The sequence below is a fragment of the Phaethon aethereus genome (assembly GCF_964289735.1).
Source record: "Phaethon aethereus genome assembly, chromosome: 3".
Classification (NCBI taxonomy): domain Eukaryota; kingdom Metazoa; phylum Chordata; class Aves; order Phaethontiformes; family Phaethontidae; genus Phaethon; species Phaethon aethereus.
In genome coordinates this window covers 116,293,023-116,437,201 of record NC_138576.1, presented here as the reverse complement: position 1 = coordinate 116,437,201, position 144,179 = coordinate 116,293,023, and the positions used below count along the sequence as shown (strand labels likewise).

At 43.3% G+C, this 144,179-nt stretch overlaps 2 protein-coding genes across 2 annotated transcripts; one reads left to right on the top strand and one right to left on the bottom strand.

The window, feature by feature from the left end:
* Nucleotides 1–26,258: 26,258 nt before the first annotated feature.
* On the top strand, nt 26,259–101,174 carry MRPS5 (mitochondrial ribosomal protein S5; the record flags this gene model as incomplete). The annotated part of the gene is made up of 11 exons (XM_081997495.1): nt 26,259–26,322; nt 35,844–35,981; nt 48,229–48,354; nt 48,657–48,890; nt 53,309–53,343; nt 78,059–78,149; nt 88,162–88,208; nt 89,320–89,377; nt 90,920–90,982; nt 99,359–99,495; nt 100,950–101,174. 11 exons carry the CDS (start codon nt 26,259–26,261, stop codon nt 101,172–101,174), a joined length of 1,218 nt encoding a protein of 405 aa, XP_081853621.1.
* Nucleotides 101,175–108,469: 7,295 nt separating this feature from the next.
* MAL (mal, T cell differentiation protein (MAL blood group)) lies at nt 108,470–112,818 on the bottom strand (the record flags this gene model as incomplete). The annotated part of the gene is made up of 4 exons (XM_081998488.1): nt 108,470–108,544; nt 108,787–108,915; nt 109,098–109,265; nt 112,732–112,818. The coding sequence occupies 4 exons, from the start codon at nt 112,816–112,818 to the stop codon at nt 108,470–108,472; spliced, it is 459 nt and encodes a 152-aa protein (XP_081854614.1).
* Nucleotides 112,819–144,179: the final 31,361 nt, after the last annotated feature.

Below are 144,179 nucleotides of genomic sequence, written 5' to 3'. Positions count from 1 at the left end.
CAATGGGAAAACAAAGGGAGGATGAGTCCTGCAGCTGAGTAGAAAGAGTTTTTTGAAGAATTTTGGAAGGTAAGGTTCATCATAAGTTCTCAGAGGCAAAAACTATGTATTCCTAAGGAAAACATATGTTGGGCATTTCCAGTATTAATAGCTATCATTTACTCAGAGAGAAGTTTTTAGTGCTTTTAAGGTAAATGCTGATCTTAGAATAATTCCATTTATTTAATCAAGCCCGAAACAATGTTTGCATTAGCAACTAGCAAAAGAGAGACTTAAATCATTGTAATTATTTCCTGAAATCTCACACAAAGGAAACTTAATAACATCTGTCACTTCCTCGGCTAGAAAAGAAAAAAACATTAAGGGAAAAAACCAAGAGGGAATCTGCTGAGATAGGGGCCTTAAGCTTAATTCCTCTGGGTTTATTTTCTCTTTTCTAAAATGGCAGCTGTGATGGTGACCCTTCGAACAACCTACAGTGACGATCCAGTTGCACAGCCTATAAACAAGCAGGGATCAGATTTGCTTCATGTTTCTACACATTGCAATGCGGGACAAATCCTCTTTAAAACACCGCTTACAACTACTGTTAATAAATATCCACCATTTTGTGCTTTCAGTGCGGGCCTTATTCAAGAAATAGCTGAGACCACGGCTATGATGTAACTGCACCCAACAGCCTTAGAAAAAGGAAGGTTCCAAAAGGTATTGCTTTGTTTTCTCAAGTATCACAACAACATAGGCAACTCGTCGAAATAAGAAGTGGAGGAGCAAGCTAAAATAAGGAGGAGGTCGGGGTGGCTGGGACCAACTGGTGCATCCCCAAGCTCTAATGGAGTTTAGGAATAAAATCAGCTGTTAAGAAGGGTCCAGTTCATGCAGCTTTTGCAAATGCAAACTATGTTTTTTAACCAAGAATACCGTGATCGTGGCAGCAAAAAGACGATGCAATTGTCAAACCAGTATTACTTGCACTGTGTAACAGCCTCCTTGCATTGGTCAGGCTAAATGTGGAACTGGGGTTGTCACTTTTCTTGGGGACCAAAGTTCTCCTAAGAAGAAGTTCCTGTGGTTGTGTACGTGGGCTGGTGTATGTGTGCTGTGTTTGGGCAGATACTGAAAAGAACACAGAAATGGAAGCACTGAAATCCATGTTAAGAGGCAGAGTTGGGGTTGTTCAGCCTGGAGAAGAGAAGGTTCCGAGGAGACCTTATTGCAGCCTGCCAGTACTTAAAAGGGGCTTATAAGAAAGATGGGTACAGGCATTTTAGCAGGGCTTGTAGTGATGTGACAAGGGGTAATGGTTTTAAACTAAAAGAGGGTAGATTTAAACTGGATATAAGGAAGAAAATTTTGACAAGGGTGGTGAAACACTGGCACAAGTTGCCCAGGCAGGTGGTAGATGCCCCATCCCTGGAAACACTCAAGGTCAGGTTGGAGTGGGCTCTGAGCAACTTGATCTGGTTGAAGATGTCCCTGCTCACTGCAGGGAGGTTGGACTAGATGGCCTTTAAAGGTCCCTTGCAATCCAAGCCATCCTATGTTTCTATTCTATGATTCTATAAGTAGTTTTCGAACAGGGTGAAAGTGAATGGAAAGGACAAAAGGAAAGGCTCCATGATTGCTGAAGTCAAGAGTAGCAAACGACAAGAATTAGGCTTTTTTCTTTAATCTCACTGACATGCCCTTTTTCCTGTGGAAAGTCACTGGTGATACTTTTAAACAGGGGTAGGAGGGCAAGGGCATGGAAATTGAGTGACTTTCAATGAGATGCCCTGTGGTGGCAGCTGATGCCTGGGCTGCCTCTTCTCATGATGGCTTTGCTACATTTTAATTGAGTTGCAGCCTACCAGGGTCAGGCGAATGAGGGAACCAAGGGAAGAGATACAACCATTCTCACAGAAGCCCCTGGTGTCAGGCACGCACTAAAATCAGCAGGACATTTGCTTTAACATCTGCAGAAGTCTTAACTATTACTGCTAATTGAATCTTAGTTTAATCAACTAAGCAGATTAGTGCAGAGATGTGCAGAAGAAAGCTGTTGCTTGACCTTAACCAGTGAGAGGTGCAGTCAGGACCTCTACTCAGGGCAAGACGCTGGCTGAGGAGTTCGCGGCTGTCCCAAGAACCTCACTGGTGCCTCTGCAGGATTTGAGGTCCAGCATTTGGCTCCTCAGCATTTATAATTCTCTGGATGGAGCCAGGTGCCCATATCCACACCTGGTGTACAAGCCCGCCCGTCAGGTTTTTACACTGGTGCAATTACAATGGAAGTTTTAAATTATAGTTCAAACAGGCATGCTTTCCAGCCTTTTCCAATCTGTTGTAGGGGAAATAACCACAGGAGATGGAATCCATAGGGATTTTGGCCTGAGATAACTCCAGCTCAATAAAATACATAACAGGGAACAACATTAAGGGAAAATGATTGCCACTGCAAAAATGAAGTACTCGGGATTCAGCAGGTAGCAGATTTAACGTTGCCTGTGCGAACTTTATTCTACACCTTCCCCCCATAACAGTTGTTGATTGCAATGTCATGAACTGGTTTTTTTTTACAGTTCTAATGTCTCTCCCATGGAGGAAATTTGATTTTTTTAATTGCAAAATATTAAACTATAATATATTGTTAACGTGAATTCCTGCCAAGCAGCCTGGATGACAAATGCTGAGAACTTGAAAGTGGCTGTGTAACATTATTTGTGACACTCGAACTGCAAAGGCTTATGCGCTGTTTAATTTTCTTTGGACGCAGCAGAAAACAGTAAGCAGTATTTATAATAAACAGTACATGGTACTTGGCTAATATCGCCGAGAGAGAGAGAACTAATTCTAGACTAGAACCCGTTGAGATTAATGCCTTCAAGAAGGGAGTCTGCAAAGGACCGAAACATGGCACTGTATTGTGATATTTCATGCACCCTTCATGCAGGGCCACCACAGGGTGGGTGCCCAGGAGAGAGGAGGGTCTGGCAGCTCAGCCGCTTCCACCTTCTGCACCAAGCCCCGGGAGCACGTGGGCTCCCAAGTGCTCAGCACTGGGGCCCAACAGAGAAGGGGATGTCAAGGTCAATATGTTGAAGTGCTCAGCAAAACCCAAAATTGACCTGAATGGTGTGACACCGGGTGTTGCTTGCAGGGAGCTTAGCTCCTCTCTCCAGTCCCGTGCTCACATCCTGCACAAACGTCTTGGGTGGATTCCTGGCTGGCTTTGCTTGGTGCACCACTACTCATATTGGTGAAACTGGGTGGGTTTTACACCAGCCGTGGACCCAGCCTCACCCATGGGCAGAGGAATGGACCCAGGTGCATTTTGCTTGGTCGAGGCAGTAATACGCAGCTGTTGCCTGCTGACTGAGTAGTTGCTGTTCATCACAGGATTTGCTCTTTGGAAGCCAGGTGGTTTGTGCATTTATGCATGTGTGCGTGTGTTATACATACTAAATTGCACAAATGCACAATTGCAATAATATAATAATATATTTATATTATACATGTGTTGATGTACATCATGTCAGCTACTTTGACGAGAGTTAGTGGAATCTGAGAAGCAACTGCTTTCCCAATAAAATGTGAGTAAAGAGGAAGTAGAAACTATTTGAGGGTTACTAAATCTGAAGTTAATGAATGGCACTAGGGACATCCAAAGTCGCAAATAGCTCTTTGGATTGGGTGAAAGCACTTAGATCCAGAGTAACACCTCCTACCTGGTGCCATGTGTGGTGCAATATAAATATTCACTTAAAAGGAGGTTGCCTCTAGCACGAAAGACTAGGAACATGTGGTGGTTCTGCTGCAAAGCCAAGGAATCCTGTTTGGATCTGTGGAGAAAGCAGCTGGGAAAGGCAGAGGCAGGGAAGCTGGTGCTGCTGTCAGTCCCTGCTGTGCACCTTCCTCCAAGCGCTGTGAAGTTTCAGCCTGGACTGCATCATCACACTGCTGCAAGAGTAGACCAGGCCCAGGGAGGACAAATCCTTCAGGTTTTGCTTCAGACTGGAGCTGTTTGATGTTAAATTGAAAAGAAAAAAAGTTTGTATTAAAAGGGGACCAAATGACCCCACCACCCTTTTGCCATATGAGACAGTGCCATGGAATCTTTTTAGTTTTTTTTTAAATTTAATGTTTTGTGTTTTATGCCTTTCTGTGGAGACGAGAGTGAAATGGAGAAAAAAATCTTTCTTAGGCTTTCATTCCCCTGTGCCATAGCAAGCTTATTCCCATCCCTTACATCGCAGAATACCGAATAGCATAGGCTGGCTATGAAAAGCTCAAGTCCAACTCCCTGCTCTAGGGAGGACCAATTACATGGGGTTGCTCAGGGCCATGTTCAGCTGAGGCTTGAATACCTGCAAGGATGGCAATCCCACATTCACTCTGGTCCTTGTTTCAGTGTGCATTGTGAGAAATCCATTTCCCTATAAAACAAAGAGTCTCAGGAATACAGATTTTCAGCCATGGTATTTTCCCATAATAATATTGAATCTATATTTTTTCCCACAGTGTCAGGATATTTAAAAACAAAATCAGGAAATAATAACAGATGAGACAAAATATTCCGAAACAAAGTGAAAAAAAAATTTACTGTATGTTTTTTGTCAGAACCATGCAGTTCTCACAAGGTTTTTCTGATTTGACAGAAAGGTATGTTGTTAGGGGTTATTGCCTGGTCTAAATCTTTCCAGTTAGCTCTAACTAGGACTTTGGTCAGCGTTACTGTCTGATGGGGTCTTGGCATACAGCCCAGTGCCATACTCCTAACTTGGCCTCTGGAATAAGAGCTTAGGATGATGTGTTTGATTCTTTCATCCCTGTACTGTCTTCTCTGTTGCCATTGAAATGTCTCTAACCAAAACACACTGATCTGTGAATGCCAGGACTGGGGGACTGCCCTATCCACTGTGTGGTTTTGTTTGGGTTTTGTCTGGGGTTTTTTTCCAGATACCATTTTATGTGCAATGGTGCTGCTTACATCTGGATATATTCACCTGGCATTGTCCTCTTCCTTCAAACACTCATACTAACTTTGATTTTAGTGACTGGATGAAGGTTTTTTTTTTTTGCTATCATTGTTTCTACGTTTTGGACTTGATTAAAAGATGGGTAAATTACTCAAGAGATTTTTAAACACCTAAGCCCAGATTTTAATCATTCACCTCCCATCAGTACTGTAGTGGAGTTACATGGTAAAACAGTTGTTGCAGATCTGGGTCCAATTGCGCAGAGAACTTTTCAAAGGTTCAGGGGAAGGGGGATACCTCGCCTAGGTGTTTTGCAGATTCTCCCCATATGTAGATGTTTTTGAGCACAGGAAGAGCAAATCAATAGATGTCAGGGACTCTGACCTTCCTTTCACCACTAATGTGAGCCTACATTTTCTTTTAACAGCCTACCAAAAGCTTCTCTTATGCCAGGCAGAAAATGCGTTTCAGAGGTTGTGGAGGCTGAAGTACATCTCACCGTTTCTCTTCCCTCTAATCTGGCAAGTTTTAATAAAGTAAGGTGTCAGCAATTCAGTGGCAGGTTGAGACAATGCTGGAGAAACCCACTGGAAGGGCAGCCTGGGAATTGCTTTTAGAGGCAGGCCAATCTACCAGCCCTCTGCACTCAAAACTTCTGAGTCTTGCACCTAAACACTGGGATATTTAAATAGTTACATGGATAGAGATTCCTTCTGCTCTGCATCCTGGTTCCGAGCCAGAAATGAAGATTCATTTCACAGTTCCAAGCCTTTTCGGTCCATTTCATTAAAGAAGGAGCTGGAGCAGGAGTAGAAGGAGGAGAATAGCACAAGCTGAGATTCTGGTCTTCCAGAGTATCAATTTATTTCTGCGTGTGAGTATGTGTGCATGCCTGTATGTATGCATACATATATACACAAATACAAGCATACACATATTTATACATAAATATATATGTACATATATAGGTAGATATATATACATACATATATATATTTGTTGGACTTATCTCCAAGAACAGCTGTCCATTTTTAAATGGTCTGTTTTCACAGAGCATCTACCATACATTTCCAGCACCTGACTTTCTGAGCACAGATGCCTGTTTTACAGATGAAGGAGCTGGCTCAACCACAAGTTTTGTCCTGGAGTTGAGAAAAAACCTACTTTTCGCAAGTTCCCTTACAGGGCATTTTTCTGCAGCTCAGCTTTGCCTCCCGGTGCACTGTTGCTCAGACTTGGAAGAACAAAATGATCCCGGCATTCTTCTACGTGGGAAACAGCCGTGCTGATGGCTATCAGACCCAGAGTACTTGCACAGAGGGAGATGCCAGAGCAAATGGGTCAAATTTCCCGATCGTTTCTCCTTCACGCCATTGACATTTGCTTTTCCCCAACCTCCCTGAGCGACATGCTTATAATTACCCATCAGTGTGGAGATAACAGCAGGTGGTCAGCTCCAACCTACCCAAAACAGAGTGCCCTGGTCTCCTTGGACCTTACTTCAGCACTGACCAGGATGCAAAATCCACCCCATTTATTTTTAGAAGCAGAGACCATAGAGGCTACAAAACCCAGTTGTGGGCGGGTTTATGGGTGTGCATGCAAGTGTGTGATTGTGAGGTTACGACAGGGAGGATATCTTGTCTGAATCTTCCCAAACAGGTTCTCCCTCTGCCTGGGGAGGCCTGCCACTGGGACTGGTCTGCCAACGGAGCACTAGCTCAGGTGTCAGGCCAGGACACAGAGTTCTAGGCCATTCCTGGGAGCCTGGAACTACCTGAGCTCACTTCAGGCATCTAGGAATTAGACTGCTGCTCTAAAATCTTCTCTTAGGCTCCCCTATAGTCAGCAGAGAGAGATGGATACCTCCAGATGACTAGCCAGCCTATTTGAAAATAGATGTGAGTGAGAAGCTCTGGGCCAGTTGACGTGGTGGCGGGAGGGTCCCGTGCCTGATCATCAGCCAGCCACTGTCTGTACTGCTGTACAGCGTGTTTGAAAGCAGATTAAGCTCTTCCCATTTCCAAAATTACCTCAATAATGAAATAAAATGGAAACATCCCAGGTGGGTAGTGGTGACTGCAAACATACTTAATGCTTCAGTTGTCCCCAGTTGCTCAGGAACAAAAAGCAGAATACATTTAGACCTCAAGTTTTGGGAAAATGCTGATGCTGAGAACGCTATGCACTTCCAGCTGTTCCCTCCATAACACAGGTGGTCCTTGGAAAGCAGCACTGTCTTCTGATATAAATCTCTTCCGTCAAAAGTGAGTGACCAGTAAAAAACCAAAACAAATGTATAGATTATTTTAAAATGCAATGATGGTCATTCCACTCTGCCTTAGGTTAATTAAAGGAGACAGCCACTCATGTGAAGCCAAAGTGCACCACAGGCATTTCTGTGGCTAGCTGAATGCAAACAGGTTTGTGCATTAAGTCCTTCTCTATAGTAATGGGAGTGATTCAAGGGTGCAGAACCTTGGTCTAGGTTTTCACCACAGTTCCTGCAACATACTGACCAACAGCAAGCATGTCATGTATGTATCTCCTGGGTCTACCAGGCAGTTGGTGTTCTGCCTCCTTTCTAAAGTCATGCAAGTTCTAGCCAACAGTGCTATTCTTTCCATACAAAATATTTTGTTCTTAGGAGAAATCACAAACCATAACTCTTCTGGCCACGGAACAAAACAATTCAGTTCTTTCATGATGCTCAGTGCTTCACAGGCCATGGAGATTGCCAGCCCCACGCTCCCATTCTCTTGTCAGGGTGCTTAGATTCTGCCTGGACTACATGTCATGAGGGCACACAGGATGTCTCTTGGCAGGAACACCATACAGTGATGAGGAGCCAAAACAAGAGCTCCCCAAGCTCAGGCATTTCCAGCCTGAAATTTGGACTTGGGGGTAAAATCTTTGGCTGGAATGATTTTTTTTACAGGTGATTTTTGAGGGGCTGGATGTGGGAGGGCATTGATCTGTGAATGTGTATCTATCCATGGCAAATCCAAGTGGTGTTTTTTTGCACAAAATATAACTCGGTGTTGTAAAGATTGGGAGAGCTCTGTGTACAAGTGTGGTACAAATACGATGCACATCTTTTACTCACACGAACTTGTCCTACCAAAGACAAAAAGCAGGAATGCATCACTTCATGATTTTACCTACATTATTGGCCTTTGCAGTTGTTAGAATTTTTTTCTAGTACATGAAAAATAAGTGATCTGTTCAGATGGAGTTGGCCTTGAACTGTTTTCAGCATTTCTTATACCGAAGTCCCTTGAGAGAAAGAGCTCACAACTGCCAAATTCAGCTGATTATCAGCAGCATTAAGCAGCTGGTAACCAAGGACACTGCAGGTCACCTCCTATAAACATTTGTGTGGCTACACAAATGAGAAGAGCACAAAGAAGCAAAGGTCCAATGTGTCTTTAGGAATAAAGGTGGTGCAGTAGTTATCCTATATTATTAATGTAAATTACACTCTCCAAAGAACATCTGATGGATAGTTTTGAGCAGCTGTAGAGTCATCTTAGACTCCTAGAAGTGTTGGTTAGAATGGCCCTGTGGAGTCTCCAGCCCAGTGTCTGACTCACAAGCTGGGCTGATGCCAATACTAGTGGGCCATGGCTTTGTCTGAGCCTTGGCAGCCTCTGTGGCTTGCAGTCCCTGCCTCTATGGAGACCTGTGGCTTGGCTGCACCACCCTCCCAGGGAAGATGCCAAACCAATCATCCCAAATGTGAGAGCTGGCACTTTGGTCAACTCCTGTTGTCGGAAGAGGAACTTCTCCCCAAGGGCTAACAGGCAAAGATGGAGGAGAGAGCACAGAGCTGCCGCAAAACTCAAAGTGAGACTGTGTAGAAGGGGAAGACAAAGCTCATTTTAGACAAGACACACTTCACTTTCTCACTCATTCTTCAACACTCGCAAGCACCTAGACATGTCTGTCCCGGATTCCTTGTGGTGACACAGAGGATTAGGAACAACAGATCCTGAGGCCTCATCTTGTCTCCGGATACCTCCCATGATACTATGTGACTGTTACTTTCAGCCCTGCGCCTGCTTCAGCAAGAAAGGGAGAAGTCACACCACTGATGCTCCAGCACCAACGTGCACGCTGCACTCTCCCCGGTGCCACCTCCTGCCAGTTCCCAGGCATGATCTATATTCCATCCTGGATTTCACAGCTGCTCTCGGTCTCCTGACTTGCCGCATATCCACCATTCATTGACTGCCTGCTCTGCTGTTTCTTCCGGTGCTTCCACGTATGGACTCTTTTACAAACAACTGTCAAATTTCCTTTGCAAATCTCTACAGAGATGGAATGTTTTACTTACTGTCACTGAAAAAGGCAGCTCTGCTCTTCAATAAAAACAAGAGTCAGAGACAGTAAAATCAGTGCATGAATCCAGCTGACCTGCAGAAACCTGTATAAAATGATGACCCTAAAGAGGGTTGCTAGCTCATTTCCGCTCTGTCTAGCACTTGTTGGTATGTTGCATGCCTGGAGAAAAACTTCTGTGAGCCATAGGCAGAGCAAAGGAAACAAGACCTCTGCATTGGGCATGAGGGATGAGAACAACTTGTTGTTACTTTGTGGAGCTATGTGCTCTTTGTCAGTTCATGCCATGGAAATCCAAGTCCTGGGCTTGTACGGGCTGGAGGGATCAAGGTTGGTGGGGTGGGTGGCAGTCCATGCTTCTCTTGTTTTTTCTCTGTGCTTATTGCAAGGGCCTGTTTCCTGCTGTAGTAACAGCACTGGAAGAAAGCTGAAAAGTGAGATGAAGAACTCCCATCTGCCCCAGTATCACTCCAAGGGATGCCAGAGCTGCCTGTGCAACTGCACTGCAGAATCACCACAGCCTTTCTGCTTTCTCTTGTGGAAGATGGCTGATGGTTGAGTTAATATTGCTCCATTGATGAAATGGTTTGTCAGTAGGAAGGTATTCTGTGGTGCTCAAAGCTTTGATGATCCCATAACAACGATTTCCTCACCTACTGGCAAGATCTTATCCTTCTATAAGGTGTACAGTGCAATGCCTGAAGGTGCTCCTTTCCAAGCCAGCCCAGTACCTTATCCCCTTGCTTTTAAGTTTTCTTGCCTTGATGTTGCTGCATCTTTTTCCTCTAGTTCCGCTTCAAACAGTTTTCCCAGCTCTCAGGTTTGCACTGGATTTGCTCTGCACTGGTTGCACAGCCCAAAGAAAGAAGTAGCTTACAGGAACCTAACTGGTATCCCAGTGCATTTTGCAATGCCTCAAATACCCACTGCCATATGTACAAAACAAACACTTTGAAACCAGAGATAATGTCCAGTGTCTGATTTGACAGGCTTAAACACCAGCTTGAGTGATCTTGGAAAAGAGGACCTCAGCATAGCCTGGCTCATTTATGCCAAGAGAAGTCCTCTTCTTTACAGCCACTGTAGTCTGTATTGCTGAGCAGGCAGAAGCAGCAAGGGAGCAGGCTGTGGATACACAGAAGACATGGACCACGCTGGCACCACATGCATAAGTTCAATGCTGCCCCTGCTTGTGCAGAGAACGTCGTCAAGAGTTTGTCTTATGCATAACAAGCAAAATCAGCTTTGCCGAACAGACCACCTTTGTTTGTGAGCCTGCTAACACACAACTTAACTTAGTGTAATACACATATTGAAGTAGAATACGCTGGGGCATGTCTGATTGATAGCTTGTTTGGCACTGTACGTGTTGTGCCCCCAGTCGGGGTGTCTGTCGTGGACTTAGGAGCCCTGTGTTCTGCATGTAGCTGCTGGCTCGCACTGCACTGTGGGGTGCACAGCCACCCTGCCTGTGGCTCTTCTTCCCTCCATGTGGCTAATTAGGGACACATTCTCATCCTTAATCTCTTTCCAGGTTAGTTCTGCTCTAACAAAGATTTGGCTGGCCTCAGTTTTTGCTGTTTCTGTTTTTTTCTCCAGTCCATCTCTCCCTTTTTTTTTAAAGACAAGTAAAATGGGGTTGTTATGGAGGGAAGCTGTGTCCACAGGCAAAATGCTTCAATCAGAGAAAAAAGGGAGAGAAAAATACTGCTCTCTTTAGCCTGGCAGTAGCCAGGAAGAGCTGTAAGTCTCCTGGGAGGTCTTGTTACTGAAAATCAAAGAGGCTCAGAGGAGACTTGCCTGCTTTGGAAAAAGTCTCCAGAAAGCTCTTAGCTCCATCCACAAGCCGTTTCCCATCCAGTAACTTAGCCAGTAAAATACCTTGTGAGCCTCCTTTAAAGCAGTGAACTAAAAAGTGCAGAGTATGAAGTGGGATTTTATGGCCCCGTGTATATTTCCAAAATATGTTCATACACTTTAAGGAGACTCAGCATGGAATTTTAATGCAGAGAGTGGACGATATAAAAGGCAAGGTGAAGACACGTCTGGCCTGGATGGAAACTGCTAAACTCACTCTATACTCTCTGCTTTTCAGAAGAGAGAGCTGGTGCTGAGCATGTAATTCTGGGGCCAGGACTCTTGCAGGGCAGAGAAAGAGGCACCCAGTGAAGCAATGTGTTAGGTTGCGAGCAATGATGATCATAGCATTTGCTCACAGGTGAGCTATAGAAGCCTGAGCAGAGAGTCATAAACCAGAACTATCTCATAACAAGAATGTTTATCAAGAGATGGAGCTAATAGGCCTGGCCACTATTGCTGAGCAAGCCAAGTCAGGATTTCCTTGGCACACAGGTGCTTTATTTCTTTTTCAGCATAATTCTGCAATAAAAGCTCTTCCTCCCCTAGGCATTAGTGGCAGATGACAGTCCATAAGTGTAATTGCATAGCTAAGATATAGCTCTTGCTGAAGCTAATGGTTTCTTTCCTCAATAAATGATACAGGCAAGAATGTTTGCACTTGGTCCTTCTCAAGTATTCTGAAAATCAGAAAAGACTAAAACATTTCCTGAGCACAAAACCGAATAATGTATTCACAGATTATATTCAAAGCATTGATTCTTTATTCTGAATGAGGCAACAAATAGCAGACAGACTGAGTATCCATCAGTCTGATCATGTGTTCAGCAGAACATGCTTCTGACTGTAATGCATGGCAGTCACTACATCATCACCATTGTTACTTCTAAGCAAAGATAAACAAATGCTTCTCCAGGTGTTCTCAGATCTCTAAGTGTTTGAGGTTTTCTCAACCCATCATGATACAGAAAGTCACTCTGAGGCAACAGAATACTCCTGTGGGAAATCTTTAGAAAAATACTGTCAGTATGTTTCCCCTCTCCACCAGACAGCTGGGCCCATAAATCAAGACTGTCTCAACTAAAGGGAGATATAGGATGGAGACTGAAGGCCATCTTTAAAACTTTAGTCACCCAACCCATGCCCTGGTTGCTGCAGGATTGTCTGATGATTTGTGTAGATACATCATAGGTGTGCCAGTGCAACATTTGGGGCACTCCACATCTGGAAAGGGCTGGGGCGATGGTGGACAGCATGATGAGGGAAGCTCTCAAGTGCCTGAATGCGAATGTACATAATGTGGGAAGCCACAAAGGTACAAACTTCTACACTGCAAAGATTTATTTGGTCTACTAGACTGGTTTAACATCCAGCCTGAGGGATGCTGGCTTACGGTAGGAATTCTGAGAAACCAGTCTGTCTTTTATTCTGACACATGTAGAAATTTCTGGTTCATAACTTTCATTTGTGCTTAATTCTTTTTCCTCAAACTATAAAAGCAGAAGTACAAGGCAGCAGCTCCAGGAGCTTACTCTTGACAAACTGGAGATGCAGCTCAATACAGCTAAGTGAAGGGCAGTATTTGGGTAGAGTTATGTGCAAGCCTGACCTTGGCTTGGCAAGCTACTCAAGTGACCCGAGTCACAAGCCAAACAGGAGGCAACTATGCTGTCTTGGAGAAGGCACGTCTCATACTGGGATGTATCACAGGCAGTTGTCCTCCTTGCATATGTATAGTCAATGGGGTTTTGCTATTTGCTGTGTGTCAGCTGTGGGCTGGAGAGCTGTGTCTGAGTTGGGGCATTCATCATGGAAGGGATGTAGGCCTGCTGAAGAGAGTCCCAGGGAAAGCATGAGGTGGTTTCCAGGTTTGAGGCCCAGGAAATGTGCAATATGACAGAAAGCAAAAAGAAGCAGGTGTTGACTTTATTTAACCTATGGTGGAATTGTATTTTCTGTCACCAGCTCGACTGGGCTTTCAGTCTGCCCTGGAGGCTGCACACTGGTGATAAGCATAAATATTTTAACATTTCATATTAATGAAATTGACTACCAAGTGCCCTAAAGAAAATAGCCATTGAGCTGTCACTCAGAACATTTTAGGTGCAAACAGATGCATTTTCCCCTGCGGTAATTTTCCTCTGTGAGAATAGTGATATTATTAAAGTTTGCCCAGAGAGCATTTTAGCAGCTCATTAAACACAGCTGCATATTTTGTGTTGCATTAAAGCAATTCACTTAGTAATTAACTAAATGTATGATAGGGCATTTTAACTAATACTGCTTTTCTCATGCGAGTGCTTTTCATTCATCTCAACCTAGTGTCCTCCTAGCTGATAGTATGGCAGGGGACGATTGCCTGCCATCCAGGGTGGGGGCAGTCTGTGATGCCCTGATAAGCCCTGACAGGCTTTTCATGTGAGCATGTCAGGTCATCCTCCAAAGCAACTGTCCACCTCTGCACTGGACTTGCCAGCCTTCTCCCTCTTGCCTCCACCCTACTCCTTCCAAATAGCAATATTGATATTTCTCCACATTTTGCACTCCTCTTTTGGACTTCTGTGTTTCTCCTCCTGTGTCCATATGTGCCATGTAGTTTCTCCATTCATGCTGCTGCTGCTACTCTCTTTGTCACGGGCTGTTTGGGTAGTTTTGCAGCCCTATGGGTTGACCCATGTCCCACAGTGGTTCTTCCAGGTGCCTTTGCTCCCCGAGTCTGTTGGATGGCAGAGCCAGAGCTGTTCTCTGCTGTGCAATGGCCTCAGGCCCAGGGGAACTTTGTTGAGCCAGTGCCCCTGCACACTGGGCACCCTGGGACCTGTTGGTCCCCTGAGCTTCAAGGGATATATTTGTCACTCCTTGCCCTGCCCTGCTGCTGTGCTCAGCTCCTTGAATCCCCAGCACTGCAACTGCAATTGTAATGGCTTAGCCATCACATGCACATGCATGGCACAGGACTGGGAAATGCATCTTCAATTTCCAGCTCACGGTGCTTGCTGCAGGTGATCGCCAAGACCTCCATCGAGGAAAGCAATAGTCAAAAAGTCTCATGCTAAATAGCCATGTGTTTTCTGCCCTTATGAGTGAGCAGGCCTGTTCTGAAGCTTTCCCAAGGCTGAGAAGGGGCCAGAGAGTCCCCCATGTGGGTCCATCACTGGAATCTTTGCAGGTCTTGCTTAGTGCATGTCAGGTTTTTGTTCAGCCTGGACCCTGTCATCCAGCACCAGGAAGGAGCTCCTGCCTGCTGAGGGAGTGCTCTGCATCCCCCTTCCTCCCTGAGCCAGCATCTGGCCAGATGAGCATTGTAGTGACTCTTCTGGGGTGACTATGGCATTCATTTTGCACCCTGAGGCAGGGTGACGGCAGGACACCTCAGCGCGCTCAGCTCGCTCAAGGCAGGTCCTGGTGGTGGTGCTGCTGCAGCTCCTATGGCAATGGGGAGCAGCAGGTCTGCTGTGAGGAGGTAGCTCTGGGATAGTCTCTTGTTAGGCCAGCAGCTTGCAGACAGTCTGTCAGGATGCAGAGCCATGGACTGTGGGGTGAGATCTGCGGGAAGCAGGAAGGAAGATGGATATTGAGGACTCAGGCCATTCTGCAGCTAGGTGTTTGCTGAGCAGCCAGATCTCACGTGACTCCTTTGCTCAGCACATGGGAAAATCTGTAGCAGATTCAGGGAGGTACTATATATGAAGAGTTTGCACCCTTGCCCTAGATGGGAAAAAAAAGGGTTCAGCATTATCTGCAGAGCAGCCACCATGTATCAGAGATGTAATTGCACTTCTGTTGTTGACAACTGGTGATATGATTTTCTTTTTCCTAACAAGTAATATGACATAGACTATCCACTGAAAAAATGGAGTACTTTATTACACCACAATGTCCAACATTCCTAAAGATACCTGGGATACTCCCTAAATTTAAAATGGACCCTCCCAAACCTCAAGATAGAACTGAGTATAATAATATGAATATAATCTTTAGCAGCTTCCCTGTATGTCGCTTTGTAACCAGAGAATGAAAATTAATTGGTGTAGAACTTATTTTGGAATATTTTAGCCTCCACCTAGAGTAATTAAAAAAGTTTATTTTTGTTTACTTCCACCAATACAGAGCATGTGCGATGTTCGTAAGCGAGATGGAAAACTCCTGGATCAACCCACTTTTCCTTAGAAACAGTTTGCCATAGACTGGCATCTCTTTGCCTTGTCAGTACAATGTAGCCTGCAAAGTACAGTGTTAAATAGAAAACAGAGGAAGATGAGGAGCTTGCCTATCTTCTGAGCATTTAATGTAACTTCGCTGCTAGACTTCTCTCGCTGGATGGTGAAATGGTGTTTTGTGTCTTGGTGATGGGCTGTGACAGGATGCCACAAGATGCTCTCATGCCACTGCTTGCTGTGCTGCTGAGCAGGACACCTGGGAAAATGCTGACCTTTATCTGCCTATATTTTAGGCACTTGCAACACCAGACTGGCACTGTTGATAGAGACATCTTTGAAATACCTCTAGAGTCAAAGTCTGCCACCCACAAATGAATAGGGCATTCAAGAAATTATCACTAGCAGCCTTCCTCTGCTAAACAGCATACTCAATTTCAATATTGTCAACCAGGAGTGGGCAAACTGGATAATATGAGTAGTAATAAACATTGTAATTTTTCTTGCATGGTCCCCAAGGTATTGTTTTTTCCTCTTGTTTAATATAAGGAAGGTGCTGTGTAACTATGGAAACCTTCAAACTCTCTTCACCCAAGTCTGGGGTTATTATTGAGTTTTTCCCTCTGAGGCTGAAGTATCCTTTGTTGGGCAAACCAGACGGGATTTCCCTAAGGCAGAGGAGGAAGGTGGAGCAGTGTGGTCAAGGTAATCCATGGGGTTAATGGGGCGATGCCATTTCCCGTCAGTGAAATATTTGGCCCTCTGTGCAATCCATTGGTAGTGTTCTGGAGCAGGGCACCCCAAACATGCTGTTAAAAAACATATCTTTCAAGTATTTAGAAATGCTCAAGCAACTTTCTATGCATTTTTTAAATGATTGACTGTAGCTAATTTAAATTGCATTGCTTTGCTTGGGATAGAGTGAATCAGAAAAGCTACTGTACATAGTTATTTTATTACTGGCTATAGGCACTGCAAAAAAGGTATGACTTTAACTGAAGTTGGAGTTCCAATCAAATTTCTCAACAGGGAAATTAAACCTCTTTCTTAGGAGACTTGTAGCTCCTCTTCTTTGGGCTTCCAAAAGCTCTTCTTTTTTTCCCCTAAGCTCAGTACAAACATAAAGTTTCTGCCTTGTAGTTTGGCTCTTTTTTGGAAAGAGAGCATTGCCCTCAGCGGTGATGTCTTGTTCTGGGCATGTTTCCAGCTGTGCCTTCAGGAGCTGCTGCTGTTGTTAGTTCAGCTACGTGGACAGCATTGTCCATGACTAGGCCAGACATCACCTTGGCCTTCGGGCCCTCATCAATGCAGTGGACTGTTCAGAGGTCAAGATCTGTCACATGAATGTTAAGAAGCAGAAAAGGACTTGACTTAAGGAAAATCTAGTATCTCACATGCTTTGCTTTCTTCTCCTTAAGTGCGCTAACTCAGGCTGCTGTTGAAATATTCCTTTGTTGATGAAATATTTCAACGGCTTCTTTAGAAGGATGCCAAGCAAGCAGAAAATCAAAGCATGCATTATGTATGTGAAGATACTAGTTCTCAATTTTTGTACAATTGCTTAGACAAAATCTTGACAGGATGTAGCTGTGAAGTTTTTCCACTGATTTCCCACCAGTGTCTAATTGCCTAGAGGTTCTCAGCCCATGAAAACATATCACAGCATCAGCCAGAGTCCCTCCAGGAGTACTACCTCATGGTTTAGGTAAACCAGCATTAGAGATAAAAAACAGAAAACACAGATAAGCGGGGAGTGATAAAAAGAAGGAGGAACACACCAGCAGACTGTGTTAGAAACGTTGCAGCTTTCTGGCCCTGCTGTGAATCTTCCCCTGTCCATTTCATTGCAGAGACAGGTCCCTCATGGGAGCCCATCTCAACAGCCTCCTCTCCCAGAGCCAGCGGCCAGGCTTTTTGGCAGCTCTCATCCATGTCTCTGTTTGATTGTGGGGGTGTAAGTGTTCCTTGTGCACACCCGGGCTATGCCTTGGAAGGAAGGAAGTATTTCCTTCCAGCCCTGCTGAAGGACCCTCTGGTTGGCCGCAGCTGGTTGCCAGGTGCCCACCAAGACGCTCTATCACTCCTCCTCCTCAACAGGACAGGGATAGAAAGATTCAGTGAAAAGCTTATGGGTTGAGATAAGTACAGGGAGATCACTTACCGGTTACCATCACAGGAAAACCAGACTTGACTTGACTATATTAATTTAATATATTGCCAATTAATAACAGAGTAGGATAATGAGAAATAAAAACAAATCTAAAAACACGCTCCCTCCACCCCTCCCTTCTTCCCAGGCTCAACTTCTTTTCCAAACTCCTTCCCCTGAGTGGCACAGCGGGATGAAGAATGGGGGTTATGGTCAGTTCCTCACACTTTGATGAAGAAGGTCTCTGCCACTCCTTCCTCCTCACACTATTCCCCTGCTTCAGCGTGGAGTCCCCAGCTCCAGTGTGTAACCCATGGGATACAGTCCTTCACCACCTTCTTCAACATGGGTCATTCCCACAGGCTGCAGTTCTTCATGAACTGCTCCAGCCTGGGTCCTTTCCATGGTGTGCTGTCCTTCAGGAACAAACTGCTCCAGCGTGGGTCCCCAGCAGGGTCACAGGTCCTGCCAGAAAACGTGCTCCTTAATGGGCTCTTCTCCACAGGCCACAGTTCCTGCCAGAAGCCTGCTCCAGTGTGGATTCTCCACAGGCTCACAGCTTCCTTCCGGGCACATCCACCTGCTCCGGCATGAGGTCCACCATGGGCTGCAGAGTGGATATCTGCTCCACCATGGACCTCCATGGGCTGCAGGGGAATCTCTGCTTCGGTGCCTGGAGCACCTCCTTCTCCTCCTTCTTCATTGACCTTGGTGTCTGCAGAGTTGTTTCTCTCACATTTTCTCACTCCTCTTTCCCAGCTTCTGTTGTGCAGCTGTTTTTATCCTTTCTTAAATGTGTTATCACAGAGGCACTAATGGGCTCAGCTTTGGCCAGCAGCTGGAACTGGCTCTGTCTGACATGGGGGCAGCTTGTGGTGTCTTCTCACAGAAACCATCCCTGCAGCCCTTCCCCTGCCAAAACCTTGCCACGTAAACCCAGTACAGGCCCTATTAAGTCCCTGAGAGTGAACAGCACTTGAGTGGTGGGGGTGGCCGAGACCCAGAGGCACCCAGGCAGCTGCTCTTCCTATTAGCACTTTTTCTGGGTGCTCCTAGGAGCAGGGGACAGAGAGAATTTTTGCCTGCTCTGCAGGGAGTTGGAGGTGCTGAAGTCAGCACTGGCAGAGTAACTTTTCATGTCCTCTTTTACAGCGTGATCGTGCTTACTTACCATGCCCAAGAGAGAAGGGTCTGAGATTCCCCTCCATATGCTGGGATGTCTGAGACAGAGAGTACAGACCAGACTCACATCTATTCTGCCTGTGTTTGTTCTATATTTCAGACCCTGGCATAAAGCAGCGCAGTTGCCCTGGCCCAGATCATCTCCACCAGTTCATAGGACCTGCAGACAGGGGAGGGTTTTTTTTTAATTTTTTGAGTGTTGCGTTAATTTTAAATTTTTTTATACTCTGATGTGTCAGGGAGGGAAGACAGAAAGACCTCTTTTCTCTAGAAATGTAGTTTAAAGAGGAGACGACAGTATGTTTTAATCTTTTAAAAGTTCTCTCAAGCAAAATGAATATTTATTTTGTGCCTGAAAGCACCCATTTTCTGAGCCACAACTTCTAGTCTCTGTTATTCATAATGCATCTTTTGGCTTCTTGACATTCCCTAGAGATGTCCCAGTCCCTGGCAACGTGTCACTTATTAGGACTTATTTCTACAGACCGAGTGGCTTCTGGGAGGACACTGGGGTCCTCCTCAGGAAGGCAAGGCAGCCTGGCTCTCATTGCTGTGAGAGAAATCTTCATTTTGTGCTACTAACTGGGGCAACTGACATGAGAGTTGACTTTTTGCTTGGGTCTTCACTACATTTGCTCTCATGAATAAGCCTTTGGTGCATAAGTTGAGCTGGGTGTCACTCACAACGAGTCGTGCAGATAGGAAGCAACTGAACGTAAGATGCTTGGCTGCTAGACAGCAGGACAGTCCTGGACAGCAGCCCAAAAGATGATGATCTTTGTGTCACTAAGTTCTCCAGCTCATAATGCATTCTGTGGCAAGAATGCATTATGAAAGCACAGGAAAGAGGCAAAACCAAGTGACTAAGCACAGGCTGGGTGAGAACTCTTTAAGCTGTCTACCTGCTGCCACTGTGTCACATGTATTCCCAACCCTGACTGATAGAGCTTATTTAGAAACATAAGCAATAGAAAGCTGTCCTGAGGGTCCTGGAGTCATTGCAAAAATTGAGATAGTGCAGATAAATAAAAAATATGTTGGTCTGGCATGCATGATTAAACCATATCAATAAAAGATGTGTATGGGGTGACTCAATGACAAACACTGAATTACTTGCTCGTAATTCTTTAAGTACAGTGTTTCTAAAGGAAGAAAACAAAGAACGCATATAGTCAAAGGACCGATTCCAATTTAGTCCCAAATTAGCAAATCCAATTCAGATTTAGTGCTGGTAGTGAACGCCTTTGTCCTGTACAGAATTTTTGCCTTCCTTTGGGGTAATTGATCTTTCAGGATGACCAGTATCGAAGTTACCTGTTCTGTTCTTTGTTGTTTATACTCACGTGCCAGATGAGGGAGGGATCTGAGCATGCAAACAAGAGCTTGCAGCTTTATTTCACTTACTGCCGCCACGTGAGAGTGGCCCTAGGAAGACAGTCTTTGCAAGAGGAGATCTGCAGATGTGAGTGTCCAGCTTAACTGCAGCTGCTATTCCCGTACAATTTTTCACTGCACCCGCTATTTCACATGAGCGCTCAGGAAAGTCAAGTGCTGAACACCTGTAGTGAAGCCTTGTGTGCCAGACCCCCCTGTGAGTTCCTGCTCATGGAGTCTGCTCATTCCAGCACAATAGTGTTGATGGATTTGTGCTAAGACCCTGGCTTGGTCAAGTGTGTTGTCACTGCACAAACCCTGCCAGAGCAAGTGTCCATGTCCCCCAACCATGCTGCTAGTATGGAGTCCAGCAGCAGCTCTTCAGAGTCAGAGTCCACTGCACATCTGAGTGCTAGTAGCTGGTGTTTGGAGATAGCAGCCTTCTGCTTAGCAAATGATCCATGTAAGACAGGTGGAGCATGGTTTGTTACTGCCAGCAATGGGAATGAGACACATAAATAATGTGAAGGGTTGAACAGTTGCTTTGTTTACTACTCTGGCTGCTGCCACACAGAAATCACCTATGATTCATTTGATGCCAGGTGGCAATAATAATTAGACCTGAGTGGAAATGTGCATTTCTTTAAAAGATGGAGCAGTACTATCAGATGAACATTATCCTGACTGAGAGGTATCCTTGAGCCGTCTTCTGGCTGGCCAGATCCTGTTTTACATATATGTTTATTGCTCTGTATAACTGATTGACTACTTTTCTGATTACACAGCCTTCAAACCAGGAGCCTGGCAGAAACCATCTATTTCAGGAGGCATGTAAATTATCTTCTGTCCTGCCTGGAATTCAGTATACCTTAATGGAGCTGGCCACAGGAAAGCCTTTCACTTTGGCAGGTTATTGATGTGTAGCTTGTAACACTGCACCTCAGCAACACTAGAAAATTATGGCAGCAGTCACATTAACCTTTCCAATCAGCTACATGCTGGTTTCACATTGCTCTGCTAAAAGCCTGGCAGTGGCTTTTGGGACTCACAGATGCCATCTCAAAACAATTAAATACCAAGGAACGTCATTGCTGAAAGACTCATAATAGCAATGGTAGAAATACCCAGGCACTTTCAGAACTGCAAGTCTGTTTATGACCTTTCTTTTGGCTTCATTAGTAATACCACTGTGCAATTGCATGTTAATTGTTATGAATGGCCAGTGCACCTGCTCATTTCCCTGCTTGACTCTAAGCACAACCAGCAGTTGCAAGGCCCATGCTGACAACCTACGTATCCAAAGTGGAAGAGTAACCAGGCAGAGCAAACAGCAATTGCTCTAGATACTTATGTTGGTATAATTTTGTATTGGAAGAAGCAAGGGGTTTCACCTGGTGCCATATCACACAATGTTGTTAGATGCAACATCACTACAGCTGCTAGAAGTCTGTCATGCATACCCCTGATCATGTGGACACCTGGGATTCATGTGTCGCCTCCTCCATAAAATGGATGCTTATGCCTAAATAATACGAGAAGTCAAGCACCTAGAACTGTTAAAGAAAACAAGCGATCAGCCAAGTGTGAGACTCCAAAAAAAGAGGGGGAGAGGCAGAGAGAGAATACTGACCAGGCCAGGAATGTTTCTGACTACAATTCAGCAAGTGGGTGTATTAAACACCCATTGAAGATTTTAAATTGCTGAAAGCTGTCTGGTTTCAGCAGCTGTGCAGCATCTCTAGATTAGCAAAGAGCTGTATTGTCTTTGTCACTCTCCCTGGCAGCTCGTTTTTGATCCCAGAGATACACTTCTGTAGCGATACTGAGGTTTTACAGCATGGGAGCCTCCACAGACTGGCACAGCAGAGGAGGAAATGAAACAACATGCAAACTGCAGGAAGGAGCAGAAAGGTAGCATTTGCAAAGAGAATAGATTATTTTTCTGGCACAGAGCAAAGGAGTGACCACCTGGGAGATGGTGTGCCACAGTTACTCCTGACTGGCTGAGGAGAAACACGAGGTTTTGGCAGAAACCCTAAAAACAATCTGGTAGTAAAAGGCAGCAGCAATCTGGCAGGTATGCCTCATGCCCTCACAAATACTGCTGATAGCCTTGCTCTGGCATATTTAATGACACCTTCTTGAAACAGGATCCTTGATGGTGCTCATCAGTTCCCAACATGTACAAAAGCAAACTGTTAAAGTGCAGGTTTCCATGGAGAATGTATTATGCTTTCTCCTGGCAACCCTCCCCTAGGCAACACTGGAAACTGGCTATTGCGTTTGCAGAGCAGGGCTTATTCCGGCCCTTAGCAAGGAAGCTGGGAATGGGGCCTCTCCCATGTGCCACCAAGGTCTGGGATCAAGGTGGGCATCTGGGCTGAAATCTCCCTGGTTCCTCACTATCCAGTGGCCCAGGTGGGTAAGAAGGACACAAAGGCTTATATGTCCTCTACCCAGAGCAGGGTTTACTGTTCCCTGAAACACAGCTGTTTCCACCACACCCGAAGAATCTTCCTACTCCTTTTTAAAAATGCATTTCTTAGCATTAGTTGCTAAACAGCTGAATACTACTGAGGCTTCCACTTTATAATGCCACCCACAACTGCCTGTGCTGTCTCACGTCACCTTGAGCCCTGGGAGCAAGGTCTGTCTGATTTTCCCTGGGACAGCGGAGTGCCTATGCCAAAAAGCCAGTTCTGCTATTTTGGAAAACTGTTTATCAGAAACTGTTCAAGACACCAACGTCTTCCCTGCTGAAGCTGACATAAAGTCTTTCTGACTCCACTAGGTCTCAGAGCTCCTCTTCTTTAGAGATGTTTTTTCTTGCACATCTGAAGTTCCTACCAAAGCAGTGTAACGCATTTAGTTGACATTGCTTTTACAATGGGAAAGCATACATTGGGGAGTAACTTTAAACAACGGAGATTTACAGGCAATGAGCCAGGCAAAAAAACAGTGTTTATGTTATCAGTTCTTAAAAATTATCAGTCTGGCTGTACAAATGAGAGAGATAGGCTGAGACTTTGCTATTATTCAAAGATAGGAAAACTCTAATCAAAATCACATCTCTGAAACTTTTGTCTGCTGGCATAGAGTGCACTATTCATTGGAGCAGGCAGACTGCCTTTGAATGGTCCATCATTAGCCTGCATTGCTGTCCCTCCTAGTGGCAGCAGTTCACACATCAATGACTAATATTGGTTCAAATCTATTTTACTGCCAAGAAAAACAGTTATCACTCGTGAAAAAATTGGAGCTTTGTTTGCTCTACAATGTAAATGACAGCATGCCCAGACAGTAGGCTTACTGTAATTGTTTTCAGTTCTGGTAGGTTGTCAGGTATAACAGGATTTTTCTCTACCCTGAGACAGCAAAAAAAGAGCTGATAACATCACTTTGCTGAAAGTATTCCAGTGATGGACAGACCAGATATGTGTCTCACAGGAGTGCAGATCCCACTGCACTAAAACTAAGTGCTGAACTACTAAAAGCGCCAGGCTGCCTGATGGATACCTGTGGAATGGGGCCTTTTCCACCTTAGCTTCCTGCCACAGGGAGAAGGGTGGCTGCACCATTGTGTTATAACAATCAGTTGTTCCCCCTTCTGGACTGATTATCCCTCTGGTTCCTCTTCCCCACCACGCGTACATCCTTTCCTGCCTGCCATGACAGAACCATGCTGGCACTAACCAGGTGCTACCAGCAGCACAGGTCATCTGCTTTCTCTCTAGCTTCTCATGGCATCACCCACACCAGCTTCTTGCACAGCAACCGTGCACTAGCACTAGGTGCTTTTCTGGGGCCCCAGCCCTAACACAAAGACTTTTGCAGGCTATTTGGGTATCTGTGGAGCTCAGGGCACATGTGGAGACTTAGCACGCTCTTTCCAGTTTGAGGGAGAGAACTTTGGGTTCAGTCAAGTAAGATAATAATAGTTCAGAGCTAACGGAACAAGACTTTTTTAAGAGGCTCTAAGTGAAACCCCGAAGCCGCAAATCCCCAAATCATTCTGACTCAATACAGAACTTTGTTAACTTTTCAGACCTGGGAGGTTTTGCTCCAAGACGATTTAGCCTTTTCGGAGATCTTTAATGAAAATGTAGGTCCATTTTGGGGTGGGAGGGGGAGGAAAATTGTAATAAACAACTCTCATGAAAGAATAAATTTGTCCTCTTTGAGTTGAAAGCTACCTTGAAGATGAATGATCAGTAGTGAACTCCAGGAACTGGGTTTCAGGACTGCATATTACTTTTTCTCCATTTTTTGTGGTCTGTACAGCATAGTGAGAGATTGGCTAGTGTATAAACCAATTCCCATTGACACAAGAGAAAACACATTCACCCCTACACTGCTGGCATTGACCAGCTGTAGCAGTTGACAAGGTACAGTTGCTAAACAGGTATTTCACTGGCTGCAATTTTTTTCCTATGTAACAAATTTGTACAAGGCAAATTCTTTCTCTCCAGTAAATGATGTGCACAGAAAGTGGCATTTCCATTAGATCACCCAGTGCATAAATAAAAAAGATAGTTTAATTCTCTACATTACACAATTACTCTCAGAAGGAAGAACTGGAAATAAATACTGCAATGAACATATCTGCAGGAATTTATGAGAGACTAATTGACTTAGTGACACTGTCAGAGTTATGTCCTGAAATATGTGGTGCAGTATGAACGGTCATATTTAAAGTGCCTGAAGATAAGATAAAAATCCTGTTTAAAAGATTATGTCTTGCATCATTTTTCTGCCAGCAGCTGTTCTGTCAGCACAGTACTGGAAATTTTGTTCCATAAAGTACAGAGCAATCATTGTATTACGTGTTTAATGTATGACAAATACCAAACACATTGCAGGTTGTATGCTTCTGCTCATTAATGCAAATTAAGCTATTTGTTATTACTGTAGTCTTTGATACTGGAAATAGTACATCAGGAAAAAGAATGGTAATGCAGTATATGAAAGTGCCTGTATTGCAGAGGAGGGCAGTCAGACCAATAACTCCACTGGCTTTGCTGCACAGGAGGAAGAAAAATAAGAGGGGAAAAAAAGCTGCTGTTAATAATTTCTAGCAAAATTTTCTCGCCCCAAAAACTGTTCTGAAAAAGCAAGAATTCATCCCCTAGCATTCTGCCTTTTCGTTCTTGGTATAATAATGCCTCATAGCCACAGTGCAGGAGAGTAGGAGATGGTTCCCACCCCAAGGGGACACCAAAGGGTGGAAGGTGTGCAGCATGTCGAAGTGCCAGGTCTTCTTGTTACAGTTGCTGTATGAGCAAATCTGGGGTCTTGAGTGGTTCCAAAACTGCATTTGGTGTTTAAGCAGTTGAAGGGAGTAACAGAGCTGTGGGGACACTGCAAGCTGTGTTTGACAGCATTACTGTCAGGCACAGGGGAGCTTTCTAAGCCACAGGCAATGCTCATCTGTGCATGAAACAGTTTCTGCTGCAGCTCACCTGCCCCTTTGGATCAAATGGCCACCAGCATTCATAAACAGGAAGCACACCTTGGCTGCCACTTTGTCCAGCGATGCAGAGCCATCCGGGAAAAGCGGCCTGTGAGGAGACACCTCACCTAACCGAGCCCCCCACCCCCTAGGAGCACTGCGCAGTCCACCGCGCCTCAGGTGTGTGAAAGGAGAGTGGAACCACCGGGAAAGAGATCGTGACTCCTACGAAAGCTGTACGAGCTCCAGGCAGAGCTGCCGTCCGTTGAACACCGCCCCGGTGTTCATGAGGGCTTTGGATTTGGGCAGAGTCCGGCACCAGCCCCAGCGCACCACCGCACCGGTGAGCCTCCAGCTGCATCCATAGCCGACCTCCACAGCTGCTGGCACCGGCGGTTGCGAGGACAGGGAACGCAGATGTACCCACGGACGGCCACATACCGCAGCACTCTCACGGCCAGGGCCCCGCCCGGGCCGCCGCCGGCTGGTCCCGCCCCTGGGTAAGGGGCAGTTCCCCCAGCGCCTCGGCCACCGTTGAGGTCCTGCGATGGGCCTCTATTGTGGGACTGTTCGGCTGCTTGCCTGTTGGACCGTTAACTGCGCAGCTTCTCGCGGAAAGGGGCCGGAGCAGTGGAAGCGTTTCAGGAAGGCTTCCACTGGGTGTTAGCCGTTGGTTTTCGCCGTTCCGCCCTAGTTTTCCCCTGAGCAGGTCGCTCGCTGCCTTCGCTTTCTCATCAGGCAGTGCGCGGGGCAGCTAAGTACGGTGGCGGGGAGTGGGAGAAGGGGCCAGTATGGCGGCGGCGGCGGCGATCGGCCGGGCGTGCACCTATGGTGCCTTCCGAGTGGCGTGGCGAGGTGATGGTAGCGGGGGCGCCTCCTCCGGGAGGGGAGGTGGTAATCGCTCGCGGGCCTGTATCACGTGGCAATGGCCCGGTCCAGACGGTCGCCACGGGAGGCGGAGCCCCGAGCGGTTCCCCGCAGTTCGGGGTGGGGGGATGGGGAGCTCTGTGTGGGTGCAGGTGTGTGCATATACGTGTATGCACGTAAGCGCGGAAGGTGGGTTTGCTGTGTCCCTGCCGCGTTCCCGTAGGTCTGGGGCATGACCTGGCAAGAGCTCTCCGTGGTGAGAGCAACCTGTTCCCCTCGCGGCCTACTGCGTGCTTGCCTGCTCTGGGGTTACACCGGCAGCGCTTCTGGGGTCAGAGGAGATCAAGAGTGTGCGCTTCAGCGGTGTCTGGTCATTGCCTCGTGTGGGTGTATTTGTGTTTTATAAGCCCTTGAACTGCTTTTTCCCGCCATTGTATTGATTCCAGTGTGGAAAAAGTGCTTTGGTGTTGGTTGGACTCAGCTCCGTATGTGACACTTAATAATGGTTACTGTGGCCCAATATTAAATGGCTAGTGATTAACTTAAAAACAACACAGAGAGAAGTGGGAGCTGCTCTATATGTGCACGGATCAGAACACACCACAGCTGCACACATTCCCTTGTCTGTTCAATCACTCCAAATCCTACAAGAGCTACAGAGGAATTCTCTTTTACATCTAAACAACGCTAATGGGACCTTCTGAACAAATGTTATTTTTTTTAAAGCCTGTATTTTGCTAGGTATTGTGAATCTAGTTGCTCTTGCATGTGCTATTCTTCTCCAGGACAGGAAGTGTGATAGATGCCTTGTGAAATAACTAGCTTTACACTTGCACTGTCATCAGTGGACAAGGTGGTTGTTATCACCATTTAGCAGTTTCCATATTTCTTCACACATAGTAAGTATGTGCTTCAGATCATAAATGGGCTTTAGGCATGCAGGTCTCACTCATCGTTGCAGGGTTTGCGGCAGGCCAGCTGTGCCTTTGGAAACCTATTATCCCATCAGAGTAACTTGGGCAGTAATATATGCCTTAAGATAATGGAGTGAGGTCGTTTACTTTTTTAATTCAAATATTGTTTTCTTCCTGTTCTCTCTACCTTTCTCCTCTTATGTCTTCCTGGTTTTTGGGAAGAATTGATAGGAATCTAAGTTTGTTTTCTTAGACTTCTCTAATTCTTCAGTAGCCATTTCTTTCTGGTTTTTAGTCCTCTGCAGTTACTTTCCAAAATTTAAATTATTATTTTTCCCAGTAGCGGTTGAAGTATACTTGGGAAGAAAGGAGAATATGTATATTTTTTCGCACTAAGGATCATAGTTGACTTTGGATCTCTCCTTCAAAAATTGTGGTTAGAAAATTGGGAAAATCGTCTTTTGATATATGAGAAATAATACTGTATAACTGAAAACTGCTGGGTGGCATTTTCTGAATTATGTAGTTAATTTTGATGTGAATATATTTAAATATTAAAATATGGATCTATTTTTTAACCTGCATGCTTCTCATAAGAGGAAATTAAAATCTTTTCATTATACCGTGTTTTTAAGCAATGAATACTACTCAAACTGAAGGTGGTGTAGGTGTAGTTATTGCGGTGCCATGGGTACCTTAGCCTTTTGTATTGCTAAATGCCCTCCATTTGCAACTTTGCTGCCTGTCTTTCAGCAGCTATGTCCCCTTTCACCCAAGCTGCCCTGGCACTGTTACAGAGCCTTTGGGGCAGTATGTTCCCCTTGTTCTCCTGCTGTTGACCTTATGACCTTGCGGCTGTGAATCCCAATAGCGTTTGATGGGTAGCAACTAGCAGGAGCCAGTTTTCTTCTTCCCTTTGCTTTCCTCTGGGTTGTAGGTTTTGGATTCATTAGAGCATGCCGTGCCATCATAGTGATTATAACAACCAACCAGTCTGCATGTATCCAGTGAGGAGTCTTACAAGGGTTCTGATGAAAAGTATATATGTACTGTGGGAAATTCTTATGGGGGGGAAATCATCTGCAGCACTGGAGACTGCCTTGGGACACATGTTATCTTTTTCTGTCTCCATTTTCACTTTTCATCCAAAGTGATTTCCATCGTTACAGAATCACAGAATCACAGAATCACTAGGTTGGAAAGGACCTTTAAGATCATCAAGTCCAACCATTAATCCAGAACCACCATGTCCCCTAAACCATGTCCTGAAGCGCCACATCCACACGTTTTTTGAACACTTCCAGTGATGGTGACTCCACCACCTCCCTGGGCAGCCTGTTCCAATGCCTGACCACCCTCTCAGTGAAGAAATTTTTCCTAATATCCAATCTAAACCTCCCCTGGCGCAACTTGAGGCCATTTCCTCTTGTCCTATCACTAGTTACTTGGGAGAAGAGACCAACACCCTCATCGCCACAACCCCCTTTCAGGTAGTTGTAGAGAGCGATAAGGTCTCCCCTCAGCCTCCTCTTCTCCAGACTAAACAACCCCAGTTCCCTCAGCCGCTCCTCATAAGACATGTGCTCCAGATCCCTCACCAGCTTCGTTGCCCTTCTCTGGACACGCTCCAGCACCTCAACATCCTTAGTTAGAGTCACTGTATGCCATCAGCTATGCACCCTGCTAATAAATCGTGGTGAATCTGTCTCAGAATCCTTTATACAGCCTAGGTAGCTTGTATGCACTTATGTTCTAGGCAAAAGTCATAATGAAGTACATTAATGCCTCTATGTTCTCCAGGAAAAGCTGGTGACTGACATGGGAAGAAAACCCAGATTACATTGGTAAAAGTATATTCAAGCTTGGTATTAGAACACCTGGAAGCTGGTCGTGTTCTTTGCTTTCCGCAGATGGTGTGCCTTCTTTCTTCCCCAAGTTCAAATGCAAAATAAGGTTCTCTAGCTTTTTTTAGCTTCTACAGTTCTCCTAAAACTTCCTTGCTTCTACTCCTAAAAAAATAAACCTAAGCAGTTAATGAATTTCTGGTCTCTCTCCTTCCTTAGGGCAATCTTACAGATCGAAGTGATGCCCATTCTCTAGCCAAACTGCAGTTAAAGCCTGAGCATTCAGGGAGGTTTGTTTCCTTGGTGGAGGGAAACGTTTTCACAATCTAGTCACAGACTATATCATAAAAAAATAAATATTTCTTGCAAGTAGACTAGGAAAAGTGAAAGGCTGCAACTGCTCCTAAATAATTTATTAAAATAATCTTATGTATTTTCAGGTGTGACTCTTAACTCTTTCTGATTTGATTACCTTTGTGTTCCATGATTAGCCCAGGTAGATAGTGACCCTTTCCATGTGCTGTGATTTTAAATGCATGGTTTTTAGTTTGTCAGATTAAGTTCTTCACATCCAAATTTCTTCCAGAGTAGCTGGAGGGCTTTTTAAAAAGCAATTTGTATCAGTTCCAAGATTTCATTACTACATGGGCCTTCCTCGAGCGCTTGAGACGATATGGAAAAGATAGTGACAATTCTGAAGTGTTTTCGCTGTTGCGATTGTTTGTATGAATGCCTTATTTCTGTGCATAATGGTTTCATTTGAATAAAAAGCAGCAAGCAAAATGTTAAACAGAAAATACAGACAAATAACCCCCAAACTTCATTGCCCATTAGAGGCTAAGATAATAGCGCTTGATATCTTCAGAACTGCAATTTGGAATTTAATCAGAACATCTCTGTTTTCTTGTACATAAACCTTTTGAGAATTTTGTGATTATTTTGGCCTACAGCCTCCCATGTGCATATCTGGAACTATACTTGGGCAATTTTGCCAAAGTTCTAATTATAACCACAAAATAACCAGCTTGGTGGCTCTTTTTTAAAGTTTTTTTACGATGCAGTTCTCACTGCTGAAACCGGCTTCATGCAGTGTTTCTTTCTCTCAGGTATGGAACTGAGTAAGAACAGTTTTCTCTATTTAATTCCTGTGGAAAATAATCACAGGAGTACAGGGGATTATTAAGTTGTTGCCAATTGTTTAAAAAACCCTAAAAATTAGTGCTCAGGCTTGCTGAACACTGCATTCACTAGTAAAGTAAATATGTGGATGTTCAGCATGCTTGCTGTCTTTCAGAATGTTAGGTGTTATAGCAAGCAAATGGCAATGCATGCCAATTTTGGGCATTGTGTGTGGTGACAGATGCTGCACCCTGTGCATAAATTTCCTAAAAGTGGCATGTTAAACCAGTATGTAACTGAAATAAAGGTTAGGAAAGTTATAATGAAATGGGTACAGCAAAGTAGTAGATTTGTGTATGAACTAGGGTGAGTGTTAGAAAGAAAACTCTTAGGGATTTTTTTTTAAGTTTACAGAAATAAGACTGTTAATCTGTTAGATTTACTTTTCCACCTATCTCGAGATTCATTCTTCTGTTGCATTTTATGAAAAGAATGAAATGGTTCTATAGTGTGTTTCGTAAGTTAATTTTTAGTGCTGAATAGATGTATATTTATATTTGTATAAAATTTTGTATTTATCCAGCGAAAGGCAACACTAAAAAAATCAGTGCAGGGTTTTAATTGTAATGCTTATAGCAGGAAAGTAAGTGTAACTGAGGAGTTAATTTTATGTTAGTGCAGAGCATGACTTAACTATAGTAAGCTTGCTTTTTTTTTTCTTCTTTGTTGGTGTGTCTTTTTCTGGTGGCAAGACATCAGTCAAACATTCATGACCTGTCTTGCTTTTATAAACAATTCAATTTTGAATAGCTTATTGTAAGAGACGTTTTAGATTTTAAATAAAAATCCCATCACAGATGTTGTAGGGAATGGACGATATGATGCATTAACTGTACACACTTACATGTCAAAATGCTGTTTTATTGAGATGTGACATTTCAAACTGTTTATATTCCATAAATATTTTTATTCTTTGCTCTCCTTTCAAAATGTCTATTCCCTTGGTAGCAGCATGTACAACAGTGTGTGGGTATACTTTATTAAATGTTATCAGTGTTTCAGACTCTGGGAATCATGTGGGTTTGGGGTTTTTTTTGCCATGTCTTCCTCTTTCCTCTTTTGTCCTGCTGCAATTCAGAGACCAAAATAGTCTTATCTCCTTGTGTCCAAAATACGGTCAACACAGCCCCTGGGCTTTCCTAGACATATCATTTTGATTGCCAGCTCGGAACTGGCATTCTCTCACTGCCAGTCTTGAAACTATAAATTGCTCTCACTTTAAAAAAGATTGAATCCTTAAAGAAAATAAGATATTTGTCACTGGTGTCAGTGGAGCCAGGGTCTCACCCTGGGCTTTAACAACTTCTGTTATGAATTGTAATAGTCGGATTTTGTAGTACTTTTTAAAAATAACTTTGGATCATCAGACTTCTTGAGATCAGTTGAAAGTTTTCTGACCTTTTTCTATCATATCAGTGTTTATTTGGCTGCTGCTTTTTCTGACATTTGACTTCTTTTCCTCTTCTGTGCCCCTGCCATTCTGTCAGAATTTTATTTCTGCAGCAGTTATTAATCTGATTCCACTGTCTCTTGATTCTTCTTACTGCTGTCATTTTGTCTTGACTTCATTGCCTCTTTATATTTTTTCAAATTTCCATCATAATTTCAGGAGGAGATGGTATTTAGAATGTGGAACTTTTTTTGACTAATGAAAGTAGGAGTAAAACGAACAACCAAATGCAAATTGCATTGCAAATATTTTCAATAATGAAGTAATCTGTCTAATACTCTTCTGTTTTGTTTTCCAAATTAATGTATTGTTTCTTAGGCATAAAATTTAGAATATGCTTTTGTATTACAGAACTGTGAAAGAAACCATCATCTCTGCTGCTAGAAGTGCAGATGACCAATTCAAACAAAGCAATGACTTTCTCACTGTAATGTTTTAATGTACGTTTGAGCCTGGCCCAGATAATTAGTGTTGTTCCTGATGTTGACCACTTATCTCATTTTAGCTAATAAAGTGTTGCTCCAATAGATAACTCAAAGTGAATGCCTCTAGAGACAGTTTAACAAACAGGATATAAGAGCACTCAAAAGACGGGAAGGCAGGGAAGCTAAATTAATTCTTTGCATCGTTATTCACTGGAAAAAGAAACACGAGATTTCCATATGGTACCCCTGGGTGGTGATGGTGGTGAGAATGGATATTTCTGAAATTAAAGTAACTGTGGCAGAAGTTATGGGACAAATCTACAGGATCATTAGCTGGATCAGAAACTATTCACAGAAGAATACTAAGAGAACTCCAGGATGAAAAAGATGAATTACTAGTAAGAGTGTGTAACCTCCCCTTTGAAATTGCTTTGGTACCTGAAGAGCGGAAGGTGGTAAATGTGGCACCAGTCTTTTAAAAACAGCTTGCAGAGTAAGTGTCGATAAAAAGATTATGCATGCCTTTAGTAATGGAAAATTCAACCTTAAAAATCCTTTAGAGCTTGGGTGTGTCGGTTGGTTTTTCTGAGGGACTCGGTAGGAGACAGAATTATACTTATTTGCTCACTTTTTACTCTTCCCCAGGCAGCTGTTTTGCTTACTGGAGACAAAATACTGAGCTACTTAGGCCACTAGCCTGAACCAGTGCATCTGTTCATAAATGTGCAGATATTTTTTCCCCCCCTCATTTTTCTTAAAAAGATGTTAAGAGGGAGTTATTAAGTCTTTGTATTAAAAGAAGCCTGTTCAAGGAAATTATCAGTAGATGTGCTAATGTATGTGAAAAGATCATTTATATAGGCCAATGGGAAGTATGTGAAGTGGGGAAAAGTGTGCCGCTTGAAGTCATGTTTGAGGTACAACAAAATTTGTCTGTGTGACAACGACAGGATTAGATTTTGCAAGTTATTTTGAAGCAATTTCCAGATGTAGGCAATTAAAGGGTGCAGCAAGGGAAATTATAAATACTGCCACATAGTGCAATTTTAAATTAGTTGTAGATACATTATGTTATTTTTTTAAAAATAACTTCTTTAAATGCATGCCATTCCAAAAATTAGATCAATACCTCATGAACTTTTTGTGAAAATTATTCTCAAATGAACTGTTAATTTAATCTTGTAGATTAACAATTTGTCATTAAATGCATATTAAAAACACAAAACAGCTCAAAAATTGTGTTTATAGAGTTATCATTAATGTTGTCTATGTAGTTCATATTAGGAATGCTAGTTCAGGAGCAGTTTGAAGTAAAAGCAAGTGTTTGAGTAGTGACTAGCATATTTTTGGTATATGTCTCATAGTATGACTCAGTGAAATGTTCTGTATTCTCTGTGAATTTAACCAGATAATAAGAATCTTCTATTCTTATTTTTTGCTTTTTTCCTTCTAGGCTGCTTTTTATTTTGTGAAAATTAATAGTTTTTCACAAAATTTTCATAATGGAGTTTGTCAACTTTAACTTTTCATAGGAATAAATGATGATAAACTTACATTTTAAGACTACTTTGAGAGGAATTTTTTAGAACTTTGTGCTGCCTTAACCCAGTTAACTGAACTGGTTGTTATTTGCCTAGAAGGAGCTATTGTCCTGACTTCAAAAAATGGATTGTTGTTTTATTGATACTGGATGCTATCAAAAAATGACAAGAGTCATGTTTATTTTCTGCTTTTAAAATCTAGCTGAAAAGATTGAATTTAAATGGAGTTTAGGAAGAAGTAGATTTTAATTTTTTTTAATTTTACCATTTTCTGAATAACGTGTTGAATAATGGATTTCAAGACAGTATAGCCCTTTTCAGTTTGTTGAATATGCATGCTGTTTGGATTTATTGATGTAAATAGGAAAAATATGGATTCCTTACTTCTGAAGAAACACTCCTCTGTGCTGGTCAATAATGAAAGTGTATCTTGCTTTCATTGTTGTAGGTAAGCATGTGAGCCTTAGATGTTATAACGTGCTCCTTTTGACTAATAGAATAGCAACGTTTCTGCATTAGCTGAGACATCCGGCAGAAAATGCACCACCATATATGCTATATTGAAGTGATCTGTTCTGGAGATGGTAAGAGCATGTATAATTGGCTAGCTTTGTAATAATCAAATCCAGAGGACCATGGGGAAGGTACTTCTGGAGTTACATTCTCCTTTCAGGATGCCAGAGTAAGTCAGCTTTGTAAATTTGCAGAATCACAGAATAGTTGAGGTTGGAAGCCTCTTGGAGATCATCTAGTTCACCTTCCCTGCTCAGAACAGGGTCAGCTAGAGTACATTATCCAGGACCATGTTTAGTTGGGAGTTAAAAAAAATGTTTTCTTATATTCAGATGGAATTTTGTGGTTTTGAATTTACATACATTGCCTCTTGTCCTGTCACTGGGCGCCAATGAGAAGAGCCTGGCTCAGTCTTCTTTATACCCTCCCTTCAGATATTTATATACATAGGTAAGATCCCTCCTGAGCCTGCTTTTCTCCAGGCTAAATGGTCCTAGCTCTTTCGGACTCTCCTCTTATGAGAAATGCTTCAGTTCCTTAATCATCTTTGTGACCGTTTGCTGGACTTTCTCATCGAATCATAGAATACCTGAAGTTGGAAGGGACCCATAAGGACCATCGAGTCCAATTCCCTGCCCCTTGCAGGACTAGCTAAAACTAAATCATATGACTAAGAGCGTCATCCAGACACTCCTTGAACTCTGACAGGCTTGGTGCCATGACCGCTTCTGTGGGGAACCTGTTCTAGTGACCAACCACCCTCTCAGTGAAGAACCTTTTCCTAATGTCCAATTCTCCACGTCTCTCTTAGGGAGCCCAGAACTGGTCACAGTGCTCCAGGTGTGTCTCACTTGTGCTGAGTAGTGGGGAAGGATCACTTCCCACAACCCACTGGCAACAGTCCTAACGCAGCCCAGGATGCTGTTGGCTTTTTTTGCTGCAAGGACACATTGCTGGCTCATGGTCAACTTGGTGGCTACCAGGATCCCCTAGGCCCTTTTCTGCCAAGCTGCTTTTGAGCTGTTCAGCCCCCAGGATGTATTGGTGCATGCGGTTCCTCCCCAGGTGCAAGACTTTGCACTTGCCCTTGTTGAACATCATGAGGTTCCCATCAGCACATTTCTCCAGCCTGTCAGTGTCCCTCTGGATGGCAGCACAACCCTCTGGTGTATCAGCCACTCCTTCCAGTTCTGTATCATCAGCAAACTTGCTGAGGGTACACTCTGAACCACCATCCAGATCACTAATGAAGATACTGAACAGGATTATTTGGCTCATTTCAGATTTGGTTTTCATACCACATACAGTATTTTATGATGTATTATCACTTTTGAATGTGTCCAGGAACTTTATTGCACGTTTTGCTGCTAGGACAATATTTCTACTTTTTGAGAGTGAATGCTCACTCCATGAGCAATATGTTAGAAGCCTTCTAGCCTTCTTCTCTTTATGCCATTTTCTACTGCAGTATTTCCGCTCCCTATTGCAACTTGCTTTGCGCTTCAAGACAGAAGGTTCAAATCTGATTCCCTTTGGAAACTAAACTATATGAGTAAATACTTCTGGTGTGTATATTTGCAGGAAATGCCGTTTTAAAGTAGAAAATGTCCTGTATATAAACACATTTTTGTCTTCATTCTCAGGGTTTGCTTCTGTGCCAGTGAAAGGGAGTTGCTCTTCATATTCTAGCCTGGCGTGGGCTTTCCAGACACGGTGTTCCATCTCTGCCCCCTGGAATGTAACAGTTGAGCAATGCAGACAAAGCAGTTTCTTCAATACGTGTAAGTCTCGAGTTGGATTAAAATTATTATCTGTAATAAACAGAAGAAGGAAAGAAAGTTTTGTTTTGGGAAGATACGGTCATGAAAATCTATGTATAGTAACTTTTTGTATCTACTCTAGTTACGTATCTCCTAAGATTATAGTTGCAGCTACAGCTATTGACAGGAGTGTGTGCATAAGGCTGATTTATTATCTTTTAATAGCAAGCAAGGGTTTGATTTATGTCACAGTGAATCCATCTAATATACATCATTGGATGGAAGATGGAAACACCTTCTCTCTGTTTCCTAGTCCTTTATTGAGAATATAAATTGTGTGTTTATTTTCCAAATTATTTTTGAGACACAGGCAAGACATACTGTTCAAGCTGTGCTGTCTCAAAAATGAAATAACTAAAATGCAATAATGTGTTAAACAAAAAATGTTGGTAACATCTTGCTAATTGTCTGGCCAGCTGCAGTATTTTCCTCCGGTCCTGAAAGGAATTATGCACATGCTTAACATAACTGAGAGATGATGGCTGTTTAAATTCATGCTTGGGACTGTGAACTGAGATAGCTGAGGGGTCATTCCACTTGTTTTGTGGTTCCTTATCGTATCCCAAAGGGTAAGAGAAGGAGTAGTAAGAACATAATTTCTGGAGGAGATAACTGCAGCAGCTTGAGAATCAAAGTTCTTTGACTGTTTATAATCCATAGAATATAAGAGCTGTGCAAAATTAGGCTTTCAGAACTGGTGGTCTCTTCCTATTCTTTTCAACATCTGAGTGTAAGAGTACTGTATTTGTTTTCTTTACATTTGGTAAAGAAATGGGGTTTAAGCAGTCATGCTGTCTGTCTGCTCATCTTACCTGGTAAATTTTGATCATTGACTGATTTCAAACAACTGAGGGTAGAGAGGTCTCAAAAGATGAGCAAAAGGCTGCAAGTGTGAACCAGAGGCTTTGCATGGTAAAGATTTTCTAAGGATGCCAACTGCAGGAAAATTTAATTTAGAACTTTGTCTTAGGCACCAGAGCAATCACAAGATAAGAATATGTAAGAAAGCTAATCACTGTTGTTGTTTTATCTTAAATTTAAAATATAGCACTACAAGTGATTGCAATGTGATTACAATTTGTAGATTAGATGTTTACTTAATTATGCTTATGTTCTTATTAACAAAGTCTAGATGAGATCTGTTTTACCAGGAATTTTGCTAGATGTCTTATTAGATGACTTAATTAAAAATATTTGTTAGATGACTGAATTAAAAATGTTTGTTGTGATGGTATCCCCATTGTTTGGCTTAATAAAATTTTACACAAGTTACATTTAGGCAAACTACCTAAAACTATTGGCTTGATTAATAAGATGTAACAACTTGGAAGAATTTAAATGTACCTCCTTTATGTATTCAGCAGAGATAGTAGCCATCAGATTCGGAAGACTGAGAAGTTTATATTTCAAAGTACAGTTATTCTAATAACAGTTTTGTTTGCAGACGTAAAGAATAAAATCTTCAAAATTCAAATTATGTAGATAATAACAGTATAAATTACTCATATCCTCTAGCAGAGCAGTTGCTTCAGAAGTGGTAACATTAAAAATGCAGATATGACCATTTTATGTGAAACATTTTCAAGTGAAGTGTCAACCAAATGACAGTCCTTTGTCACCGAGAAGGGTGACTATACTTTCCTATCTCGTGATCAGTGAAGATGTACTTCTCTTCTATCATACTTTGAAATTATTAACATGCTCTTCTTAGTAGGGTCATCTGTACCTTCAACTTAACTGTTAAAAACAGTTTAAGTCATTTAAATGGAAGGAATTAATTTAAATAAGAGGAATTGAAATTATTCTCAGCAGTTTGTGATCCTTATCCAGATAGCTCTCTCCTGCAACTCTAACAGAAATTATACACAGGGGTTTATTGTTGTCCAATGACATATTTCAGTGAGTTTGTAATGAAGTAATTTCAAATGATCTTGTTATTCCAGGCTTAGCTTCTGTCCCTCCCTCCTTTCCACCCTCCCCACTATGGGAAACAGTTCTGTTTCCATTTACTTCACAATTTCACATGCTTATTTAGAGATGTGGAAGGGCCTGAGGTTTTTCAGATCATGATTAAAAAACCAAATAACTTTCTTTGAGAAGTCTTGCCTCTTTTTTCAGTATGTCTTAATACACCTGGTATTTGCAGATAATGCCTTGCTTTCAGTCCAACTTTTGTCTGAGAGGATAGGGCAGATCTGTTTTCCCTACTTCTCGGTACATTGACGCATTCTTATGGGTAGGCACACACACTGGGAAATCCCACCAATCCAGACTTTCTGAACAGATGCTTAAGCTTCAGTTGTTCAGAAACATTGATAAAAAGTGCTACGCGTTTAGTGGAATAAGTATGTATCTGTCTGACCTGTAGATGAGAAAAATGTGAGATATAGACTGCCTAAATTTGATAGACACAGAATTGGGTTGAAATACATGGTCTGTCATTCCTGAAGGCAGCAGAGGCACACAGGTGTGTCATGAATACTGAGACTATTTGGCTGTCTCCCAGCCATAGGAGTTATCTTTGACCCCAATCATCCAAATGAGCAAGCATAATTTTCTCAACATCCGTTGTGTGTCCGAGTGTATGTGAGAATACAGAATAAAAGAACTTTTATTTGATACTGGGACTATATAAAAATTATGCTTTCCCACTCAGTATTAATTCCATTAGCTACGCTTGGGAACAAATGAAAAGAACTTCATTTCTCTGTTGCTAGGTGATGTTTCCTCTGAGTTTAGAATACAGAATAAGGAACAATGATGATTTTTCAGAGGTTATAAAACTAGATTGTAACAATTGAGGGAGAATCATCTAGACCAAAAATATAAAATTATACTCAGAGTAACACATTTTGTTTCTAGAGGCTTTGCTTACTGGAGCAATTGTACTCAGTATAAATCTCTGTGTTTGTGTTCTTTATTGGAAACACCAGTTCCTGAAAGCTTGCTCCTTAATTACATTTTATGTTAAATTTTTATAGTCCTGTGTGAATTTTCTTTGGATTAAATTATTAATTTTTTCTGCCGTGCCTAATTTGAGGATCAGAGTGAAAAATTTTTTTTCGATTTTTAAATAATATTTCTTTTAGTATGAACAGTCCAGATAAACAATTACTGAGTTACTACTTGTCATAGTCAGTAGTAACATATGAAGAGTTTTGATGTTTCAGCATTAAGGATGTAAACAGCTCCAAATATACAACTGTTTGTTGGGTTTTTTTTTCCCTTGTACAAGGGGAATGCCTGTGTGTGCATATGTGTTGAAGAATAGTTGGTTAATTGGTTTTAGTCAGAAAAAAGGGAGTGAATATTAAATACATTACAGCTAACTGTACTTAATGGGGGGGGCTATTTTGTTGGGTTTTGATTTGGTACTGTGCAGTGTAACTTTTGCGAAGGCCTGTGGTTTTTATTTTGTTTTGAGGAAAGAAACCAGGCCAATGGTGTTTAGTTTTGCAAACCTCACTGAAAGCTCTGTTCTCCGTATCCATCTGGTGATGCTGAGACCAGCTTCATAATGCTTATTATTAAAAAAAAAAAGCTGCAAATTAAAGCTTTAATACTCAGAGCAACCTTCAAAAGGTAGTAGCATTTACAAGAGCATCTATTAGCTAAGTTAAGGTCCTGGTTTTTTAATAAGATGTTATGAAGCAAAAATACAATTTCTCAGATATTTGTCAGGATAATTTACAGCAGTTTTGGTTTGGGTTTTGTAGCTGGATTTATTCAGGATTTGAATTGTGACTAACCTGAAAATCCCATGTCTGCAGCTTAGTGCTGACATTGTGCTAAATTGCCAGTTTTAAAAAATGTGAAATTCTAATGCCAAGTGAACTGTGAAAGCATGCTCAAGGCTTGCAGTTAAGTGGAGTTATTCACTGTGTCTGTGTAGCAGTATGAATGCATCTTTCAGAATAATATTTTCCAGCTCCAGAGGTTTTGTTGTACTATTATAATGCAATAGATTTGTTTCTGGTTTTGGGGAAGTTGCCCAAAACTTTCCCATGCTATACTATGGGGATAATAGTTAGATTATAGAGGCATCTTTTTCTGCCAAGAAATTTGCAGACACACCTAAACTAATTTTTTTCTGCAATCCACATGAGAACTTTAAAATTTTTTAATGATATTATTAAAGATCTGTGAATAAGCAGGTAGCCCCTAGAGCTTCAGTCTTTTGTTAGCAAAGGCAAACAGAAGCTGGAAAGTTTGTTAATAGATGAGTTTTTTCCCTTTTCACTATTGTGGAAATCCAGCTAGCAGTGATAAGTAGAAATGAGCTTAAGTTTTCAGTGGAAACATTTCATGTATGTGCAGTTCTAATTTTTAGTCCGTGAAGTTCATCTAAAATGATCTTTTATCTGTCCACTGGTACTAATCTGTTACATGGCATCAGGTTCCTTTTCATGGTCTTGCAGTAGTCCCTGCCTTTCTTGGACATTTTCAATGTCCAGATTCTTGCAGTTCTGCAGTTAGATACCACCTGCTATCCAAGTTAATTTTGCATGACTCAGTAGTGGGCTGTATAGACTGAATGCTTCACTACTTCCTACATTTGAATAAAGGCCCTGTGGAGCTAACAGATGATATTGTCAGAAGATGACATCTTAAGACATGTGAAGAGGAACATGTTTTTTGCTAAAGTAGTCCTTTTTTTTAAAGGCATCACTTGAAGGGGAGAGTTTTTAATCTTCTCGTTGTCTTTCAGCAGAACTCAGTATCAGATATGCATTATACATTTCCATTTAGAATGCAAGGGGTCTCTTTTGCAGTTGAAGAAAACAGTGTTCTGAGTGTGGTCACTTAGGAAACTTGAGAGTAATCCAGCACTATATCTCATTGCTTATGGATCCACGCTTTTCTGCTTGTGGACCGGGATTAGACAGGGAGTCAAACTGTGATGTCACATGATGTCTGACAGTTGCAGTTCAGGGATAAAGGAAGTAGCAAGGGCAGTTCTCATTTGGGATGAACACACTGATTTTGATGAAACTGCCTTAGAATCTTGCATGTTACAAGTATGCCATTCTGTTTTCTCTCATAAATAAATCTATTTGTATTATCATCTGCATGGTATTCCCTTTTGAATTGTGGAGGAGAGAATTTAACCTATTAATGGAGTTAGTTTCCATACGTATTTTTAAACAAGCTGAGTAAGTCATAGAATAAAAGACTTCCACTTTTAAAACTAACATGAAAATGCTATATTAGAAACATAGCATGTCGGGAGTAACTGATGGTATGGACTAATTTGACAGTTTTTGAACAGTCTACAAGTTCAGTTGAAGATTATGAAGGGATATAAAATCAGACTCTGTTTTGGATGGTTCACTTCTTTTGTTCTGGAATTAGGTATTTCATGTAATTGTGAGAATGCCTCCAGCCACTAATAAGTATTGTGCTTGAAATTAAATGTTAATATGTGCAATTAAAAGTGACATCTAAATCATTTGCTTCATGTGTAATAATTCGTGTTCAGCCACTGAAATGAGTTGTAGGTTTTGCTCTTAAGACAGCTGCTCTGTGTACATTTTTGCCTAGCACCTTTGTATTAAATGCCTTGTAGTTGTTATTAGGCACGTTTCATAAGACTGTAGAGAGAGAATTTACGACATTATAAGGCCCAGATTTAAAGATACCTTTTCCTGACCTAAGTGACTTAAATTGTAGTTCATTGCCAAATCCTAGATGGTTAGAGTAGTTCATGTAGCCTGCTCTGTGCCAACAACCTCTGTCCTAAAAATCTTTTAAATACTGATGGGGAGGGGGCTGGAAACAGAAAGGTGGTTTTGGGGGTGTTTTTTGGAATAGAATTTGTGGGAAAAAAACAAAACTGAGAGACATACATTCTTGCAGAAAGTGTGAGACCATGGTTGAAGTCATAGAATCATGGAATGGTTTGGGTTGGAAGGGACCTTTAGAGGTCATCTAGTCCAACCTCCCTGCAATGACCAGGGACACCTTCAACTACATCAGGTTGCTCAGAGCCCCATCCAACCTGACCTTGAGTGTTTCCATAGACGGGGCTTCTGCCACCTCTCTGGGCAACCTGTTTACGTCTCATAATAAAAAATGTATTCCTTATGTCTAGTCTGAATCTACCTTCCTTTAGTTTAAAACCATTACCCCTTGTCCTAATACTACAGGCCCTACTAAAAAGTCAGTCCCCATCTTCCTTATCAGCCCCCTTTAAGTACTGAAAGGCTGCAATGAAGTCTCCCCAGAGCCTTCTCTTCTCCAGGCTGAACAACCCCAACTCTCTCAGCCTTCATAGGAGAGGTGTTCCATCCCTCTGATCATTTTGGTGGCCCTCCTCTGGACCCCCTCCAAAAGGTCCATGTCTTTCCTGTGCTGAGGGCTCCAGAGCTGGACGCAAGACACCAGGTGGTGTCTCACCAGAGTGGAGTAGAGGGGCAGAATCACCTCCCTCGACCTGCTGGCCATGCTGCTTTGGATGCAGCCCAGGATATGGTTGGCCTTCTGGGCTACAGCCGCACATTGCCAGCTCATGTCCAGCTTTTCATCGACCAGTATTCCTAGATCTTCCCAGCAGGGCTGCTCTCGATTACTTCATCCCCCAGCCTGTACTGATACCAGGGGATGCCCTGACCCAGGTGCAGGACTTTGCACCTTCAAATCAGGTAGGATTTGGGTCTCCAGGTTCCAGATAAGTTCTTAACCACTGAATTAAGTTAAATGATCTTTTCCTTTGATTGTAAGGATCACCGTTACTTCCTTTGCCTTCTCTCTCCTGTCTTGATCCAGCTGCATCTACCTCACTCCCCTTGCAAACTGACCTGGGATCACCTCAGGAAGCTGCTGGATTGAGCACCCATTATGCTGGCAACTATCACTACTATCAGTTTTTTCTTTCCATGCCATAATTGAGCAGTCACATGAGGTAGGCTGTGATTGACCTGAAGTTCAGATTTCGCTTGTACAGACTTTAAAATGTGAAAATTATCTCGTCAGGTAGTATGTGTAAGATATTATACATTTATCCAGCCATGCTGGCTGTGGATAGCTAAATACAAACACTATTTACAAGTCATTCTACAGTCATTATTTTGTGTGTATTTTTAAAACAGCTGGCAAATTCATATTAGCGGATGGTCCTGACTCCTTCAAGGAAGTTTCTTTTAAATCAAAATAAATTTAGCTTTAATATGAATTAAGAATTCTAAGTGTTACTTTATATCAAAAACAAAGGTTTCTTTTAATCTGTTTCTAACTTTGTGTCACTTAATTTGTTTTTGACCGATAGAGGAAAAAACCTTTATGCTCAGTTATTTGAAATACACTATTTCATAATGCATGCATAATATTCCATTATGCAAAGGGGTAAAAAAAAAAAGCTACTCTTGTTGCTCTTGTTCTTCCAGTCTCGTTGATGGATGCAAGTTCATTAAAAATCTGAAGTCTATTTAACTTATACTGGTTCTTGTTGGTTTTTTGTTTCTATTTCATTGTGATTTTTGCCTTTGTAGGCCTAATTTGTGTGTAAAATAGCTTTTTTTACATGTTACTATGAGTTTTCACCTTAGATTTTTTTTGTCCTGTAGTTTTGTTCCATAAGCAACAACTTGTATATGCAGTTTATATGCCTTATTAGGGAATAGAAGGCGTAATAGGGAACCTGGAATTTGAGATTGAAATGCTATTCTAGCATATGTTGCCACTGAGAGTCCTGCTGTGGCAGTCATACCAGGGGTTGCCTGAGTATTGAAGTTTTTATTATAGATCCAGGTTTAGGCTACTGTTCTCACCTTGGGACTAAAATTTTGAGATTGCAGGCACTGTTTTTGTTCTTTGCTTCCCTAACATTGGAGAAGAAGGAGTTTTTTCTGTTTACATGAGGTGGCTCAGAAAATCTTGTTCTCTTCCCAGTTCTGTTACGGGAATTCTAGACTAAGTTTTTTGTGCAAGTGGTCTCTTGGCAACCTGATTGTCGGTGTAAATCGACTTGCTTCTTCAGGTGCATAAATAAGATTTATTTAGCTAATTGATATCTTAGTTTTTCTATCATGAGGCGCTTCTGAGAAAGTTGGAGGTAGACGTGCTTGAGTAGAGGTTGGGGTTGTTGAAATCCTGTGATCCCTTCAAACCTAAATTATTTTATGATTCTAAAGAAGACAGAGCCACACTTCTCTGAGGTGTGTAGGCAAACCAGTTAGTCCGTGACAAGACCTTACTAAGTTCTTTAAGGTTGTACAGATGCATAGATATAATGGCATTAATGGGCAACAGTACATTGAAAGAAGCATGTTTATTATAACATGTTCGTTAATATTTTTATTATGTCATTAATATGAATGCCTTTGAATCTCTGCTGCTGTGCTGCCACAAGACTATTTTTCATAAAAAAACTTAAGAAAAAATTACTTATAAGTGGAAGTGAGCCTACTTAGCTGTTTTACAAAGTTGATCCTGTCTTCTCCTTTTACTCCCTTCAGTTTTCCAACTTACTGCTATTTGTCTTTTCTTTGTAGTTTATATTCTAAGCAAGCAAGGAACTCATCTTCCAGGAGGCAAAGAAATCTGCTTTTAATCTCAGTGTATCAAGATCTAGGATACTGTTTTCTGATATGGTTTACAGCAAGTTGTTTTGGTAATACTTCTGAGTTACTGAGGTGTGGTCTAATATTAATCTTCATCTGAAGTAAGCACTAAGGGCTGTCTGGTTCCTGAAATTCAGGGATAGTACAAAAAACACAAAATCAAATCCTTTTCAAAATATTACAGCCATTTTTTTAGGTAGATTAAGCAAAATGGAGTGGTGTCGTACAAACTTACTGTTGGTGGTTGTTAGCGATCACCTTACATGCATTAAGCAAAACTCAGTAGTGGATCTTTTTCTAGGCCATAAAATAAAATCGACACATTACCTTTTTTTTTTTTTCAGTTAGTAGCTATGTGCTTTTCAGTAACTGGCTAGAAATGTGTGGTGGCTTTTATGACTGGTTCTATTTTAGCTCTGGAGGAATGCATGCAGCCTCCCATTTTACAAAGGCAAAATAAAGGCAAGGCTACAAATCACTCAGAGACTGCATACCTACTGTACTGTCTTCATTTCAGAGCATTTCTGCAAATGTGAAAAGCAGTACAGCAATCCTCATTTCTGTTTGGGTTATTATCTCCGCTACAAGACCTTTCTCCTTCCTGTGTAGATGCTCTCCAGTCATCTTGGTGCTTTGCTGACAAGTTGGATTGACCTTTCTTATGGTCAGATTTTTATTTTCTTTATTGCTGTGTTGTCTGTCTACAGTCGTAAGCCATGTCCCCATGTCGTGGTTTAACCTCAGCTGGCAACTAAGGATACCCCCCCTGTTATAATCTTCTTCACTGCAGCCTATCCCCTCCATATTCCATTCTTGTCACTTTTCTTAAAATCAGTGTGATATCTGCCATCTTACAAAGAGCTCTCAGCTCTGTAGCCTGCAGGCTTCTGATATTTTTCATTGAATTGATCTGCTTTCCAAACACAGGATGATATTATTATAGACCGATTAGATGAACTGCACTTTGGTACCAAATCTGACGTTTTCCTCTGGTTCTAATTTTGTCAGAGTTTGTGTGGTGCTTGAGGCCAAAACTTGACTCAGTCAGACCTCATCTTGCTCGACCTGTTGGCATTGACTGGTCTCCTTTGGTACCAACACAATCTCCTTACTCTGTGACTTGCTCCTTTCCTCTGTTGGAATTAAGGGATCTTATTGTAGAGATATTTAGAATACAGCTCAAAGTACCGGGGTTTTTTTGAGTGTATTACCAGCTCAAGCACTCCCTGTTCTTGCATCTCAACTGCTTGTTGCTGTCTTTCTGCAGCCTCCTTTGTAGCTGTTACGACCCTTTGTGAAGCCATAGAAACTGCAGTAGGTTGGGGAATTGTTCCATCTTAAAAATAACCTTGCAAAGAAAAAATGTAAATACCTTCATTGTAATTCCATGTTTCCAGGCTAGCAGGATTATCATAAAAAAAAGAAATTGCTAGTTACATAATGTTTTCTGAATAAGCTAAGAAGCTTAATGTGATTGATTGTCAATCTTCCAACTTAAGTAACAGTCCTATAGTCCACTTTAGAACATGAAAATCTGCATCAAGCACCTACATACTACCAGTCTTTTTCTATACTGAACTTTAATGCAGTGTTACCTCAGGGTAATATTGACTACTTGTAGACAGTCTAGTATTTATCACAGTTTGGCCGTTATTGAAAGTAACATGCTCAATCAGCAGTGAAGTTTTTCTGTTTGGTGAGCTCTGTGCAGCAGAAAGGTTTGGGAGGGGGAGGGTTGGTTTCTTTTTGCATTTAGCACACAGCTACACGCATCAGTTTGTTGTAATCAGCTGGAAATTTTTTTAGTGCCTGATAGTTCAGACACTGGTTTCAAGCCCTTTGATACAGTTACTGTTTGTAGGGTCTTTTTTAACCATAAACCTCTGGACATTAGGGTTCTCTTGAATGTCTAGAAAAAAAAGTGTAATTTCTGACAGAAATGTCTTTTTTACAGGGACTAAAGCCTACCCAGGAGCAAATATAATTCTTGCCTCACAGCATATAAGAAGTGATAAATGTTGCTGTTACGTGCAATCCATGTGCATTTCTAATTGTCTGTAATACACAATCTCCACTTGTCTGTCATACAGATGAAATCTGTATTACATATTTTGTCTTGTTGTGCTATTCGTACAATATGCTATTTGGGTATATAGTGACTTTCTAGACCATTCTGCTCTTGCCCATCTTGAGAGAATACTATTTTGTAGCTTCCTGGACTCGTAGTATTGTGTGTCCTTCCTTGTACGCTTGCTTTCCAGTGTACTGAGCTTTGATTACTTGATTCAGGATTGTAGTTTTCAAAAAAGAATCACAGTTATGCATCCCCCTTTGAAAAAGATTTTTGGCTGAAAAGATGGGCATTGTAGCTTTGGAAGAGCCACCTTGACACCTTATACAAACTTCCTCAATACCAAAATAAACCTTGGCACTTAGCAGTACCTCTGGAAGTCCTGGGTAGCTGCTGTCTCTCACCGAGTTGTACATAGCAGTTCCAATGCGTTTGCTGGTCTGCAGGACAGGATCTCTCACATGCATTAATCTAACAAGCATGAATTGCTGTTGGGAAACTGTAGCTATTTCAGCATAGTTATTTTAATTCCCCTGTTTAAAAGTGTTTACTGACTTTTTATGTCAACTTTAAATAAACAATATCAGTTTCTAATCAGAGAAGACAAGAGAGTTATACTGCGATAGTAATGTTGCCCCTGGGTGAAACAAATAGCATTAATCTGCAAATACAACAGTGGTGACGCTTGTGTATTCTGTGGTGATAGCCTTCTTGTCTGGACTAATAGGATGAAATATATGAAATATGTGTGTGTCGTCTTCACATCATCAGCTTCATTTTGGTGTAGTTTGTTTTTGTCCAAGTTCTGAGGATATCCTATATTTCGATCAGTTAGGCAAATAGTAGTTTGAAGTTAACTAGTAAATATGTGCTTCCTAAGTCATGCTTTCATATGTTATGTGAAACATCTTAAGACAGTGGATGTCCTGTACACAGCCACTGAGTGAGGAGGCCTGACCAAAGCCTGAGTGCTGTGATAAGGCTGTTTAAGGCATCTTACATTCTTTCTACCTTACATTCCTTTGCATTTATACAGGCAATAAGGGGGGGGGGGGGGCGGGGCTTGTATTTTGTCAGAACATGAGAACAGCTACAGATTTGTGTTGTTTGTTAACTTCTTGTGTATTGTGGCTTTTTAAAGCAGGCTAACCCTTGGATATTTTTAGGAGTGATTCAAGTTGACTGTCAATTACATTTGTCCTTGGATAAGTGCTTGCAGGTATTGCTGCTCTGAGTTACTAATGAATGATTTTCTTTCAATGACCTGGGATTTAATACCTTACTGGTTACTGATTAGGAATGTTTGCCATTGAGTAGATTTTGAAAATCCTTTTAAAAACCATGCACCTGGCTGTGTGCCTGTCTGGTTGCAATAATCAGGAGTAGAGGGACATCTCTGCACCAGATACAGATAAACACACAGTGGGAAATAATTTTCTTAGCAAGGCAGTAATCCTGCAGTTTTAAATCCTAGCAAAGATCAACCAAGGGTTAACTTTTCGAGGTTTTTTTTGTTCAGCTTCAGTTTCCAGTATAAGCTGTAACTTGTACGTTACTTATGAAAGCATTTTTATTTCAGTGACAGCTGATGAGCTATGGAAAGGAGCTTTGGCAGAGACTGGTGTGGGAGTAAAGAAAGGAAGAGGAAAGAGAAGGAAGAAAAAGCTAAGGAAGAATCTCAATAAAGGCCAGGAGATTGGTGAAGGTAGATTCACAAATAAGGGGCTGAAGACTTGTCTTGACCTTTTTGTGTATAGCGTTTCTTGATTTAATAAATTGACAAATTGCTTTTAATTTCCATGGTGTCAGAACTGCTTGAGATATTTTTGTCCTTTAAAGAAAATCCTGATATGATTGTTTAGAGTTATTCTTGGCTTTTAAATATTCGTTCTGTGTCATAAAATGCACTTGAAATATGTGAGAACCTTTGAATTTTATTGCATTTTTCCAGTGTGCAGAGTTTCAGTCCTAACTTGGAATAAAATGTAATTTTCTGTTATGTTTAAGGACGTTCTGGTTTCCTCTGGCCTGGTCTTAATGCTCCTGTGATACAAGGTGGGAGAATCCAGGCAGTTACCCAACGAAAAAAAGAAGAACGAGAGAGAATTCAGTCTGAGATTATTCAGCAGAGAGATACATGGGAGAAGAGAAGAAAAATAAAAGTTAAGAGAGAGGGAGGATGGAGTGGAAATTGTTGGGGAGGTGTCATTCTGGATCCTCCTGACCCAGGTCCCAATGGAGGTAAGAAAACTGAGTATCTATCTTAGTATTACTTACCAGAAAGGCTAAGGGGCTCAGAGAAAGTGATATCCTGACTTTTCCTGTGACTGAAAATTGATTTGATACTTCTCTCTTATATGCACATACATGAAGCAAAGCAGCTAAATCAAAGAACAAGTTCTGTTAACACAAGTGAGATTTGTTAAATCACTGCTTAGTTTAATATAGCTGTTAGACTATTATGTTATAGACTGTATGGTGTTGTATACAGAATACTGTATTATTTCTAGACTGTTACAGGAATCTTCAAGTATAGAAATATTTTTCTGTGTTCAATATCAATTGTCTTGAGTATGAAATATAGCCATATTTTTTTATAGTTTCTTAAAGGATCCTGTGGGATAAATCAGGCTTTTTTTTTCTAGGTCATATAGTGAAATATGGTTAAAGATAATGTAGTTTGAACGTAATTAATATTAAGTTAATAGTTATTAACTTAATAGTTATTAAGTTATTAATTTATATATTTGCTGCCTGATTAAATATTATAGTGAAAGTAGAGTTCCTATACACAGAGTGAAGAGATAACTCTTTTTACAGTGGTGTTATTCAGACCACTAGAAATTCTGTAGTCGCTTTGTTTAACATTTAGAAGCCTAATCCTTTTCAACTAATTAAATATGAAAATGAGTTGTTACTCATATTCAGCTGAGGTTTTTTGTGAAGTACTTAATGATGCTTGGTTGTTTATTGTCCTCTTTCTGTGGGCTTTTGTAGTAAGATGAGCCAAGACAGACAATTGATGTTTTCTAGCGCTGTTATTTCAGGCTTGTTGCAGTCATTCTAAGTGTTAAGCTTGTTCATGTTTTCGGCGCTCTCGTTGTCAAGGAATATGTTCTCCCAATGCAAGCTTGGATCTTGGAACATATGTTGCAGCAAGTCAACACAAGTGGGAAATTACGTGCATGGAATCACAATTATATTGTTGTCTGATCTTCTTGCAATCAGCTTTGCTCCCCGGTCTGGCTGGTGCTTTGTGTATTAATTTCTTTCTGTCTGTGAGGGTTTTCTGGTGGCATTCTATTGGATGTTAATTAAAAGTTCAGACATGCTTTGAACCGAGCCATAAGGTAGTGAGAGCATTGTCTGTCCAGTGTGATCTAGTGCCTTTTTCCTTGTAGACTGAAGTTACACTTGCGTATTTGTAGCTTTCTCCTTTATAAATTCATGCAATCTATTCTCTGTTCCCTTCCAAGGTTTTTCATTCCTATAGCTGGTACTGATGATTTTGTGGCTTCGGTTGCTGTGCTGTCTGAGATAATACTGTTTCCCTCAGGTTTACCTTGTGAATTTAAGGAGAGCTTGCCTGCCAATCTCTTTGAGTATTTTTTTGGTTGTCTTCAATTTTAGGAGCAATTCATTCTATTTTAATATCAGCATAATACTGCAGTATACAAATGACAGACTTCCTATATTTACTTCCCTGTGTTTCATTATATTACCTTGAAAGCAAGTATTCCACAGAAGGCAGTGATGTGACAATGGCCTTGGCAGCCTGTCACTGAATCTTACAACTGAAAAATAGAAGATGTGAGAAATTAATGAATTCTTCCAAATTTCCCATAAGTCAGTGGTGGAATATAGAGAAAGTAAAGAAAATTTCATGATTCTAGTTCCATCCTTTGAACACAAGACTATGTTGTTTTTAAATTCAAATATATTTTCAAGTAGTTTATTCCATTAAAGGATGTGGCAGCTGTTGTAAACAACATTTATGCATGTATGAATTTTACCTTCCAGTGTTTTCCTTGATTTTGCTTTTGACTGATACTAGTGATGTTGATTACATACTGTGATTTTTTTTTTTTTTTTTCTTTAATGCTTCATTCTTTCAGGGGCATCTTCTTACTTCTTACACCTTTACTTATTGTGTTAGCTATAAGCAGAGAAAGAACAGTATTTTTCAGTTGGAAATAAAATTCTTTTTCTTCCAAGTTTACAGTATTGCTATGCAACTGAAGAGGCTTCAGAGAGGGAACAGTGTTGGCATTCATATTCTCTACTGTGAGCTAAAAATCTGCTTCTTGTAGACTAACAGATCTCTAAATTGTGGTGAAATGATCATGTTTATAATCATCTTGGAGGTTATGTGTAAATGATAAAGCAATATTTAATGAAGGAATGAGTCCCTATTTCTTCACCATTATACTGTTTTCAGCTCCCAAGCCTTTCTCCAGAGTCTCATTGTGACTATGCCAAATAAAATAAGTATTAAATACTTTAATTAACACTGGTCTTCATTGTTATACTGAAATGCTCTTGTTCGTGAGAGAAACTGGAAAAACAGGAGGTTGGAAGGATCTTTTATCTATTCTGCTTCTTATACCAAGATGTAGCATTTTACTCCATTGTTTTCAAAGTCGGTAGTTTTTTTCCCACAATCAAGCTGATAATAGGATACTCCTTGTGGAAAGCATATCTGTATTAAATTATAGATTATATAAAATTATAAGTATGCTCTCAGTTGCATAAAAGGAAACAAATATATTTCCAATTTATATTCAGGTGTTTGTGTGCGCATCAGGTTTTGAAGCAGAAAATCGGAGAAAATGGGATCTTTTTGGCAGTATCCATGATTTGCAGCATTTTTTGCCTGTGTCTATAAGATGGATTTTGAAAAATGCTGGTGGAACTGCTGAAAGCCAAGCATAAGGGATTTGCATGCTGACTTTTTTTACAGCATGTCTCAGGGTGAAGGCCTGACTGGGCTGCTGTTTGCACGGTTTTGCGATCTCCATTGGACTTACTGTCTTTGGAGGCAATACATGTAGATGCCCAGAGCTCTCCAATATTTTTGCTCCTTCCTCCCCCACAATGTTGTAAAATGTTTCAAAAACATCTTACTTCTTTGAAATCCCTTCTAATGTCAGAGCAGAAACTTACTAACTTTCTGTGCAGTGAAAAGGATATGTTTGTCACTTAGCGATGAATATATAATGTGTGAAATGTGAATATGTAATGAAACGCTGAACACATCACCACTGTGATGAAAAGACTTGAACACAGCTTTGACATAGAAACCATCTTTATTTTACAATGCAAAACACCTTAACTGTTACTAGACAAAGTAAATGATGCTGTAATTGTCTTTGATTGCAAAGACATTTTTTCAGGCAGAATTTGAAATTGAGAGAGATAAAAAAGAAGTCTGGCTATGTGATTCTTGATTATTTGAAGTGGCTGTTTATTGTTTTGTTTTACACACACACACCTTTTTCTGGAATTTCACTGAAATATGTATCAAGAAACTTGCAGTTTCTTTGGATCCCTGATAATTGTCTAATACAAGTTTCAGAATATTCTGAACAATATTGGATAACAGTTTGGCTATGATGGAAGTGATTTGGTGATTTACTTTTTTATTTTTTAACAATTTGCAGCTTTTGCTCAGTGTATATGAAATTTGGGGTTTATTCACAGTTTTAGAGCAGTATTTAGGGAAGAAGGCACTGCCAGCCAGGGAAAACCCAAACATTTAATTTTCATAACACGCTGTGGATAGTAATTTTTCATGGCATTTCTGCAGTGGGAAAGAATTAGGAAGAATATAAAATATAATTTGACAAAAATGCATCGGTGGAAATGGTGAGTTGCAGTGATTTCCAAAAGAAAGTTTCAGATCTAATTCGGAGAGGATACATAGTAAGATTGTTATCAAAATTTTCAACAGATTCCGAGGATGTCTCAGCTTTTCCATCAGCTTTGCTTTCTGTGTGATATTCAAATAAAACAGTTAAATTTTTATTTCTTGCTTTACTATTTTAAAAAATTATTATTTTTCTTCCTTTGTGCTACTCTGGTTATTTAGATTGCACAGTCTTTGGAGACTGTTTCCATCGTATTTCCCTGCATGTATGGTACTTAAACAGATGAGATATTGATTGTACTTGGAGGTTGGGGTCCGTAATAGAGCACAATGAATCTATTTAACAGTTATCCTCTCATAATTATAACAGGACCTGTGTTGTAATTATAAGAGTAGTATTACACTTTCTGGGAAGTTACAATTTTAACTGGATTTTTTAAAAGCTAGTTTTCCTCACATATGTTGATTTTACTGAAGAAATGAAAAAAACCCTGTGCTTTGTAAATAAGAGCTGTATGCTATTTTTTCACTGACCTTATTCTAAAAGAGACTGACTGAATGAAGTCAAGTAAAAAAACATATTTGGGGTCTTTTAAAAAGGAAGCAACTAATAAAGCTCACTTTAGATACATTTGTTCAAATTATTCTTACCTTTTCTACTTACTGCTGAGATTAATTTATAAATTATTTTTACATAAAAATTGTGTTCTTTTTAAATTATACCATCTACAGGGAGCGGTGCTGATAGGTAAATAATACAAAGAAATGTAATACCCTATTTTTCTCCCTATAGAAACTTATGGAGATTTTGAAACAAGAGTCATTGAGGTAAGCATTACAAATATTTTTAAAGACTTTAAATAATTACCACTATTGTATATTGAACTTGCAGTTATTTAACCAGTCTCTGCTGAGTCAATCTTATAGCAATAGGAATTATTCTGATACTCTGTTTCAACTGCGTGACATAATCTGTCATTCTTTTCACTGGGGCCTTATCTTCTCTGTTGAGCAAATAATACCTAATTCAGAGGCGGTTTTGAGTAACTCCGAGATGGCAAAAGCCTGCGGATAAAGCTTTAATATTTCACAAACAACCATAATAGGGAACCTAGTAACTAGTGTTAGGGTTATTTTTCAGACAAAACTACCAAGTAGGAAGTTTTATAATTCTGCTTGTAAAATACTTTATTCATGAAAGTGTGGGAGCGGTGGCACAGGGCAGAGAGTGGGTGGGACGAAGATCCCATTTGCTGTGTCTCTCAAGTAATAAAATACTCACTTGTCCTAGATGTGTTAAATTATGATATTTATACCTTCTGGGAAAAGTACTCTGACAAAATTTCCCATTCATAGTTCTATATCCACTTTGTTATTATGCTTATTGACAGGATAAGGATGATGGTTATGACTGGACTCATGCAAGTCTTACTTCTGCCCTCATTTCTAAACAGTTTTATTGCATCATCTCACTTTAAAATTATCTGTCAATCAAACCTAGTAATTGACAAAAGATGTCTGTGTTCTGGTATTTTCTTTGTCTCTCTTTTTTTTAGTAAATAAGGTCTAATATGTGCTGTAAATCCTGCTGTCTTTATTTGCAAGTAATAAGGTTGACTCTCACCTGCTTATTTCATGAACTTACTCCTGGCTGGAATCATAGAATTGTCTTTGGTACTCTTGAACGCTGTGACTGTCTGACTAGCACTTCTTAATGGAAGTGTGGGATATTTTAAAGAACAGCATATGTGCAGAAATGCATGCTGCATGCCCTAGGTATTTAATAAAATCAGTGAATTACCTTAGAAAAATTTTGTAGTGGTAAGTTATGATGCTACAGAGATTTAAAAATATTTAATCACTTACATTTCATGATGTCACCTTTTTCAAGCATACAGTAACTTTCCAATGTGTAACTGGTTGTATGCAATCCCTTGGTTCGTGTGAAATGGTATTAGCTGACTACTAAATCCACGTCACTCAAGATATTTGCTGACTTGACAGCAAAACTTCAAGCTAAAGGGTAAGGCCCTTAACACTACCAAAAAAAGTTCCTTAGTGACCCAAATTGTTACTGATATCAACAGAAACACCACTCAGAATGTGGTCAGAGAAGATGCTTATTTCAAATATGATAAAGGTATATTTTGCTTCAAAAGCTAGGAGATCCATCGGTGTTAATTTTTTACTGGTGAAATGTAGCGTTAGTAATGCAGATATGTGGACCCATGTTACTTCTCAATGGAAAAGCCATTACTGAAAAGGCAATTTGCAATTCATTCCACAGCAGACCATTAATAATTAGTGCTATGCACACCTACACTTTCGCAATGTATGTTATGCTTCCTATTTATCTTACTACTTTTTCTTTCATTTCAAATACATTAGTTGCTATGGAAACCGTAGAACTAGTGTAAGCATTGTTGGGGGGAATTATGACTTTGTAAGTAAATTGACTGGTGACTCATTTGCTCCCAGACCAGAATCAGGTGCTGTACAGCATCCAGAAAGGGAGCTGGTCTGGAAGTGAGAACACTTATTTGCTCTCTACCCTTGTATGTTCCCTTCTCTTCTACTTGCAGTGTAATTTTAGGGAGACTTGTGGTAGCAGTGGCCAAGTCATTTCCAATTCTGTCTGTGTCCAGAAGTTGCTTTTTTAGACAACTGACATTTCAAAATCATTTATTTATTTATTTAAACACCTAATGTGTTAAAAGGACTTGATATTTGCCAAAATGATTGATCTGTTAGGAAGCAAAACCCTCTGTGGTGTGGCAAACTGACTACTTCCAGCTTGGGGCATTAGAAAGCCCACAGAGAAGATTTAGCCAAGTTTTTCTTATTCACAAGTATTGATCTTATTGGTGAAAGAGAAGGGATTGGGAGAAATCCAGTGTTACTTGCAGAACTTTTTGATGCTGTGGTGGGTCAAGATAAGGACAGGGAGATCACTCACCAGTTGCTGCTATCCAAGGCAAAAGAGACTCAACTTGGGGAAATTAATTTAATTTATTACCATCAAAATCAGAGCAGGGTAATGAGAAATAAAACCAAATTTTAAAACACCTTCCCCCCACCCCTGCTTTCTTCTTGGGCTCAACTTCAATCTCGATTTCTTCTACCTCCTCCCACCGAGTGGTGCAGGGGGACAGGGAATGGGGGTTGCAGACAGTTCATCACACGTTATCTCTGCTGCTCCTTCCTACTCACACTCTTCCCCTGCTCCAGCGTGGAGTCCCTCCCACCAGACACAGTTCTCCACAAACTCCTCCAACGTGAGTCCTTCCCACAGGCTGCAGTTCTTCACAAACTGCTCCAGCCTGGTTCCCTTCCATGGAGTGCCGTCCTTCAGGAACAGACTGCTCCAGTGTGGGTCCCCCACAGGGTCACAAGTCCTGCCAGCAAACCTGCTCCAGTGTGGGCTCCTCTTGCTCGCTGGGTCCACAGGTTCTGCCAGGAGCCTGCTCCAGCACGGGCTTCCCATGGAGTCACAGCTGCCTTCAGGTACATCCACCTGCTCCAGCGTGGAGCTCCATAGGCTGCAGGGCGACAGCCTGCCTCACTGTGATCTTCACCACAGGCTGCAGGGGCATCTCTGCTCCGGTGCCTAGAGCACCTACTCCCCCTCCTTCACTGACCTTGGTGTCTGCAGGGTTACTCCTCTCACATATTCTCACTCCTCTCTTCCAGCTGCAGTTATGCAGCTGGTTTTTTTCCCTCCTTCTTAAATATGTTATCACAGAGGTGCCACCAGTGTTGCTGATGGGCTCAGCCTTGCCTAGTGGCAGATCCGTCTTGGAGCCATCTGGCATTGGCTCTGTGAGACATGGGGAAAGCTTCTAGCAGCTTCTCACAGAAGCCACCCCTGTAGCCCCCCCACTACCAAAACCTTGTCATGCAAACCCAATACAGGTGGGGTGAGATGTTAGAGCCATGTTTAGCTCCTTCTGCCCTGAAGCCCACCTCACTAGTGTGCAGAGCCCCGCGAAGCAGGAAACTGTCAGTGACTCTTCAGGTCAGCTGCAGGGTGAAGGAAGTCATCCTTGTGGAGCATTGTGCTGAGGTGGCTGTGAGAGAGCACTGCCATTCTGGAAACAGCTGCTGTAAGGTGACTTCCTTTGCATAACTTGGCACCTAGAGTGGAAGAATCTGAGACTCCAGTAACTGCCACTGAACTCTCACAGACCAAATTAATTCATAAGGACTTTTTCTAAAAATTTGAATTGTGCTTTGATAAATTAAATTAAACCTTGTTATACAAATACTGTGGTGCATAAATCAACCCAGTAGCTTTGTATGTAAAGTAATGAGAATCATTGAATCATAGAATATGTTGAGTTGGAAGGGACCCATAGAGGTCGAGTCCAACTCCCTGCTTCTCGCAGGACTACCTAAGAATAAATCATATGAATAAGAGCGTCATCCAGACACTCCTTGAACACTGATAGACTTGGTGCCATGACCGCTTCTGTGGGGATCCTATTCCAGTGACCAACCACCCTCTCAGAGAAGAACCATTTCTTAATGTCCAATCTGAACTTCCTCTGATGCAGCTTCATACCATTTCCTCATGTCCTATCACTGGTCACCAGAGAGAGGAGATCAGCACCTCCTCGTCCACTGCCCCCCTTGAGGAAGGTGTAGACTGTGATGAGGTCACCCCTCAGCTTTCTCTTCTCCAAGCTGAACAGACCAAGTGACCTCAGCGGCTCCTCGGAAGTCTTGTCCTCGAGGCCTTTCACCATCTTGGCCGCCTTCCTCTGGGCACACTCTAATAGTTTGATGTCCTTATATTGAGGCATCCAAAACTGCACACAGTACTCGAGGTGGGGCTGCACCAGTGCAGTGTAGAGTAGGACAATCACCTCCCTCAACTGGCTAGCTATGCTGTGCTTGATGCACCCCAGGACACAGTTGGCCCTTTTGGCTGCCAGGGCACGCTGTTGACTCATCCTCAGCTTGCCATCAAGACAAAGCCCCTGATCTCTTTCTGCAGGGCTGCTCTCCAGCCTCTTGTCTCCCAGTTTCTATGTATAATCAGGATTACACCATCCTAAGTGCAGAATCCATCACTTGCTCATGTTGGTGATGGCCCACCTCTCTAGTCTACCCAGATCTCCCTGTAAAGCCTCTCTACCCTTGAGGGAGTCCACAGCTCCTCTTAATTTAATATCATCAGCAAATTTACTTCATGTACATTCAAATCCTGCATCCAGATCATTTATAAAAACATTAAAGAGCACTGGCTGTAAAATAGAGCCCTGGGGAACCCCACTGGTGGCTGGCCACCAGCCTGATGTAACCCCATTCATGATAACTCTTTGAGCCTGACCCATCAGCCAGTTATTCACCCAGCATATTATGGTCATGTCTAGCTATGTGATGGACATTTTGTGCAGAAGGATACTGTGAGAGACAATATCAAATGCTTTGCTAAAATCCAAAAAAACCCACATCTACTGGCTTCCCTTGGTCAGCTAGATGGGTGACCTTGTTGTAAAAGGAAATGAAGTTAGTTAAACAGGACTTTCCCCTCATGAACCTGTGTTGACTATGACCAGTTGCATAAACTTGTCACCTTAGAACAGTTTCATGTTACTTACGTACAGATGAAATTGCTTCTTAGATTTATGTTCCTTTCAGGATTATCATCAGAACTTTTGTTTGCAATTAATATTTAACTGCTTTATTATTGAAAAACTATACTATTCTAGCTGCTGCTTTGAAAAAGAGACTTCTCATTTCTAACCATGATCTGAGACCCAAGGTATTAACCTGAGTCAGTACACGTTCTATGATAGATTGCATGTCAGGTCTCTTGGCTTAATATGAATGCTGACACCCTTTTAGCACTGTAAAGTAAAATTCCTGTCCATTGAGTTGTTATGCAGTTTTAAATGGGTTAGAAATGACTGTTCATCACTGTACTCTTGTCATTACAGCTTTATTTACCAGACAGGTCTGTGAAACACTGCCTGTATTTTTAGCCAATATTATGTTGTACTTGTGTCCAGACAAGGTATTTGTTCCAAAGTATCTGTGTTTGAGTTTCTATTGAGTTTCACTCACAGTATATCATCTTGTGTTCCACTAACAAAGTTCACTAGTGATGCCCTTTTTGGAAGGGATCATGCTCTCTCTATCCACTGCCAACTGTCATATACTGTTGGAACAGCTGTTTTTCCTTCATGCAGATTCTTTTTAAATCCTTCGTCTGACAAAACTGGCAAGGAATAACATGTTCTTAATTAGTAGGATACACTTGAAAACAGTTATTCTGTCTCAAGATTTTGCACTGTGGTAATAGTAAAATCTCATATTCAGATTTTAATCTCTTTGAGACTGCAACTGTCTTCTGCACTGTGTATCTCTAAGCAAGCTGTAAATGCCAAACATTGATTTTCTTGCCAAACCTTATGTCTGATTGCATTTTTCTTGGAACGTGGACAAACATCTCCCTTTTTGAGACAGGAAAAGTGATCCAGTCCCTTGACAATAAAATCAGAGCTGCTGCCTAAAGAACTGTGAAATTAGTTGTTTACTTGGTTTGGAGAGAAAGGAAAAGTTTGCCCTTTAAATGGGATTGTTAGTCAAAGAGGGAAAGAAGTTGCCATGTCCCAGTCCAGGATGGGACCAAATGTATAGAGCAGAGTCCCTTTATCTGCCAGTTTTGCAAGGTTTGTTACAACACAAGGCTGCACAGGTTTAGGAGTAGGATGTGAGATGTTCAAGAGACTTTAAAGCTACATCGGTATTTAGTTTCCATTGATTTAAAGAAATGCAAACTTAAGAAATTCAAACTTAATAACATCGAAGAGTTATTAAGTGGACATCTTTATTAAAGCACTGGACGCATGGGGGATATCTCCACCTAACATGCATGCCTCGTGTTACCAGCATCTGAATTATATAGAGTACATACATTCATATTCAGTATGATTATTTGCATAGTCTTAAGATTTCCAGGAAATTAGTAACATATTCAAATGTCCTTAACACATGCACTGTTAAATGAGTCGGTGGTCTCCTGGTGGTCTCTGGTGGTGGTTTACGGCACTTAGCCCCCTTAAATTGTCTGTCCTTCAGATGAACTCTTTTCTCATTGGTTCCTTCCACTGTCTTTTGCTTATTTCAACCTTGTGCTGGTTTTTGTCAATTGTGTGTTGAATATTAACCACAGGATAAAAGAAGTCTTCCATGGTACAGTTATCTTACACAATCATTATAGAATAAAATTCTATGGAAACTCAAATTTGATTAATTATGCATGTTAAAAACCTTTTCCTTGTCTTATACCTTTGTTTCAGTCCCCCCTTTTCTAGCACCCTTGCGAATTCTTTCGCAACTCTCTATAATACACCATCATCGCTTGTCCGTCGAGTGAAATATTTTCCTGTTGCGACTTCATGCTTAATCTTATTTTTCCTCCAGGTAGCATAGTCATCCATATTCTTCTGACAACACCACATTGAACATCAAATTATACAACAAGTACACAAAACAAATAGACTTCCAATTAATATAAGCACAAACAATTATCTAATCCATTTAAGATTTGGTAACCAAGAGGTTAATCTGTTCCAGACTTCCTCAAATCCCCAAGAGGTGTCATCTAAAGTCATTCTGTGTAACATCTTAGTCTGTTTCCAAATCTCTTCCAAATCAGTAGATATCCTACCACTTTGATCCACATACATGCAACAGCTAGTGTTTACAACGGTACAGACACCTCCTTGTGTGGCCAGCAGCAGGTCCAATACCATTCAGTTCTGACCTACCACCTGTGACAGGCTAGAAACCTCTTTCTGTAGGGCTTGTATTGCATCTATACTCCTATTTTCTATTATTTCTTTTACCGCCAAAATGTTCACTAAAGTTTGTTCTAATTCACTTACACCAAGCCATGGGAGGAGCCACCTTACAAAACTGTGGTATTTTGTGGGTCTATCTGCAATGGCGTTGTGAGCTCTTGTCTGTCTAAGAAAAGTTCTAATCTATCCCTTCTGTTGATGTAGTTTACTAATTATCGTCACATTGGGGACCAGAGCTCCTAGTGTACATGCTCCTTTCCATCCTAAGGGTAATATTTTCTGGGCAATTCCACCACACAACCCATACCATCCTGTTCCATTGGGAACTGGGAGGCCTGTAAAATTTAGTCTCACCATAATGTGAGCTGCTTTTGACAATTCCAACGATAATTGCTCACTACAGTTTTCAAAATAGCCCACAAATTCTTCACTCCCTGAATTGTATAAACATGGCGAGCCAAAATCCGGTGAAAGTAAAATACTGCTCTCCAGTTCTCAATTCCAACTTACACTGGGGTGCTTTACTAAGTTGGTGTTTCCCTAGAATTTTGGATTGGTCCAACTGATTTGATTAGGAAGTGGTATCCCTATTAAAGGGACTTATTTTTTCAAGTTTTCTGGGATCTGGGTACATTTCTAACAATCACTTTTGTGGAGTATTTGTGTAACACTCTGGGATAGCATTAAATGCGCATTTTGGTCTCAGTGGATCATTTCACAGTTTGGACTCATGGTCATCACATTTACAATAAACACAACATATTTATACACTTTGCCATCTTATTTTTAACTTTAAGGAATCCTGTTGTTCCACCACCCATGGAGGGGAGGCCTTTTTGACTTTTGAATAAGGGATCCATGCTGGTTGCTCTTTAATCTTGATAGCAGTAAAGGTGATTAACAGCACTTAGAAGAGTCTGTTCCATTTCTCGTCCAAGGGTTCACCTTACAAGTAGCGGTTTACTGCATAACTGGCCTTAACAATGTCCTTGTCTCACAAAACTGCTTCCGTCACTGAACAGATTATTTTCGGCGTCCTCCAGTGGTTCTTCCTTTAAGTCAGGTCGACTGGAGTAAACCGCTTCCATTGTCTCCAGACAGTCATGGACCACTGGTTCGGTGACTTCGCCACTGAGAAAAAATGCTGTCATCTCGAGGAAAGTCTGCAATTCTTTTACCATAGTTGGCTTTGGTGTCCAGCAGATGGCTTCCTTTCATTCTGTTCCTAGCTCTTGTCCTCCTTTCAAAATTCTGTATCCAAGATAGGTTACCTGTGTCTGGATCAAGTGGGCTATCTGCTGAGATACTCTGTAACCATTCAGTCCCAGAAAATTCAGCTTTAGTTGTCATAGCAACTAATAAATCATCTACATATTGTAATAATGTCCCATTTGGAGATGCTGGATTCCATCCTTCAAGCTCCCGGGCTAATTGGTTCCCGAAAATTTGGCTATTTTTGAACCCTTGTGGTAACACTGACCAAGTTAACTGGGTTCTTCTTGCAGTATCGGGATTCTCCCATTCAAATGCAAAATTTTCTGGCTCTCTTTGGCAAGTGGTAAACAGAAAAAGGCATCCTTTAGATCCAAAATGGTAAACCAGTTTTGAGTTTCTTTTAATCTAGTCAGTAGCGTATACGGATTCGCCACAACAGGATGTAAGTCCTCAACTACATTATTTATGGCACTTAAGTCTTGCACTAAATGGTAACTTTTCCCGTCTGGCTCTCCACCCCCCACCCCACCCCCCCCCAGCAAGATAGGAGTGTTATATTCAGATTCACATTCTATCAATAACCCGAACTGTAAAAAGTTGTTTATTATCCATTTTATTCCTTCCCTATCTTCCCCTTTTAGGGGATATTGCTTTTCCGTAACAGGTCATGCTCCCTCTTTTGAGTTTAAAAACAACCAATTCTGCAAGAAACAGTTTTCTGTCTTTTTGTTTTTAGCTCTCAATTCCCTGTCATTGTTTGTGTCACCTGTCTTTGGAATGATGGTTAACTGGCTTTTGCTTGAAATTATTTTGCCATTCCTTGGTGAAGTGCTTTCCATGAAGGAATGTTTTATTCAAAAATCATTTTCACCAACATTAGAGAATGTTAGTGTTGTATTTGATGTGATAATAGGAGTCTATCCATTGTCTTAATTGAAATATATGTGGCCAGAGTATGTAAGATTTTGCCAGAATTAAAATAAAATACCCTTTAAATGGCCTTAATAAGTAGTGTATACAGGGTGCAAGACTAAGAACACAGTTAATATAGCTGAAAGCAGCATTCATTTCTTTTAAACTGTGTGCAGGCATAACCTATTGGAAAGTGAGTTACTTTATTTAATTGGGAGAGAGTGATTATGAGAAACATTTCCTTAAACAGAATAGCCTGATTCCCAACAGCTCCTTGTCTGAAAGTTAAAAGAATAATCAGGCAAGTCAGAAGCTGAGTTGACTGACAGCTCCTCTCCAGAAAAGCCTCTGAGGGGTCTCTCCTGTCTTGGTATATGAGCAAATGGGTTTCTTTGTCCTTTATTATCTTCCTGCATTTTGCTGAGACGACCATCAGTTGGGAATCCATCCAGAGGCTTGAATGATTTCTAGATGAATCCTGTGTTTCAAACCACTTGCTTGTTGCCATGGTTTTGAGTATCTCCTGAGACATGGAAAGCATTGATGTTGTATTGTAATGTCAGATCGGATAATCAAAAGTTATGTGTTGGTTTATATATTTTAAAAAATCCTCTGAAGGAGGAAAGAATAAGCTAGTTTACATGTCTGCTGTAATAAGGATAAGCAGCGGATTTAAATAATGAACAAGGGTAATTTACATGTAAAGAATGAGTTGCAAAAGGAAAGCCAAATACTAGAATGGGTTGTCTGGGAGTATTTGGGATGTCTGTCACTGGAGGTTTTTAAAAACAGGTTAGGTAAATCTGTCAAGAGGGGGTGGGGAAGCAAAATTGGTAACCTTCTAGCCCATTTTCCTATGATTCTTTAAGACTTTTCAGTTGCATTTCATTTAATTTGTAGACATCTTTGTGCACTCCACTTAATTATGCTACTTATAGAGTAAAATAATTGAGGTTAGGGCAGATTTACCTTCAAATATATGCACTCAGGTACCAAGGCGTATCCATTTGACACTATCATGAGGTGAAAGTAGATCTGTATTATTCTAAGTATATGTGATGAGAGAGAAGAGGAATGCATTCCTCCCTTGCAGCAGCTGGGAGTAGCATGTAATCTAGCCCATATATATATATATATATATGTATCTGTAGCAGTTGAACCTTTCTTCATAGGGTGCATTTGAGAACAGTGCTGTCCTGTTTGAACTTGTAAAGGGCTCTAGCAAGTGTCCTGCCTGAGTTAAAAATATATTTCCTTCCTTCTCCTCATTTGTAGAGTCCCCTCTCCCCTAAATGTAGTGAATGCTTGCCCTGAAACAACATTATGCAGACATTGTCTCTGCTACTCAGTAGTGCTCTTTTATGGTGACGATGAAGATTCTGAACAAAATCACTTTCCAGTATCTGCTGCACAGACTGATAACATGCTTGCAAGTGAAAAATAATTCATTTTTCATGTTTTTTTGTCAGTCATCTTTAAACTTTTTTTATAGACCTCTCTTTGCCTTGCTGCCCGAGTCATTTTTTTCCTGAATTAAGTCCTCATCTTTTTTTTTTTTTTTTCCTTTTTAATTTTCTAGTGCTCCAGCACTTATACCTTAGAGTAAGATGAGTATTTATAGGATCCCTTCTGTTATCTTGACGGAGCTATTTTATTTTTTGTATATCATCACTATTTATTTTTGTTGTGATTTAACCCCAGCTGGCAGCTAAGCACCACCCAGCCACTTGCTCACTCCCCTCTGATGGCATGGGAGAGAGAATCAGAAGGGAAAAAGTGAGAAAACTCGTGGGTTGAGGTAAAGACAGTTTAATAGGTAAAGCAAAAACCACATGCACAAGCAAAGCAAAACAAGGAATTCATTCACCACTTTGCATGGGCAGGCAGGTGTTCAGCCATCTCCAGAAAAGCAGGACTCCATCACGCATAACAGTTACTTCGGAAGACGAACACCATCACTCTGAATGTCCCCCCCTCTTCCTTCTTCTTCCCCTAGATTTATATGCTGAGCATGACGTCATATGGTCTGGACTATCCCTTTGGTCAGTTGGGGTCAGCTGTCCCAGCTGTGTCCCCTCCGAACTTCTTGGGCCACCCCCAGTCTACTTGCTGGCAGGGTGGTATGAGAAGTGGAAAAGGCCTTGACTCTGTGTAAGCACTGCTCAGCAGTAACTAGAACATCCCTGTATTACCAACACTGTTTTCAGCACAAATCCAAAACACAGCCCCATACTAGCTACTATGAAGAAAATTAACTCTATCCCAGCTAAAACCAGGACAATTTTAAAACTGAATTGCTGTTTAAGATCAACTTTGACTTTTCAGAGTGTTCAACCTAATGTGTGAAGTGGTACTGGTATGCACAAGAATTAATTTAATTAAAGTTAGCTTAATGAGGGGTATCTTTTCCATTAATGAGTGTATTCAGTCTAAATCTTAAAATAACATTTAGCAAAGGAATTGACTTTCACTGGTAGTTCATATTTAATGGTCTATATGTCATGTATATCTAAACAGACATGAATATAAACCTATACAAATAAGTTCAGTATCAAGATTTTTTCTGTTTTCTCAAGTATGTCTAATATATTCTTGTCAGATTTGTCATTTGTGCCTAGAAATGATACAAAATAAAATGAGTAGGAAACTTGCACTTAATGTCACAAGTGGTTTGTTGCAATAGTAAATGGGTTGCAGTCTTCTATAATTTATTGCATATACTAGTGTGCATATGTCTAGACTTCCCCAAAACAGCTTTTAAAGGATGGTATTACTGGAAAAAATGCTGGTGATCAGATGATCATATGTAAGTGGACCATCAGACCCATTTACATACCAAATCCTATTTTAGGGATTATGTTGAGAATGATAGATGCCACAAAAATGAACATTTACGTGAGCATTAATGAAATGTCCTGAATTGCACCATATGCATTCTATGCATTCTTATTTTAACATGCAAAATTAATCCTATTATTCTGAGGTTTGAAACCACATGTGTGCAGTTTCATTTGAGATGCTGAAGAATCAGAAAAGCCTTCTCCTCTGTTTTTTTTAGTTCCTCTTAGATCAGGAGTAGCTGTACACAGTAGATTGTTGTGGTGGGTTTTGGAAAACACAAACAATTTGTTAAAGCTCCTTTAAGTAAATTAGTTTTTTGAGTAGACTGGGCACTCTGGGCTTTCACTCTGATGTAGCAAAGACCTTTTGGACCCCTCAGCTTTTAGCTGTGTCTGTGTTGGAAGGCAACTTGTAATCGTTGAGCTGCATGGGCACCACTCATAAAAGAAGTGATTTTTCTTAATGAGCCCTCCACTTGGCAGTGCTTTCAGTTGACTGAAAGGGCAAATTGCAGAAAAGTGGCTGTTGTTTTGTTACTGTGACATGTCACAACTGACTGTCAGTTTGGATACTACAGGAGATATTTAGTAAAGTTATCCATTCTGTGCTGCATAATCATTTACAGTCAAGCTCATTAGATTAAACAACAAAGTAAGTTGCTGTGCAATGCTTCCATGTGCTGTAGAAATTTGTTTCACTGCTTCATTAAAACTGAATAATAAAAAGCTTTTGGAAGCAGACTGAGGCTCTACTACTATATGAGATTGCCACAAATGTGAACTGCGGAAGAAGAGTGGTTATTGCAGAAAAACAGCAGCAGCAGCACAAATTTCTATATTCAAAGCCAGCAGTGAGCCCAGCATAATTGTCCTATAATTTTATGATAACAAGTTTCGAAATAAACGGATCTTTTGTAGCATTCTTATTTTTAATAGATGGCATACATGATGCTATTTCTGTATGTCTTTTCCATTATCTTTATGTTCATAACAGTACAGGAGATTAAAACAATATTTGCTGGGAAATTATATTTTGCAGCAAGAAACTGAAAGCCATTTTTAAAGGACTGCCTTATGAACAAAGACACAAAAGCCCCTTTCTGTTGTGATTATGCTACTAAAAAGGCTGTGCTCCCTTGCTATAAGAGAGAAATTGTTTATTAAAGTGTTTTCTTGTAACATAGAAACAGAAAAGCTAACTTGATTTTTCCCTACTTGTAGAATAGAGTACAGACAAGCTCAGATTTTTGTGTAAACAAGAGCTAAAGTTGTCACAGAGAAAAAACTAGTTTGAGTGAGTGTTAAGGGACAGCAGCAGGGACTGCATATTGGTTTTGTTTCTGACTTTCCTATAGACTATTGCATTACTTAGAGTAGGTCACTTGGGCTACCTGTTTCTTTCTTACCCTGACAGTCTGAAGGCACATTTCCCATTTTGCTGATATATTACACATAAGAAGAATTTCTGTGAATAGAACTGGTGGTAGTATTTACTGTTGTTTAACATAATGTAATAGTAGTGTTAATTAAAATTTACAGCTATAGTTGACATACGCCATTCTTATTTTAACTGGAAGGCTTCATTTTGTGTATCATCCATCCTCAGATGAATTTTTCTTCTGTTTTTCTCCAACATCAACATAGTAAAAAATGTAGCCTACATGATATGCTGTGTTATGATGGTATTTGCCTTGTAGTACAATGAAAATTAGAAAGTCAGACCTAGTAATCAGTAAGGCCTCAAAGCATATAACATGTTAGTGGCCCTTGGAATCTTTCATGAAGGGAAACTTTCTAAGGGAGAAGATAAAGTTATAAGTAATGCCCTTTGCAAATTGAAGTTGTCCTCTGCCAGCTATGAAAACTGCCTTTTGATCACTTACTATTATGTTCATGCTTTTTTGTTTTCGTTACCTGTTTCTGATAAAGATAGCTTTACTTGAAGAATTTTGTGCAAGCATGGCCCCATTGTAACTGGGTCAGTGCAACCTTTCCAGTGTCAGAATAGTTCCCTTTTTCAGCCAGGTGGTTAGGATATGGTTTTTAAACAAAAAAATTGTTGATTTATGTTTGAGTGTTGAATTGCAGAAAGGTGTAGACTTGCTAAAGAAGTTCAGGTCAGGCAATACACTAAATTTGTACAGAGAAATGGTGCAAAAGGCAGCAACATAAAGTCACTGATACTATCCTTAAAGCAAAAGCTGCTCTCAGCAGATACAAGTACACTGGTGCTTTGGTTTATATACAGAGCTTCATATGTCATGAGCTGGGTACTGTGATGTTGGTATTATCTTTTTTAGTCCTTGAAATACAAAATCATTTGATGTTGCTATTTTAGTTCAGGTTCATCTCTCATTCTTTCTTATGTTGTAGGTAAAACTGTATGTGGACCTTTTTCTTTTGGGTATTTGTGTGGGTATTTGTTTTTTTGTTTTTACTTTCTAAGAGTGTGGGAGGGAGGGAAGAAGAGAGGACAACTTTTTTAACACTTGCATAGTAAAAATAACTAAGTGGTTCTTCCATAGATAGACTCAATCAAAGTAAATTGCATTGAGTGGATAATTGCATGGATATTCTGAAAAGCATATGGGTGGTATTTTCCAGGAATAGGGTTAGTGGTGAACTTTACAGAAAGCCGTTGAGAAGAAATACTTTTGTCAAGGCAGTGTGCAGTAAATTAAGCCAGATCCTAAGCTCTCACCTAAATCTTCTCTCTCTTTTTTTGCATGTTACCTCCAGCAGTCTTCTTTACAGACTTTATCCTTAGTTGAATTGACTTGAGATTGGGTATGCTTCACAGAGTTGTATCATAGTATTGGCAGTACATATCTGAGTCCTGATGTTCCAGGACTTCATGCAAAACCTGTAATTTCTTAAAGCAGTTTCTGTCAAGTGAGCGTGGTCATTCTTCCCCTGTTTTCTTCAGACATTCAGGTGATTCAAGCATGTTTGTTTTGATTGTCTGAGACCTGTTTGGATGCAACATTTACCTCAGTTGTTGTATGGCGCTTTGCAGAAGCAAGACTGAGAGATCAACTGGAAAAAAGCAGCTTTCTCATCAGGGTCTGCACAATTTACATCTGATGTGGGTTGTGCTTCCCCTCTGTGTAAAGTAGTGTTAGTTGTGCTTGTCATGGTCCATTTGGATTGCTCAAGTCTACAGGACAACATACTCTGTAAATTAAACTTTATTTTATGAGCTTACTAGGAAGGAAAACAAGCCACCACATCAAACAGATGCACTCAATCCCCATTGTCTAGTCTAATGTGAATTCACTAGTTCATCACTTAATTCATGAAGTTTTTAACTCAAAAGTTCTCCAATTCATAACCTGTAACTTGCAACTTGTAACTCGTGCATCTGTGAACAAAATGGTTGCCAAACCAGCAGTAAGATCCTCTGTCATGGTGCAGGCATCCACTGTATCACACTGGGACACACGAAAGCCTCAGCAGTCTGGCTTCTGTTGGATCCATTTCAAAATCTTTTTGGGTAAGCTGACATATTTGTATCATCTAGCTTGGAAAGCTTGGAAGTTTGGTCTGTATCATTGCCACAAGTTAGGGGATTCTGAAGAAACTGCCAGATGATCAGTATGCAAGGATGATGGCTGCAGGGGACAGTAAGCTGCAGGTGGCAGTGGCTGCATAATGACCTTTAGACCTTCCTGGTCATCATGTTTACCTACATGTTGCCCTCAATTTGATCTAATGGAGCTGCTCCCAGCATACATCAGGCCTTACCATAAGCTGTGTGTTAGCCAAAATCAGAGGCGGCGTGAACAGGCTATTCCTAACTGGAAAAGATTAGCAGAAGTTTCAAGGTTTATGTTCTTGCAGTTGAATGTCACCTGTACTTATTTAATCATCTGATTCCAACCCTTGGCAAATATCAGTGGGGCAGTAGAGAAGATCGGTTGTGTGGGGACTCTAAATGTGTTCTGGGACTGTTCAGGGATGGTGACACTAGGAACCATTAGGCTTTCTTTAACAAGCCACGGAGAATTGACTTGCCTTAAGAACAGTAGTTTTATGTTGCCATGTGGAAAACAGAGGTAAAGTCAAAAAACCAAAGGTTTGTTGGGTCAAAATGGTATGAAGGACCTTGTCTTAAGTATTTCTAAATGTATTGTCACAGAAGCGCATGCAACTGTAAAGAGTTATCTGTAGGGAATATGAACACAGAAGAGAGTTATAACTGTATGACTCTATAGTCATTTGTTCTGCATCCACTAAAAAATAAATTGTCTAGGTGCAGAAGGGTGTTGTTAATAGAATATAAGGCCATAGTTTCAACTTTCCACAAAGTAGCAAAAACCCCATGAGTACATGTTTGTTTTAAGACCACAGAATTAATCTTATCATAGAATCTTTGGGTTGGAAGGGACCTTTAAAGGTCATTTAGACCAACCTCCTGGCAGTGAGCAGGGACATCTTCAACTAGACCAGGTTGCTCAGAGCCCTGACCAGCCTGACCATCTTTCCACAGATGGGCCATCTACCACCGCCGTGGGCAACCTGTGCCAGTGTTTCACCACCCTCATTATGAAATCTTTCTTCCTTGTATCTGCTAAATCTACCCTCTTTTAGTTTAAAACCATTACCTCTTGTCCTATCGCACAGGCCCTGCTAAAAAGTCCGTCCCCATCTTTCTTATAAGCCTCCTTTAAGTACTAGAAGGCTACAATAAGGTCTCCCCAGAGCCGCCTTCTCTCCAGGCTAAACAACCCCAATTCTCCTCAGCCTTTCTTCATAGGAGAGGTGTTCCATCCCTCTGATCGTTTTTGTGGTCCTTGTCTGGACTCGCTCCAAGACACCTGTGTCTTCCCTGTGCTGAGCGCTCCAGAGCTGGACGCAGGACTCCAGGTGGGGTCTCACCAGAGTGGAGTAGAGGGGCAGAATCACCTCCCTCGACCTGCTGGCCACGCTGCTTTGGATGCAGCCCAGGATATGGTTGGCCTTCTGGGCTACAACCGCACATTGCCAGCTCATGTCCAGCTTTTCATCAACCAGTACTCCTAGATCTTCCCAGCAGGGCTGCTCTCGATTACTTCATCCGCCAGCCTGTATTGATACCGGGGGTTGCCCCGACCCAGGTGCAGGACTCTGCATTTGTCCTTGTTGAACCTCAGGAGGTTCACACGGACCCATTCCTCAAGCTTGTCCAGGTCCCTCTGAATGGCATGCCATCCCTCAGATGTGTCAACCACACCACTCAGCTTGGTGTCATCTGCAAACTTGCTGAGGGTGTACTTGATCCCACTGTCTGTGTCACTGATGAAGATACTAAAGTGTACTGATCCCAATACGGACCCCTGACTTGCTACTTCTGACAAAAAGAGTATTCCTTAATACGCAGTCTAAACCCCTTGTTTCTTTTTATAAGTCATTGGAAATTGTTTTCTAGCTATTATTTTTGCAAACGGTGCAATAAAAAAGGCTTGTGAAAAGGAAATTCTGCATGAAATTACAGTGTCTGAGATCCATTGTTTGACATCTGTGACTGAAAAATTATATGGTGTACAGGGTACTCTCCGAGTAATAATTTACTTCAAATGAGTTGTTAGCTCAGAAGTACTTTTGGGGTATTAGAACTCCTGATTTTGCTTTTAGAACTACAGAGAAGTTTTCTATTCCCTGGCTAATACTGACAGTGTCTTTAGACTTGACAATGAAAATTTCAGACAGTTTTTAAGGCAGCACCTGAAGCAACCTGTCATGGGAAGGAATGAGAAGTCAGAGGTGTGCACTAGAATTTGTTTCTAACATTCTTGGAGTTCTCAAGAGTTTAGGTTTGCCTTTACAGTAGTTTAGGGATGCTACCTTCAACTGGTTCTGTTGATTAAATAATTAAATATTTTTATCTCTTTTACCTGTCAGCTTGTATGGATGAAATAATTGGCATTTGGAACATTCAGAAGCTTTTAAGTGAATTATAATTCGGCATGCTTATGGATCATCCTTAGAAAAGGAAACAAAGCCATTTCAGATGTATTGTGGCTTTGAGCATGCATTATTGTGGGGTTAACCCCAAGGATATGTACTCAGATGTAAGCTATAGTATGAAGCCACATTTAGACACATGGTGTGTTGATAGGACATTTGAGCTATGTTATTTTTCCTAGTGAGTCATAAAAGAGAGAATTTCACACATGTGATGGGAAAACTATCAGCACTAAGCATGGTCTAGACAATAGCTTCTCTGTGCGTTGGGCTTATTACTAATTTGGATGAGAACTGTGCTTGGGATTTATCGCATATCTTTGATGAGTCAGCCTATATGAAAAACATTTCAAGTATCTGGTCAAAAACTTTCATCTGTTTTGCTGACCGAGGAGTAGAGGAGTCCAGATTATTTTCTGTATTGCAGTTTCTCCACTACTGTGTCCATGGGGGATGGATGCACTGTGAACAGTATGGCTGGTTCTAATCTTCGTACTTCTCAGAGGTTATATTCTTCAAGATAAGTACTTTATTTATTCTCAAGATGGAGAGAGTACTGACTCTTACGGTATGTGATAAAAGGCCTGTCTGCCCACACACACAGGAGCGCAGAGGCAATAGCAGGTAGAGGAGCCTGAGTAACACCCTGCCAGCACTCCTTCCAGGGCCATCACAGGAGAGCCATGTGTCTTTCAGTGGCTCATCACACAGACCAGAGGAGCACAAAGACAGGCAGGGGAACCAAACTCAGAGAAAAAGACACCCTGTTTTGTTCCTCCTGGGGCTGTACTGGGATAGCCTCAGCCCCATGGTCCAGGGGTGATGTCTATGAAGATGAGGCTCTCCAGAGCACCCCACAGTCTGAGGGAGGGTTAACTGCCAAGGGGTAGGGGACACATTATGGAATGTAGGGGAAGAGCATTTCAGTATTACACAAGACTTAAGGGATGTCTAAGGCAGGAGCCAAAGGGAGAGCAAAGGAGGGATCTAGGTGATTTGGGGAGGAACAAGTGTGGGAAAACACAGGGATAAGCAGATAGAAAGGGTGGCTTGTATGTAAGCAGGTCTGGTCAGTATGCTTGTCTCGCCATGACCTGTGTCTAATCAGAACCATCTGTCCTGACTTCTTATTAAACTCAATTTCTAACTATTTTCTTGGGCTCAGGATTCATGTTTACTCTGTGTGTATGTGTGTATGGGGGGGTCAAAGTGCCAGCAACTGGAGTACTTGTATTTCCCACTAACGGGCCTTCATGCTGATCAGCCAGAGAAAGGAACAGATTGAGGGTATTTGTGGTATTTGTGTTTGTGTGAGTGCTCTTCATTTCTGTTGGTGTTGATCTGCAGGGCTTGCTGTGTATATATGCATATGTTGTATAGGTGTGCTTATGCCTGTGCTCACTGGGATTGCATTCCCAGCTTTCTTTAAGGGTACATAGTTGGAGAGATCATCTCCTCCTTTAAGGGTGGATTGTTAAGAACCTTTTAAATGTAGTAAGGGAGAAGCCATAAAAAAGAACATACAGAGACAAACCTGACCGACAAACTATAGGGCAGGTGGTAATAAGAGCCAAACCTGGTCAGCCACACTAGTTGCTAAGCGTATGTGGAATGTGAGAATGTTTATTTCATTCAGATTATCTGATAGAGGTCCAGTGAGATACTAAAGAAAAAGGGGAAGCTGCAAGCAAAATATACGGAGGCACAAACCTGACACACAGACAGACATAATGGGGGCAAAGAAGAGAAACCTTGTCGGTCACACTCATTGGTGGGCTATCAGAAAAAGCTGCAGGCAAACCAGTACTTTGCAACTGATAAGGATGCAAACCTGAGGGTCCAGGATGTTGGAGGCGTGTCATTGGAACTGTGCAAACTGGTGAAAGAATATTCAGGGAAAGGGTTTGGGGAGGAACAAAAGAGGAATAGTCAGAAAGGAGGAGTATAAAAGGGGCTGGCTGCATTTAAGATGGGGCTATATGCATGTCTGACTGACCCTGTGCCTGATGACCACAGTCTGTCTTATTCTGTCTAATCTCACTCTGATGCCTCTGTGTGTGTGAGGTCTGCAGGGACCAAGTACAAGGACTTCTTGGGGGATTGGTGTGAGTGGACACTGGGCCAGCAACTGGAGTCAAACTGGGGGTTTGGGTGCCCCATGGCCGGTGGTGTCAGCAACTGGAACAAGTGAGGGTCCTAGCATCAGTATTTGGAGGGGCCATAGCCTTGTGGATCTAGGGATTGTCCTACAGAGTTTGAGCCCAGAGTGCCAGCTACATGATGGGACCACTGGGAGTGAAATTGGTGCCAGCAACTGCAATCAGGCTGGGGATGTGAGCGCTCCTGACTTGTGATGTCAGCAACCCCAGTGAATGGGGTCTCAGTGCAAGCTACTGAACCAGGTGAGGGTCTTTGCCACCAGCCACTCCTGTGGGAATGGTGTGTGTCCTGAAGATCAGCTGCTGGGAGGGACCAGGGTGAATGAAGCAAGTTAGGGGGTCAGCACTGGTGCCTGGGGCAGGACCGAAGGTCACAGCACATCTGCCTGTTGCCAGCTGCTGTGGAGGCAGCAGGGAGGTCAGGGCCTGTGTCTTCCAAAACCTGATGTTTGGGGTTTTGGGGGTTGGGGGGGAGGAGGTGTAATTTGCTAACAAACTTCAAGCTGGACTAGCCAGCGAGTAGGAAGCCCGAGGTCTGGGAATGGGGTCAGGCAAGCAGAGGACCAGTTGCTTGTATTCAGGGGGACCTGTGAATGTGGAGTGCCTCTGAGCCAAGTGTGTGAGTGCTGCGTGTTTCCTAGTGAGGACCAAGCTGGACCAGCTGGCAACTAGAAGATCTATGAAGTGGGTAAGAAGGCCTGGGCAGTGGTATCAGATGGACAGAGGGGCCGTGCTGGTACTTAGGGGACACAAAAATGTGCATGCATTCATGGATCTAGAGAATGGTGTGTATGTGCCTGCAGTAGTGAACCTCAACCTACCGGTTGAAGAGGAGGAAGAGGATATGGCTGTCTATACTTAGGTTTTATGCAAGTCCTATATGTAGGTGCTGTTTAAGGCAGTGCCTTGTCTGTGACAGACTGTAACTGGACATGTCCATTTTCTGCATGTGTGTCTCTGGGATATATACTTGGCTTTGCTACTTTTTGAAGTACTGGAGCTACTACTGGAGCTGTGGGAGGTGGTGTCTACTCCTCCCATCCCTTGCTACTTGTCAGACCTGGGAGTATGGAGCTATGGCAGCCTTGCCTCTGTTGGGCTACTGAATGTGGCCCTCCCTAACATTTATATTAAACATCAGTATGGACTGATAAATTTCCTAGCTAGCTGTTCTTGCGAAGGTCACATCTTAGTAATCATAGCAGAAGACTTTTTCTGAAGCACTGCCATTGCCACTGCCCACCTTTTGCACACTTCTAGGGAAACCATACGACACCCTTGTTACTTGTCAGCAATACTAGTTCTGCTCTCCAACTGGCTTGTGCTATTTCTGATTTCTAGGTATGGTAGGTTTAAGTTGCAACTGGGAGATGTTAGAAGCATAGAATCATTAAGGTTGGAAAAGACCTTTAAGATCATCAAGTCCAACCATCAACCACACACCACCATGTCCACTAAACCATGTCCCGAAGTGCCCCATCTACATGTTTTTTGAACACTTCCAGTGATGGTGATTCCACCACCTCCCTGGGCAGCCTGTTCCAATGTTTGACCACTCTTTCAGTAAAGACATTTTTCCTAATATCCAATCTAAATCTCTCCTGGCACAACTTGATGCCATTTCCTCTTGTCCTGTGTTCTGGCACTGTGGTACAAATCTGCTCTGCCCTTCGTGCTTTTCACAGAGAAGAGAAGGCTGATACGGACATGATCTAGCTAACACGGGCTTGATTTTTGTTTACAAGTTTAATACTCAATTCTTTTGGGTAGCTGGCTTCCCAAGCCTTTTAGCTATGTCCCTGAGCCTCTCTAGGCTCACTTGCATTGAAGTGCTTTTCTTTCAGCTCTGCACCCTGCTCTCATTTGATATTGTCTCACCTCGTACCTTAGAGAAATATTGGGACCAGAGGACCTTATGCCATGAGGGCTTCAGCCTTGTGCAGACACTCTCCTCTGCATAACAGCAGCAAAAGAATAGCAGCATCAAGAGTGTGGCCTAGAGATGGCAGGTTTCTAAAAATCATGACTAGAATATGATTTTTAGAAAGGAGGAGTTTCCAAGGGCAATCAGTTTGGTCTGCTTTTACAAGAACAAAACCTCTAGGGAAGTGTTGAGTTTTTACCTTTTTCTGACAGAGTGCAACAGCTGATAAGTACTTGAAATCTCAATAACCTTTAGCAGCCTGTCTGACTGTACTGTATTTCCACACTTCCAACTCCACCTTTGAAACTGTGGCTAGCCATTTCTCTTCGTAATAAATGTTTGAGGTGGTTTCGTTTTGTGTTTGAGAGATGCTGTTCTTCCCTCAGCTCTGAAAGAAAGCTGAATTTACATTATCACCACTGGGTAATGGATACAGGGAGACAGTCAATTTGAAGTACACTGTGATTAAGGTTGAGCATGCATCTATTTTCAGATTTTAAAAATTGGCTTTAGATCTGGCTTGAGTGGCAATTTAGTAAATAGGGGTAATTGTGTCTTAGTTTCAGTCACTCTTTGGAGTTCATGCTGTTTTAAAAGTGGCACATTGTTCTTTGTGTATTAATTAAATCCAGTGCAGTTTAATGATAGGCTTTCAGCTGCATGCTTTATTTCCAAGACAGAATGGAAGCATTGCTGAGTGCAGTCCAGAAGAGAAGTGCTTGCTTTGATGTAAGGAGGCAGAGGGCTGTAGTGGGGAGAATCTAAGGACACTGTTGTTCCAGCAGTCATGGCTGCCTGTGCACAGTATCAAGTTTGAAAGGCCTTCACAGCGTTTCAGGAAAGATGTAATCGCACCGGTTGTGATGGGTGACTGAACACATTTTCCTTCAGAGCTGCTCAGAAACAGCTGACAAGTGCAGTTTTAGGAGGGCTTCTGGAGAAGCTCATTGCATGTGTCTTTATTGCCACCTTCTGGAAAGGGAGAACAACTTTTTAGTAGATTCTAAAAACATGGCCTCCTTTATTTTTGACAATACACATACCAACTTGTTTTTGTACAAGTACTTACTCAGATTGTCAATGGAAGACAAAAGTATGTGCAAAACAAAAATAGTGTGCTTTTGATGCTCCTGGAGAGATCACTCTGCTTTGTTCTTTTTTTCTTTTGTTCATCATTATTTTGCATTTTCTGTAAATAACCTGTTTCCACAGGCACTTTTGTCTTAGGGGGCTTGTTTTTTTAGCTTGTTCTTGTAAGCAGTAAGATTGCAGAAAGAAAAATAGCTTGGAATAAGCAACTAGCAGAGCTGATATTTCTTTGAAATGCTCTCTAGAATATATGTGCACCTTGAATTTAACAGCATCTTTATTTTAATGAAAGCAAGGAGGAATTTTTCAGAAGCACTCATTCCTAATCTGTATGTAGTGATGCCAGTGGAATTTTTTTGGTTTTGGGGTTTTTTTGTGCATTTCAGTAAGGATTTTTAAGCCATGACAAGTATTTTATAATAATCTACTTTCAGATGTATAACACTACAACCAGACTAGCTTACTGAAGAATAACATATAGGGAAAAGAGGGAAGCACTGCTTAATTCATGTATTAACCATGCATGTTTAATTTAACTATTACTATAATTTATGGACATCATATTGAGGCTTCAAGAAAGTAGACCCTGATGCATTTTAGAGGAAGGGGAGAAATAAACCATGAAGTAAATTGTATCTTTTGACTGGTAATTCTGAGACACAAATATTAACAGAGTCAAGGAATATCCAGTATGTATATTTTTAAATATAGTGTATATATAATGTATTTATATTGTATTTTTTATATATTTAATGTTATATATCGTATATAAACTATATATTAAAATACATGCATATGTTTAGATAAACATATATTTTAATACATAAACAAAACCAAGGAAACTAGAAGAGGAGCTTGATGGACAAAGGATCTCAGATGATGTATTAGACCATTTAAGGTGGGAGACTATAAAGCAGGGACTTGCCTATAGCCACACAGGGGAGTCTGTAGCAGAGGGAGAAGCAAATTTAGATTTCCAGAATGCTAGCGTAAGGCCACCTGTCTCCCTAATTGTTGTTGTGTGTCACCACTCCAAACTAAATAGCTTTCTTGCATCTCTGCTTGAATTTCCTGCAGAGTTTCTGTAAACATTTCTAGTTCCAGGAATAAGGTACCATTTTCTTCTTCCCCTCTCTGAAATGAAGTCTTTTTAGCAGCTGTCATCTCAGTAATGAGAATGCCTTCTACAGTCTGCAAGTAGATTTCAATCCTAAGTTTTAACCCATGTAAAGCAACAGCATGCCTTGAGCAATTCCTGAGAGTGCTCCTAAAATACGTTAAAATGTGAGGGGGGCAGTGAGATGTTAATGTCACTTTCCATTTTTTTCCATTTTTCTTCATCATGATTGAAATCATACATGAAGCTAGCAGCATTAGAGCATTATCTGTTGTGCAGCTAAACACAGAGGGGATATTTTAATGCAGCTGTACTGAGGTAACTTCTTCTGTGTCTGAGTATAGATTTTTAGCAGCCTTTACGTCTTGAATGCCTTCAAGCCAGTGTCTCACTGCAGATAATACCCATTGACAAAGTATATGTTGCAAGGTTTCATCACAGAACTCTAATTCCTTCTTGGTAAACTGACTCTCTTTAAAAAAAACATAGTTAAACTGTGCCATAACAAAATGATTTGTGGTTTTTTTCTTCAGGTGAAAAATGTGTTTTGTATGAAGGCAAAGGAAGGCAGAAAAAAATCAATACGTGCCTTAGTGGCTATTGGAAATGGTAAAGGGGCTGCAGGTATGTGCATTTACTGTATATGAAAGATGCCAAATTAATCGTTGTTTGTAACAGGACTTTGGGAGGCATGGTGATTTAAAGGAACTTTTTATACTTCAAAAAAGGAAAAAGAACATTTACCTTTTTTTTTTTCTGTTGGGCAATATTGAAATACCTGTAAGAATTATGAGTTTCATCTATAAAAGTAAGCTTTATAATCAACTTGGGTATTTATACATTGGGACACTTTGTTTTGTATTTAAAAAAAAGGGGGAAAAGTAGTAGTATGTGATTAGGTTTGGAGCATATATTATCCAGTGGTAAAAACATTTTTTATTTAACTTTATAGAATGATAGAACTAACCACTGGTAGATCCTACCAGAAGGGATCATCTACACTTTCCTGTACACACTGTTTCTTTCTACTGTAGAGACTGTTTATGTGTAAAAAAAAATCAAAGCCTCAAAGTATTCAGCCACGTAAGTCTGCATTTGTTTCACCCAGCCTTAATCACCTAGTTGCAGAGTGTAGTTGTTTACTCTCAAGTCAAAGAAAAGAATCAGGCACCTGCAAAAGGTCCACTTTACGGGCTTCCTACAAATACTCTATTTAACACTTTTAGGGAAAAATAGAATACTCAGGGCCCTTTGAGTCTGTCATGGTAACTTCAGTGATCTGTGGCTTGACCCATTTGTAGGCTTTCTGCATTGAAACAACTCTTTATAATGTTCTCTTCAAACAATTTGAAGTCTTAACCATAGAAACGCTGTCTACAGCATAAAGTAAATAGGACAAATCAAAAGAAATGTAGGATTACAAAGGAGCTTCTAATATGAGCTGTGAAAAGAGACCTTTTTCCTTTTCTTTCTCAGCAAAGACTGGAGAAAGAATACTGGTCAGAGGCATTCAGTTTAGTTGTGATTTCCTTGTAACGGAACTCTAACAGTTATGCATGCAGGGTAGTGATGACCAAGCTGTCTCTAGAAGCAATCAAACCATCTCAGTGCATCATCTAACTTGGATTAACTAGCCCTGGATCCCAGCTTATATCATGTGTTCATATGATTCATATGTTAGTAAGATCACTCACAGCAAAGACATAGATCATAGAATCATAGAATCATATGTAGAGTGCTTGTGGGTAAGGATGAGGGGGAAGGCCAATGAGGCAGACATCCTGCTGGGAGTCTGTTACAGGCCACCCAACCAGGATGAAGAGACGGATGAGACATTCTATAAGCGACTGGCGGAGGTCTCGCATTCGCTGGCCCTTGTTCTTGTGGGGGACTTCAATCTACCGGACATCTGCTGGAAGTATAACACGGCAGAGAGGAAACAGTCTAGGAGGTTCCTGGAGTGTGTGGAGGATAACTACCTGACACAGCTCGTGAGTGAGCCCACCAGGGGAGGTGCCTTACTGGACCTGCTGTTTACAAACAGAGAAGGACTGGTGAGAGATGTGGTGGTTGGAGGCCGTCTTGGGCTTAGCGACCATGACATGATAGAATTCTCAGTTGTGAGTGAAGTAAGGAGAGAGGTCAGCAAAACTGCTGTCATGGACTTCCGGAGGGCAGACTTCGGCCTGTTCAGGTCACTGGTTGAGAGAGTCCCTTGGGAGACAGTCCTGAAGGACAAAGGGGTCCAGGAAGGCTGGACAGTCTTCAAGAAGGAAATCTTAAAGGCGCAGGAGCAGGCGGTCCCCATGTGCCGTAAGAAGAGCTGGCGGGGAAGGCGACCGGCCTGGCTGAACAGGGAGATTTTGCTGGGACTCAGGGAAAAGAGGAGAGTTTATCACTTCTGGAAGAAGGGGAAGGCAACTCATGAAGAGTACAAGGATCTCGTTAGGTCAAGCAGGGACAAAATTAGAAAGGCAAAAGCCCAGCTAGAGCTCAGTCTGGCCACAGTCGTAAAGGATAATAAAAAATGTTTTTACAAATATATTAACAACAAAAAGAGAGGCAAGGAGAATCTCCATCCCCTACTGGATATGGCAGGGAACATTGTCTCCAAGGACGAGGACAAGGCTGAGGTACTTAATGCCTTCTTTGCCTCAGTCTTTAATAGCCACTCCAGGTATCCACAGGATATTCAGCCCCCTGAGCTGGAAGATGGGGATGGAGAGCACAATGTACTCCTCATAATCCAGGAGGAAGCAGTCAAGGACATGCTAAGCCACCTGGACACCCACAAGTCTATGGGGCCTGATGGGATCCACCCGAGAGTACTGAGAGAGCTGGCGGAGGAGCTTGCCAAGCCACTCTCCATCATTTATCAGCAGCTGTGGTTAACAGGGGAGGTCCCAGAAGACTGGAGGCTTGCCAATGTGACGCCCGTCTACAAGAAAGGCCGGAAGGAGGATCCTGGGAACTACAGGCCTGTCAGCCTGACCTCTGTTCCAGGGAAGATTATGGAGCGGTTGGTTTTGAGAGTGCTCACAGGGCATCTGCAGAACAGCCAAAGGATCAGACCCAGCCAGCATGGGTTCATGAAAGGCAGGTCCTGCTTGACCAACCTGATTTCCTTCTATGACCAGGTGACCCGCCTAGTGGATGAGGGAAAGGCAGTGGACGTTGTCTACCTGGACTTTAGTAAAGCCTTTGACAGCGTCTCCCACAGCATTCTCCTGGAGAAACTGGCGGCTCGTGGCTTAGACGGGTTTACTCTTCGCTGGGTGAGGAACTGGCTGGATGGCCGAGCCCAGAGAGTTGTGGTGAACAGCGTTAAATCCGGCTGGCGACCGGTCACGAGTGGTGTTCCCCAGGGCTCGGTTCTGGGACCAGTCTTGTTCAATATCTTTATAGATGATCTGGATGAGGGAATTGAGTGCTCCCTCAGTAAGTTTGCAGATGACACCAAGCTGAGTGGGAGTGTTGATCTGCTGGAGGGTAGGAGGGCTCTGCAGAGGGATCTGGACAGGCTGGATCGATGGGCAGAGGCCAACTGTATGAGGTTTAATAAGGCCAAGTGCCGGGTCCTGCACTTTGGCCACAACAACCCCATGCAATGCTACAGGCTTGGGGAGGAGTGGCTGGAGAGCAGCCCAGCGGAAAGGGACCTGGGAGTGCTGGTTGACAGCCGGCTGAATATGAGCCGGCAGTGTGCCCAGGTGGCCAAGAAGGCCAACAGCATCCTGGCCTGTATCAGGAATAGTGTGGCCAGCAGGAGTAGGGAGGTGATTGTGCCCCTGTACTCGGCACTGGTGAGGCCGCACCTTGAATACTGTGTTCAGTTTTGGGCCCCTCACTACAAGAAGGATGTTGAGGTGCTGGAGCGTGTCCAGAGAAGGGCAACGAAGCTGGTGAGGGGTCTGGAGCACAAGTCTTATGAGGAGCGGCTGAGGGAACTGGGGTTGTTTAGTCTGGAGAAGAGGAGGCTGAGGGGAGACCTTATCGCTCTCTACAACTACCTGAAAGGGGGTTGTGGCGACGAGGGTGTTGGTCTCTTCTCCCAAGTAACTAGTGATAGGACAAGAGGAAATGGCCTCAAGTTGCGCCAGGGGCGGTTTAGATTGGATATTAGGAAAAATTTCTTCACTGAGAGGGTGGTCAGGCATTGGAACAGGCTGCCCAGGGAGGTGGTGGAGTCGCCATCCCTGGAAGTGTTCAAAAAACGTGTGGATGTGGCGCTTCAGGACATGGTTTAGGGGACATGGTGGTTCTGGATTAATGGTTGGACTTGATGATCTTAAAGGTCCTTTCCAACCTAGTGATTCTGTGATTCTGTGATAAAGGTTGGAAAGGGCCTCTAAGATCATCAAGTCCCAGCATCAACTGGACGCCACCATGCCCACTAAACCATATCCTGAAATGCCACATCTACACATTGTTTGAACACTTCCAGTGATGGTGACTCTATCACCTCCCTGGGCAGCCTGTTCCAATGTTTGACCACTCTTTCAGCAAAGAAGTTTTTCCTAACATCCAATCTAAACCTCCTCTACACTTGAGGCCATTTCCTCTCATTCTGTCGCTAGTTACTTGGGAGAAGAGAGCAACACCCACCTCACTACAACCTCCTTTCAGGTAGTTGTAGAGAGTGATAAGGTCTCCCCTCAGCCTCCTCATCTGACTGGCATTCCCTCAGCCACTCCTCATAAGACTTGTTCTTCAGACCCCTCACCAGCTATGTTGCCCTTCTCATGACTGATACCTGGCATGTTGTGCCATGTTCCTCTCCCCAGGAGTTTGGAAAATGCTGCAATAAGTAATGACAGTTCTTTTTTCAAGTGGAATGTTTAGCAATCTTGGCCAGAAGAGCCTTTGAGTTGATCAGAATTGGTCTTTACAAAATGAGGAGACAAGAATTCACTCTGCTGCAGCTTTTTACAGGGTTGTATGCAAAGTTAAAAGTTGCAAGAAAAATTCTTAGTTGAATCAGTTATTACTGTTGATAGGAAACTCAATGTAGAGGAGGCTGAAGTAGTTTCTGTGTTATGTTTGCAAATTTTCTAGATGAGCACAGAATCACAGAATCACTAGGTTGGAAAGGACCTTCAGGATCATCAAGTCCAACCATTAATCCAGCACCACCATGTCCCCTAAACCATGTCCTGAAGTGCCACATTCACACGTTTTTTGAACACTTGCAGAGATGGCGACTCCACCACCTCCCTGGGCAGCCTGTTCCAATGCCTGACCACTCACTCGGTGAAGAAGTTTTTCCTAATATCCAATCTAAATCTCCCCTGGCGCAACTTGAGGCCATTTCCTCTTGTCCTAACGCTAGTTACTTGGGAGAAGAGGCCAACACCCTTGTCGCCACAACCCCCTTTCAGGTAGTTGTAGAGAACGATAAGGTCTCCCCTCAGCCTCCTCTTCTCCAGACTAAACAACCCCAGTTCCCTCAGCCGCTCCTCATAAGACTTGTGCTCCAGACCCCTCACCAGCTTCGTTGCCCTTCTCTGGACACGCTCCAGCACCTCAACATCCTTCTTGTAGTGAGGGGCCCAAAACTGAACACAGGATTCAAGGTGCGGCCTCACCAGTGCCGAGTACAGGGGCACGATCACTTCCCTACTCCTGCTGGCCACACTATTTCTGATACAGGCCAGGACGCTGTTGGCCTTCTTGGCCACCTGGGCACACTGCCAGCTCATGTTCAGCCGGCTGTCAACCAGCACCCCCAGGTCCCTTTCCGCTGGGCTGCTCTCTAGCCACTCCTCCCCAAGCCTGTAGCGTTGCATGGGGTTGTTGTGGCCAAAGTGCAGGACGCTGCACTTGGCCTTATTAAACCTCATACAGTTGACCTCTGCCCATCGATCCAGCCTGTCCAGATCCCTCTGCAGAGCCTTCCTACCCTCCAGCAGATCAACACTCCCACCCAACTTGGTGTCATCTGCAAACTTACTGAGGGAGCACTCGATTCCCTCATCCAGATCATCTATAAAGATATTGAACAAGACCGGCCCCAGAACCGAGCCCTGGGGAACACCGCTTGTGACCGGTCGCCAGCCGGATTTAACGCCGTTCACCACAACTCTCTGGGCTCGGCCATCCAGCCAGTTCCTCACCCAGCGAAGAGTAAACCTGTCTAAGCCACGAGCTACCAGTTTCTCCAGGAGAATGCTGTGGGAGACGCTGTCAAAGGCTTTACTAAAGTCCAGGTAGACAACGTCCACAGCCTCATCCACTAGGCGGGTCACCTGGTCATAGAAGGAAATCAGGTTGGTCAAGTAGGACCTGCCTTTCATGAACCCATGCTGGCTGGGCCTGATCCCTTGGTTGTCCTGCAGATGCCCTGTGAGCACTCTCAAGACCAACCGCTCCATAATCTTTCCCGGTACAGAGGTCAGCCTGACAGGCCTGTAGTTCCCAGGATCCTCCTTCCAGCCTTTCTTGTAGACGGGCATCACACTGGCAAGCCTCTAGTCTTCTGGGACCTCCCCTGTTAACCACAGCTGCTGATAAATGATGGAGAGTGGCTTGGCAAGCTCCTCCGCCAGCTCTCTCAGTACTCTTGGGTGGATCCCATCAGGCCCCATAGACTTGTGGGTGTCTAGGTGGTTTAGCATGTCCTTGACTCCTTCCTCCTGGATTATGAGGAGTATATTGTGCTCTCCATCCCCATCTTCCAGCTCAGGGGGCTGAATACCCTGTGGATACCTGGAGTGGCTATTAAAGACTGAGGCAAAGAAGGCATTAAGTACCTCAGCCTTGTCCTCGTCCTTGGAGACAATGTTCCCCGCCATATCCAGTAGGGGATGGAGATTCTCCTTGCCTCTCTTTTTGTTGTTAATATATTTGTAAAAACATTTTTTATTATTCTTTATGACTGTAGCCAGACTGAGCTCTAGCTGGGCTTTTGCCTTTCTAATTTTGTCCCTGCTTGACCTAACGAGATCCTTGCACTCTTCGTGAGTTGCCTGCCCCTTCTTCCAGAGATTATAAACTCTCCTCTTTTCCCTGAGTCCCAGCAAAATCTCCCTGTTCAGCCAGGCCGGTCGCCTTCCCCACCAGCTCTTCTTACGGCACATAAGAAGCAGGTCCCATTCAAAAAAAAAAAACAAACCAACAACAAGCCAACCGAAGGAAAACAGACAAGGCTGACAAGGACATATTAGCTATTCAATGTGATTGTATAGCCAGGTATTTAAATATTGGATATTACTGGTTATATAATATTTAACAATACTACATATTGGTAAAGCAAAAGGATTCCATGATGTGAGGTCACTGTCCTTTTAAAATAAACAAACAAACAAAAATGTCACTGTCTTTTTTAAAAATCTGTAAAGGCTTGCAGATATTCCCAGAAAAGTATGTTCTCTCTTAAAGATTTTCTGTTGCACTTCCAATTACAAAAATTACTGGGCATCCTTCATTTGATGGTACATGCTTTGCATTTAGTAGCCAGCTTTTGGGATGGAAAAGCAGGACTCCATCACGTATAATGGTTACTTGGGAAGACAAATACCACAACTCCAAATGTCCCCCCCTTCCTTCTTCATCCCCTCAGCTTTTTATTGCTGAGCATGATGTCATATGGTCTGGAATATCCCTTTGGTCAGTTGGGGTCAGCTGTCCTGGCTATGTCACCTCTCAACTCCTTGTGCACCCGCAGCCTCCTTGCTGGCAGGGCGGTGTGAGAAGGCCTTGACTCTCTATAAGCCCTGCCCAGCAACAATGTAAACATCCCTGTATTATCAACACTGATTTCAGCACAAATCCAAAACACAGTCCCACACAAGCTAATATGGAAAAAATTAACTCTGTCACAATCAAAACCACCACAGCATTCGTAGAGGAACTAGGCAGCCACCCTGTACAGCAGTGAGTTTTGTGCAGGTTTCCAGTTCTGTTATTGAGGAAATAGTGTTTATATTTCACTCAGTTTTCAAATACCAGTAGTTAAAGACTTTTTTTTGGTTGCAGGTTAAGTTTTATTTAAGAAGTACCCTTGAATGTGCTAAGTTTTTTTCCATAAGGAGATAGTTTTCATGTATTCTCTTGTGGATACAATCCAATGTACATTAAAATTTCTGTTAGACCTCAGATGGACTTAGGGATAAGAAAGCTATGCAGAATTAAAAGAAGAATCAGATAAAAAAATAATGAATAGCTGTGAAGTAAATAATCTGATATAATCCAAATAATAGAGGATTCCTACCTCTGTCCCAAGATAGGAATATGACATGTATTGTATTGGTGACAGAGTACAGGAAATTGCATTTGCATGGCTATATGACTCTAGTAAATAAAATCCTGCTTTCAATATATATGCAGAGCATCTACCTTTTGGATGTAAATAGTCTCCTTTTATTATGAGCTGAATAGGTATCTCCGGTGATGGGATGTATGTGGGAGCTTTAATAAGACAATTGTATTTCCAGTCAACTACAGTTTTGTAGAGCTTTATTTATGTGAAAGATTCAGGTCCAGATGTGTTCCTCAAGCTGAATTTTAATTGCAGTTTGGAGAGGAGGAAAATTTATATAGAGAGGAAGGTGTGGTTCTCCAGCAGAAAGATAAATTACTCTGAAAAAATTCTTCCTGCCTCTTCTTTGAAAAGCTATTTCATGAAACATGTTATCACTTTAATCCATATGTGCTGAATGATTGAATTGAGGTTGCCCAGGTGACCTCATTTTTGGCATTTTCTAATCTATTGCTTGACTTCGCAGCATTAATACACTGCTATTGTGCTCCGTGTGTGTGTGTCTAAAAGAATAGCACAGTTTCCTTGCATTTTCTTGGAGTCAGGAGGTAACAGAGACCTCTGGGTGCATGGTGCGTGCACAAGGAAAGCTGTCTCAACAGGTAGCTTATAGCAGACACTTCCCTTGACTGCCTGCTTCTTCCACAGCAGCCTCCAGGCTTGCAGTCATCTTCTCTGGTTGCAGCACCACAACAGTCAGGATGGTATTTCTCTCCTAGATCTCTTCTAGCGCATTTTTCCTCTAACGTGTACATGAAATTAGTGAGTCAGTGTTGGCCAATGGGTCCAATCCCATTGATTTTTGGATTAGGCTTTTGAATACAGGTAACTGTCCTGTCCCGCTCGGTGGGGCTCGGGGTAGGTAATTTTGGTGATCCTCTGCATGATAAATAAGAGCAGCAGAAACTACTCTTTGAGGCAATTACTTATGCTTTATTAACCAGTGGGTAATGGAGAGTCTGGCAACTGGCCAAGGGTCCGAAATTTAACAAGATTAAGGGGGGGGGGGCAGGGGGAGGGGAGAGGGAGTGAGGAGGGAGAGAGAGATTGAGAATCACCACCCCGGGGTCCAGCGTAGTCGTAGTCTTCTTAGTGCTGGAGTGGTAGAGCGCGTGCATACTAATGACTGATGCAAACCTGTGGCTTTATATAGCCTGTTTCTGTCAGGTAACACCCATTCGTTCATGCGCAGTCTAACCTTCTAGAACCTTCGTTTAATGGGGGTGTCATAGAGGGTCTCTAGTGGTCTAGCCCCTCCCATTCTGGAGTTAACCGACAAGTGACCTTTTGACGCACCAGTTGCTTTTGGGGAGTTTGGGAGGAGCACACTGACCTGCCTACGCAGGACTTGTGCTATCTTCATCCTTTGGATAGCTGGTTTTGCAACACCCGTGCACTCTCTGCAGTCACATGTCTCTCAAGAACAATGTTTGAGACATGACCAGTCCTTCATCTGAAAGATTAGCTCGTCACAGTAACCCACAGCCCCAGCTGACACAACAGGTACATCAAAGGACCAAAAAAGCTAGATCTGCTGATGTGAAGTTAAATGATTTTAATTCAGTTTACCTTGACATTGTTGGACTACAGTTTGTAAGAATGGTTGTTGCATCCTCTTACTCATTCCATATGGTCAGTTGATAGAAATACTCAAGAGACTGCTGTGAAATCTTCATCGCTACCACAGTTTACCTGGTAAACAGGAGTAGGTCTGAGGGTTCAGAGAGAATTAACTACAGTTGATAAACTGGCAGTCTGGTTTTTTTTTTCCTCTGTTCTACAGGCATGCATTTTTTGCAAATGCACTATTCTGTTAAACCTCGTTTTCATATTTTCTATTTCACTAATAGAAACCCAGTTGTTGTCTTTGTTTCTAGGGCCTTGGAGCTACTCTTTGTACAGACATAGTTGATATAGCTGCATCAGCTTCCTTTTTTTTTTCTTCTTTCCCTTCTTTCTTTTTAAGCAGAAGACTGGGCATTTTTTTGGCTATTCTTTTTAAGCAGAAGACTGGACTTCTTTTGGCTATTCAAACCACTATTCAATTGTTTGGAACAATTGGACAATACAATTGTTTGTTTTGTATTGTCCAATTTGTTTGGACAAATACATAAAAGAAATAACTTAAACCTTATTTGTTTTCATCTGACAACACGCAATTGGTATCCGATCATTTAGGTATTCATAACTCCTAAACTGTTACTTTCTATGGTTTCTGTGGTTTTCTCTGGACCATTTTCTGAATATGATCTGTGCAATGGAGTGGAAATAACATGTGCTAAGCATGGTTGTGAGGTTCTCTGTTTTTTCCCCTTTGCTTTCTGAAGGTCCTGCCTCATGTATTCCTCAGTAATAAATTAAGTCTTTTCTGTCTTGCAGGTTTCGCAATGGGGAAAGCAGGTGACAGGATGAATGCTTTACGGAAAGTATGTTGACTGAATTATTTGTTGCTTGATGACAAACACAAATAATTCGTAACTACCCTTTTTTGTAAAATAATCAGTATCTTTTGTAGTCTATGCAAAGAAGTAAGTCCATGTACATGATTTGTCCATCTTGATATAAAGATATAGAATAAAGATAGAATCATTTAGGTTGGAAAAGACCTTTAAGATCATTGAGTCCATCCGTAAACCTAACACTGCCAAGTCCACCACAGTCCTAAGCGCCACACCTACACATCTTTTGAATACCTCCGGGGTTGATGACTCCACCACTTTCCTGGGCAGCCTGTTCCAATGCTTGACCACTCTTTCAGTGAAGAAATTTTTCCTAATATCCGATCTAAACCTCCCCGGGTGCAACTTGAGGCCATTTCCTCTCGTCCTATCACTGGTTACGTGGGAGAAGAGACTGACATCGTCTTGCTACAGCCTCCTTTCAGGTAGTTGTAGAGAGCGATAAGGTCTTCCTCAGCCTCCTTTTCTCCAGACTAAACAGCCCCAGTTGCCTCAGCTGCTCGTCGTAAGACTTGTGCTCCAGACCCCTCACCAGTTTCGTTGTCCTTCTTTGGACATGCCTAATGAGGTTGCCCTGCAATGAGATTCTGTTAATGCCCTCATCATTTTCTTTCTACTCCCTTTTCTATGTCCTATACCTATCCCCCTTGCTCACTTGTTTCCAATATCTATATAGCATACAATCTGCTTATACAGTTATTGTGTAGGAATTTTTTTCTTATACATGCATAATGACCTTATTAAGGCTCCTTTAGACTTCATAACATTACTCGTCCATCTACATTAATCTAGTTTGTGTTGTAATGGTCAACTAAGCTATCCAAGTAGCAATGCTAAAATACACAAAGTTTGATAAAGTTCTTACTATATTGAGGAATCTTTTAAAATATTAAATCTGTTAGGAGAAAGCAGTTCTTTAAAGAGAACATTTTCATTTCCATAAAGTAAATGATGTGGCAAACCTGTTTTCCTAAGTTTTCTTTTTTCTCTTTCTCTGTCTAGTTAATTGAACAGTAGTAAATTTTAAATACTTTGCAGAAAAATTCAAGAAAAAGTGTTTTCTGCTTTTATTCCCTAGGCAAAGAATAAAGCAATACGCTGCTTACATTTTATAGAGCTGTATCAGAACCACACAAGTAAGTATTATGATTTTTTTTAACTCTCTCTTCAACTTTCAGTCAGTACTGAATCTACCAAGAAGAACAGATTGCAACTAGTTAGAAAGCATAAAAAGATGTTAACTAAAACCTTTCTGATCTGATGCATTGTATTATTATTCTTTGTGTGTTATTTTGTTTCTTCAGCATGCTGCATGAAATCTTAGCCCCAGACTGTTTTAGCTAGACAGTGGTAATGTCAGAGTACATAGTCTGTCAATCCCTGTGCAAAGTAAATCACCATTACCTGGAATAATACATGTGGTTTACTCTTTTCTTTGACTCATTTTGTATCAACAAAGGTTGTAGGAAGGTTCATGAAGAAAAGTTAAGATTATGTAATAGGAGATGTTGTTACTAAAATATTGAGAGATTTATCTCCTTTCTAGTCTTCTGCCTTTGCCATGTTTAAAATTTGGATACTTAATGCATCGTATTTCAGGCTCTTTAAAAATGGGGACAGGAGGAGCGGGTAGTAGCAAGATTAGATCTCTGCTGGCACAATTTGAGTTAAGGAAGTCAGATACTGTCTGGGCATCTCTTCTTTACAGTGAACTCTTCTGTGCTTTTCCTCTTTCTATGTCAGAGATGATTCCCTGTTGACTTAATCTATGTACACTGACAAAGCCCAGCAGCTGGGAAGAACGTGGTCTGGAGAAGTCAGTCTGATGTTTCATAGTAGCTTTTTGTTAATCCAATTTAATACCATACAAGTCCTCTCTGATGTCAGACATGGTACCAGTATACCAAATATTCAGTTAGCTTTCAGAAAAGTTTTGAAAGATAGTATCTTACAGAGTCTATGAGTATTTAACCAAGTCATTGTGTAGATAAATATTCAGTATAGTAAAACTTCAGCTTAGAACTACAAAACTGCAGTTATCCTCATGAGTCTATTTCTTGAGCATTATTATTTCACACTAACAGATTGGGGATTTGAGTAAAAACTGGTGGTGTTTCCACCATGCTTTCCATTCTGCTTAACGCAGAGGTCCTCTCTCAGCCATCTTGACTGCAGTGCTAGAACGCACTATGCAGAGACTGCGCCACTAAATCAGATGTGTATAACAGCCACCCACCAGAGGATAAGAGTTTGGGGTTCCTTTTGAAGCAGAGAGAAGCAGAAAGACTGGAATGGTAAATATTCTGTATGGGAAGTCTTAGGTTAAAAGCTGCATTATTAGAAAAATCTGAGTATGAGGAGGAAGGTTAAATTGTATCAGGTGAGCTCATTTCAAAGGTAAATGAGGGTCATTGAAGGCATACAGACACTGCATATTTTTGAACTGAAGCTTGGTTTTGTATACAGTAGTAACATAGTATTCACAGATGTGTAAACATTCCTAATCTACTACAGAAATTTACCTAGATTAACCCTTCTCTTTAAAGAACTCAAAGGAGAATAAAACCAACTTCCCCTTCAGAGTTCTGAAAAAGAAAGATACTCCTTAAATGTGCTGAGCTAAAGCTTTTCTAGAAGGAAGAATTTAGCTGTAATGCCTTTTTTTTTCTCCCGTCCAGTTTACCATGACATTACAGTGAAATTTAAAAGCACAACCATCCGCATGAAGAAGCAAAACAAAGGTAATTAAAGCTGCCTGGAAATATTGGAGTGAGTTACTGACTGGTGTTTATCTGATGAAGTTAAATTTGTGCAATGTCTGTTTACTTCGGAGACGGATAATTTGGTGCTAGTCTACAATGTTTGAAATGTTGAAGATGATCAGTTGTTTTTCAGTAGAATACCTACTGTTGATGACATGGCTTTGTTATTGTAAATCAGGGTTTGTCCCTCTTACACTGGTGGGAGCTGTATTCCTGGTTTTCTTTCACACTTCCTAAGTGTAGTTCCTTCTGCTCTAAATTACCTAGATGTAGAAAAGTAATCTAATAGCATAGACCACAGAATCATAGACTCACAGTATCAGTTAGGTTGGTCTTACCTGCTTCCCAGGTCCCCTACTCGCTAGCTGGTCCAGCTTGATGCTCGCTAGCCAACACACATGCACTCACACACTTGTCCCTCTTGCACTCTACATTCACAGGTCCCCATGGGTATATGAGCACGGACCCCCTGCCAACCTGATACCCTGGCCCAGACCTGAGGCCCCTCTACTCACGGGCTAGTCCACCTTAAAGTTTGCTAGTGAAAACATATGCACACCTCACAGACACTAGGACAGGGGAAGATACAGATGCTCGCACCCCCTGCCCATCAGCCACCACCAGGCAGACAGGCTGTGATTCATGGTCCTGCTCTAGCCACTGGTGGGTTTATATAGCACTATCGATTCTCACACCCTTCCCAGTCCGAGTCTCCCTTGGTTTACAGTCTTACCAGTTGCAGAGTCCTGGTTGATCTTCCTGGAAGTGGCACCTGTAGTTTCTTGATAGCCCATCAACTAGTGGCAATGTTTGTTTCTTGTTATTGTCTGTGTTTTGTCAGGTCTCTGTCTCTGTATATTTTGTTTCTGGTTTCCCCCTTTTCCTTCAGCTTCCCAATTGACAAAGTCCCCAGTCAGATAACATCACTGGAGTAAACATTCTCACGCTCTCACATACTCTTATCAATTAGTGTGGCTGACTAGGTTTGGTTCTTACCACTGCCTCACTATCATTTGTTGGTCCTGTTTGTGTCCCTATATGTTCCTGTCACTCCGCTTCGACATACCCTTACAGCTACCAGTCCATTTGAAGTACTTGCAATGAAAAATACTTTCAGTCCACAGTGGTACTAAATCACTGTCAATAGCTGTGAAATATGACAACTCAACACGTCTAGTGTCAGCAGTTCTGCACCAGCAAGACACAGCACAGGTTTTGTCATCAGGCTGGAAATTGATGGAGGGCCATGACTGTGTTCCCCTCTCAGCTTTCGCTGAAGAGATACACAGCCCACCAGACATTGTCCCTCAGTCATGTGTGCTCTGTCTCTAATAGCTTCCACATGAACGCTGACCTTTTGAAGACTAGTCGCTATCCCATTCCTCACCTTCAGAGCTGTTGAAATATGTGCTTTGCCAGTCATTTACAATGACAGGGATAGATCCAGAGCAGCCTTGTAAACCGCTGTCATGTTCTTCAGGATAACACATGAGGTAGTTTGGGGAGCTAAAGGTTAGTTTATTTCTAATGCATTGCAGTTTTCAGTGTGATCCATTTTACCTTCTAGGGTCTTTCTGTTTTGAAGACCTGCAATGATGACATGAGGTCATTTCTTTCAGTGAATCTTTAGAGTTAGACCTTTATGTACAAAGTTTTGATTTGACTTATTTAGCCTAACTTTGCTTTCAGGACAGATAAAAGTAGCTCCTGTTCTGTAGCAAACAGATTTAGCTTGCTGCTGAGCACCCTTAATTGGTCCTTTAATTGTAATATACAAACAGGAAACTAATTCATTTGCATGACTAGTTCTTTGTGAATCACTTCAGTGTCATTATGATAAGATCTAAACTGCAAAAGCATCTAATGATTAGCTTATCATAAGTCAGAAACTTGGGATAATTTTCCAGTCAGAACACTGTCATATTCGACTACTTAATTCATCAATTTCTACAACCTTTGAGTAAGCTGAAGTATTGATGCTTTAGACATACTGTTTCACAGAATCACAAAATCATTAAGGTTGGAAAAGACCTTTAAGATCAAGTCCAACCATCAACCCAACATTGATTTTGTGTATCAGGTATTCTTGTTCTGCACTGTCACTCACATTAGTAATAAGAGAAAATAATTATTAATTATTCAGAGTTAGTAATGTATTTTGAAAACACCTAATATTGCTATGAACCTCCAACATAATTTTTATTAGAAGACATTTTGATTCTGGGGTGAGGGGTTTTTTAATCAATGTGACAGTAAAGTGATAGCATAGGCATAGAAAAATTGTTACAGGTTAACAGGTATGGAGTCAGACTGTCTTATCATTTAGGTTTCTGCAGTTTTTCTGCACTTAAGTTGCTCTCAAGGTGGTAAATTAGGTAATTTGGACTATAATTTTTAGGATAACCACTTAAAAGAAACTTCAGTTTAGTCTTCAATATAATGAAGGAAAAACATGCATGGAACAGCAGTAGCATACCTGAACTACACATTTGACCATGCATATATAAACAAATTATGCTATTACTGTTAAATGGCAAAGGAAGGTTTGCATTGCATTAGATGTTGTTATTTTCTTGTAGTGGAACATAGAATTAAGACATACCCACCACATTCATGAACTTCAGAAGCAAAAACAATCAGGGTCACATTATGATTAATATTGCCTCACCGGACTGTTGTCTTAATTTATTTCCATTTTTATATTAGATTTGAGAAACAAACTCCACTACCTTCTCTTTTCCCCAGGAGGGATCCTTTTGTAGCTGACATACTACTGTTGCCCTACCCAGTGGGGCTTTTCCATTGAACTTATGCACTAAAAATTGCATATCACAGAATGGTTGAGAATGGAAGGCACCACTGGGGGTTGTCTTGTCCAACCATCTGCTCAAGCAGGGTCACACAGAGCAAGCTGCCCAGGACCATGTCCTGAATATGTCCAAGGATAGAGACTCTACTGCCTCTAAGGGCAACCTGCGCCAGTGGTCAGTCACCCTCACTGTGAAAAAGTGTTTCCTGATGTTCAGATGGTACTTCCTGTGTTTCAGTTTGTGCTCATTGCCTCTTGTTCTGTCACTGTGCACCACTGAAAAGAGCCCAGCTCCGTCCTCTTTGCACTCTCCCTTCAGATATTCATATATATTGATAAGATAGCCCCTGACTATTGCCCCCAGAGCTCTGTAGTTGCTTTTGATACTCTCCAGCTTGCACCTGACAGTATCATTGGTGCCCTCATGGAAGAACAGCAAGGGATAATAGAGGGGTGGACAAGCTTCAGCAGTCTCTCCATAACAGCTGCGATCCAGGCCCCTGGCAAGCAGCAAACTTCTCTAGATGGCAAGTCAGGTCAGCAGATGGATTCCTCTTCCCCACAGCAGGGAGTTGCCCGCTATTATCAGTCACTGCTTCCTTCCAGTAGTCTTGCATTGTTCAGTGTCAGTTGGCCCAGATGCTTTGCTTGAAAGCACATCTGGCTCCTCCTCAGCCTTGAGGGCAGTGAACCTATGTCATAGTGCCAAGACATTAGGTGGAGCTGGAGCCTTCCTCTTGGTGCCAGAAGTCACTAGCTTCCATTCTTCGCCTTCCCCAGAGGTTGCACTTGCCATTCTACTGGACTCTGCCTGTGTTCACACTGCACGTGGGGTCTAGACCTCTTAAAGCTGTTAACAGCATTGAGCAACGTTTAAAACATAGGAACATCATTTATTGATAACGCTTGGAAAAACATGCATAAGTGTGCGTTTTGTTCTAGGCTTCAGATGTGCTGCAGCAGGATAATTCTGTTCATCTCTGGGTTTTTTTTGTGGTCCATTATACCCAGATCCTTTTTCTGTTGCTGTTTAGTTAGTCTCCTCTATTTTGTACTTGTGCTTTTGATTTCTCAGCAAAGCACTCGGCATCTGTCTTTGTTGAATTTCAGTGTTTTGGTTTCAGAATGTGTCTCCAGTTTGTCAGACCTACACTGATTTCTCCTTCTGACTTTCAGTATGCTTGCAGCCTTTCCCAAGATGATATCCTGAACCCATTTTTTTCAGTCTCTGTTCCCCATCCAAGTCATTAATGAAGATACTTGGAGGTATAAAAGCCATAACAAATCCACAGCAGCATCCTATCTGGAAAACACTCTTGGCCTGATACCAGACTGCTGGCAATGGGAATACATACTTTAATGATGATTTTGGCTAGTTCTTATTTCTGTAGTTTGTTTTTGAGAGTATCACGCCAAACTGTGTCAGAATACAAGTCCAGTTCTGTCACATTAGCACCTTAGCCTTGGTAGCTTGTTCCTGCCAGTTTTGGCCGGTGCTTTGCCTTGTGCAAGTATCTTGTTAGCCTATTCAGTTACCCTACGCATTCACATACATACAAATATGCTCCAAAAACCAGGAAACACCTTTCTACTTAATGAATATTTCCCCTGTTTTATAACCAACTGAACTACGTTGTGCATTTCCTGAAACAGGGTTGATGTTGTCTAAGAAAAAATTGTGCTTATGTCCAGTGTGCTCTGGACAGTAGGCATCATTTGCCTTATTAAGAAGTGCAACGATAGATCAGTATGTAACTTTTTGTAGATGTATTGTGTTTGTATGTGTGTGAGAGAGAGACTTCATTCTGTGCTCATGACCTGAAAACAAGCTGTAACGCAAATTTGAGTTTTAGGCACGGTATAGATAAAGCTCTTGCTGGTTTTACCTTAGTCCCTGACAGGCTTTTGTGTTAATACTCTAAGGGAAGGATTCATAGCAGCAGTGGGAGCTGGGTGTAATTTTAGAACTTGTGCACATACTACAGGACAAGATTGAACTAGAGGCAGGCTCTGGACTTCATGCCTGCCACTATTGCGGATTGCTCCTGTTTCTAGCACGTGCCAGCTGGATGGAAACTACCAGGGGTATCGCTTGTCTGTGCTGCAGAATATGCTACCTTTTGGAGTGTGGACAGCTCTTACTTTTCATCTCTGACTTGATTTTACAATTAAAGTAGTCATGAGGCTACTCTGCTAGCCACATTGCTACATCTCGAAGTAGTGTACATTAGTTGCTAATGTGATTTAATAGGGGGAAATGCAATACAGTTTGTCAAATACACTTATGTGGCTGTGAAGCCCAGCATTGATACCCTGTAGTTGTAATGAATAGGTATAAGAAATTACAATTATTCATAGTTTTCACATTACACCATAGCATATATAGACTGTCTTAAAGTATAAAAAATTCCTCTGTTTGCTGATGGCATTACACCTGTGTAGTTATGAATGCTGAAGCCTCTTGCTTTGCATGATTACAGCTGGCAGTTTTCTTCCAGTTCCTGTACATAGGACTCAGGCAGCTATCTAAACAAATGATCACAACAAAGCCTAATGTTTTAGTAGAAAAGGTAAAGTCACTGTTATACTTACACGTTCCTTTCTTGAATTTATTCCTAATCCCTGCAAAGTGGAGAAAATCCCCAGCATATAGTCAGGATTACATATTAGGCAAGTAAAAATTCAAGTTAAAAAAATAATGTAATGTGAAGTCCCTTAGTGTGGTTTTAAAGTGGATGTTCTATGTCCAAACTCTTGTTAGTGTCTACTAATCTACAGAAAATCTAATGCAGATTGCTCATAAGAGGTTGTGTTAGTTTATAGGAATAAACTATAAATAGTTTAAACACTACATTTTAAATACTTTCTATCTTTTTCAGTGTGAGAAAATTTGTTACATTTAAATGACCCTGTTCTCTTATGTAGGCCTCACTGAATTAAACCGCAGTACGGCGGTGTGAGTGCCACAGACAAGTTAAAAATGTCTGAGCACAACTTTGTCTCCACAGCTGGAGTCTGCAGTTGGAATCCTTTCTTTTTGTGTTTGGAATAAATTTTATTCAGTGACTGACGGACTAGTTTACTGGCTTCTGAATTTCATGTGTTAACAATCTGCGGAAACCTGATTGAGATGAGATTGGAGAAAAGCAACAATAAAACCACCAGAAATTAGATGCTTTAAGTCAGTGAAAATTAAACTTTGACAACCAGCCTTTCAGAGGTCATCCACATGTAATTGTGTCTAAAACTTGACTTTGTCTTGTAGCATAAAAAAAAAATATTTTCTCAAATGGCAGAACAAATGGCTTTGGATGGTTATAGTTTCTTTTCCAATTCTAGGTTAAAAGAATAAGGGACATATTGGCACAATAAATCATTCAGCACTGGAATAGATTTTTTTCTTCTTCTTCATTTACTCAGCAGCAAGACTGTCCCACAGAATGGACTAATCAGTAACCTGGCTTTTCGGCTTTTAAGTAAGACACATTAGAGCTATCACAAACCAATTTTTAAAGATTAATAGAGCTAGACCACATGAAACAAATCTCTCTGGGGAACAAAAGAGCAAAATTAGACTCCTCAAAAAATAAGTCTTCCATTAAAATCTGGCAAGTCTAAGAAACCATTTGCAATTAATGCTAATATACTATGATTATGCATCAGAGCTAATATACTATGATGGAGGTGGATGCAGATGACATGCAAACATCTGTTGTGTTTGTGGATTTTGGAATACGTTTGCCTCTCCTCCCCACTCACCTACAAATTTCAAGTTGTTGCAGTTACAACCTTTTGTAATTTGGCCTGTGGTTTCCACAGACACACACAAACTTTTTTCAACAATCTTACTGCTTTGAACTGTAAGTTGAAAGCAAATGAGTGCTGCAACACTCAATTGTTCTTTCAACTGGATTAAAATAATTGCTTTTCCTAGACATATAGAGAGTATTTTGCTGTCTTTCCAATGTAGTTTTAGCTCTGATGAATCTGTTACCTGCCTTATTTCCATTCCCTCTCCTTCATGTTGTGCCACTAATGTAATAACGAAGTGTAATTCGTGCCATTTGCTGGGCTGGGAGAAAGGAAGTGATGTCTCTGCACAGTGCCTTGCTAATCTGTGCAGTCTTATTCTCTTGATAGCACATAGCGTTCTGCTAGCTTTTGTAACCTGAAGAGGACAAGCGTAACTTTTTCATGGCTGGTGGCTAGTGGCTGTTGTGTTTTGCATAGACTGTGAGGCTGGTGAATTGCTGTTGCTGCGTCAGGAGCCAAGTAACAGGTTCACATTTTGGACATCAACTGCAAAGTGTGAATTTGGTATAAGTGGATGTAATGATGTCTTCCTCAGTTTGCCGGCAGCTTCAGTCCCACTTCCACTGCTCAAAGCTTTGCTTACCAAGAACTGAATAAAATAAAAATGTGGTAGATTTTATTTGGCTACCCAAATGCCTGTGAGCAGCAAGAGACACCAGTGCCAGTGGGCACTCACCCGGTTTCCCAACAGCTCTGTATTTAGACCAGACTTTTCTGTTGGAGCATTATTGCCCACAGACTTACTTGGACTTCCCTTTTCCTTCCCTCCCCAACTTCTCTGCCTGCTCTGTGTCTGATAGAGATCTTGAGCACAATCTCAGGCTTGTAGGCCTTTCTCATCCAGCAGCAATCTCCCTGGGAATGAGTGACACTGACATTGCTTCTGCAGGGTCCTTCTGGAAGGAGGCCCAAAGGACAGCAGTGCTTGAGCATACCAGTTGTTTTAAGCAGTAACTTCACCATAGGGTACCAGTTTAAATCCCTCCATCAAGTATGTGAACCAGGACTTTAAAGTCAGGTTTACCATCATCAGTAGTTACTGAAGCTGTCATTCAGCGGTTTGTCACCTGAAATTGTAAAGTAAGAGGTTTTGAAGCTATGTAGGTATTGCTTTTTAGAAGAGACAGTCTTGATCAGGATCCAGTTACATTTAGGTCCTCTCCCCTTGTAATGCCGTCTTTTTAATATTCTTTTAAGTAAGCTTGTTGCCTTGCTTCTCTGCTTATTATTATTATTATCATTATTATTATTAGGTTGAGGTTTAGGAAGTACTAGAGTTTTATTTTTCTGCTGCTGGAAGAAAGAAATTACCTTTTGTTTGGTGAATATTGCCAGGGGTGGTGGAGTATGTTTGTGGAAGATTCTTCTAAAGCTGCCAATGCTACTTCTAAGGAATACTCCCCAAACCTGTGGTATTAAACAATTGTTCAGGTTGAATTTTTTATGGGTTTATGTTTTGAGTTTATAGGTGGTGACATTTTCATTTAGTTTTGCAGTATGTTAAGTAAGGTATATTTAGTATAAGACAAACCATGATCTTTATGTTCGCATGGCTACAAAGACTGGGAAGAATGGTCTTCCCAGAATGGTTTTGCAATTCTTAAGATAAAGTGTGTTCTGGCATGCTAGGTAACAAAAATAACTAAGAAGAGGTCTTAGTTCTCTTTTTCCTTAGCTAAGCTGTATGCTTACAAATAATCATATAACGCTAATTTATACTTTTTTCTCCCCAGGGTATGGTCTTCATTGCCACCGAGCCATCATCACCATCTGCAAACTGATTGGCATTAAAGACATGTACGCCAAGGTTTCTGGATCCAAAAACTTGATTAACATTACCAGAGCTCTCTTTAAAGGCTTGACACAACAGGTAGATTGCACTCTCAGTGGTTCTATACGTTAGGCCAAGGGACAGAATGGGATTGATATTGTAATAATTTGTGGTCAAACCATTTATAATCTAGGCTTAAAATGAAGTAATATTCCAAAGAGCGAACAAAATCAGCATGTGAATAATTCCTCACCAGCTGTATGTAGTTGTCCAGTCAGAAACAGCTGTATGTAACTCTGCCTGTTCCACAGCCAAGTGCCTCCAGGGGACATCTGAATTTCTGGGCTTTCATTTGTAGTATTTTTGGTGACATTTGAAAAATCATGGGCAGAGGAAGTTGTGGCCCAGCTTTGGTTGCTGCTGCTTGTTTGTCTGCATTCTAAGTTTTCATTGCCCTAGGACTGAACATCACAGCGGCTTCTATCGCTAGTATAATTAAAATCTCTGAAATAAATCAGAGAGGTGGTGTCATTTCCTCTAACTCAAAGTGCTCACAATGGAGACGTCTCTGTCTGAACCAGCTGTCTGTAGTTGACAGAAAGATCCAACATACAGCATTTCATCTGACTTTTTTTGAATGCCAGCCTTAGGATGAGTCAGTCCTTTGGAAATTCCTGGTTATATCATTTGGTCATAGAGTCTTGGTAGCTGCCAGGATTTAGCTACTTAAATTCCCAATATAGTCCTGCAAACCTGTAGTTGTCAAATCTGTCACCCTGTCCTAGCCAACTTTTTCAGTTTAGTCTCAGGAGGGGAGGGGTTATGATCCTCTTTGCCTAATGAGATGCTTATCAGTATCTGAGGTTGATCAGACTTGAGGAAGTCTGTCACATTTTCGATGCATTGTCTTGGAGAAGTCTTCGACAGAATGAATAGAACAACAGAAGAAGGGCCTGCTGTATAGATTATTACTTTGAGAGATGTGCAATTTGGTATATTTTCTTGACTGCCCTGAATGTGAAAAATTTCCTGTTCCCAGTAGACATTTATTCTGTAAATTCTGAGTGTTAACAAAGGCAACTTGAATGCAAGGAGGAGGTATAGTTGAAAATAATGTTCAATTAATATGATTATATTAGCTAATACTACCTGTCAGGGCAGTAATACGCACTCCACTGTTGTCAAAGCAAAATTTATATCCATATAAAGACATAAAAATATTACTTCACATTACTAACATGCAAACATGCATCCTTATTAGCAGGATGTGCCTTTTCTGGCCAGATCCTTTCCAGAGCAAGTTCCTCTAGGATGACATTGTAATGATAATATATTTGCAGCCTAGTTACCTGAATTCCTGCTGCTTATGCAATCAGCTCATTTGAAACCCATGAGGATAAGCCTGATGAGTCATTTAATTTACGCAGTGTTTAAACTGTTTATTAGCAAATTTCTTTTCTTTTCCTACCCCATATACCGTGTAGAGTTTGACCTGAAGTAAACCAACATTGTGCATCATTGCTTTGATTGTCTTTTCTCTTTCATGTTCCCAGGAGACTCACCAACAGTTAGCGAACCAGAAGAATCTCTGTGTAGTGGAGTTCCGGGAGGAGCAGGGCCCTCTGCCCATCGTCGTGGCACTGCCTGAGGGGACTGTCCGTGAGGATCCCGAGCCTGAAGATGAGGTTCCAGACACAAAGCTTGAGTGGAGTGACGTGAAAGAAGCTCAGGGAATGAAGAAATCTCCCTGGGCAAATGTCAGACGCACAGTGTGGTAAAAGCTTCAGTCCCTCTGGCTCTTCTGCTCAGAGGCGCACCTGGGAAAGCCCAACCCAAATGGACAGGTTGTCTAGGCTTACATTTCAGCGGAGGGCACCAGTAGCTCATGCCATTCATACTGCTGCTCCCATTGCTACCGTTCAGTAACACTGTTTGCTTTCCCACAATTCTTCTGACCACTGTTCGACTAGGGATGTTCACATGGAAACAGCCAGTGAACATGACTTTGACATCAAGGATGCATTTACTCGATTGTTGAAGGTGATGTTTAATCAACAGATCCCATGTTCCTTTCACAAGCTCTTGGGAAACTACTGAAAAGATAAGATTGTGAAAGCAATAAAGAATTCTCAGAATGAGTTCAGTGTGTGTTTGTTGCGGTCTTTTTTGCAAAACGCCAACATCTGGGAGATTTTGAAGCAAGCAGCAGTAGAGGGAGTTAATGTCTGCAATCTCCATCTCCCTCCCTAGGCTCGCTCATTATCATGGGGGAACTGTGAAATCAGAAAGTAGAAGTTGTGCCTCTTCTGGTGGGAGGGAAGGGGGCAAGGTGATGCTGGGCAACATCTGGAGTTATGCAAACACTATTCATCCCAGTGGGGGAGTTCCCCAAATGAGGCAGAACCCAAATATCTGAGGAAAGCCACAGTCTCCTCTGGATATTGCAGTGTCTTGACCAGAATTGGAAGTCCAGTCCAAAACCTGCAATCCAGACTTTCTTATGGTACTCTTCTCTGCATGTGTGCTGGGATAAGACCTAACTTCATTTTCTGCCAATTTGGTACTGAGCACAGTAGAGTTTTGAACCCTACCCAGAGCTCAGAAAGGACGACAGCTGTCAGAGGATTAAAGGAAAAAAGAGAAAGTCCATGATACACAGCAGCCTCTGACTGGAGGTGGAGTAAACCCTTTCATGTAGTAAATCTTCAACTGAAGTGCACAGAGGTACGTGCCAGATGCTAGATCAGCTCACTGGTTGGACGATCCATCACCCAAGTCCCACCAGAAGATAAACAGACTCTGCATCCACATGCCAGGACACAATGCTCTACCTGGCAACTCCATGTTTTTGTCTTGGGCAAGGCAAAAGAGATAGTGGAACCAAACCCAAACAATGTTTTATCACAAAGTGTTAGAGCAATCCAGGCTATAAAAAAATTCAGGAATTAACTCCTGTGCCTCCCAGTCTGCGAGTGTTTGTCATGGCATTTCTCTGTATGCCAAAAGATGCTTGTACCATCTCTTTTACTTCAAGACCAGCCTGGGAATTTACATTTGAAGTTCTAATGTTAAAGGTATTTAGGAGCGATATTTTGCATTGATTTCAGTGCAGGTTTCTAAAGACAGCAGTCACGTATGTACAAACAGGTATGATGAATTTAATTGAGTGTTACCTTGTCTGGTAATGAAACTTCTAATTCAAAGGCCATGCTTGCTGACCAGTTGGCTGAAGGCTCTATTCCTTTTTGCCAGCTCAATCTAAATCCACCTTCCATAGGATACAAAGTGTTCAGTTTGCAAACTGCCTTGCAAACAGCAGATGAAACTACCGAGAATGCGTGCTCATATGTAGCTTGCATCTTACTGTTGAGTAAAATCAAGAATGAATAAACCTGGGCTAATCCTTGCTTACCAAATTCTTGCTGCATTTAGATGACCTTCAGTTTGCCTCTGTACTTGCAGAAACAGTAAACTGAAGTGAGTTGGCTCTGCCACTGACCCAAAACAGCCTCAGCCTGGGTAGTAGAGAGCGCCTAAAGTGGCTGGATCAGCTGTTTCTCATTTGCTTCCCTGTGTTGCAGTGAGCAGACGGATCATGCCAGCATTTTCTCTCTTCTCAGAATTATGAATAAGGTGCGTGTCAGTAGCAAGTAGTTGCATCCACACTTGGAGTTGTCCTACTGCTTCATTGCACTCTATTCTTGCATTTTGTCACCCCACACATATGGAAAATTTATTTTTCTGGCCCTTATTCTGGCCTAAGAATGGTGATGGTACCACAGGCCACTGCTGCACAAAAATTGTGGATGTGGGTGAGGTCAAGGTCTCCAGCAATGCCACATCTCTGTAGTGGGGTGAGATGGCAGAGTTGGGCAGGCCCTTGTGTGGTCTTGGAAAGGGCTGAAGAAAGACAAGCTGTATGGACAGGCCTAGCTAGCTTAGCTAGCGCCACCCAATGCAGAGCAAGCTGTGAAGCCCAGCTCTCCCCAGTTGACCTGGACCTGAACACTGATCCATGTGCAACCCAAACAGATCTCACACCATGTTTTCCCAGCTCATGAGGTGCATAGGCCATCACTTGGCACAAGGGTCCCAGCCTGTCTTTTGTGAGTAAAGGTCTGCAAACAGACATCTCCCTTGAACCCTTCTCAGTCACTCAGTAATTTCTGGTCTCACTGCTAGTGCAGGGTAAAACAAAACATAGTTTTCAGTGGATCTTTCTTCCATCAGCCAAAGCACTGGGAAGTGTCTGACTGATTTCTATCTGGTGCCTCCAAGAGAATCCACACAAGCCTTGCAGGTCCACCTTGTGTGCTAGTAGAAATGAGGAGCTGCAAGGTAAGGAAGGTTGAATGTCATTTGCCTTTTCAGAACTTAAAGAAAGTAATATAGTAACCATCAACCTCCCTCTTTCTCCAAGGTCTGCGCACTAGCTACACTTGCATCTGCTCCCATGAAGGTCTTCAGGACTCCTCTGCCTTGCCTCTGCTCTCTGGAGGGGGTTTAGGGCTCTTCTCAGACCCATAACACATTAACTTGTGTTTGAGCACTTCCATGAATCAGCAATAAGGAATTTCCATCCCTGTCCTCAAAGCAAATGGGGTTTCAGTGCTTCAATCTGTCAGCATAAGGGAGACCACGAAGCAGGAGCAGGCCATGGTCTCAGTGCGAATATCAGAGGTGGGGAATGGACCATAGCTGGGTCAGGAGAGAGGGAAGCAGACCGAGCCAGCCATGAATCAAACTGCCACAGACCCACATGATCCCTCATAGACGTCATCTTTTGTGGGTTTCCCATTTTCACAAGTTTTTTCATATTAATATAGGTGCTTGAACAGATGTTTTACCCAGCATACAGTTTGCTCATCACTTACTTACAGACAAAGCTGACTGTAAAATGTGGGACATCAGAAACTTCTACATTTTCCATGCAGCTGGCCATAATTTTCTATTATGTTTCTTTGCTTTCAGACAAAGCAAATTCTTCTCCTACAGTTCGGGAGAAGATGGAAGTGCTAACTCACTGCATCACTGGAGGCAAGGTATCCAATATACAAATATTTGGGGAACAGCTAACATTGTGGTTAGAAGCTATTTAATTAAGCAAGAGCAATCAAGATTGCAATCTGGGCATAGTTAATGAATGATATGTCTGTAATCTTGCTTTTATCACAGGGGCTGAGGTTTTGCCTGCCTTCAAGTGGATAGTTCAACTAAAGTCTAATTGCTGGCTCGCTAGCCCCGCAGTCCTGAGGTTGCTTATGGGATTGCTCCATCCCAGGCTCTTCCTCCATTTCATTTATCTCCATCCCTACCAGTCAAAATCTGGTGGCGGCTGCAGGGATGCAATAGGCCCAGTGTTTTTAACAGTGTGATGGGACTTGTAAGAGCTCTGAAAAGGGCTGATTTGTGGCTTTGGGCTGCTACATCTGCAAGGGAATCCCAGGGATGGGGAGGATAAATGAAATGGCCTGAGGAGGATGCTGTTGGAGATGAGGTGCCAGTCTGCGGGAATCTGAGCAAATGCAGAGCCTGGGATGGAGCAATCCCATATATCAGGCCAGGCTGGGAGCAACTCTGCAGGCAAGGACTGCGGGTGCCTTGTGGTCAACAAACTGCAAGGGCCAACCGTGTGCAAGCAGCGCTCAGCAGAGCCAGCCGTCTCACACTCTGGGGAGCCGTGCTAACATGCAATGAACCCCAGACAAGTATCTCCATGGGAGAAGGATCAAGCCTGCAGTGTTCATCATGTACAATGTTTCCAGTGGGGTGACAGTAAATTCTCAGGCCAAGGCTATCCTTCGGGCTTTCTGTGCGAGTGAGACCTGGTGCACATATTGTAGATGGTTTGTAGGTCCTGAGAGATTCTCTGAGGTCTGGGCAGCATCTTTCCCTTCAGAAGCATTGAGGTGTGCCGTCTTCCAGGCAGCTACCTTGGGCTGCCCAGCTTCCAGGGCATGTGGCTCTATTGAGATTGATAGGAGGGCTGGGCATGATGGGCAATGGAGACCGCGGGGTACTTTCTTAATTTTCTTTTTCTCTTTTTTCTCTTCTTTCTACCATGCAGGGAACATGCATATTGCTGCAACTCACCTGGCACCTGACAGGTGCAGTTCAGCAGCCTGGTGCAACAAAGCACTGTGTCTTGGTCCTATGCTGGGCTCCAGCAGCCCTGTGCCAAACAGGGACACGCATTCACCTGCAAGCTGTTCAGCTGCATGGGATTGAAGTTGCGGCCACACTGGGAGGGTTTCAAAGTTGCAGCACTGCTTTGTATCAGTTCTCTGGATGCTCTTGACAGTGTGGTGGCCCTTCTGTCTGCCCAGCCCTCCCCAGGCAAAAACTTGGCCCAGGTTACACTGGGGCCACAGGGCCTCCCTCCCAACGCCGTGTCCACAGCCTTGTCTCAGCCTGCTCCACAGCTGCACTGGGGCTGATGAGCACTCCTATGCCAGCAGCACCTGCCTGTTTTTTTCCAGCGCTGGTTTACAGCAAGGTTATGCTAATGCTGGGAGGGAGGTATCTCAGCAAACCAGGTGGGGCCAGAAGGAAAGGGACGAGCAGGTGAACTAGTGCAGACTGGTGTAAACTGGTGTGTGGCAGGGAAGGGAGAAGCAAAGGGCAAAGCAAGGCAGAAAGAATTTGGGAGGAGAGATGGGAGCCCTGCCAAGACGTAGGCTACAAATGTGATGGCCACGAGGCACAGGGACATGGACGTGAGGGGACAGACAGCACTGCTTGGGGCAGAGGAGCTGGCCACACCTGGGTGCAGAAGGTGGAGAGAGATACCGCATCCCAGTGTCCAGGGTATGACTGCAAATGTCTGCCTTTCTGAATAGACCCAAACAGAAAGGCGTCTTTGTTTTTTAATGCTAAATTCAGGGGCATAAATAGAAGCAGGGCAAATCTGGGCACCAACCCCCTCCACGCACACACACCCCATGATGACGTGATGTTGAAACCAGTTTCAACAGGTGCGTGTTAAACCTTCAGAACCAAGTGCCATTGTCAACTTGGCTGTGAGTTCCCTCCCTGCTCTGAAAAGGGGTTTCTTTTTCCACCTCTGTTGCAATCAGCTTGCTTTTGTCACACTAACACAAGCAAAACAAGTCAGGCTGGTTTTCAGCAAGGAACAAACAAGTTAAAAAGCCAATGTTTTCTTCACATTGCAATTAAAAACTTCAACCGAAATCCATGGTCACAGCTCAAAACTGCCCCATGGATCTGAAGCAACAGAGGTGTCTCCAAGTCAACTTCCATTTCCCTTCCATTCTCAGTTTTTGTTATTATCCAGGAACTTGAGACTCAAAATGGAAGCACTTTTTGCCCCACAAGCTGGAAGGGCTAATTTGGTACCACTGTTTATTAGGCACCTATAACAAGTGAAAACACACCTTCTTGGGTCTAACTCCATTTAAACTAACTCACTGTCGTGGTTTAACCCCAGCTGGCAACTAAGCACCACCCAGCCACTTGCTCACTCCCCTCTGGTGGGATGGTGGAGAGAATCAGAAGGGTAAAAGTGAGAAAACTCGTGGCTTGAGATAAAGACAGTTTAATAGATAAAGCAAAAGCCGTGCACGCAAGCAAAGCAAAACAAGGAATTCATTTGCTACTTCCCATGGGCAGGCAGGTGTTCAGCCATCTCCAGGAAAGCAGGGCTCCATCACGCATAACAGTTGGGAAGACAGATGCCGTAACTCCGAATGTCGCCTCTCTCTCCTTCTTTCCCCCAGATATATATGCTGAGCATGACGTCATATGGTCTGGAATATCCCTTTGGTCAGTTGGGGTCAGCTGTACCAGCTGTGTCCCCTCACAATTTCTTGTGCACCCCCAGGCTAGTCGCTGGCAGGGTGGTTTAGAAGGCCTTGACTCTCTATAAGTAAGTCCTACTCAGTGGCAATGAAAACATCCCTGTATTATCAACACTGTTTTCAGCACAAATCCAAAACACAGCCCCATACTAGCTACTATGAAGAAAATTAACTCTATCCCAGCCAAAACCAGCACACTCACGCAAGTTAACACTCTGGAGTAATTTAAGCATTCAGATGAACATCATCACTGACATTAACCTGAGACAGTTTACCTCCTGGCCCTGGCTAGAGCCCCACAGGCTCCCCTTGCCAGAAAAGTCCTGTCATTCATACCCAGGTCTGTGCCTCCTTCTTAGACATTGCCCTGTTACAGTGCAGTGCTTCTGAGGCTGTACAGGGCTGTGTACCTGTGTGCAGCAAAGGGAAAATAGCAGAAGTGACTCTTGTCTACTTGCAAAATCACAGCAAACCCATCTTTATTAGCAACATAGTGCTGGTGTATGTGAGAGCAGCCATGCTCCAAAGACAAGAAAGAGTTGGTTACCTCTGCTTTTTCAAGATGTTATTCTACTCATCCATACAATTCTCCTACAGCCGACTGTGCATCTTTTAAGTTGTATTTTGTAGGGGCATTAAAGACAGCGGTAATTCCTGGCATTATGGTTGTGCCTCATGATTCAGCAATACCCTTCAGGTGTTGCAATAACTCATATTGCCCCTGAGGCAAGTTAAATATTGCCCCCATTTCTCATCATGAGTCAGAGATGGCATTTCCAGAAACTGCCTGAAAATGTTCTTTTGGCACAAAAGGTTTAGGGAGAGAAACAGGCTTACATGCGTAGGTGACAATTAAAATGACCCAGTTTCATACTCGTGCTCCGTAGTGCTGGTTCAGGCTTCCCCCGATAGCAGTAACAACCCTGGAAGCATAAAGGTGTAGTTCAGGGAGATTTTAGCACTTTGAGCCCAACTATATTATTCTTTTTAAAACTGGATGTTTTTCTGTTTCAGCCCAAATTACCAGCATCAAGCTATACCCAACCCAGAAGAGACTGAAGGGAAACAGATTGTGCCAGGATATAACTTTCTCTGGCAGGCTCTTTGTCTTCATTGCCATGGTCCCACATAAAAAGCTGCTTGTTTATAGTATATACATTAAAAACCAAAACCCAAACCCAGCCTGGAAACTGCAGTTATTGAACAACTTTTGTGTTCATGAGGTGACTACAAGACACACTTGTGAGGGGAGGCTCTTAGGATGATTTCCATCGCAGGAGTGAGTACACCTTATGGATCACGTACATCAGGGTAGCTAAGAACGCAAAAACCTACAATGGAAAAACACATCAGCCAGTTAACTTCTTGTTGTACGGTATGAGTTCCTGCACTGAGCAAACACCTCATGGTGCATTATATTTCCGTTGACTCTTGCATGTTTGGAGACATTCATACACAGTAGGACTGAGACTAGTTTCTTCCCCCCCCCCCCAATGGTTGGTGCAAGATTTGCCCTTGAAGCTGCTCCATAGTCACCTCCTCACCTTCCTTCCCCTGCTTGCCAGGTACTCACCACAGCAGCAATGTTCTCCTGGTAGATGATCAGGGCATCACTAGACAAGCTGATGCTGTAGGTGAAGTAGGCTTCCAACACGGCAGCACTGAGGTAGAACAGAGCTGCTGTCTCCTGGCAGATGACATCCTAAGAAACAAGGATCACACAGTCATTTCCAAGGAGGAAGCACACTGCAAAGGGGAAAAAAAGGGAACCCACACAAGCAAGCCCCAGCATGTGATTTGGAGTGCAGTAGCAGCAAAGGAGACAATTGTTTACCAGTCATACCAGGGAGGGGAGAGGCTCTGAGGTTTGTCACATCCACTTACCAAGGTGACCCAGGAGCTGCTGCCCCCATGCGCCCCACAGATATAGAGGCACAGGAGGGTGGTGGACATGATGAAGCAGAACACAGAGACAAACATCACCCAGCCTTGCAGGATGGGTGACGAGACCTTCGAGGATGCCACCAGGATCCAGACAAGGCCCCCAAATATCTGCAAGTGAAAGTGGGAGAGAAGGAGAGCATGGGATAAATTAGGTTATCCAGAGTAGAGCCAAAAGCCATGCACACCTCTGGCACTAGCACTGCACGTAGCAATAGCCCAGGGATGCCTTTGACTTATTCCCAGACTCCACTTAAAACTGGGTATTTAGCTGGGAGTATCTGCCTCTGATCTTGACCCAAAAAAAGCCTCACTGTAGCCCTGCCTCCTGGTGTCACTGCCGTTCACACCCTCCCCACATCAGTGTGCTCAGGAGGCTTGTTCAGACATTTTTGAAGGCTGGTTTCGATGAACAGGGAGGCTTAATTCAGGGCACATTTGCTTCACACCCAGTGTGGCAGATCCCTGAAAGGAGTAGTGTCAAACCCAGCTCACCTGCTCAAACAGCACAGACATGTGGCCTCATGATGGCCACAGACATTTCCTTAATGAAGTACATATGCAAATGTCACACTGAAAGGAGAGAAAACAAGTTGAAGAGAGGTAATACAGCCAGTTTTACTCTCTGAGATAGGGGAAATAAGGTTGAGGCTCCCAGCACCTCCTGGGAAGGGGGGCTTATATTGCTGCTCCAGCTATTTGGATCATCCTTCACTGGTTACACTGGAGCTGTCCAAGTTACCAGCTGCTGGTCCAGTAGCAGGTGGGACCCCATTCTTCTCAGCCAGCCTTGGGAGTTTGCTATCAGTTTACTGGTGGGGTAGGGAACACAAGGACAGCTATATCTAGGCTCCATGCTTTCTCCAACAGCAGATTCCTACACAAGAGGATGAGAGCACAATGTCCAATGCTGTGGAGTGTTTGAGCTACAAGTGGTGTCTTTGCACTAAAATGCACTCAGCAGATCTTCTCTGATACAAATCAGCCCAGTTGTTTCTTGAACTTCTGCAAAGTTTAGTCTATGCAGCCTCCTATGATGAGGAGCTCCTCAGCTGAATCCACACTGTATGGAGACCAGTGCTGCTGGGGGGACCTATCCCTCATTAGCGGCTGGTCTTGGATTTGCAGGCAAATCTCCAGAGCTAAGACAGCCTCATTGACTCAAAGATCATTCTGATAGCCAGTGTATGCCAGGCCAGCCTTTACCAGCATCCAGGTGACAACTCATACAAATCATGGCACTTCCATTTCCTTGGAGGCATTTTTCAAGTGGAAAAAAGGTTTCTGATTTATGATACTCAGAATATGTCACACCATTTGTGTCACACCACATTTGTAGGAAAGTTCATCGGTTACATTATGCAAATTGATACATCACATCATTGATGTGGTTGACATCTTGCAAATATCTGAGTGAAAATAGGTCGTCCAAAGTGTGCTGTTTTGGTGCCTCTTGTAACAACCAAAGACTGACACTTGAACACTAATCCAATCCCTGTAACAACTCATGTGGTGACACCACGAGTGCAGCACAGCTAAAGATCCTCGAGAAAACCTTACAGTTGCTCCATTAAAATCCAACACATTTGGGGTGAGATACGAGATTGGGGGAAGAAGTATCACTTCTCATTTCTTACCACTCCCCATCTCTCCTTTCTGTAGGATGTGATTTCTCGCTCAGGAAAGTATGTTTGACATGGTTTGATTACTGACTTTGGTTTTATGGTGCTGCTGTTGAGCAGACTCATAAAAATGAGGAAGGAGTCAAGAGGCTTTCAATAACAACCCACAGCATGTTGGGGACAGCAGTCTAAGAAAAACTTGTCATTTAAATAGCCTTTTACAAACAAAACATATCTCTTCTCAGCTTGTTTCAGCTTTTGCACATAGGCCTGGCTATCCATATATGCAGAAAGCTCTTCAAATAAAACAGATTACAAGAATTAAATCCACCCTCACAGAATGAAAATGGTAGTTCTTAATCAGCACATCCACATGTGGCAATCATCTGAGATGCAGGCAGGACCTTCTGGCATTTTTGCAACTGTCTTTCTTAGAATTTTTAAATTACTAATACTTAGAATTTCTTAAAATTTTTAACCCACTGCAGGCAACACCAGATTCCACTACGGATTGAGAAACTCTATATCCTTCTGAATGCTGTGATTCAAGGCAGCCACCTCCTTTGTACACAGCAGAGATAATATAGCTGCACAACCTAGAGTCATACAAGAAATCCGGTTATGCAGCATTCTTCTTTCCTGGGTGGCTCCTCAGCCTTTAGGATGCACATTTCCAGATTTTACCCAAACCAAAGGATGGGGTGCTTATTTTTGTCTAATTAAGCAAGCTGCCTTGCCAAATCCCCTGGAGACAGGAATTACAAACAAGCAGTTGAAGGAACAGCAGGTACCATAAGCATGTAGAGGCCAACAGCATGCTCAGCACCAGGACTAACGCAACCCAGTGGCAGGGGTGGCTGGCAAGTGTCTGCCCAGCCAGAACCTCCACAGAGACTTTGCACCCTCCTTCATGCAGCTGCAGGAAACCTTGCTCTCAGAATCTGGGCAGAGAGACCAAGTCCCCAAAGCATATTTGGAGGAGCTGAAGCAAAGCCTTTCTCCACACATCAGTAATGCCTGCTTTAACCCAATTCCTCTTTGCTTGACTGCAATCACTAGAGAATGAAGCAAATGCTGTAAATCCTAGGATTGTGGACTGACTTGGATGACAGGAAAGATTTGGTACCAGATGGCAAAATTGAAGTTTTTAAGCATGAAATAATCTGAGTGCTGTTCTACAACACTCAGCCAAACCCCTTAATACTGGATGAAAAGCGCTCAGGCTTTGGAAAAAGCCTCTCAAAGGCTGAAGAAGAAAGGTGAGAAGAGCAGGTTTAGGGGCAGGGGAAAAGGACACAGGAAAAAGATTCTAGTTGAAACTTTCCATCTTTCAGTCAGTGTCCACAGCAATTGCTTGTAATCACCTGTGCCAAATCCATTAAGATTATGATCTTCTCCTACTCAACGAAATTACAATATGGGAAGAAGTTACAAGGTGTTTGTTCACCTTTTGCTCACCCACCGTTGCCCTCACACCCAGGTCCAGCACACTGCATCTCCAGTTCAGCAACGGTGCAGCTGAGCAGTACAGCATCAGCAGCCTAGGCTCTTTACTGTTGCAAACAGTTACCTCAGCTAGCCTTTACCCCATGCTTTAAGCAAGCAGTTTGTCCTCTGCCTGTATCAGCTGCTAAAATCATCTTCCAGTTAATTAATTGGCTCAATTTGGCAACCTACTTTAAACCCACCAGCAATCGCCCTTCAACTTTGTTAGGCAGGAAGTCACAAAAGGTTTTCAGAGGCACCACTGAAATCCCCTGCAGACTAAAGGAGAGCTTCAGAGCCCCCAGCTTGGGGCTGGTTGTTTTCTTTGAGAGTGAGCTAGGCATCAGGGGCTGCCCCCAGACCCTTGTGGCTCCTGTGTTAGGTCTCATCCCTCAGGTACCTGCAGCACCAAGTGTACTGGATGCCCCACAAGCTGCATCTGCCCTCCCCAGGGAAAAGTCAGCACTCACAATTTCAGGAATGAAGAGCACATCTGGGAAAGTTGTCAGGACAGCCAGGCCACTGGGCAAAGAGGCGGTGGAAGTTGCCGAGGACATTGCGAGCCTCTCCCACTGTGAATGTCAGCTGCTCTGGCTCTAGCTGCTGGAGGTAGCTGCCAAATGCAGCCTCCTTCCCTCCCTCTTTCTCTTCCTCCTTCCCTCCCCTTCTTCCTGCTCTTCCTTCTTCCCTCCCTCCTTCCTGCTAGCAGGTGAAGAGAGCTGTGAATGGCACAGGTGTGGCCAAACCCTGTGACCAGGGGTTACTTGGTGGCTGATGGGAGCCAGAGGTTTTCAGGAGATGAGGGCAGCCCTGAGGCATTTTGAGCAGAACTGTCTCTACACAAGCTGAGCATGTAAGGCAAGTCCCTGGGCGGTGGTGGGTGGCACTAGCTTACATCTGAGGATGTAAAGAAGACCTGTACCTGTCCAGCTGGGCAGCCTCTCATCCCCTTTATTTGCTCAGTAAATCAGCTTGTCCCCCACCCACATGAGCTGGCCACAGCAGTGGGCACAAGGGCAGCTGGCGGACAGAGCAAGTCAGGACATGCCAGCTACTGGCAAACAGCGGGGCTGAAAAATGTCTCACAGACGGAGATGCATCCTAAGACAAGGGCAGTCAAATAGCAGGGCGAACCACTTCCATTGTCTCAGAAGGAAATTGGATACGCAAGGTAACAAAAATGACCTCAATAATGAGATCTCACAAGCCATTTGGCTTCTTTTCTTTGCTTTTTTTTTTTAGTCTGGAGTCCATGGGAGTGAGTCATTCCCCTCTCCATAATATGGAGAGTTCGCTTCTTTTTAACATGCTCACTTGGCTAACCAGTAAAACCACACAACTCTGGAAACTAAGGCCAAAGACATGAAACAGCAAGAAAATAAAAGGAGCAATGTGGCAATGCACATTGCTGTGGACCAGTGACCCACAGAAGAAGTGCCTGTTTCGGCTAGGCCCTATATATGGTGCTTGCCCATAGAATCATAGAATCTTTGTGTTGGAAGGGACCTTTAAAGGTCATCTAGTCCAACCCCCCTGCAGTGCGCAGGAACATCTTCAACTAGACCAGGTTGCTTAGAGCCCCGTCCAGCCTGACCTTGAATGTTTCCACAGATGGGCCGTCTACCACCTCCCTGGGCAACCTGTGCCCGTGTTTTACTACCCTCATTATAGAAAATTTCTTCCTTAGATTTAGCCTAAATCTACCCTCTTTTAGTTTAAAACCATTACCCCTTGTCCTATCACTACAGGCCCTGCTAAAAAATCTGTCCCCATCTTTTCCATAAACCCTCTTTAAGTACTGGAAGGCTGCAAGAAGGTCTCCCTGGAGCCTTCTTTTCTCCAGGCTGAACAACCCCAACTCTTTCAGCCTTTCTTCATAGGAGAGGTGTTCCACCCTTCTGATCATTTTGGTGGCCCTCCTCTGGACCTGCTCCAACAGGTCCATGTCTGTCCTGTGCTGAGGGCTCCAGAGCTGAACACAGGACTCCAGGGGGGGTCTCACCAGAATGGAGTAGAGGGGCAGAATCACCTCCCTCGACCTGCTGGCCACGCTGCTTTGGATGCAGCCCAGGATATGGTTGGCCTTCTGGGTTACAACTGCACATTGCCAGCTCATGTCCAGCTTTTCATCCACCAGTACCCCTAGACCTTCCCAGCAGGGCTGCTCTCGATTACTTCATCCCGCAGCCTGCATTGATACTGGGGGTTTCCCCGACCCAGGTGCAGGACTCTGCACTTGTCCTTGTTGAACCTCAGGACGTTCACATGGGCCCATTCCTTGAGCTTGTCCTGGTCCCTCTGGATGGCATCCCATCCCTCAGATGTGTCAACCACACCACTCAGCTTGGTGTCATCTGCAAACTTGCTGAGGGTGCGCTCGATCCCACTATGTCATTGATGAAGATATTAAAGAGTATTGGTCAATATGGACTCCTGAGGGACACCACTCATCACCAATCTCCATATGGACATTGAGCCGTTGACCACCCCCCTCTGGATGTGAAGATCAAACCAATTCCTCATCCACCGAACAGTCCACCCATCAAATCTGTATCGCTCTAATTTAGAAAGATGTTTTGCAGCACCATGTCAAAGGCCTTACAGAAGTCTAGATAGATGACATCGATAGCTCTTCCCTTGTCCACCCATCATAGAAGGCCACTAGGTTGGTCAGGCAGAACTTGCCTTTGGTGAAACCATGCTGGCTGTCCCGAACCACTTCCCTGTCCTCCATGTGCCTTAGCATAGCTTCTAGGAGGATGTGTTCCATGATCTTCCCAGGCACAGAGGTGAGGCTGATGGGTTGGTAGTTTCCAGGGTCCTCCTTGCTACCTTTTTTAAAAATGAGTGCAAGGTTTCCCTTTTTTCAGTCTCCAGGGACTTTATCTGACTGCCATGACTTTTCAAATATCATGGAGAGTGGCTTGGCAACTACATCAGCCAGTTCCCTCAGGACTCTGGGATGCACCTCATCAGGTCCCATAGACTTGTGTATGTTCAGGTTCCTCAGGTGGTCTCGAACCTGATCTTCTCTTACAGTGGGAGGAACCTTGCTCCTCCAGTCCCCATCTTGCAGTCCATCCCTTCGAGAGGTGTGGGAAGAGACATTGCCAGTGAAGACTGAGGCAAAGAATTCACTGAATATCTCAGCCTTCTCCTCGTCCGTTGTTACCAGTTTGCCAGTCTTGCTCATTGGGGGAGTATGCTTTCTTTGACATTCCTTTTCTGGCTGACATACGTGTAGAAGCCCTTCTTATTATTCTTTGCATCCCTTGCCAAGTTCAGCTCCAGCCGCATCATGGCTCTCCTGACCTCACCCTTACACACCCGGGCAGTGTCCCTGTGCTCATCCCAGGATACTCGTCCCTGCTTCCACTGCCTGTGCATTTCCTTCTTGCCCTTTAGTTTGACCAGCAGGTCTCCACTCAGCCATGGTGGTGTCATGCCTTCCTTTCCTGATTTCTTACACCTGGGGATCAAGAGCTCTTGTGCTCTATGGAAAGCATCCTTAAAGATCTGCCAGCTCTGTTCTGCTCCCTTGTCCCTGAGGACAGTTTCCCAGGGGGTCCTATTGACTAACTCCCTGAAGAGCTGGAAGTTTGCTTTCCTAAAATTCAGGGTCCTGTCTTTACTCTCTGCCTGTCCCACATCCCTCAGGACTGCAAACTCCAACAGCACATGATCACTGCAGTGCAGGCTGCCTCCAATCTTGACATCACCAATTAGCTCACATGCATTGGTGACCAGCAGGTCCAGTATTCCATCCCTCCTGGTAGGGCTGTCTATTACCTGGCATAGGAAGGTATCCTCCATGCACTCCAAGAGTCTCCTGGATTGCCTACAGCTCGCCGTGCTATTTTTCACATCAGCAGATGTCAGGGTGGTTGAAGATCCCCAGTAGGACAAGAGCCTGCAAGCATGATGCCTTCTGTGGCTGGAGTAAGAAGGCTTCGTCAATAGACTTCTGTTGATTGGGCAGCTGGTAGTGGACACCAGCCACAAGGTTCCCTTTGCTGCCTTGGTCCCTGATTCTTACCGATAAGCTTTTGACCTTCTTGTGGCTATTCTTCAGAGACAGCTCTTCACAATCTATCTATTTCTTGACATAGGGCAACACGTCTGCCCTTCCTTCCTTGCCTGTCGCTTCTGAATAGGCTGTAGCCATTGATAGCTGCACTCCAGCTGTGGGATTCATCCCACCAAGTTTCAATGATGGCAATCAGGTCACAGCTTTCTAGCAGCACGGTGGCTTCCAAATCCTCCTGTTTGTTGCCCATGTTGTATGCATTAGTGTAGAGGCACTTCAGCTGGGCTGTCAGCCCTGTTACCCTCTTAGAGGAACACCCTTTAGTTCCTTTGAGGTCTTTCTCTGGTGCAACAGGCTGAGGGGCCTCACTAGCACCCCATCCCTCTAACCTTGGTGTGTTATCCCACGGCTTGCCATAAGCCTGATATTATCCCCCTCCCACTTCAAGTCTAGTTTAAAGGCCTGTCAATAAGCCCTGCTAGCTTGCAAGCAAAGACCCTTCTCCCCCTTTGAGAAAGGTTAATCCCATCTGATGCCAGTAGGCTGTCCCATTATCAAAAAACCTGAAACTGTGGTGGTGGCACCAGTCACAGAGCCATGCATTTAGACTGGGCCTGTCCTTCCCTGTGTTGCTGCCCACAAGTGGAAGGAGGGAGGAAAAAATAACCTGTGCTCCAGATTCCCTTACCAACCATCCCAAGGCTCTGAAGTCTCTTTTGATCGCCCTTGGACTATGAGTTGCAGCTTCATCACCACTCACATGGAAGAACGGTAGTGGGTAATAGTCCAAAGGCCACACCAGGCTAGGAAGTTTCCTAGTGATGTCCTTAACCCAGGTCCCAGGGAAGCAGCAGATTTCCCTAAAAGAAGGGTGTCAGGCGTATTGGACCTTCAGTTCCCCTCAGAAGGGAGTCACCTACAACTATAACCCATCTTTTCTTCCTCGTGTGGGTGGTTGTGATGCAGGGCCTTTCTGACCTTGGCAACGCCTCTGGTGTATCATCTGGACCATCATTCACATCATCCATGGACTGTCCTTCCACATCCAGAGCCTCATACCTGTTGTACAGAGGCACCTAGGGAGGCAAGGTGGGCAAGGAGGGGGTTCACCTGCCACCCCAAGCATGGACTTGCCTCCATTTGCTCCTTTCCTTTAAGCTGCTGCCTTCAGCCTGGCAGGGGGAGGATACAGGACCCCCTTGATCTTGCTTTTTCCTGGTGGCTGTTCCTGCTTCTGTCTCAGGAGAATCAACTGCTCCCATGCACAAGGCTTTGGTGCAGGCCCTGGAGCAGTAGGTAGGACTGCTTTGTTCCCAGCCCCACATGCTTGGCACATGCAGCTCTGGTAACTGCCACCATCAGCTGTGGCCCAGAGCCTGCAGCCAGCCTCCTCACAGCTGCAATGGGGGCCACATTCCGTTGTTGCTTTGCTCTCTGTAACTGCAGCAGCTGGTGTCCCAGCCCTAGGGCAGGAATGGGGTACCCTGGGCAGCACTGATTGTGGTGGCAAGGCTACATGAGCCAGCTACATTGGAATAATGGTGGCATCTGCACCGTTGGTATAGATCCTTCTGGCTGGGAGCATGATGGGTTCATTTTGCAGCAGGCTGGCAGGCAGGAGGAAAAGGGGAGAGCTCTGCAGGGAGGAAAGGAATAAACATCTGCCCTGAGTCCAAGGGACACAGAGAGACTGGGGGCATCAAGAGCAAGAAAGGAAGCCAGTGTGAAAACTTTCCCTTACAGAGGAAGCAGTGGGGCAAATGGCTGGAGGAGGCTGCAAAATCAGAAAAATTGGACAAATGCTTTTAATAAGCAGATTAAGTAAGGGGGATGGTCCCCACTTTATGGACCTCCCCACCTTATTTTATACAATGTGCACAAGAACATGACCAGAAAGAGAACGATTCTCTGGCATGTGCCTGAGCCCAGGTGGTTTGGAGTATCAAACCTGTCTGAAAAAGAATCATCACTAGGACTTGCTATAAGCATTGCAAGGACAATGAGTACCTGGGAGTCCCTGGGCAGCCTTGGCAGGACATGCCAGATAGATAGGCTCCAGCGGTGCTTGAAGAGGCCTGAGGGGGTAGGTGAGGGTGAGGGTTAGGTGGTAGAGAAAGCGCAGAGCCCCAATGTGGATGGGGCTGTGAAAGGGCTGCCAAGGGAAGGTGAGGGCCACCAACAGCTTTCATTCCTGGCCACTTCTGTGTGGGGGCCTTAGGTGGCGGGTGTCCATTTTGGACTTGGGCTTTGATTAGGGTGAGGGGGTAGGTGAAGGTGACAGTTAAGTCGTAGAGGAAGCACAGAGCCCCAGCGTTGGTAAGGCTGTAAGGGGCTGCTGATGGAAGGTGAGGGCAGCCAACAGCTTTCAGTCCTGGCTACTTCTGTGTGGGAGACTTCCTAGGTGGCAGATGTTTGTTTTAGACCCAGACACTCTCTAGGGTGAGGGAGTGTGTGAGAGTTAGGTGGTAGAGCAAGCACAGAGTCCCAGTGATGCTGGGCTGTGAAGGGGTGTGATGGATACCCCTTATTGTGACCTTGAGCTCTCCATTATTTTTTCCGCAATTAGTTCATTGAAGCAAGACAATGTAAGTGGATAATTCTATGTCTTTTGTTTGTGATAACCTTTTCCCACTTACATACGGAGTCCATGCTGACCACTTCCTGCCACGAGTAGCATGAAGGGGACTGTCATGGTTTAACCCCAGCCAGCAACTAAGCACCACACAGCCACTCACTCACTCCCCCACAGTGGGATGGGGGAGAGAATCGGAAGAGTAAAAGTGAGAAGACTCATGGTTTGAGATAAAGACAGTTTAATAGGTAAAGCAAAAGCCGTGTACGCAAGCAGAGCAAACTAAGGTATTCACTCACCACTTCCCATAGGCAAGCATCAGCCATCTCCAGGAAAGCAGGGCTCCATCACGTGTAATAGTTTCTTGGGAATACAGACGCCATAACTCCAAATGTCTCCTCCACCCCTTCTTCTTCATCCCAGCTTTATATACCGAGCATGATGTCATATGGTATGGAATAACTCTTTTCCCAGCCTGGGTCAGCTGTTGTGGCTGTGTCCCCTCCCAGCTTCCTGTGCACCTCCAGCCTTCTTGCTGCCAGGCCAGCATGAGAAGCTGGACTGTGCTTGACTACTTAGCAACAACTCAGAACATCAGCATGTTATCAACATTTTTTTCATCCCAAATTCAAAACATAGTCTCATACTAGCTTCTGTGAAGAAAATTAACTCTATCCCAGCTGAAACCAGGACAGGGACTCATGCCTTTTTCAAAGAGACAGGTAGTGTCCTTCTGGGTCCTCTGTGACAAGAGGCTGGGATTAAGGCCAGGAAGTAAAACTTTCTGAGTGATCAGACTGGTAAGTGCTGCAGTAAGGGGTCAGAGAGAGATGGCACAGGTTTTCATGAGAATCTTGAACGTCAACCCCCAGATTGTCAGCATTGGGTAGGGTGCTGTAGTTGATTCTCTATCCTCTTGAGGAGAGAGACCAAATCATTCTGCATTTATGATTCATGAATAGATGACATTTTTGTCCCTACAGGAAAAAGGGCTGTGGAGAAAGATGGTGACAATGATGATGAACCAAATGAATACGATCTTAATGACAGCTTGATAAATGATGAAGAAGAGGAGCGCAAGCCTATCAGTGAAGACTCTGACTGGGAACCAAGTTCAGAAGACAAGGATAACGAAGATGTTGAAACATTTTGCAAGGAGCACGTAGATTTGTTAAGACCGAAAAGGAGCTGCATGGAACAACATTATGAAAGTCTGATCTGGCTGTGTTAAAACATGGATGCACAAGGAGAGGAATTGCTTTGAAAACTGTTTTTTCCTCAGTGATATAGGCACTACAGGGACATTTTAATGGGGACGAGGGGATTCAGCAGTGCCTTTCTTGTCCATATGTGGTGTTGGTGGTGGTGGTGTTTTGGTGGTGTTTTTTCGTTTGTTGTATTAAGTGGTGGAGCCAGAGGATGTGGAGCTCTGGGATTATGTTCTGTGGCAACTGAAGTAGGACTTTTCTAGAAGAGAATTTTCTCAGCTACATGTTTGCAGTACTATTGGCATCTCATAGTTTGAACTACACTTTTAAAGGTTGTTAATTCTTCATCTTCTGGTGCTTGGAATAAATATCAGCATTAGGGAAGTATTTATTTTTTTGCTATAATTGCAGGAGTACCTCTTCTCATGCCTGTACATCACTGGAATTGTGTTCAGTTCACAACAAAGCTGAAATCTTGATGCCTGTATTTTTGCACACTTAAAATGCGTAACAGACTGTGGGAAAAACTTTTAACTCTGTCTCTGTGATTTCTAAGGACTTTGTTGGAAGATCTTGCCTTCAGTGTATTCACCACTTTCCTGAGCTTTCTGGAAAGAAATTTGGTCTGCCCTGAGTTAAAATGTTTTAGTGTCTTTGTAGGCAGATGACTGGAGCCATGTGAATTTGGCACTTTTTGTGGACACAATCCTGAAATTCTTGTGGGGCTCTGGCTCACCTGTGACCATCTGCCCAATGATGGTGGAAAAGGGGCATCCAGATACACTCATGCTTTTCAGTTGAGTGGCCAAATGTTCTCTGCAGGTGCCCTTCAGGCAATACCTGCTCCAGCTGTTGTGTGTTCTGCAGCACAGCCCCAGCATGAACAGCAATTCCACGGTCCAGGGCTTCAGAAGCAGCATACTGTTGTAGTTGCCCCTTCTGCCTACTGGGGCTACCACACAGGATCTCAGAGCAGAAGGATTTTCTTCACTCAGCTGTCAAAACTGTCACAGCCTGTCCCATTGCCCACTTGCATTTATTATGTGTGAAGCCAGTAGGGGGTGCAGGGGGTGTGTAAATGTAAGGAAATAAACAGCCTGAAATACAAGAGGCTAAACATGAGAGGAAAGGAGGAAAGGTAACTGGAGAAGTGATGTGGAGTTCAACTCCCACAAAAGACTGATGTTCAAGTTTGCATTTGAATACAAAATGGGAATGAAGTTATAGCATTCAAGATCTCAGAGTGCCCATGTGTTGTTCTTAAAGACCACATATAGTAATTTCCTACCTCTTTAATACAGGTTTGCAGTCTTACAACTTTTAATCTTTTCTTTTTGAATGCAATTGTATGTATATCCATGCTTGAAGAGGTTGAATCACATCAGAAGCAAAGTCCACTGTTTAGTTCCATACTCGGACATGGTAATGTTCTTGCAAGGTCTTCAGAAAATCAGTTGAATTAAAATGGACATTGTTGCAAACTGGAATTGGGCTGCTTTTGGCTACCGGATAATCTTTTGCCGGTTGTGTGTGACAAGTTTCTCTCAAAGATTGTACATCTTGAAAATCTAAACATTCATGATAAACAACTGTTCCACCTTTGGAGAACGTCAGCTTCTGTTGGCCAGTGGCATACTGTTTGCTGAAGCTACTTCATACAGAAAGAATCCAGTCAGTGATTTTCACAGGGTCTGACAATGTCTGTGATTGTAACCTTCCTTAAGCAGAAGCACTCTGTGTTGTAGTGGTATCCTGTGAGTGGCTCTTGAAGCTGCTCTTAGGAGCTACGAGCCTTTACTCTGAAAGCAGAAATAGCTTTTTAATCACTGGGGGCTTCCAGTCAGATACATAACCACGAAAGCAAACTTAGATCTTGGTTTTGCACGACAGATCAAGTGTTATTACTAGTACATCAGGGCTGAAAAAATGAAGTATGACCAAAGCTGCACACGGGAAAAGTCAAAGCCGTAATCAAACTGCTTTATACTGGTAGACTGAAGCTATCTCTGTTTAGGAGTATTTTCCTGTACTTGTATTCTTTCCTTAACAGCAGGATATATTTTTATTCTTCTGGTGGCATGAACTTGTAATGCCAGGATATTTTAATATTGATTGAAACTACTCCATTCGAGGTGCAGATGAGACTACTCCCCAGACACTCCAATGTGGAGTTAGTCACTGTTTTTCCAGTGAGTCAGGAATGTATCACAACTCAGTGAGCTGAGTCTAGGGATAGTTCTATGGTTAGACTCACTCTGGCAGAGTTTATTCTGTAAATCTATTAGTACCACTTTGGGAGGAATCTCAGTGTGGTCTGAATCTAAAGACCAACATGAAGCCAAGGTATGTCATCAAATGTTTTTTTTAACCATTGGTTGTTCATAGAAGATGTGACAAACTAACTTCAAAACTGTAGCTTAACACTATTAGGGTTGTTCTGAAACCTGAGAAGTTAACCAGATGCTCGGCTTGCCAGTGAGATGTAAGACAGTAACTCATAAGAAATGAAACAGAAGCCTACATCAAATCATTCCTGTTTCTGAAAGAACTCTTGGAGTAACAAAGAATGTGAAATACAACACGTGCGTTGACTTCCAATCTTTTTTCCTGCCTGTACTGCTGCCTCAGCATTCAAATTATAAAAAAAAAAAAATTGGTCTCTCCAGACATAATGAGGTAAAACTTGAAGTGCAGTACAGAAAGGCTTTGACTGAATATTGGGAAATAATCATCTGAGCCATACCAGTAAAAGCTGCTCCATCTGTGGAGCCACCAGTCTTGTCTGTAGTGTTTATGAATCCTTCCTGGACAGGAATTGTTGTGTTCCAGGGTGTCACTGTGTTACTTAGCTGGAGGAAGCTGCTTAGTGAAGGACCATCCTGTGATAAAAGAAGAATTGTGTGGGTGGGTGGAGAAGTAACAGGAGAAATAGACGCAAACAGTGTTTATTGTCCCTAGCAAGCCACCTGAAGTCAAACCATGGCTATGAAGGTCCAAGGATTTTTTCTCAGTTTTCGTGTCTTTGTCATTATTCAATGAGTTGCATGGACACTGTGTGTTCACTCCTGCGTGCACTATTGATTGCAGTACCACCTCCTTTACGTCTTCTGCCAGCTTCCATTAGAATAGAGTCACAGCATGCACTGGTGTACCTGCCCCAAATGGCACCCTCTCCCATTTAAAAAGGGTTGTTCTGTAATTCTAATATGAAATGGTTAAGGCACCTCTGGGGACTTATTTTCAAGTAACTTCTGCTTCTGAATTTGTCTGAAAATGTTGGGGACCACGTAGGGTCCCCCAGGAGAGCAACAAGGGTTGGTCAGTTCAGGGTAAGCCCAGCCCCAGGGTGCTGCCCACACGTCTTCCAAAAAAGAACCTCTTGTGTTATGAGACAATTTCTGGACAACTTTCAGAGAGGTTTTCATGTCTGCCGGGTAGGCAGGCCAGATTTAATTCATGTGGAAAGTAAAGAGCTCAGAAACTTGTGACTTAAGTGATTCTGTAATTCACACTAGGCAGGATTCAATCCAGCCTTTTAAATGCACAGGATGTCTACCTGCCCTTGACACTGGCAACATCTGCAGTCCGTTCCACAGCTCAGCTGCATGAGGTGTGAAGAACCTTTGTTTCTTTTGTGTCTGCCAACTGATAACTTAATTTAAAGCTCTCTGTTCCTTGCATTATCAGGCGCAAACCGTAATTCTTCCTTTTCTCCTTCTCTTCACTCACAACACCATAGATGTCTTTCAAACTGCCTCTGAATCCTCCTTCCATAACACCTCAACTGCATTTCCTTTGCTTCATTACCTCCTTGTCCTCAACGCAGTGCACAGGGAGAAGTCAATTCCCTTTTTTTTTGCGGTATCCTTTTAGATATTTAAGGGCCTTACACAGCTCTCTTCTGCCTTTTCTTCCTGACCTTAAACAACTCCATTCACCCAATGATTAATCCTTCTTCAGAGACCATGCTTTCCAAAACCCTGATTCTTCTTAGTCCTATTTTCTGGATGCCCCTAATTCGCATGTATCTGTCTTGAATAGCAATCCTCAGAAACGGACACTGTGTCAGCAGGGAATTAACAGGAGACCCCAGGCATGACTCTGGGAGCAGTTTTCCATCAACAGGTCAGTAATTTGATTGAGACTAACCTCTGTTAGCCTGCTTATGGGAACATCAGGTGAGAGGGTGTGGAGGCTATCTGGAGTCCACATCCAGGTACCTGCCCTTGACAAGCTGTTAAGCTGTCAAAGAAATAAACTGATTTGTTGCTCTTTTTGCACAGTCACCTCTTTGTTGTCATTTTTTGTTGTGGTTGCCTGAATACATGTGAACTATTGGGTAATTTCTTTTCTTGTGTATTGTTGTGGGTGGGAATGGAAATTTAACTCACTACTTAACATGATTTCATTTGTAAATGAAGTTAATGAATTTTCATTTAAATTTATTTTTTCTTTGCTCCTCCTCCCTCTTATTATAAATTCTTCACCGTCCTGCTGTGGTAAACCATGTTGCTCTGGGGCACGGCTGAACCGTATGGGGCCGGTGGGGCTGGTGCACGCTCTTGGACCACAGACACTCTTTCCTTTCCAGAACCCAGTCTGATTGCATTCAGCACAAGCACTTGTTTTCATGATTCCTGCAGTTTTTGTTGTGCCTGTTCTCGTCTGTGTTTAGTGAGGGCCACAGCTGGCAAACTGGGTTCCCTCTCCCTTTGTGGTGGTCAGGCAAGAAACAAATGCATGACATCAGAGACAGTCATTTATGCGTCAGATGACCTTACAGTTGAGTGCCAGGCCTCACTGCTCTTCTCATAAGGCACCTCCAGCAGTCAGGAGGAGGGGAGAGAGGTGGGTGGTGCATTTCGTGTTTTCACACTGGGATGCTGATGGTACATTTTGAGTTTTCCCACTGGGATGCTGATGCCCTAAACCCCTCCAGCATGGAGCCTGACTCATATCTCTCTGCCAGGAGGCTGGAAGTTTTAACTAGCCCCACCCAGCTCTTCCAGGTACAATAGCCTCAATTTTAGCAAGATTCAGCACAAATTATTGGTTGCGCCCTCAAAAGAAAAGGATACGCATGATTTCCACTTTGTTGTACATCCTTTCTCAGTTTGGCAGAAGTCCTTCTGGCTACACTTCCTTACTAACCTGTGTCTGTAGTAAGTCTGACCAAACTGCCTTCAAGTCACACTGTTAAATTCAACCCTGAGGAAAGTCCGTGCTCTTTGCGGCAACCCCTTGGACAGCCAGGGTTTGCCCCCAAGTTTTCCTCAGGGCGGTTCTACACTCAGCATTGCCAAAGGACTTGTCTGTGGTGTGAAAGATCAAAAATGGGGAAATACCCAATGGGTTGTTGGTGGTCGTTTGGGGAATTAGCCCCCTACTAGTTGTTAGTCCAACAACTCACAGTCCATTCATTACATTCTTCATTCTTTTCTGTGGCTATCAAAATATCATCTACATACTGCAAAAGAATCCCATTTCCCAGAGGTCTTTCCAGGCTTCTTTAGCTAACTGATTTCCAAAGAGAGTGGGGCTGTTTTTAAATCCTTGGGGTAGTACTGTCCAGGTTAGCTGGGTTTTTTGTCCTGAATCAGGGTTTTCCTATTCAAAGGCGAATAAATTGCAGCTTTCAGTACAGTGCAGAATAGGAATGTTACACTCTCAAGGGCATTCAATTAATAATCCGAATTGTATATATTCTTCTATAATGCTTTTCACTCTTCGCCTGTCTTCCAATTTCAGGGGATATTGCTTTACCCTAACAGGCTGTGCTCCCTTTTTGAGTTTAACAACAACCAATTCTGCATTTTTAGCCTTTCCAGGTATTCCTGAAGCCCATACTCCTGGATATACCTGGCCTTTTATTTCTTGTATAATTTCTGCTTCCCTAATTTGGGGTTCAGGAAGAGCCAAACTTAAAATTTCATCATAGTTCTCTTCTGGTATTTTAAATTCAATTTCTCCATCTCTAAATCCTATTTCAGCATTCAATTGTTCTAGTAAGTCCCTTCCCAAAAGCGGTTTAGGAGTCCCAGGCAGGTAGAGGAATTAGGAATCCCTACACTTTCCCCAGTTTTGAATTTTAGTCGTTTCAAAAAGAACACCTTCTCAGCCTCTCCAGTTGCTCCCACAGTATTAACAGTTTGCCTACTCACAGGTAATAAGGTCTGATTTAATACTGAAAATGTGGCACCTGTATCTATTAAAAATTGTGCAAGTTTCTCTTCTTTCCCTAACGGAACTTTTACCAAGGGTTCCGTTAGGGAAGATTCCCCTGGTCCCTGTCAATTATCTTCCAGGTCAGTAATCATCACCGGCTTGCCCGGTCTTGGGCAATCCTTTTTCTAATGTCCTCTTTGCTTACAATAAGCACACTGATCTTTCGGGAGGGGTCCATTTCCCCTAGATGGGGCACTTAGGCTACTTCTCATGGCTCCTCTCGTCCCATTAGTAGTGTTTCCTGGTGGGTTACCTGGACCCCTGTGGTGCGCAAAGCAGCCGCTGTAGCATTGGCAAGTGTTTTGCCCATTACTCTCTCTCTTTCTGACTATCTCCATTCTGATACACTTGCCAAGCAGTCTCCAGCGGTTTCTCTAAATCTCTTACATCTATTCCTTGCACTTTCTGTAACTTTCTCCTGATATCATCCGTTGACTGTCCCAAAACCAGGAATATCAACTGATTCTTTCCCTCCTGAGAGGCACAGTCTAAAGGCATACCATTTTGACCAATTTACTGATTTTGGGACAGCATTTCTTACTCCACTCCCTATACCGCATTAATAAGTCCCGGGCTCCTGGCTGGTTAGGGTCCCAGCTGGGATTGGTAATCGGAACATGGCTATCCACTGTTCCCAGCAGAGTTCCAGCCAAAACCAGAGCCTGTACTTGGGGTCTGGCCACTCTCACAACCATCTGCTTTTCTGCCTCACTAAACACCGCATCCAACATTGCATGCACATCCTCGCAATCGGAGTCAAACAATCCTCTAATCTCCCATTCTGTGAACCTCTAAACATCTTTGTCCAATGCTACAAGCCGAGCAACATCTCTTCTTGCTTCCTATTTCGCTTATTTTTGTCTTTTTCTGTCGCCAGGACCATAGGGTCCTGGGGTGCTAAACTGATTCCACATTCTTTCTGCCATTCAGCGTGGTTTCACAGAGTGAAAAACATATCTACATAAACCACTTCATCCCATTTTCCTTCTCTCTGAAGGAACAACATTAATTGTATTATTACATTATATGTGTAATACATATTATAATACGTATAATATTATATTACAATGATAGGTACATTAATGTAATAATGTATTATATTTTAATGTCCCATTAAAGGGCCATTTTTCTCCATCATCTAACTTACAGAGAGGCCACCACTGATTACAATACTTAATTAAAGTTTTTCTATTGACACTGCCTCCCGGCACTCCCCCCCAGGTCTTTCCAATGCTGTAAAACACATCCCAATGAGCTTTTCTTTAGAATTCCGCCACTCTGTGACTCTTCCATATCTGATGCGAATTTTACCGTTAATAACCAAAATCCGATAAATGACAAACCAATAATCAATAACCGAAATGCATTAGCTGAAAGTCATATAACAGTTAACCAAACCTGTTTCCAAACGGGGACGCAGCCCCTCCAAATGGGGATGTAATCCCCTACCAAACGGGGACGCAGGCCCTCCAAATGGGGACGTAATCCCCTTCCAAACGGGACATAAGTCCCCCAAATGGGGATGTAATCCCCTACCAAATGGGACATACGTCCCTCAGAGGTATGCCTATAAGGTGCTAGCAACCGGGTATACGCTGTCCTGCGTGCACGTCTGCACGTCTTATAGACGGACCCAAATCGATCAATCGTTACCAAATTTAGGATTTAAAGATGTCTTCTTACCAGAGGGTCTTTGTCTGTTCCCGCAGTGATCCGACTGAGAATGGAAGTCTCTCCGGAAAAGATCTCCGGGGGTACGCAAGAGAGTCCCAGACTCATCGGGTCCCACAGCCGAACAGAGGATGTCCCATCTGGGTCGCCAAATGATTCAAAGAAATCCAAACTTAAGAAATTTAAACACAATAACATCAAAGTGTTATTAAGCAGACATCTTTGGTGCAGCACTGGACGCATGGGGGATATCTCCTCCTAACATGCGTGCCCTGGAACAACAGTTCATCCTTTATGTACCTTAAAGACATGAATATTCACACATTTTCCAAGAAATCACCGCCTCCTTGCTTATCTACTACATTTACATAATGCTGGCGTTGCAAAACTGCACTACACATGGGCGGGGGTCTCGGGTGGTCATCGGTGGTCATTTGGGGAGTTAGCCCCCTACTCCTTTTCCCCTCTTATGGTCATGGGTCTCTTGAGGGTAAGTTCTTCTCCTTGGATGTTTGCCCCTTAGTTGTGCAGCCAGGCGGTTCCTTCTTATCATCCTTGTTAGAGCATTCCTGCCAGTCTGTCTCTATGCTCAAGGTTAAGGTATCTTCTCTGTTCTCTTTAATCTCTCAGTCCTTGCTCTTAACTCTTCTTTGTTTTAATTTTCATGAGGCCTGCTCTCCTTGTGATTAACCGTTTACACATAGTCACAATGTCAGCACTGAGGCAAACACAGCCTAAGGACTGTGAGAATAGGCCATGAAACATAATCACACAGTTATTAGGCTAAAGAATTCCACACTAAAGTTAAGATAATCATGTAATCAATAACTTTCCATGTGTTAAGAAATCTGCAAAACTTAGAGCTGATTAGTGACACATGCTAAAACCTTGTAATTGTTTTACATCCTTGTTTCAGCTCCCCCAGGCGGGCTCTGCCTTGGGCACCGCTGCCTGTCCCCTCTCCCTGCCCCTGCCCGAGCCGCAGGCGGGCGCTGCCCGGCGGGAGGCTCTGCCGGGCTGCTCTCGCCTCTGGCCGGGGCTGCCGGCGCCCTCTTCCCCCGGGGCTCCCACCCCTCCGCTCTCGCCGGCAGCGGGTGCACGCGCGGCTTCGGGAAGCCTCGGGCGGTAATTGCCGGCGCGAGGCGAGGGGGTGGGGTGGTGCGGCGGCGCGGCGCGTGGCAGGCAACGGCCGCCGCCGCGCGGCGCTGCGTGTGGAGCTGCCCGGGGGCGGGAGCGGCGCTGCCCTGAGGAGGAGGAGGAGGGCGATTTCGCGGAGGACGGCCGGGGGAGCGGGCACCTGGTCCCGAGGTACTGGCGAGGAAGCCGTTTTCCTCCGGGGAGCAGGCGGCGGGCAGCCTGCCTAGAGGTCCGGGGCCTGGGCCCGGCCCTGCCATCAGGGCCCGGCGCTGCAACAGGCATCAGGTGTGCTCCAGGCTGTGGAACATGGGTGTCACACTGGGTGTTTGAAGCCTGAGGTCCCAGCAGTTCAGAGGCTGAGCACTGGAGTCAGAGGCTGGGGACCTCAGGTGCTGCCTGCTTCCAACTCAGCAGAGATCATTACAGCCTCCACCCCTGCCGGCCATTGGGAAACTAACAACCAGAGCTGGTTTTGGATGTAGTATGGACACCAGGGGCAGGTGAGAAGATTCACAGATGCAAGCACATTGCAAACCTCTCTGTCAGACAGAGTTATTCATGTGGAAAAGAAGCAGTCTGACCCAGGCACTGAGCTATAGCTGGGGGGCAGAAACCAGCCAAGGGCTTTGTGCTCGGGGAGCTCCAGTCTTCCTGTGCTGGACAAGGGGAGAAAGGTCCTGGCTTGGGAAATCCCCATGGCCACGCACATCACCCCTGAGCCAAGCAGGACCTGCCTGAGCAGGCTGAATTCTGGCACTGCCCAGCTTTGCTTAACTGAAAAGGTTGTGTGGCGTCATCTTTTCAGAGCAGTGTCACAAATGTGCCTTTGCTCGTGGTGTGGGTGCCTGTTGCTCTTCCATCCCTGCTGCTCACGGGGGGAGGAGGTGACTTGCTTTCGGAGAGGCTCCCTGGCCCTCTTGGTTGTGAAAGTCTTGTCGGGTCTACTCTAAAGTCCACATTGCTTTCCCTGCTGAGTGCCCGTTTGCAGAATTTGCTGCATTCTGGTGTTTGGCAGCCCAGACAAGAGTCTCTGCTTTTTTTTTCTTCTGTATCGCAATATAGTAATGCTGCTTGTCTCTTGCAGCATCTTCGGAAGAGCTTGAAACTAAGCTGAGGAGACTAGAGCAGACTGGTGACCAAGTCGGTGCTTCTCTGCGATACGCAGTGGGGACCCGTTCTTAGATGACTTTCAAGCGTGATGGTAAGACACTCAAGTTGCAGAGAAAGAGTATTCTGAAGGTGAAGAGTTGAATGGAAGCAAAACTTGGCAGAAAAGAATGCCTCACTTAGCTGACACCTAGTCCAGATTTCACAAGCTAGTGTAGCCGTAGTTCATGTTCACGCTCACGCTCAGTGACGGTGCGGGATGCTTTCACCCAGCTGAAAGCTGAGTGTAACCTGTTCTCCCTTCGCCTAGCTTTTCCTATATGCGTAGCCTCCAAGTACCGGTTACCTGACACCTGCTGTCTGTCTGACACATCTGTTTGCACGCAGCCACAAGAAATGGGGTCATCTGGCAGCAGCACCTCAGATTATTCTAGAATAGCCTTTGCTTTGAAATGCATTACTTATGCTAGGAAGTGGGAAATGGCCAAGGCCACAATACCTTCCACTTGACGCATTTCATAAAAATTTCTCTCTCTTCTTAGATCAGCCTATTCTGTCCGAGGCTTATTGCACCCCTGAAGGGCAGCCTCCTTGGTTCCTTCCTCTCTGCCTTCCGAAGGTGAATTCACTTGGTAGGGTAGAGGGATTCCCCTTTCTGCTTGGTACATACAGTGTCATATCTGGTGCTTGTGGTAGCATCTTGCCTTCAGGAGAAGCAAGGGAAGAACATTTGTTCCCTGTGGGGAGGCCAGTGGCAAGGTTTGCAGTTGTTGTGGACCCTCTCAGAGCAATTATCACACCGGAGTCGTCCTGAGATAGCTGTCCTGGGTAGATATGCTTTCCCTTTGCTGTATGTGGCACGGTCCGCTTGAGGCGTAGTCCTGCCCGCAGTTAGATGTAATTGGGCATGTTTTTGTGAATGATATTTCTATAACAGTGCTGCTATTTTATAAAAGTCTGTAGATACTGCTATTGGTATGTAGATTTATATAAAATACAGATAAAGACTTTTCTATTTGGCCCAGACGGGGGATATCTGTCTATCAAATAGTGCCCGACAGTCTGACCAGTTCACTGGGTTCCTGGGTGCCCTCAACAACAGGGTGAAAGCAAGTTTGTCTGAATGTGGTTCCTTCTTCCTCCTGGGGGAGAGAAAGGCGGAGGGAGAAACTTGAGCTGAGTGTGGCCAGGTTTCCGCAGGAGGAGCTGTCCTGTGTCTACTCAGGTGCCTGCCAGCCCTGTGCTTTCTAGAACTGTTTTACTTGCCCCCATCTGGCCTCAGATGGGAAGACCTAGCCTTTAACCTCTGCTTCATTTCTGCTACCTGTCTGAAATGGCTTCAGTGTGCCCTAGGCTTGCCAAGCTTCAATTCTGTAGAGGTGATGGAAGGTAAAGGTTGCTGTCTCCAGCAACTCCCCTGATGTCCTAGGAGGAACTGTTGTGCTCTGCAAAGACTTTTGTAGAGCTCTTAACATAAGCAGTGGCCGGTGATGAATTGTGATTATACTGGAGTGAAATGAGAAATCTCTGGGGATTTGTAGACCTGCTCAGAGCAGGTCCAGTCAGTTCCTGTTGCTCCTGGCTCTGTCCAGTCACCTTTGGGGTATCTGCAAAGAGCGAGATTCAACATCATCTCTGGGCAACTTGTGCCAGTGCTTGGGCACCCTTGTGGTGAACAACTTTCTTTGTCTTGAGTCAGAATCTGCAACTTGTCCGTTGCCCCTTGTCCGTCCAGTGTGCCCCCTCAGGAAGAGTCTGGCTTTGTTTCATCCAGTGAGGGAGGGAAGTAGCAGTGAGAAGTAAGGCAAACATCCCCCCAAAACATACCCCCCCCCGCCCCATGTAGCATCTTCTGTAGCTTTTCCCCTGTCCTTTGCCAGTAGGTTCCCTTCCTGTTGAGCAGTGGCTTGCATTTCTCTTAGCCTTCCTTCTGCTTCCAGTAGCCTCCCAGAAGCCCCTCCTGTTGTCGTTCCTCTCCTCCTAGTTTGCCTCCAGCTAAGCTGTGGCTTTCCAAAATCCATCCCTGCGTGCTTGTGCAATGTCTCTCTGTTCCTCCTGGGTATCCCATCTCTGCCTGCGCCTTGTGTGTTCCTCCCTTTTTGCGTTTGAGCTGGGTCAGGAGTTTCCTGTCCGTCAGTGCTGGCCTTCTGCTACTTGTGACCAGCTCTGTGTTTTGGCATGGACCCTTCTGGTGTCTGAGGAAGCGGGCGGGCTGTTGTCCTTGAAGTTCAAGCAGTTAACCTGGGCCCTTTTGCCCTCCAGGCCAGTCTCTTGTTGGTTCCTGCCTAGGAGCTCTTCAGGAAGCAGCAGTCTGCTCTGCTGAAGTCCAGTGTTGTGATTCTGCTGGTTTGCTCACCTCTCTCAGGTTTTAAATTCTACAACCGAACGGTGGCTGCAGCCCAGCATGCCCTTGACCTTTGCACCTTTGATCAGTTTTTCCTTGGAAAAAGGAACAAGTTTGTTCCTGTGGACAAGGAGTCCAGTGGAGGGTAGAGACAGGTGCCCAGTTATCCTGCTTTCACACATGGGGTGTGAGATGATGGGGCTTCAACTCTGCTGTCCCCTGGACACCCCCTCACTGCCCTCCATACCCTGCTTGCAGAGACTGAGAAGCCTGTGCTGGTGTATGCAGTTGCAGGCCTTCCTCACTGCATTAGCCAGCCCGCTAGCAGAGACTCTCTTGCCCGCTCAGTCAAGGAGGCCCTGTCCCTGGGCCAGCAGTCCTTCTTCCTCATGTTCCTCTTGGAAGGGTCCTGTGGTCATAGGAGACGAAGCCCTGACTGTGCCACCAGCCTGATGATGCTAAAACAGTAGGATGTGTTTGCTCCTATTTGAGCCTGTCAGAGCCCTGGGCTCTTCGCCCTGGATGCACAGAGAGACCCGCCTTTATCCCCCAGCCTACCCAGATTTCATGTGTGGGTGGGTGGGTGGAAAAGCCCTGCCTCACCTGGCCCATCTCTGCTCTGTAACCAGAATACATCCCGCGGCGTCCCCACAGGAAAGTGGTGTGCGGTGCTCTGCATATCTATTCTCCGTACAGTCGTTTTACAGTCTGTGTGGTGACAGAAAGGTATTGCCCCACCTCACCCTTCTCTTGTTTTCTGTTCTCTGTGCAGCCAGTGTGCAAGACCAAAAATCCCTGTCTTGGCAGTATCTAGCCTATGACTAGACAGAAAAGACATGCTTTGCCTGCTTACAGGCTACCTACAGATGAAATATCGTCTGTATCTGGAGAGAAAAGCCTCATCGTCTCTTTTCTGATAGTCAGAGTATATCCTGATATATACTACATACTGAGAAAGCAAGCCTGGCTTTGCCAGTCTGTGCGTAGTCTTGAGGAAGACGGTATGTAGTCTGTATAGCAACAGAAAAGCCTCCCCTTATTGTTGGCATGCTGTGTGTATGCAGGTGGCAGATATTAGATGTAGAGGGAGGTGAGGCACTGCTTTTCTGTGGTCGTGTTTTACATTTAGCCCATATATTCTCTACGCAGACAGAAAAGCCTCTCGTCACCTTGCCTGCATATAGTCTGCGTATGCATTGGCTGTATTCTAAAGAGAAGACTGAAAAGCCTTTCTCTCTAGGAGAGCTCTATGCAGACAGATATGACAGCTCTATGCTCCTCTCTCAGGAGCTCTATGCGGACAGAAAAACCATGCCTTGCCTCTCTCTCTGTCTGTGTATGTCTGCAAGGAAAGTATGTGTATTCATGTGCCCGTCTTCCAAGTCAGGAGAGCATGTGCTCCACACACCAAGAGAAATGCTCTTGGTCCCTTGGCCTTGAAAATGTCTGTGTTCCATGTAGAGAGAGTATCTGGTCAACATAAAGATGACGACTTTCGTATTCAACATAAAGACAAAGCGTAGCTTCCCCTCACCTGTCTGTCTGTTTTGTGTAGTACGCATGCAGTTGACAAATTGTATGTCTATTCTGTGTGTTCTCTGTATGTGCTCTGTGTAGAGAGTACATCTACGGAGAGAAAAACGTGGTTGTGCTTCCTGTGTCTGTATACTTTTTTATGCGTAGATAACGTATCTTCCGAATAGAGGGAGGAAAAAAGCCTCAGTGAGTTGAGGTCAGCTGAGGCTTCTCTTCCTGGAGATAGAATATATAGTGTCTGTATAGAGCATACGTGGGGGTGTGTACTTGTGTTCTTGAAAGACATATATTGACGTGTATCTCTATATGTTTATCTGTATATATTCTGTTTCTACTTGCTGCATGTTTTCTGTATATATATTCTATGCGTATAAAGATACCGAGATAGTGTCCGAGCTGTGTTGTTTATTTTATATCCAGACAGAATTTGGCTCACTCGGGCAATGCAGGACTTGTGTATATTCTACATACAAAACAACCTACGGATAATGTAAATGCAATGACAAAAGCTTCAGCTAAGCAAGGTGTAGCTTATTTATTTCCATGTAAAATGTGTACTCTCTTCTTTATGCCCTGTTCACAGATACAAAAACCTCAGCCAGCGTCTTCCGAGCGTAGGCAGTAAACATACCGTCAAGTACTAGTCAACCTGTAGATGGAAAGCAGGGAAAAAATCCAAATCCTTCTGTCCGTCCGCTGAGTCTCTGCTGCCTGAATGTCTTCTAGCGTCAGGCTGGGGCGCTTGGATGAGCCTTCTTCATTGCCAGAGATGTGGACTTTGCGCTGCTTGTGTACCTCTTGGGTAGTGGGCGAACAGCAAGGGCGAGGTGAGAATGACCAGAGGAGCAGAGCGGTGGCTGCCGGGTGAAACGAGAGCTCTCCAGGTGGTCATTTGAAGGGGCTGAGAGGAATGTTTTGGGGGTCACCTTGTGTCTCATCCAGAAGGGCCCTTCTGTGAGTTGCAGATTTCTTCAAAGGCAGAGGAGTGGGTGGTGCCCCTGAGTAAGCGCCACCCGTGAAGAATGAAAGCTCTCCAGGAAGCATGAAGAGCATTTGGCTGCAGAGCTGACTAATCCCTGTGCAATGAAGTCTGGGATCTGGGAAGAGGTGCGGCATTTGTGTCCCCATCAGGTGTAGGCTGGCTATGCGCAGGCAGCGTAGGCAGCGTTTCCGTTGTGGGAATGTGCAGTGTGGTTCTTTGGCACAGCAAAGCAAGGGAGAAATGAGGAATTACCCGGGAAGCCCTAGGAGATGATGAGTTGGATGCACTCAAGGACTTTCACAGGACTAGCAAGGAATGACTGTGTCTAGGACAGGAACATTGTACAGCTGTTGGCTAGGAGTTTCCGAACGAGAATAAAAATACCTCTTCCACTGCTGTTTTCTAGGATTGCCCACAATCTAGGTTTGCCCAGACTAGCTTAAAAGTATGTGAGGAGCGCATCACCGTATGGCCGTGGAGAAGGGCTTCACCGCCTGGCTGCTAGGAGTGCTTCCTCACTTGTCTTCTTTGGAGTGTTTCATTGTGTGGCCTTTTTTTTGGCGTGCTGAAATGCCCAGTTCTTATTTGGAGTGCACCACTGCGCCGCCCAGGAGTGCATCACTGCCCAGCATTTTTTGAGAGTCCTCCATCTCCTGGGTTTTTTGGAGTTCTCTGTCCCAGGGCTTTTTGAGAGCACTCCAGCCTGGGGCTTTTTGGGAGTTCTCCAGGTCAGGGCTTTTTGGGAGTGCTTCACCCGGGGACTTTTTCAGAGCCCCTCCTCACTTGGCTTTTTGGGAATGCTTTATCCTGGTGCTTTTTGGGAGCTCTCCAGCCTGGGACTTTTCTGGAGTGCTTCACTATTTTGTTTTTTGGTGGTGGTTTACAGTTTTGCTATTTTGTGGATACTACAACACCCGGTAATTTTTGAGTGCATCACCACCATGCTGCCCTGGAGGAGTGCTTAACTGTTTGTTTTTTTGGGAGGCATTCGCTGTGTTGATTTTTGGAAGCTGTTCACCATTTGTGAACCAAAAAATGGGCATTTTTGGGGGAGGATCCCTTTACAGTTTTGATTTTTTTTTGAATACTACAACACCCACCATTTTTGGAATGCTTAACTGGATGTCCCTGGAGGAGTGCATCACTCTCTGGTTTTCTGGGAGCCGTTCACCATGTTGCTTTTTGGGAGTCGTCAGTGCTTGGGTTTTTGGCACCTCTCAACCATGGTCCTTTTTTGGAGCCCTTTGTCTCCTGAGTGTTATTATACTCTCTATGCTGGGGGGGCAGTTCAGAGTGCTCCAGCCTGGGGCTTTTTGGGAGCTTTCCAGCCCCATGCTTTTTTGGAGTGATTCACAGTTTGGATATTTTGGAGTGCTTCACCTTGGTGCTTTTTAGGAGTACTCCATCTTGGGGCTTTTTCACAGCCTTCCATTACTTGGGTTTTTTGCAGCTGTCCACCCTGGGGCTTTTTGGGAGCTCTTAAGCCTGGGGCTTTCTCAGAGTGCTTCACCAGTTTGTTTTTGGGAGCCCTTTATGATTTTGCTCTTTTCGGGAATGCTACAACACACAGGATTTTTAGAATGCTTCACTGCACTGCCCCAGAGGATGCTTCAACATGCTGCCCTGGAGGATTGCATGGATTGCATTCCATGCCGTCCTGCAGGAATACATCACCATTTGGATTTCTGGGAGACCTGTACCATTTCTTTTCTTTTTTGGAGGCCTCCAACAATTGGTTATTTGGGAACTCTGCACCATTTAGTTTTTTTAGGAGCTCTGCAGCCCCAGGCTTTTTTAGATTTATCTGTCCTGGGGCTTTTGGGGAGGTCTCTGTGGCTTTTTCACAGCACTTCACCATTTGGATATTTTGGAGTCCTTCACCATGGTGCTTTTTAGGACCACTCCATCACAGAGCATTTTGGAAGCCCTCGCATCAATGGGGTTTTTGGAGCTAAGCCCCTGGGGGCTTTGTAAGAGCTCTCCAAATTGGCACTTATGGAAGATCTGCATGCTGGGGTTATTTTCAAGTGCTTTACCATTTTGGATTTTTGGAGCCCTTAATGATTTTGCTAATTTATGAATTACTACAACATATGGCATTTTTTAAATGTTTCACTGTGCCGTAATGAAGGAGAACTTCACAATTCAGCCCAGGAGGAGAGCATAACAATTTGGTTTTTTGGGAGCCCTGCACGACTTGGAGTTTAGGGGAGTTCTCCACGCCGCAGCTTCCTGGGATTCCTCTGTTTCCTCGATTTTTAGGAGCTCTGAGGCACCAGGCTTTTTCAGATCCCGTCACCGTTTGGCTCTATTAGAAGTGCTCCTTCCTGGGGCTTTTTGACAGAGCTCCATCCCAGGGGTTTTTCAGAGCACTGTGTCACCTGCGTATTTTCTGCTTTCTCCAGTGCACTGGTTTCTGGGAGCTCCTCACCCTCTGGCTTTTTTGCAATGCATCCCCATTTTCGTTTTTTCAAGGTTTTTATGGTTTCGCTCTTTTCTGGAATGATACAAGGCCCCGCGTTTTTTGACTGCATCACCGCACAGGCCTGGAGGCGTGTTTCTCCGCACAGTACAGGACGACTTCTGCACGACGCGTGGCGTGGCAAGACTTCGTAACGCCGTCAAAGAGGACTGCATCACCGTGCTGTCACAGAGGAAACTACAACCATTTGCAATGGGATGTCTGGCAGTGCTGCACCGTTTGACGTCTTGGGAGTCTTGTCCCGTTGATTTCTTTTGGAGTCGTGCTCCATTTTTGTTTTTTGGAGGCCTGCACTGGTTGGATTCTTGGGAGTCCTGCACCTTTTGGATTTTGAAGAGCTCTGCACCCCAGTGCTTTTTTGGGGCCCTCCCTAGTGGAAGAGTTGTGGAGCACTCTGTCCTGGGGCTTTTGGGAAGCTCTGCAGCCCCAGGCTTTTAAGAGCACTTCACCCTTTGGCTCTGTGAGAAGTGCTCCTTCCTGGGGCTTTTTGACAGAGCTCCATCCCAGGGCTTTTTCAGAGCACTCCCTCGCCTGGGTGTTTTCAGCTTTCTCCAGTGCACTGGTTTCTGGGAGCTCCTCACCCTCTGGCTTTTTTAAGACCTCCCCATTTTTGTTTTTTCAAGGTTTTATGGTTTCGCTCTTTTCTGGAATGCTACAAGGCCCCGCGTTTTTTGACTGCGTCACCGCGCAGGCCTGGAGGCGTGTTTTTCCGCACAGCCCAGGACGACTTCTGCACGGGACGTGGCATGGGAAGACTTCGTAAGGCCGTCACAGAGGACTGCATCACCGTGCTGTCACAGAGGAAACTACAGCCATTTGCAATTGGATGTCTGGCAGTGCTGCACCGTTTGGCGTCTTGGGAGTCTTGTCCCGTTGATTTATTTTGGAGTCGTGCTCCAGTTTTGTTTTTTTGGAGGCCTGCAGCTGTTGGATTCTTAGGAGTCCTGCACCTTTTGGGTTTTGAAGAGCTGTGCACCCCAGTGCTTTTTTGGGGCCCTCCCTGGTGGAGGACTTGTGGAGCGCTCTGTCCTGGGGCTTTTGGGAAGCTCTGCAGCCCCAGGCTTTTAAGAGCACTTCACCCTTTGGCTATGTGAGAAGTGCTCCTTCCTGGGGCTTTTTGACAGAGCTCGATCCCAGGGCTTTTTCAGAGCACTGCGGCGCCTGGGTATTTTCAGCTTTCTCCAGTGCACTGGTTTCTGGGAGCTCCTCCCCCTCTGGCTTTTTTGCAATTTTTATAAATGATTTAGTCCTAAACAGGATTCCAATTCAAATTTACAATTTATTAAGCGAATAGAGGCAAGCAAACAGCGCTGGGTGCGCCGGGAGTCTCTGATCCACCAAGACGCACGTGGTACAGTTCCTGTTCCTGGTTTATATCCTGTCCGTTAATACATATTCATGAACAGGCCTGTCTTCTTCGGTGCATGCCCTCTTCTCCTTCTAGAATCTTCTCGACTCTTCCTCAGCGTGATCCTGTTCACTAATACATATTCATGAATAGGTGTGTCTTCTAATACATATTAATGAACAGGCGTGTCTTCTTTAGTGCATGCCCTCTTCTCCTGCTAGAGTCTTCTCGAATCTTCCTCGGCGTGCCCCCAGCATGACCCCAAACCTTATGCATGCACTTTCTTTACACAATACTATGCGGTCAGTGGTCAAACTGGTTTGAGCTGATATACCAGCAAAGTAGTTTAACTTTCTCCTGTAAAATACCCCTTTTTATGGTGCAGGAGAAATCCATGAAAGTACAGAAGATTACACTTCATCACACGAATCAGATAAACATATTTCACAATCCCCCATCTTTTTCTTCATAGTATTGATTCGTGTTTTTATTTCCAATTGAGTATAACCGAGTAGATTAATCTAGTAACAATCCCCCACATATCCTCAATACAACTATCCCCATTTTAGTAAGCCGATCACCACCCATAAAATCTCCCCAAAATCCTCCTAGATTGATTCCATTCCAAGTTTGTCTCTCAGGAGGCCATTTGTTCTCCCTAATTTATGGGTAACAGGAAAAAACTAGGTTTTATTGTTGATTACAGGTATGCGCTGTACAATTAGAAAAGGTCCTCACTTTTTCCATTTTTCTGGGGTAAACCCCAGCTGGACTTGTTCCAACATTGACTACAGTTATTTGCCATAGTCAGAGTCAAGGAACTCACCCCAAGTAGAACTAGAAGAGGTCCGGTCAGGGCCATAGTGATCAGCAGTCACAGCCCGAAGGGGTTGCAGCCCTTGGCAGACCCTTTTTAAGCTGCAACACCAGTTCCCCTCCGGTCTTGCCCTCTTCTTTCCTTTAAGGGGGTGCTTGCTTAGTACCCAAAATTGAGCACTGCTTGTGAAGGCCAGAGCTTTGCTAGATCAGTGGTTTGTCCAGACCCGAGCAGTTGCCCGAGCCGGGCAATCCTCTTTATTTGCAAGGCTTTATGGCTACAGAAAACTGCCAGTTAGCCTGCAACACTAATCTTACAAATACACACCACCTTCTACACAAAGGACAAATTCTAGTTCCAGCTCCTTTTTCCTGTTCTTCTTTTGCCAACAACTCCTTCCGATTATACTCGTTTGGAGTACCCATTGTTGTTTCCTATTACCCTTTCCCATTGTTTTCCAAACTTGGGGATTACTTACATTTCTCTCCATAGCTTCCCATGGCCATCGTTCACCTTGATTTGTTCCACCACAAACGTAACAATTAGTTATATTCAATGACTTTAAAAATAGATTTTTAGCAACTGTGGGAATTTCATGTTTCACTCCTGTTTCATTACAGGAGTAGCCGCAATAAAATTCCCACAGCAATTTAGTCAGATGTGACCTTCCACTCCTTCACTGGACCTTTCACTCGCGACACATGAAAACTCCTTTTTCAGCAGTTCTCACAGCTGTTTCTGTAGTTAATAAAACAAGGAAAGGTCCTTCCCAGAGGGGAGATAAGTTTCCTTCTTTCCATGTTGTCCTGGTTTCAGCCAGGATAGAGCTGGTTTTCTTCACAGAAGCTAGTGTGAGACTGTGTTTTGGATTTGGGATGAGGAACTGTTGATAATGTGCTGATGTTTTGGGTTGTTGCTGAGCAGTCAAGGACAGTCCAGCTTCTTGTGCTGGCCTGCCAGCAAGCAGGCTGGGGGTGCACGGGAAGCTGGGAGGGGACACAGCCGGGACAGCTGACCCAGACTGGCCAAAGAGAGATTCCCTACCATCCGACGTCATGCCCAGTACATAAACTGGAGTTGGCCGGGGGGTGGAAATCGCTGCTCGGGGACGGGCTGTCGATCACCGGGTGGTGAGCAATTTCTGTATTGGGTATCACTTGTTCTTGTACATTCCTTTGTTGGTATTATCATTATTGTTCCCTTCTTTCTTTCTGTCCTATTAAACCGTGTTTATCTCAACCCACGAGGTTTTCCCTAATTCTCTCCCCCGTCCCACTGTGGGAGGGAGAGTGAGCGAGCGGCTGCGTGGTGCTTAGCTGCCAGCTGGGGCTAAACCACGACAGTCCTTTTTGGCGCCCAACGTGGGGCGTAAGGCTTGAGATAATAATGGTTGCAGGTCACAATATCAGTTTATTTGATTTGCATCATGCTCTCGTCTTTGCTGTACATGTTAAGGATTGGTGTTGGTTTCTGCGGGCTGCTGTACTCTGCAATGATTAGTAATGTCTCGCCTGTGAATTTTGTTTTTAGAACACGGACCAAGGAGTCTAGCACGTGCACGAGTCAGGGGCCGTCCCGAAAGTCCGCAGCGCAATGAAGGTGAGGGCCGGCGCGCGCCGGCTGAGGTGGGATCCCGGGGCGCGTCGAGCGAGAAGCCCCAGGCGCACCACCGGCCCGTCTCACCCGCGCCGCCCGGCCGGGGAGGTGGAGCATGAGTGTCCGTGCTAGGATCCGAAAGATGGTGAACTATGCCTGGGCAGGGCGAAGCCAGAGGAAACTCTGGTGGAGGTCCGTAGCGGTCCTGACGTGCAAATCGGTCGTCCGACCCGGGTCTAGGGGCGAAAGACTAATCGAACCATCTAGTAGCTGGTTCCCTCCGAAGTTTCCCTCAGGATAGCTGGCACTCGGCAATGGGCAGTTTTACCCGGTAAAGCGAATGATTAGAGGTCTTGGGGCTGAAACGATCTCAACCTATTCTCAAACTTTCAATGGGTAAGGGGGCCGGCTCGCTGGCGTGGAGCCGCGCCGTGGAATGCGAGTGCTCAGTGGGCCACTTTTGGTAAGCAGAACTGGCGCTGCGGGATGAACCGAACGCCGGGTTAAGGCGCCCGATGCCGATGCTCATCAGAGCCCAGAAAAGGTGTTGGTTGATCTAGACAGCAGGACAATGGTTGAAATATAAATATGGGGAGGCCTGGCAGATTGACTATATCACACTTCCACAAACTCGCCAAGGCAAGCGCTATGTGCTTACCATGGTGGAAGCAACCACCGGATGGCTGGAAACATACCCTGTGCCCCATGCCACCGCCCGGAACACTATCCTGGGCCTTGAAAAGCAAGTCTTATGGCGACATGGCACCCCTGAAAGAATTGAGTCAGACAATGGGACTCATTTCCGAAACAACCTCATAGACACCTGGGCCAAAGAGCACGGCATTGAGTGGGTGTATCATATCCCCTATCATGCACCAGCTTCCGGAAAAATTGAACCATACAACGGACTGTTAAAGACTACACTGAGAGCAATGGGTGATGGGACATTCAAACATTGGGATAAACATTTAGCCAAAGCCACCTGGTTAGTCAACACTAGGGGATCTACTAATAGAGCCGGCCCTGCCCAATCAAAACTTCTACATACTGTAGAAGGGGATAAAGTCCCTGTGGTGCATGTGAGAAACATGCTGGGGAAGACAGTCTGGGTTACTCCTGCCTTAGGAAAAGGCAAACCCGTTCGTGGGATTGCCTTTGCCCAGGGACCTGGGTGCACTTGGTGGGTAATGCGGAAGGATGGGGAAGTCCGATGTGTACCTCAAGGAGACTTGATTTTGGGTGAAAACAGTCAATGATTTGAATTGTATTATGTTAATTGTTCAGTATGACATTACTACTATGGCTGCTATCTACCATATCAATGGTATTATAGTAAGAATCACCCAGACTGATGAAGAATGAGCTTCACTGAAACCAAGCAACGTGCAGCAGTGATGAAACCAGAGCTGGCTTCAGCAGCTTGCGCCCAACAAATCCCTCGAGACCGACATCTTCGACCTGCAGATCATGGACATGGACCGTGCCAGATGACAATCCAACACCACATACCATCTCCCCTGCCCTGAGAGACTGCTATGATGGATGAAGCCCAGAGTCATGGACTGACTGAACTCCACAGACGTTTTAAAGGGATGGCCCATGGACTAAGAAAGTGATATCTGTGTGTATATATTAAAAGACAGGAGGAGTAATAGTGAATAATTGGAATGTATTGAAAAGTACAGGACGTGGGCATGACGTAAATGGTATGGAATAAGGGGTGGATACTGTCCTGGTTTCAGCCAGGATAGAGCTGGTTTTCTTCACAGAAGCTAGTGTGAGACTGTGTTTTGGATTTGGGATGAGGAACTGTTGATAATGTGCTGATGTTTTGGGTTGTTGCTGAGCAGTCAAGGACAGTCCAGCTTCTTGTGCTGGCCTGCCAGCAAGCAGGCTGGGGGTGCACGGGAAGCTGGGAGGGGACACAGCCGGGACAGCTGACCCAGACTGGCCAAAGAGAGATTCCCTACCATCCGACGTCATGCCCAGTACATAAACTGGAGTTGGCCGGGGGGCGGAAATCGCTGCTCGGGGACGGGCTGTCGATCACCGGGTGGTGAGCAATTTCTGTATTGGGCATCACTTGTTCTTGTACATTCCTTTGTTGGTATTATCATTATTGTTCCCTTCTTTCTTTCTGTCCTATTAAACCGTGTTTATCTCAACCCACGAGGTTTTCCCTAATTCTCTCCCCCGTCCCACTGTGGGAGGGAGAGTGAGCGAGCGGCTGCGTGGTGCTTAGCTGCCGGCTGGGGCTAAACCACAACACATGTTTTTATCAGAATTTTATCTCCTGGTTCTAACTGATGAATTGCAAGGTGGTGTTTGGGCCACCATCCCAATCTCTCTTAATTCTTTTAATCTTTTTCCAATGGTAATTATATATTGTTGGATACTATGATCCTCAATTACATTGTTCCCCAGAGGCATTCCTTGAAAATAAGGCATGCCATATAACATTTCATATGGCGATAATCCAGTCTCACTGTATGGTTTTGTTCTTATGTTTAGAAGTGCCAATGGTAAACATTTCGTCCAGGGCATTTGCGTCTCAATCATTAATTTAGCCAATTGTTGTTTTATTGTTTGATTCATTCTTTCTACCTTCCCCGAGCTTTGTGGATGCCACGGAGTGTGGTATTCCCACTGTATACCTAATGATTGACATAATAGTTTTATTATTTTAGAAGTAAAATGTGTGCCCTGGTCAGAATCAATGTACTGGATTATCCCATATCTAGGTATCAAATGTTCCAATAAAATTTTTACCACCATCTGTGCCGTAGCTCATGCTACAGGGTACGCTTCTACCCACTGTGTTAAATGATCTACTATTACCAATAAATATTTTATCCTCCCTACCTTA